At 58.8% G+C, this 137,725-nt stretch overlaps 5 protein-coding genes across 9 annotated transcripts; 2 read left to right on the top strand and 3 right to left on the bottom strand.

Moving 5' to 3' along the window:
- Positions 1-33,945: 33,945 nt before the first annotated feature.
- UQCRFS1 (ubiquinol-cytochrome c reductase, Rieske iron-sulfur polypeptide 1) lies at positions 33,946-38,088 on the top strand. The gene is made up of 2 exons (XM_070398283.1): positions 33,946-34,212; positions 37,209-38,088. Exons 1-2 carry the CDS (start codon positions 33,999-34,001, stop codon positions 37,817-37,819), a joined length of 825 nt encoding a protein of 274 aa, XP_070254384.1. The 5' UTR covers positions 33,946-33,998; the 3' UTR covers positions 37,820-38,088.
- Positions 38,089-71,235: 33,147 nt separating this feature from the next.
- On the bottom strand, positions 71,236-85,554 carry SHCBP1 (SHC binding and spindle associated 1). The gene is made up of 12 exons (XM_070397918.1): positions 85,393-85,554; positions 85,126-85,241; positions 83,588-83,796; positions 83,040-83,132; positions 79,677-79,910; positions 79,225-79,393; positions 78,864-78,984; positions 76,321-76,452; positions 75,555-75,673; positions 74,848-74,934; positions 74,471-74,612; positions 71,236-72,234 (listed from the first exon to the last, which is right to left on the bottom strand). The coding sequence occupies exons 1-12, from the start codon at positions 85,454-85,456 to the stop codon at positions 71,930-71,932; spliced, it is 1,791 nt and encodes a 596-aa protein (XP_070254019.1). The 5' UTR covers positions 85,457-85,554; the 3' UTR covers positions 71,236-71,929.
- Positions 85,555-88,506: 2,952 nt separating this feature from the next.
- Positions 88,507-106,899, bottom strand: VPS35 (VPS35 retromer complex component). Its single transcript, XM_070397812.1, has 17 exons — positions 106,820-106,899; positions 102,763-102,861; positions 101,831-101,927; positions 100,971-101,094; positions 100,428-100,610; positions 99,239-99,452; positions 98,026-98,109; positions 97,256-97,365; positions 96,384-96,480; positions 96,142-96,290; positions 94,636-94,843; positions 94,199-94,354; positions 93,468-93,590; positions 92,172-92,351; positions 91,515-91,754; positions 90,458-90,601; positions 88,507-89,453 (listed from the first exon to the last, which is right to left on the bottom strand). Exons 1-17 carry the CDS (start codon positions 106,820-106,822, stop codon positions 89,274-89,276), a joined length of 2,391 nt encoding a protein of 796 aa, XP_070253913.1. The 5' UTR covers positions 106,823-106,899; the 3' UTR covers positions 88,507-89,273.
- A 216-nt stretch (positions 106,900-107,115) lies between these two features.
- On the top strand, positions 107,116-112,154 carry ORC6 (origin recognition complex subunit 6). 2 transcript variants are annotated; one of them, XM_070397852.1, is made up of 7 exons: positions 107,116-107,218; positions 108,461-108,590; positions 109,620-109,783; positions 110,005-110,094; positions 110,335-110,447; positions 111,111-111,179; positions 111,663-112,154. In XM_070397852.1, exons 2-7 carry the CDS (start codon positions 108,543-108,545, stop codon positions 111,788-111,790), a joined length of 612 nt encoding a protein of 203 aa, XP_070253953.1. In that variant the 5' UTR covers positions 107,116-107,218; positions 108,461-108,542; the 3' UTR covers positions 111,791-112,154. The 2 variants fall into 2 exon arrangements, with proteins under 2 accessions (XP_070253953.1, XP_070253952.1); XM_070397851.1 differs by lacking the exon at positions 107,116-107,218 and adding an exon at positions 107,303-107,457.
- A 3,817-nt stretch (positions 112,155-115,971) lies between these two features.
- MYLK3 (myosin light chain kinase 3) lies at positions 115,972-137,492 on the bottom strand. Of its 4 annotated transcripts, none has more exons than XM_070398026.1 (13): positions 137,276-137,492; positions 125,411-125,501; positions 123,849-124,242; positions 123,196-123,602; positions 122,935-123,040; positions 122,393-122,486; positions 121,623-121,732; positions 120,657-120,798; positions 120,022-120,092; positions 119,402-119,530; positions 118,387-118,539; positions 118,175-118,307; positions 115,972-116,930 (listed from the first exon to the last, which is right to left on the bottom strand). In XM_070398026.1, exons 1-13 carry the CDS (start codon positions 137,291-137,293, stop codon positions 116,871-116,873), a joined length of 1,908 nt encoding a protein of 635 aa, XP_070254127.1. In that variant the 5' UTR covers positions 137,294-137,492; the 3' UTR covers positions 115,972-116,870. The 4 variants fall into 4 exon arrangements, with proteins under 4 accessions (XP_070254127.1, XP_070254126.1, XP_070254124.1 ...); XM_070398025.1 differs by lacking the exon at positions 137,276-137,492 and adding an exon at positions 133,548-133,722; XM_070398023.1 differs by lacking the exon at positions 137,276-137,492 and adding an exon at positions 130,026-130,754.
- Between the last annotated feature and the right edge of the window lie 233 nt (positions 137,493-137,725).

Genomic DNA, 137,725 nt, shown 5'->3' with positions numbered 1-137,725 from the left:
CAGGTGCGCTCCAATATGGTTTGTTCCCTGAATGTGCTTCATTAGGGATCTGTGCCCGGGCTGGTGAGTCCAGAGTTCGCTCTCTGGCTTGTAATCCAGGAATGTGGCCGAGTCGTATGCAGAGTTGGAAGGCGATGGAGCAGATGGCCCGCCCTAGCCCTGACCTCCTGCCCCTGGCGGTCGGTGCAGCAGGCCCACGCCCTGGATTCCGGTGGGGCTCCCATGGGCACGTCATCACGCAGAGCGCTGTGCCCTGCCTGGAAGCCGGCCTTGTCCCGCAGCCAGGAGACCATCCAGACCTCGGCCACACGGGGGCTTCCCAGAAGGTCCGGCTGGAGTGGCTTGGGCCATGGGCGATGGGTACCCAGAGCTGCTCCGTGACCTCACGGCGCACCCACCCCGCACCCTCCACAGGCAGCAGCCCTGACCCAGGCCATGCCCGCCACCGCCCAGGACCAGGGGAGGGAGGGTTCAGGTCACTGTGCTCAGGCAGGTGAGGCTCATGCAGATCACCTGGGTCCGGGGTTCAGGGACAGCCTGGAGGATTCCCGGGGTAGACCCCCATGTCCTTTTCTGCCTGCTCCTGTCTCTCTTCCCGGTCCCTCTCCTCTGCCTCCATCTCTCACTCTGGCCCCTCTGCTCTTCACGCTTTGCAAGGGTTCTAGAAAGCTGGCATTTGGGGAGAACACACGCCCCACTTCTAAGAGCAGCCCTCCCCAAGGAAGCGCCACGACAGTAGCCTCGCTGCCCTCCTCGCAGGAAAGTCCCAGGGGCCGTCGCATCTCTCGGCAGAGGAGAGCCAGGTGTCTCCTCGCTCTGACGGATGGTCCGATTCCATCAGAGAAGCAGCACCTCGGGCCTGGCGATCAATAGACGAGGAAAAGCAATTCTCAGAAACAAAACAGTAATTGCGGTGCCGTTTCCAATAGAGGCTGAGCAGATGCCGATGCCTGTGCCTGTGGGGGCAGAGCCCGGGCCGGGCGTCTCCAGCACGAGCCCTTCCAGGGAGGCTCCCATTGGCCTCAGCCCCTCTCCCCGGGACTGACTTGCAGGGCAGCCACAGCCCTGGGGCCCCGGGGAGGGGGCAGAGCTGACAGTGTCCTAAACGCAGAGGGTCGCTGTGCTCCAAGACGGCAGGGCCCGCAGAGCTGGTCTCTGTCCACTTGGAGGTTCCTCAGTCCAGTCCCTGCCTCCTTCCCTCCCTCTCCTCTTCCCTTCCTCCTTCCCTTTCTCTTAAAGAACAAGGAAGAGCCCTGGCTGGTGTGGCTCAGTGGATAGAGCGTCAGCCTGAGGACAGAAGGGTCTTGGGTTCGATTCCCGGTCAGGGCACAGGCCCGGGTTGCAGGCTTGATCCCCAGTGTGGGGAGTGCAGGAGGCAGCCGATCCATGATTCTCTCTCATCATTGATGTTTTTATCATTCTCTCTCCCCCTCCCTTCCTCTCTGAAATCAATAAAAATATGTTAAAAAAAAAAAAAAGAACAAGGAAGAAGAGGACCTTAAGTTACTTGAGAGGGTCTGCGTTCGGCCTGCACGTGGGGTTCTCTCTGGCAGGGGCTCCCGTGGGCTCCTCAGCACTTTCTCACCCACAGCTCCCTGCCTGCACGGGGCCTGGTGGGCTTCCCACTCGGAGACTCCTGGCCTCTCAGGGCACTTCCTCCCTCCCTCCCACCTGCTGGGGGGGGGGGTGCAGCACACTCCCAGGTCAGTGCTGCTCCGCCCGCCCCCTGCCACCTGCTCCCTGCTCCCTGCCTCTCAGCAGCTGAGGGAGGGAGTTTGTGAAATCCTTTCCCAGGTTGTCACTGGGCGCTGCTGGCTGAGGTGTGGGAAGGCCGGTAGAGGGCGCTCTGGGCTCCATGCCAGGTCATCAGCTACCCCAGACAGGAAGTTGTCAGTCATCGCCAGCAAGAAGCCACCATCAGTTAATCCGGTTTACAGACTCCAACAGGAAGAGGGGTGCCCTGAGCTCCTAAGAGGAAGTGCAAGCACTGTGCCACCTCAGCAGGAAGGAGGACTTCTCCCTGTCTCAGCAACAAGCTAGCCAATGGGCAGCCCTCGTCGCCGGGACGCTTACTTTCCTCCAATGACCTTCCTTTCTCCTTGCTGATGCCTCCTGTCCCACCCTCCCTTCTGTAAAAGCCTTCCACCTTTAGGAGGGCAGCGCCTCTCTGTGGTCGGATGAGATGCCGCCAGCCCACGGGCCATTTAATAAAGACAGTTAGCCCTGCAGTTCACTCAGGTTGTGTCTTCACGTCACCAGGTGCCATTGCGTGTGCTCCTTCTCTACCCGGTTCCGTGATCGCCCACGCCCACCGGGCAGACGCCGACCCCAGGGAGAGGGCCCGGCGCTCTGGTGCTAGGTTATCTGTCAGCCACTCGCCAGGCGGGCAGGGTTTGGGGCCAGGAAGCCCATGACGGCGCGAGGGGACTCTCATTCATCACTGCCTCCTCCCTCCGAGACAGGCTGGCGGCCTCGCCTCCGCAGCCTGTGCACTCTGGAGCCCAGTACTGCCGGCCCAGGAGTGTCCTGAGTGTGAGCTGCTGGTGCCTGGATTAGAAACACCGTTTTCGGGGGCGGGGAGGTGGGGGGGGTGAAGCTGCCATTTGAAACCTCATTAGGCTGAAACTTGAGAGAGGCTGGCTGCTTTTGGAAATGATGATTTGAATAAAATTTCTGATTTCCCCCCAAATCCTTTCTGGATTTTTGATGAGATCCGGGGCCAGGCCATGGCTGGAACCAGGATGCCCTGTGTAGGGAGGAGCTGTTGGGACCTGCTCATTGTTCTGGGCACACAGGCTGCTCCTGGCATCCGGGCTTCCACAGCTGGGCCAGTCGCTGTCACAAACCGTCCGAGTCTCTGCGGCTTCACACAGCAGCAGCGAGCGAGCGACGCCCAAAACAAGCCAGCGTGGGGCGTCCTGGTCAGGATGCCCGTGTGCCCACTCTGCACGGGGTGGGGTCTCCTGCAGGCACCAGCCCCGTTCTCGTCCTGGTCCCGTTGGCACTCCTGGGCCCTGCACGCAGGACTGGCCAGACAGTGTTTGCTGGAGCGGATTGACCCGGTGTCTGTCCCTCTAACGGGAGCCCCGACAGGGCACGTCAGGTGCTGGCTGGCATCCCTGGCAGTGCCGGCGGGACTCCGTGCCCGGTGCCCAGATGATGGATCTGCCATCGTCCGTGAGGACGAGAGGCTGGGCGGCCTCCAGCGCGCTTGGCCGGGGGCCAGGGCTCAGCACGAATGTGATCCCTCTCTCTCTCCGAGCTCCTGGCACCCAGAGCCGTGTCAGGAGGGAACGGCACCATGCACACACCTTGGCCCAGAAGTGCCTCAGGGAAGCCATGGTGACATCGGCAACGCCCAGGCGGCCAGTGTGTCCCGCTATAGCTCTTGGAGCCCAAGGAAGCTCCGGTCTGGGCCCCGGCTGGAGGGAAATCTGTTTGCATCGGATGCTTGGGGACACTTTGGTGTCGGTATTGGTGGACCTGGTGCAGGGACATCTCCACGCAGTCGTGCCCTCCCTCACTGGGGGTGACCCTGAGTCCTGGACATTGGTGGCCCCCCAGGTCCCCGGACCCTGCTGAGCTATAGGCTGGGGAAGGGGACTGCATCTGGGCTGCGGGGACTGATGCAGGTCACTGCCTGGGAAGATAGGCGGCCACAGGACAGCCTGGCAGTTCAGCCTCGTCCGGTGGGAATCCTGTCCGCTCTGCCCCACAGCAGGGCTCCCGTTTGCTCTGCACTAGAATGAGTGGCAGGAACATAGCTGCAAGGGACTCGGGCTGTGCTGGTTACCTGTTGCCGTGGGACAAAGCACCCCAACCTTCGCGGCTTAAGACAACAGTAAACATCGGTTCTCAGGGTTTCTGTGGGAGGAGAATTCAGCGTGGCTCGGCCTGTGGCTCTGGCTCAGGGGTTCTGGGAGGTGGCCAGTGTCTGAAGGCGTCTAAGGGAGCTGGTCACTGGGTGGTGGGTCAGGAGTTGGCGGAGGCGGCAGTTCCTCCCACATGGCTCCAGCCCCCCGCTACTGAGTCCTCCTGACCCGGAGCCTGGCTTCCCTCCCTCAGGGCACGTGACCCAAGAGAGACCGAGGCCCCACCCAGCAGAAGCTGCCCTTCTCGGACGAGGCTGCGGGAATCGGGCAGGGCTCCACCCTGTCTGTGCGCGAGAGCGAGTCATTCAGCACGGCCCACGGTCGGGGCAGGGGACAGACTTAACCCTTGAAGGCAGGAGGTTGAAGTATGTGTGGATATATTTGCAAACCAGCAGCCAGTGGAGAAAAGGAAAGGTTGCCTTTAGGTTCCAAGTGCCTCCGTCTTACCTTCTCCTTTCAGACCCCAACTGGACCCAGGAGGCCCTGAGCCCCAGGGGCAGCCGTGGGCAGCAAAGGACAGCCCAGCTACGGGGACCTGCCAAGGTCATTCCAAGGTCAAGGGGTTCGGAAAGGCCAGCCTGGGCTGGGATCCTGGGTGCAGGTGTGTCTGGGGGGCAGGGATGGAGGTGAGGGGGCTGGAAAAGCTCCCGCCTGCCGAGCCCACCCCCTCGAAGCCGTGGGAGGTTGGGGAGGGAGCCACAGGCCCGTGGATCTCTGGGAACCTGGAGGTTGTCTGGGCCGGTGCCCCCGTTCATCAAACCACGGCACCGGGCCCAGGGAAGGAGGGCCGTGCTCAAGGTCACGTAACGTGGCCGGGGATGGGTGCCCAGCGTGACTGCTGCCCAGGCTGTGTTTCTGATGGGCGCCTGCCAGGAGCCGCTTGGAGAGACAGGGAGGGACAGGCTGCTGTCAGCGGAGCAGCAGGGGCCAGGCTGGAGGCTGAAGGGAAACCACGGGGCCTGGAGCCGCGGGATGGCTCCCCCACCCCCGCCCCCACCCCCGGGAAGACAGCTGGGTTGCCTGCTGTTGGCAGCGGTCACGGTTTTACGGTGACGATGAGACTGTGTTTTAGGAGAGTGAGTGCCCACTCAGAGCTAGAGTCGCATGCATTCTCCGGGCTCTGGTTTAACATTTAAGGCTCCGTGGCGGCTCCCAGGGGGCGTGTGAATTGGCATCTGAGTGTCCGCTGGGCACTCGGTGGTCTCCGGGCCCCTTCTCTCCACGGGACGGCAGTCCTCGGCGGGGACGTGCCCCAGGACGCTTCCCTGGCCGCAGGCGGTGCTGTGTGCACCCTTCCTCTCCATTTATTCTTAGAGAAAGTGGAGGGGGAAGATGCGAGGGAGGAGAGAGACATGGATCGAACCTGCCACTGAGGCAAACCCTTGGCTGGGCATGGAATCCATGACCTTTACCCACTGAGCACACTGGCTGGGGCTGCTCCAGGGAAGGAAGTCAGCCAGGGGAGCTCACAGAGGGGGAGCAGTGCTCCCCACATATCACCGGGCACGGGGCCTGGCCGTTCCGGAGCCGAGAGGAGCCTCGTGTTCTTTGCAGAGCCCATACCTGCCCCCCTTTTGTCTGAGCCGGGTGAGCTAGGCTTCGGTCATCTGCTGCCAAAAGGTCCCGGCGGATCTGGGACCTCCTGTCGGCGCTTTACGGGAATGGAAACTGGCCAGGTCTTCGGGGGGCCAGCCTGCCTGCCTCTCGTGGCTGCTTCCCCCGCACACAGGCCACGCCGGGCCCAGGCTGGACACCGTCACGGCATGGAGAGGGCTCCTCCGCCTCCACTCTGCCAGGGCGGCGGTCCTGTGCCTGCGTTGCCGTGAAAGACGAGTCCAGTGCTGTCGTGAAATCACACACGGTGCCTTGTCGTTAAGTCCTTGGCACGTCAGTTCCTTATGCCTTTTAATCGAGAGCAAATAAAGAAGCAGCTCGAGGGAGCGCTGCTCTCCTGGCCTCTCCTCGTGCCCTCAGGGGTCTGCAGCGTCCTTTCTGAGACATGGCTCTCGGGTGGCTGCCCAGCGTGAGGCTGCAGTGCGGGGCGAGGCCGCTGTCATGGAGGCAGGGCGGCCGCCATGCCCTGGAGAGCCCGAGGCCTCCCAGGCGGGTGGGAAGGGGGCTCAGAGTCAAGGCTGCTTGAAAGAATGCCGTCCTCCAGCTCCTGAACAGTCCGGGCCATTCCCCTGGCCCCCTATGTGCGTGAATAATGCACAAACGGGAGTGATCAGATTTGAACTATTCCTTTAATAATCCATTTGCCAGATCAAATATTAAAAATAGGAGGTGGAGAGGCATGCATCCTCCTCCCTGGCGGCATCAGGCCCACAAATGTGGCTTCATTAAGTTGTCAGCGTGGGTTCAAAGGGCCGGCTGTAGGCCGTGGCCAGGGTTCCAGATGGCTCCTGGCGATGAATCGTCACCTCGCCCCTCCCGGTGCTGCGCTCACCGCCACAGCGAGGGACGGGCGCTAGCAGCCGGAGCGGCCCTGACATCCGCCCGCAGGACGCGTGTTTATCTATTTGGAGTGAAACCTCCTCCGTCGGTTCGCCCATGGCTCCCGTCCCAGGCAAACATCAGGGAATGAAGGATGATGGCGTCTGACTTTCCCAAGACCTTGCCGAGGCCAAGTTCTTCTCCGTCCCCCTGGCATCCTCTGAGGCCGGAGGCAGGTGGAGGCTCTGTCGCAGCCCAGGCCCAGGGTCTGCAAGAAGGTGGCTCAGTGGGCACCCAGGCCCCTGCCAGCCCTGGGCTCCGACGACCAAAGGGACGGCAAGTTCTTGACTCCTTGGCGAGGGCGGCAAGTGGGGAGGGTTGTGCCGTGTGCGTCTCTACTCCGTTTGAGGCCACACATGCTTGCTGTCGGCTCCAAGGCTCCGTGCCCAGGAGCAGGAAGGAGAGTTGCTGAAACTCCGTCGTCAGATGGAGCTCTGACTGTCAGTGAGACGCACGGCTGTGACGGAGCTTCCCCAAGGACCCTCGTCAGGGGCCCTGGGGGAGTCAACCCTCAAAGACGCCGAGTCCCACTCGAGTTGACTGGTGATGAGTGTCCATTGTCACACGTACAGAAACCCGACTCCCGAGGTCACAGAGTCTTTCCTCTCCACGTCAGATCTGTCCTCCGCCAAAACATTGACTTTGGGCCTGGCCGGCGTGGCTCAGTGGTTGAGCGTTGACCCAAGAACCAGGAGGGCACAGCTCAATTCCCCGTCAGGGCACAGCCCAGGCTGGGGGCTGCATCCCCAGTAGGGGGCGTGCAGGAGGCAGTCGATCCATGATTCTCATCATTGACGTTTCTCTCTCTCTCTTCCTCTCTGAAGTCAATTAAAATATTTTTTAAAATCTTTTAAAAGCAGAACACCCTTCCTGCTTTCCTGCCTGCGTGTGGGTTGACTTTGGGGCCCCTCTACTCACTGCTTTCACATGAAGCCGTTTTACAAGTGGGGCTCTTCCTGCGCCACGCATCCACAGGTCAGATTTCAAAACGAGCTGTGAGCTGGAGAACCCACGTCATCAGCTTCCACCTGGGGCTGCAGTGGGAACCCGGACTGACAGCTCCCCAGCCGCAGCCTTTGACACCCACAGTCACGTGGTCACGCGCCGGAGCGTTCGGAGCACCCCTGTGACTGGCTGCAGCTGTGAACTGTGGGACGTCATCCCTGAAGCCGCCAGGAGCCAGAGATCCGCGAGGACGCGAGGGGATCTCTCAAGACCCCCAGCGTGGCTCTTCCCTTTTCAGAAGCTTTCAGAAGCGAATGGGGGGAAGGGTGTTTTAGAGGAGGGAACAGCCTGCTGGGTCCGGAGCCCTGAGGATAGAGACACTAATGTACAAGGAACAGCCCTTGGCCGAGAGCTCACCATCCAGTGGAGGAGAGTGGCCTGCGGTGGGAGGGTTTACCACCCCTCATGGAATAGCATGAACGAGGGAACAGAGGGTAGGGTGCTCAGGGGTTGGAGAAGGGAGAATGATGTGGTTTGTGAGCAGGAAAGGTGTGGAGATTGTGCCCTGAGCTAAGGGGCTGGGACTCCATCCTGCGCCCAGGGAGGAGGCCCGTTTCAGCACTGGGATGAGATGGACACGTGACGTCCACGCTCAGAGCCCTGCTTTAGGAAAACATCCCCAACCTGGACTGGCTGGCTGGTGACGTTCATTCCTCCCATGTGAGTGGGCAGGGGATTGAACAGGAGGCCCGGAGATCGGCTGCAAGGCGGTTGTAACAGCCCAGGGCACCGGGGGTGGGAGGAGAGGGAGAAGGGGGCAGCCTACGGAGTGAGAAATTCTGCTCGCCTCCCTGAGCGCGGGTGCCCAGCGGGCCCGGGAGAGGGACGCTCCCTCCCTTCGATCCGTCCGATTGCACATGCACCTCTCGCAGCGGGAGCCTCGCCGAGCAGGGAGAACTCCTGCGTTTGACTCTGTGTTTTCTATAGAATGACTTCCACACACAGCCCAGCGCCTGGTGCTGCACGAGGAAGCAGAATCAACTCCAGCGTCGGCCGGGAGTCCTCGAAGGCCGTTTGACAGCAATGGTCACCTCCTGTGATGACTTCAGCCTCTAACTGCCAAGCAGGACACGACTCCACCTTCATCCGTGCACACACACACCCCCCCCGCCCCTGTATTATCTATACAGAGCTGGAAAGGACCTGTGCCACATCTAACAAGAGGGGGGGGGGGGAGAGAGAGAGAGAGAGAGAGAGAGAGAGAGGGAGAGAGAGAGAGAGAGGCCCTCCGCCCTCTCCGCTCACCAGTCCTCTGCTTCTTCCCTTCAGAGGCAAATACAACCAGATCCGAATGCACGGACGGCGGCCAGCGGGTGGTGACTGGTCTAACTTTCCTGTGGTCACTCACCCTCTAACTGCCTGCCCTGAGGTGCTGCAGTTACCAATTTGCTGCTTGTCATACAGTCATTAGGAGCAGAAAACATTGCCAAGTGGCCTCCAGAGAAAACAATCTGGGGACTTGCGCACTTTTCTCGAGGCATCAGGACCACGTGGTGGCCGAGCCAGGCGCCTGGACGGACCCGGGCTGCTCAGGGGTCTGGTCACGGGGAGCAGTCGCATGCCTGGCAATAAACACTTAAGAGAATGGATCGTGGTTTAACATTTTATTTATTTTGTAAAGACACGCTTCCTCGTGGGTAGAAGAAGGATCGGGTGAGATCCGTGGTTCCCACATGTCAGCCGTGGACTGGTTCACTCACCACTGAAAACCAGCAAAGCAGGGGCAGCCGGGCTTAGGGGGACAGTGCAAAACCGATCTGCTGCGAAGGACTTTCCTTTATTCCAAGATTTCATCCTGCAGGTGAGTGATGACAGGTGGCATTGTACAGAAATATCTCTGACTAGCAAGTAAGAGGAGCGGACTTTATCCCAGTCCCCAAGCTACGTCAGTCCTCTCCCCTGCCACTCTCCTTCGTCCCCAGGTCCCCAGTGTGGGCCCCGGGCACGGGAGCAGCTTACCTCCCCTATGCAAACTCTGGAGCTTTTGTGCATTTTTAAACGCTGTTTTTCTGGGGGGTTTCTTCCCACTGGTACAATTTGCTGTGCATTGAATGTAAAGCAGAGGGATCTTCGGGTTACACATTCTCTAATTTTCTCTCATTCTCTCCACCTCCCCGCCCCCAACAAGGTTCTCTCTTTGGGCCTCCAGAGGGGAGATGCCAGTAGCTGACAAAGCCCAGGGAAGCCATTGATGACAGATAAAGGTGAGTTATTTTTCAGCACACAGGTTTTGGACAAGTCTGCTCTTTCCTGGTGTGTGACCGCAGGCAGGCCCCTTAGCCACTCTGAGCTTTGCTTTCCTTGTTCGGAGTGAGAATAACTGTGATGCTGACTTGGAGAGCATTGATGAATGTAATGTGTGTACAGTGCCTGGTGTGTGGCGGGTGCTTAGCAGGTGGTAACCGTGTGCATCCTGGTAAGGATGCTGGCTGGAGGGGTGTCCCCGCTGAGTGGCGCTTTGGCTAAGAGGAAGGACCTCTGCCTGAGCCTGGGTGCTCCTTTCCTTTTGACTGTACTCTTAGTCAGGGAACCCCCTGTGGTCCGCTTGCAGGCTCTGGCTCTGCTGGCCCAGAGGCATCCTCTCACTGCCTCTAACTCAGCGGTTCTCAACCTGTGGGTCGAGACCCCTTTGGGAGTCGAATGACCCTTTCACAGGGGTCGCCTAAGACCACCGGAAAACACATATATAATTACATATTGTTTTGTGATTAATCACTATGCTTTAATTATATTCAATTTGTAACAATGAAAATACATCCTGCATATCAGATATTTACATGACGATTCATAACAGTAGCAACATTACAGTTATGAAGTAGTAACGAAAATAATTTTATGGTTGGGGGTCACCACAACATGAGGAGCTGTATGAAAGGGTCGCGGCATTAGGAAGGTTGAGAACCACTGCAGTCTAACACAAGACAGGAGCTGTCCAGGGTTCTGGCACAGGGACACACCGGGCCCAGCATCTTCTCCCGCCCCAACACAAGTGAGGAACTGTCCAGGGTGCTGCACAGGGCACGCTGGGGCTGGCATCCTCTCATGGCCTCCAGCCCATTCAGGAGCTGTCCGGGGTGCTGACATAGAGGCACTTAGGGATCAGCATCCTCTCTCAGCCTCCAGCCCATTCAGGAGCTGTCCAGGGTGCTGACACGAGAGGCACTTAGGGATCAGCATCCTCTCTCAGCCTCCAGCCCATTCAGGAGCTGTCCGGGGTGCTGACACGAGAGGCACTTAGGCGTCAGCATCCTCAGCCTCCAGCCCTAGGTGGGAGCTGTCCAGGGTGCTGACTTGAGCAGCCTTGTGCAACTCACTGGGCCTGGGCCTCCACGAGCAGGGCCCTACGGGGAGTGGAGGCTCCCTACCTCCTACCCCACACTCCCCCCCCCCAACCATACATAACCCAAAGGAGGAGACCGGGAAGGCCATTTCCCAAGCAGTATCATGGGACCACCCGGGGAGCAGACAAAAGCAGGAGGCGTTAGAACTGACGGCTCTTCAACAATGATGGCTTTCTAAGTACAGAATTGTGTGCCATCCCTGGCCAAGATGTACTGTTTTTGTTCTATTTATCCATCACTGTAAATTGCTTGCTGCTATTGCCGGAAATTTATTTTGGCGGGTCAGAGATGTTGGCCTCTGTTCAAAAGAATGAAGCAGAATAAGGGATAAGCAGAAACTACTGGTGGATCTGTTAGCCGCCCCCCCCCCCAAAAAAAAAACCCAAAAACAAATCTTCAAATACAAACACTGGAGCTGACCCAACAGATGAAAAAGAGCCAGCAGGCATAGTGGCTTCTCTTTCTATGTGTGGTTGTCATGGGGTTCCATGTAAGGTCCTGAAGTCCTTCTCTCGTCCTGTGTCTTGGCACTTGGGGATAAGAGGAGGGCGAGAATTTGGCTTCAAGTAGGCTCTCCCTGTGTGTTTTATGGAACTGTAATTCCAGGGTTGAATTCATTAGGACATATGGTGACCTCTGTTCTCCTTTTGGGGGGATCACAGGGATGTCACACGGCATGCAGGGCGGTCCCCAAGGCTCCCACCCCGAGAGGTTCTGAGCCCGGCGCTTTGCCCTGCGGTGGTTTTCTTGCGATTCCTCACTGTGCTCTCATGTTGTGCCAGGCCCCACAAGTTTTGCAGCCGATCCTGAGCGCAGGGAAGGCTCTGGTGTCTGCTCGTAAAGAAAGCTGTTTACTTCTGCTCATCACAAAGTTTACTTCCCAAAGTTGTTTGAATTTGAAACATTATTTTATTTTTTAATACATTTTTATTGATTTCAGAGAGGAAGGGAGTGGAAGAGAGATAGAAACATCAATGATGAGAGAGAACCATTGATTGGCTGCCTCCTGCACACCTCCCCCCCCCCCCCACACACACACACTGGTGATCAAACCCGAAACCCAGGCATGTGCCCTGACTGGGAATCAAATTGTGACCTCCTGGTTCATAGGTCAATGCTCAATTACTGAGCCATACTGGCCAGGCTGAATTTGAAACGTTATTTTAAAAGATGATGATAAGCCATTTGTGTGATGATGGAAATGGCACTTTAAGTTCACCGCCAGTCCTTCCAGGACACTGATCCTGGGGAAACCAGGTGCCCTGGGGGTGGGGTAGGGGGCGGTGTCTGGGCAGAGTGGTGAAAGCTGACCTTGGACTCACATCCGTCACTGCCCCCCACCCCCGCCCCCTCTGAGCACTGCCACACTTGGTCAGGCTGCTCTGAAGCATCATCACCGTCCCTGGAGAGAAAAGGCAACATGGTCATTTGATTCGCGTGGGCAAATGGAATGTGGAGGGTTGATTTGCCTCTACAGCTCTGGAATCGCTTTCCTCTTAAACCGCTCTTTGAGGTGTTAATTCTGGCCTCCTAGGCCTTGAGCCACTGCTTAGACCAGGGGGCCTGCTCTGGCCTCATGAGAAGCACATGGGACACCACTGAGGAGCCATCTGGCTGGAGGGCAGGGGAGGTGACCTTCAGCGCGCATACAAACTGCTGCCCACCTGCCTCGGGACTGCCCGTCAGCTTCCCTGGCCCGTGTCTCCCCTGTGGCCACCATCCGTAGAGACGTCCCCAGAGTGCCTGGCCCAGAACCTGGGCCGCAGCAGGGGTGGAGGGTAATTGTGTGTGTGGTTGCTGCTCTGCAAAGGAGACAGACGTATTCCCAGTGGCTGATTATGGTGAGGTCATAGTCAAATGGACCCGCATTGTACCTGGTTAGAGGCTTCTCCGCAGGAGCCTGAGCTAGCAGCCCAGCCACCGTGCACTCAGCCACTCAGCCGGAGGCAGAACAAGTAAGTCCCACAGAAGCTGGGCTGGGAAAACAGGGGAGTGGAACAGGGCGGCGGCCATCCACACGGGAGCCATGGGGACGGTGGCGAGCGAGAGAGCGGAAGGGGCAGCCCCCGCCGGCCGCTGTCACCCCGGCTGCAGCGTCAGTGTAGGGAGTTACGCTTCTGAAAGACGTCGGAAATCTCCATTTGGATCTCGCCCAGGTTTTAAACATTGGAACTTGGTTGAAAACATTCCAGTGACTCGAATCGTTGGCTTGTGGGCCGCCAGGGTGTCGTGATCGCGTTGAGAATGAAGAGGCACTGAAAGGAGTTCATGGGTCTCTTGGCCTCAGAGTCAGAGTCTCGAATGACCTTTGGGCAATCCCCGTCTCCTGCAGGAAAGGGATCCACGTGTTCAGGGCCTGTCGCTGGCTGCTGCTGCCTGGTGGCGCTCCCGGGGCGACATGTGGGGCCTGGCGGAGCCTGCGTCTCACGTGGGCAACCCGCCCCTGGTGTCACCCCCCTCTGCAAGCTCATGGCGGCAGGGACATTGCCCCATTCACCACCCGGCACACAGCAGGTGCTCAGTAACTAGTTGCTTATCATAAGGATGGAGTCCTGCCTGACCCTACTTGGCGCTGGGCACGGCTCTTTCTGGGGCCAGTGCTCTAAGGTGGGTAGGTGGGTTCGTGCCGGAAGTTCAGTCTGAATAAAGGGAAGGAGGCGTGTGGGGGCTGCCTGAGAAGCAGCCTGGAGGGCGGGAGATCCAGGGTGAGCCTGGCACGGGCAGCGCCAAGCCCGCCCGTCTCTGCGGAAATGGTGCGGGTTTCCTGTGCAGGTTTCCGGGGTGGCAGTTCCGTGGCATCCGTGGTGGAGGCGAGGCCCCTGCCTAATGGGCCTTAATGTTATTACCGCCACTTCCGCGATCCCCCTAATTTCCTCTCTCCTCCCCCTGCTGCCTGCCCCCCGCCCCCACCTGTTGTGACCGCAGAGCTCCGTCTCCTCCCGGCCTCTTGATGAATTCTCCGCAGGCTTAAATCGACAGTTATTATGCGTCCCATTAGTCCTCTCTCCTCTGGGCTGCACACATTAGTTCTCCTGAGAGCAATGAATCATGGGACAAAGTGCTCATTTGCATGACGTGCCAGCTCCCTCAATCAAACCCTGTTTTTATAACAGTTCATTGCCAGTCTCCTTAACACCTCTCTGTTCTGCATGTGAAATCCCAAGCTCCGAGGATGCTGGTCTGTCCGCCCCACTTTCTCCCTCTTCCCACCAGGCCCGGGGCAAGGAGGGGGCTGGACACACACAGTGCCCGCGCCCAGGTGGGGAAGCCGATCAGGACTCACTGGGGAGCTGACAAAAATGGATAATAATGATCCCATTTACATGGAAGAGACTCATTACCGAGCCAGTTACCAACACGTGGGGTTGCTGGGAGTCTGCCAATGAATTGATCTCCCGTAGTGAGCGGCTTTTCACCAGCTCGTAGGAACGCTCTGGCTCATAACTACTCCGGAGAGATGGTCTCTAGTGTGGAAGAGAGCAGCGAGCCCACAGTGGTTTGGGTCCGCGTGGGGTTGCCCACGGGTGTGAAAGCCTCACAGACGTCGCCACTGCCTGTCTCCCGCGTCCCGCAGCCCCAGGCCTCAGGCTGTAGCCTTGTCCTGGGGACCTGGGCTTTCTCAGGGAATGACTGTGAAGTTCAGGGTGACGAATCATAACAGTGCCCGGCTCGTAGTAACTCCTCAGTTATTATCTCAGCACAGCCAGGAAGGGACATCCTTGATGAAGTAATAACAATTATTAATTTGCCCGGCTGGTATGGCTCAGTGGCTGAGCATCGACCTATGAATCAGGAGGTCATGGTTCGATTCCCTGTCAGGGTTTCGGGCTCAATCCCCAGTGTGGGGCATGCAGGAGGAAACCGATCCATGATTCTCTCTCATCACTGCTGTTTCTATCTCCCTCTCCCTCCCTCTCTGAAATCAACACAAATATTTTGTAAAAACAAGACAAAACCAACTCTCCAAGCCGCCACCTTGGACTCCACCTGTTTCTTACTGGAGACAGTGTTCAATGTTCAGCCTCCCGCTCACCCTGAGCTGCTGGTACCCTCGCTGAGCGGCAGGCATCTCCCGGGAGGTGGGCAGGGTGACCCCCTTTGCAGGGCTGTCGGGCGAATGGGGTGTTGGGCACACAGGTGCTCAGCGAATATTGATCCTTTCAAACCAGGACCATTGGTTTTTTTCACTTTGATTGACTCAGTCTGACTCAAAAACTTTGAAAAGTCACCACTTACGTAATGAGCAGCCTGCGTGGTCGGCTCCGTGCGATTCTGTCGTCTTTCTTCCAAGAACCACATTGTCTTCCTCTCCGCTTCGTTCTGCGGCGGATCTGGAGGATTTCACTGCGCAAAGCAGGTGGCCATTGATCGGGAGTGAGTGAGGGCCCTTCAGGCAAAAAGCTTCCCAAAACACAATTTAGAAGCTGCCGCCGCCAGACTCCACAGCCAGCGAGGGCAGCTCAGGACTCCCGTGGTGCGGTGATCAATACTTAATATTAGTGTCGGCAGCACTGATCGCTTCATCTGCTAGCTCTTCAGGAGGGGGAGGGGGCACCCACACTTCCCTGATGTGGGGACAGCTACCCGCCGGGGTCCAAGTGCCTCCTGCCTGAGGCCTGGGGTGGTGGCCTGGGTGTGCCCCAGTTCTGTCCCTTGCTGGTGGGACACATCAACATGTGTGTGCACCACATGTGTGTGTGAGTGTTGTATGCATGCATGTGTCTGTGTGCATGTGCGTGTGTGTGTGTGTGTGTGAGAGAGAGAGAGAGAGAGAGAGAGAGAGAGAGAGAGAGACATGCTCTTTGCTCTGGGAGGTGAACCCCTCTGCTAAGGACTCTTTGTTCCGGAGAACAGCTCCTTCTGCCCCTGAGGACCTCCCTGGGGCGTGTCTTACACTCATCCCGCCTTGGAGATTGTTCTCAGGCAAATGCGGGTCAAATTAGGGAGCCCTGGTCTTGGGTGCATCCTCCCAGCAGTTGGGGAAGACATTCGTTGTGGGGCCTGCAGGTGCCACGGGGGTTGGCCCACTGTCTTCGCCAGTAACAGGGGCTGTTGGGGACCCGCTGCAGGCCACGGGCAGGGCGGGCTGGGGTCTCCGGCGCTGACTTCCCCTCCCCCACTTCTGTGCACAGGCAGGGTCAGAAGGAGAGGAGCCTCCTGTCTGCACTCCGTTTTGAAGGCCCGGTCAGCACTCGGGCCCCTTGCTGCCCCTGCAGCCCCACTCCTGCAGCCCCGCCCCTGCAGTTTGGTCTGCAAAAGGGGAAGGTCCCTAGGGTGCCAGGAGGGGCCATTCCTTGGGTTCTGCTGAGAGCAAATCAGACGGGACCCTGCCCTCCCGGAGCCCACCCTCTCCTGGGCCTCAGGTGGAGTGACAGGTCAGCACCTGGGACAGCGGCGGGAGGGAGCTCAGGCCTGGAGGTTGGGGCGGGGCTCACAAGGGGATGGTGCCTGAGCTGACCCTGGAGGAGAAGGGTTTGGGGTGGACACGCAGCTGAGCAGTGAGAAAGGGCGGGGCATTGGAGGAGCTGCTAAATGCTGGCACGGCTGGGGCATTAGGTACCTTGGATGTGGGTGGGGGTGGAGCAGGGTGGAAGTTAAATAAGAACCCAGGGAGGCCCAGCCGGCATAGCTCAGTGGGTGAGCGTTGACCTACCATTCAGGAGGTCACGATTCAATTCCCGGGTAGTGGGCTCCATCCCCACTAGGGGGCGTGCAGGAGGCAGCTGGTCCATGATTCCCTCTCATCATTGATGTTTCTCTCTCTCCCTCTCCCTGCCTCTCTCATATCAATAATTAACAACAACAGAAAAAGAACCCGGTGGAAAAGGTCCTGTGGGCTGTGCTAAGGATGGTGAGCTTTGTCCTGCAAAGGCCACGCGGGTGACGAGAGAGAACTTGGTGGAAGATGACGTGGACAGGGGAGCCTGGAGGAGGGGCCTGCGGGGCTCAGAAGTTCTAGGCAATCATCTAGAAACTCAATGCAGTTCCAATAAAAAAAATCCAATACACACTTTTATCTAATTTGTCAAAATCACTTCTACAATTTGCTGGGAAGAATTAAAGCCAAGGATAATCATAACAATTCTAAACAGGAAGAGAAAAGAGGTGGTACTTCTTCTATTGGCTATTAAGACATGTTATGAAGTTAAGCAGTGGTTCTCAACCTGTGGGTCGCAACCATCGGAAAACACATACAGCATATCAGACATTTACATTACGATTCATAACTAGCAAAATTACAGTTATGAAGTAGCAACGAAAATAATTTTATAGTTGGGTCACAACATGAGGAACTGTATTAAAGGGTCGAAGAAGGTTGAGAACCGCTGTAACAGTGTGGTATGCACAACCCATGGACACAGACAGTAGCGCGGGGAAGGCCCGGGGAGGGTGTGGGAGTGAGGAGGAGGTTAACGGGGGAAGAAGGGGGCATCGGTAATACTTCCAGCAATAAAGACACGTTTGTAAGAAGCGTGGTATTGCCCTCGGGGTAACACTATTAGACCAGGGGAGCTGCCACTCCCTCCGTGTTCCCAGCAGCCTTCGCCCCTCAGTGGCAGAGTTGAGTCTCGGCGAGGAGGTCTTCCCAGAAGACCTCAAATACTTACTATTTGGCTCTTTATAGGAAAAGTGTGCCAGTCCCTGGCCTAGAAAGACCCACGCATTTCTGGGAACCTGGTGTGCGATTCAGGAGAAAGGAGGGACTTTCCAATAAATGCCGCTCAGGCGCTCGCTTTCCTGTGGGAATGAAATGAAAATGAGATTCTTACGTCACTCCATAAGCAGATTCCCGGTGGATTAGGATGCAAATGTGAGCAGCAGAACTTCATAACCTTATGGAGGTAAGAGGGTTGATCTTTTTTAAAATATATATGTTTTAATTGATTTTTAGAGAGAGGGTAAGGGAGAGAGGGATAGATACATTGATGAAAGAGAATCATCAATTGGCTGCCTCCTGCACGCCCTTCAGAGATGGAGCCCACAACCCGGGCCTGTGCCCTGACCAGGAATCGAACCGCGACCTCCTGGTTCCTGGGTCGATGCTCAGCCTCTGAGCCACATGGGGCCGGGTCGAGCTGCGCTCTTTAAATGCACTGTCTGTGGTCGTTCTCTGAGGCGTTCGTGCCCTTCCTAGGTCACGGTCACAGAAACCGAAGCTCAGTGACTCGCCCACCGGTTAGCTCAAGGTCACAGAAGTAGTACGTGGCAGAGCCAAGATTCCAACCCACGCTGACTAATTCTAAACCTCACCCTTTCAAGCATCATGCTTCTCTATGGAAACAGGATTGGAGGGTGGCTGGCGTTAAAGACCGCAGTATCTGTCAGTACAAATACTGGCGTCCTGCCATATGGGGGCTCCTGCTAACAGATAACTTTAAAAAAAAAATTCAAATTCCCATTTGAAATCCCCAGAGGGAGGCCACCAGGGAACACTGGGGGGACTTCTTCTGTTAAGTGAGCGCTGTCTTCAGAAATGTGTTGCTCCGATGCATCAAAGACGTTCCTCTCTTTAATCCTCACGGGAGCAGTCACTGCCCGAGGCTGCGAGGCGCCAGGCACTGTTCTAATCCCGCCGCTAGCAACTCCTCTCCCAGAGGAGTCAGTGTCCCAGGAGGTGGGGCGGCAGGGGTGGGCCGCCTACTCACCAAACCTCTTTCTGCTCCCTCCCAGGTGCAGCTGGCTCACCTTTGCAGCCCTCACCGCAGTTAGGCATGATCATGTGTCTAGGTCCCACCCAATGCGTGGTGAGTAAAAGGGACAGGTGTCACCCACACTCCTCCAGCCCTCTCCCCTTCTTGGGGACCATGGGAGCCAGGTGAGGCCCCAAGATTTCACACTTTGTTGGCCTTGTCGACCCTGAGAAAGAAGACACCTACCAGGAAGGTGTCCTGGGGGCTAACTAGGCTCAAATTTCAAAGCGGAACCTGGCAGCTGAGTTAACAGGAAGCCACACAAGGGGGAGGAGCGTCCACCAAGCGGCCAGCCTCTGCCGGCACCCAGCTCCTGCCGCTGAGCCAGCCCTCAGACAGGAGATCCTGGAATCCTATCTGAACCAATAGGACTGACATGTCCCCCATCCAGTCGAAGCTGCACAGCAATATCCTCCTGAGCATCTTCATTGGCCAATCAAAGTGGTTCCATTCCAACCCATCAGGACAGTGCTTTTGGGACCAATCAAACGGTGAGAATTTAGAGTCCTCATTTGCATGAGGATGAACCAATCAGGGACTGGGGCGGGGACTTCTGTCTATATAAGTCAGGCTCACCCGTGCACGCTCCCTTGCCCATACTGATGGACATCACCTCTCACTGCACCCCAAGTGGGGATTCCTGTTGGTGTTGACGGGGCCAAGGATCCACGGGTTGGCAGCCTGGACTGAGGACTAATTTGAGGGGAATGACTTGCATTTGTTTTATCCACAACACGGGGCAGCTACCAAACTGCGGTCTCTCTGAGACTCCCCGCTCCAGGTGCTCGGAATCCGGACTTGAGGCTGCCTGAGTCCCAGCCTGCGGTTCCCGCTCTCGGGAGAGAACGTCGTCCTCCGGAGGCTGAGGCCTGCGAGCTTTCCGGCCGCTCCTCCTGTCAGTGGTCTTACTCACACGTGGAGGATGTGATGGCTGATTCTACGTGTCAGCTTGGCTGCCACCGGGCATCAGCGTTCCCTCAGGTTTCAGGACACAGGCCGGGACTGACACCGCCGGTGCCCGAGCTCAGGCCTCCAGACTGGCACTGGGTTGCCCCCTGGTTTCCCTGCTTCCCCAGCTCCAGGACGGCAGGCCACAGGACTCCGCCATCTCCTTAACCACGTGAGTCAATCTCTCTCTCCTGTTGGCTCCGTTTCTCCATAGAACCCTGACTAATACGGACGGGTTGGCCTCGGCTGTTCTGGCTTTTTAGGGGGGACTCCACTCCGATACCCCACTTGGGCTTTTTCCTTTTTTTTTTTTTGGTGGCAGGTAAGCAGTGTTGTATCTTTCAATCGCTGCCATCTTAGATTCGGTGAATACGGTAGTATCGCCTCTAGTGGGTAGAGGGACAGTGAAAACTGGGGCACAGAGGGTCAGGAGCTCACCAGTAAGTGTCCGAGCCAAGATGTGGACCCGCAACCCGATGTAAAAACCTGGCGCTTCACCACTGCAGTGGCCCTGGGGCTACACGTGGTCTCAGATAGAGGGCGGGTGCTGGCTCGGGGCTGGGCCCAGCTCCGCTGTCATCAGGAGTTGGAATTTGAGGAAACTCTGAGCTGCAGGACCCTCGTCTGTGCACCGGACAGAAGAGGACAGAGGGACAGTGCCACCTGTGTCTCCCCCAGGGGTGCTCGGAGCCTGCAGACTTGCTGCTCGCCCGCTGCCGGCAGCTCCAAGGCCAGAGGACGGGCAGGTGGTGTGGGCAGCCTCAGTGCCGTCCGCAGTCAGCTCCTGCCTGCCCTGCCCAGGCCTCACTCTCTGGGTGTCTTTCCTGGTGTCGGGCCCAATGCCTCACACCAGGATCCCTGTCTGCCTCGGTGAGAGGCTGGTGTGCCCTGCACGGTGGGGGGTGGGGGGAGCCTGAAAGCCCAGCGGAAGGGAGGAGCACGCTGGCACATGTCACCAAAGTGCTGCCAGGCCCGCCAGCCCCAGGGGCTTGAGTGACGGGGTCATTGCTCCTTCCACCTCTTGGCTCCTCTCCCCTCTGGGCTGGCTTCCCGGGCTGGTGGGCTCACTCATGTGCTGAGTGCTGAGCGCTGAGCGCCGGCCTTCACTGCCACCTGCCAGGGAGTGCAGTTAAGAGCTCATTTCCGTTCGCCCAGCACACACACCATCCTCTGAGCCTGTGCGGCCAAGGCCTGAGGAGCTTGGCGGCTCATCTTGGGACACGTGCCCACCCCTGGGAGAGCATGAGGATGGGTTGAGGGGGCAAGGCTCCCAGACCACGGGGCCAGAGGGTGGGGGAGGGGAGTCAGGAAGCTGGCAGGTGCTAACACCCCCCGGTGCTCTGCCCCGGTGCCCTGGCATCCTGCCCAGCACCTGTGCTTCTCGGTGTGTGGGAGGTGGGCGCAGAAAGCTGGCGTGCCCTCAGCCTGCGGATGGCACCCCTGCAGGCCTTCTCGGGGCGTTGTCCCTGGGCAGCTGTGTCCCAGGGCGGCTGTGGCCTCAGGCCGTCTGGGGTGGGGCTCTCGCCGCTGCTGACCCATCTCAGAGAGCAGGTCTGGGGTCAGCTCCTACACGACCTGGAGCGCACTGAGCCTGTGCATGCATCCCTTCCAGGTTCCCTTGCAGTGAGGCGGGGCTGTGACTTGTTTGGGCCAATGAAACGTGAGCACCACCTGTCACTCAGGGGCAGAGGCAGTGACCAGCCCCTGGACAGCTGGTTCGCGGTGAAGCAGCTACCGATGTGGAGGCTCCAGGGTTTGGACCCTGAGTGACGGCGTGGAGCCGAGCCTCCTTGCCCACAGCTGGCGGCTGCCAGCGGCCACTTTGTCACCGCCCCCCGCGGGCTCAGGACACGCCTCTCTGCAGTCCTGTGTCTTCCAGGCCTGCGCATCCGTCAGCAGCCAGTCGCCTCTCCAATCCAATGCCTCGAAACTCTCCCCAGAGCCAGGCCCCGCAGAGCCCGCCGCTGCCCATCACGGGACGGCCATGCGTCCGCCGGCCGAGCGGCCAGTTAGTCACAGGAGGGAAACCCCGCTCGGCAGCTCTGTCATTGTGATGCCCTTACCCATGACTAAAGCAGAAGCGTAGTCAATACCCTGATGGATGAGTTTCTCTGCACATCAGGTAACAATTCATCCTGAGCAGCAGGCAGCACCGAGTTGGCCGCCATCAATCCGCAGCCGAGTCCCGCAGGCCTCCCGTCCAACGCACTGCTCAGAAGGGCTCATGTCGCTCTGGGCTCCATGGCTCACATGGCCCAGTCCCTGCCCTGCCCCTCGGGATCCTGGTCAGGGAGGATCCCACACAGGCCTGTCCTCCCGGTCACGGGCACTGGTGGGCGGTGGGCGGCCAGAGCTGCCACTGTGGCGTTCAGGGTGTATCTGTGGCTCCCAGGAGGTGTTCCGTGGGATGTGTTACATGAATGAATGTCTGACAAGAAACGTGGCTGTGGTTTCGGAGCTCTGTCTGGGATGCTCGGTAAGCGAGGACTTTAGATGCCGACTACCCTGTGGCCAAACCTGTCTCCCTCCGTCCTCGCCTCTCCCCTTCCCCGCGGTCGCCCTCTCCTTCCTTCCTCCCGTCCCCTCCCTCTCCCCTTCCTGGGATGCAGGGGACTCACAGGCAGACAGGGAGGCAGCCCCACCGGGTTCACCCCTGGTGGCCGTCATCGCGATGGAGAACAGTCTTTTCAGCCCGGCTCGCGTGCTCAGTGGGTGAGCATTGACCTATGAACCAGGAGGTCACGGTTTGATCCCCAGTTGGGGGGCGTGCAGGAGGCAGCCGATCCATGATCTCTCATCATTGATGTTTCTCTCTCCCTCTCTCTCTCCTTCCTCTCTGAAATCAATAAAAATGTTTTTTTTTTAAGAGAGAGAATAGTCTTTTCAGCAGATCATGGTGGGCCAGGGGTGATGGAGTCCGCCCGAGGCAGCCCAGGACAGGCCTGGGCGCTGGACAGACCAGCTGGAACCAGCTTCCCTCTGGGACCCCGAAAAGCCTGTCACTTCTGGGATCCAGAGTGCTGTCCTTAGCGGATGTTTTTCAGGGCGACTTCTGGGCCGGGGTGCCGGAGACGAGCAGTTACAGTTGTGGGCTCAGCAGGGAGAGTCCCGTGCGTCTGTGAATGCCGAGGCTCGTCTGACCTCGGGGGAGGCTTGGTGGGAGGTGAGGCTGCCCCCCAATCCAGTGGGAACCTGAAAACAGAATAACTGCTCCCCGGTCCTCATCTGAACCCATCACCGTGGCTGCACCGCCGAGCGTCGGTAACGAGGGCTGAGAGGCAGTCTTCGGGCGGGAATGGGTCTCAGACCCGGACCGGTACCAGCAGGGGCGGCGGCCCCACGGGAGCAGCTCCCCACAGCCGTTCCGGGGGTAGGGGGTGGGCAGGAGCTGCCTGGTGGTGAAGCGAAATGTGATGGCGAGGCCTAAGGACCTGAGAGTCCTGGGTTCGATTTCGATCAAGGGCATGTACCTTGGTTGCAGGCTCCTCCCCAGCCCGGGCCCTGGTTAGGGCACGTGCAGGAGGCAACTGATCGCTGTGTTTCTCTCTCGATGTTTCTCTCTGTCTTTCCCTCTCTTCCACTCTCTAAAAATCAGTGGAAAGATATCCCCAGGTGAGGATGAACAACAGCAACAAAAGAACTGAGGTGAGTGCAGTAAGGCCTCCTGGAGGAGGTGTGGTTGCCACAGGAGAGGGCACAAGGGGAGACCTGTGAGGCCCCAGCAGAGGAGCCACTGGGAGCCGCCCGGGAGGAGGGAGGGCTGGCTGTGGTGCCCCGGGGGCCACACTGTCTCCTGCAGGCGCAGCGGGTGGAGAGCCATGGGTGTAGCTTTACCGAAAGGCCAAGAACTCATACCGGCTGGTCACAGGACCCGGTGGGAGCCAAGCCCAGGATGCTGACCCCGCACACGCCTGGGCCGCACAGGCAGAGGAGCCCCATGACCAGCCGCTCCTCAGAATAGCAGCCGCGAGGCCCTCTGCGTCTCAGCGCTCGGACACCAAAGCCAGCGCCGCCTCAGATCTCCGGCCGCTCCAATGGCCCGGCCTGCAGGGCGGCTCCCAGGGGCTCATGGTCGCCACCTGCACTTAATTGAGTTTTAAACCGCGAGATCTTTCTTGGAAAAAGGTCCAAACTTTACAGGCCATCTTAAATATTAAAGTCCACTTTACTGCACAGCATTAACAGGCTGTGGTGAAATACTCAATAAATCATGATTTGCTTGGGCCGTGGTCATCACATGAATAATACATGGAGACACCTTTATGTGTTTAATGGGATTAAAAAATCTGACGGCGTTTCTAGACGTTTCTTCTCTCTCCTCTGGCAGTTTGGTGGCTCCTGTCACCACCAGGCACATGTAGCCATCATCTGAATCACCAGGCCACCTCCGACTAGAGGGCTGGGTAATTAAAAAGAACAAGAGGAAGCGGATATAATAATTCCGAAGGGCTGCTAATTATGTGCATATTGTCCTATATTAATACCACCACTAATTCAAAGGACAGCTAACGGGAAAAAATCATCTCATTGGTCACGCTCTCCTAGCCCCGCACTTAGTAACACAGCCACGGGGAGAGGCGGGGGTTCAATCACGTTCTCCTTTCAGAGAGGAAGAGAGAGGGAGAGAGAGAGGAACGTCAGTGACGAGAGAGAACCATGGACCGGCTGCCTCCTGCACGCCCCACACGGGGGATCGAGCCCGCAACCCGGGCCTGTGCCATGACCGGGAATCCAACCGTGACCTCCTGGTTCATAGGTCAACGCTCAACCACTGAGCCACACCGGCTGGGCTGCATTGTCTTTTAAGCTGCGTGAACCAGGCCAAAGGACCCAATTAACACACTCTCAGCTAAATTCCGGGAGTGGGGGGGCGTCAGCATGCCGTGACCCCCATAAATCACCCTGTATTTCTCATTGAAATCACTTGGTGTCCTCAGAGGGCCCAGGGTCCCTGACGTCACAGCTGGGAATGCCTGGCAGGCGGGTGGTAGGAGGGCACCTGGGTCGAAGGTGAGAGCAGTGTCGGGTGACGCGCAGCGACCCAGAGCCCATTACTGAGGGGGTGACCCGTCCAGGGAGACACGTCTCCTTCACGTGCCACAGGAGGGCCTCTGGGGAGCTCTGGCCTCCAGCTCTGCTGGGCAGTGTCTCTGATGAAGCAATTCATGACTCGGGGTCCATGAGCCCCACCCCCGCCGGCCCCCTCGCTTGCTCATGGGGCTGGAGGTGCTCGCGGCCAGGCTGCAAGCCGCTGACAGGCCTGTCTGTGTCCGCCTGGCCCGGGAGGCCAGCGGGGTTATGACAGACGACATCTCCGAGATCTTAGCAAACACAGTTGATTAAAAGGTGCTGACTCAGAACCTGCGGCGGAGCGGCTCAAAGCCGCCAGCGTGAGAGTCTGAGCTCACATCTGCCTGCCTCCCGGGGCTGGGGGTGTTTCAGACGCAGAGAGCTGCGGAATTCCAGGGGGAGGGTCTGGGGGAGGCCGCAGAAGGCGTGGCCGTGGCCTTGCGCCTTAGGGTCGCCCTCTTGTCAAGTGTGGGCTCCACGAATGTGACTGTGAGCGCATGTTCCTAGTTTTTCATCCTTAAAAAGTGGTGCTTTTGCCCTGGCCGGTCTGGCTCCGTGGTTAGAGCATCGGCCTGCGCACCGAAAGGTCACGGGGCACGTACCTGGGTTCCAGGTTCGAGCCCCACCAGGTCGGGCGCACGGGGGCAGCAGCGTCCCTCAGGTCTGGGGACAGGCCTGCTGGGTCTGGGGAGCAGGAGGCTGCTGTTGACCAAACCCACGTGTTCCAGGTTTGAAAGCCCCGGATTGTGGGCGGGGTCTCCCGGGGGTGCTGCCCCTGGCCTCCCGGGGCCTGACTGGAGTGGAGGTGCCCCAGCCCCTGTGGGTCCTGCCTCGGGCTCTGTGCCCGGCCTCCTCTCTGGGGAGTGATCAGCCGTCTCCGCCCACCAGCTCCCTGGAGATCTCGGTGGCACCCAGGGAGGGGTGCCACTTAAAGTCTCCCTATTTCCATTCTGGGATTGGCCTCGGATCAGGCAGGAGGCTGGCGGGAGCGAGGAAGGCCTGCGGGCTCTGCCCCATGGAGCAGGCGGGGTCCCTCCCTCCACCCAGCTGGCCGGGAGCAGCCCCGCTGGGGTCCCCTGCAGAGAGGAAGTGAAGGGGTGAGCCCGCAGGTTCCCTGAGGCTCTGTCACTTTGACCGCCTCCCCTGCTGCCTGTGATATTTTAATCCACGTTGCGTCCTTTCGACATCAAGAACTGGCAGTCTTTGGCTGAGAAGATAATGTCTTGATATAATGGCCTTGGACTACGGCTGTGATTCTAAACACGCATTTATTTGCTTTCATCACTCTGGACTAAAGAGGAAGAAAAGGAACCATTAGAAGAAAGGCTCCTCTTACCCCCACACCCCCTCCTTCATGCTCTCCAGGGCCGCCGGCTCTCCCTTTTATCTCTCCTCTTGGCTCTGGCAGCTGCTGCGGCTCCATTATCTGCTCCTGCACTGCCTCCGAGCTTCATATTCCAGCCCCGAGACTTAGAGCAGCGGGAGGGGTGGGCTTAGTGGCTGAGCTTCGACCTAGGAACCAGGAGGTCATGGTTTGATTCCCGGTCAGGGCACAGGCCCGGGTTGCAGGCTTGATCCGCATTAGGGGGCGTGCAGGAGGCAGCCGGTCCATGATTCTCTCTCATCATTGATGTTTCTCTCCCTCTCCCTTCCTCTCTGAAATCAATAAAAATATATATATTAAAGGAAGATAAAGGAGTTCCACAGTTTCCCATGGGAGCCCCGAGTGGGAGGCGGCATGGTTTAGCTTAGGCTGTTTCTGGTTCTTGAATGAGACTTGGGTCTCTGTCTGGATTCTAGAGACGGGCGTTGTCTGACAGGCTGTGTGGTTCCGGCCTCATGGGCTTGCTGGGTACGAATGAGTGTGGGCTGAGCGGGTTCCCGGGCACCTGCCCCTCTTCTGCCCAGGACTGAGCTGGCATCCAGCTCCACAGCTGCCCACGCACTCTCCCTGGCTCTCTCTCTCTCTTTCTAATTTACAAAGTTCTTCTAAAAAAACACACCTCCCTCTTTCTCTGCTGAGATTTTGCCTAATGAAGTGTTTTATCATATTCTCTCTCCTTGAAAAGGAAAGAGGTTGAAGGTTTATTGAATTACTGTTGGCTTTGATGTATTCCCTCCACATTTCCTGCTGTGGACACAGCATGACTTCCCCACGACGCCCGGTTTATCCTGAGCTGCCTGCCCCGGCTTTGGCTCCACGCCACGCGTGTGATCTCTTCTGGCCTCAGAGTTCACGCCCGGAGACGCCGCAGGTAAAGGCTTCTCCCGTTGGGGAGGCGAGGCTGGTACACGGTGGGGACGCATCCGCCCTGATGGGCACAAAGCACGCGTCCGTTTCCGTGGCTCCCAGGACCGACACAGTAGCTTGTCCCCGCCGGGAAGAACGCTGCCGCTCAGACGCCCGGGACACGCGGTCTCCCACGCGCCACATGTGGGCGACGTCTCCCCCACAGCTTAGGGGCCCCGCCTTGCGACAGCAGCTTCCACTGCACGACAGCTATTTCTCACGAAGGAGAAAGCAAAGTCCACCCTAAACATGTCGTCGTAAATACGGGGCCAGCAGGCGGGTTACAGCTGTGGGCACGTGAAACACAGAGTTCCTTCTTCTATTATTGTTCATTAATTATTGCATTGTTTTCCCATCGCAACTGTCAACTTACGTTTAAGGGACCCACTGGTTCGCACTTCGTGGAAAGCGGCGGGGTGGGGGGAGATCGCCCCCACATCCCCAAGGACGCGGGACGGCGATTCCCTACGGCCCGAATCCCGGAGGCTTTCTCATGTGCTCCCTTTGCGGGCAGGGAACACGCTGTGTATGGCTCTGTTCTGTCGGCGTCTGTGGGAATTCACTGTGTTCCACGGTGGACCCTGAATCCCTGCGTGCACAGGAAATGTGTGTCCCCGGGTTTGCTGCCTTCTGTGGAGGTCAAGGAGGCAGGCGATGGGAATGGCCTCCGGATGGCCCCTGTCCGCCCGGCCTCTCATGTGACTGCGCTGTCAGTTCCCGAGGACGGGGTGGTGGCGGCTCCGCTGCGACTGTGGCCCCGTCTCCTTTCCTTTCCTTTTTATTCTCACGGAGGATATGTCATTATTGATTTTATTTTTTTAAATATGTTTTTACTGATATTAGAGATAGGGAAAGAGAGAGAGAAGCATCGATGGGCTGCCTCCTGCACGCCCCACACGGGGGATCGAGCCGGCAACCTGGGCCTGTGTCCTGACCGGGAATCACACCCTGACCTCCTGGTTCCTAGGTCGATGCTCACCCGCTGAGCCACGCCGGCCGGGCAGCACTGCAGTTTTTTATGCTTCCACTCATGGCTTCTTTTTCTTTCTTTATCTATTTTCGTCTCTTTTCTTTCAGTTCACTTTGTATCTGGATGTAAACGGGGTCTATTGTGGGCACCTCCTGCCCTTCATCCCGTCTCCAAATCCCTCCTCCACGGGCGAGCAGTTCCTTTCACCTCGGGTGCAATGGCTGACGCGGTGAGGTCGGCCGCTTTCCTAGGGTTTCTATTCACCCGTCTTTGTCGCTGTGGTTCTCTGGGCCTACTTTTTCCCTCTTTTGTGTTAGTAAAATACTATATTATTTCATCTACGTTTCCCTGTTGGCTTTCTATCTGCATAGCTTTGCATTCGGTCTTTAGTGATTCTAGGGTTCACAGTATCCGCCTTTTACTTGGCCCGTTCTACTTGTGGTTAATGTCAGGTCGCTTTCCTAAATTAGGGGCGACTGAGAGTGTATTTCAGGTTGCTACTTCGTACTCAGTGCTGTTCGTTGCATAGACACACTCTATAGAATAAGCCTATCGCTGTGGGAGTAAAACTGTCTCCATAGTTTAGTGTTAAACTGCAAGCTTTTTAAGAAAGAAGTCATGTATTTTTTTTTTAAGAAAATGTAAAATATTTTATATTCACTGTTTCCAGAGCTCCTATTTCTTTGGCTTAAGGAACGTTCTCTGGCATTTCTTGTAGTGCAGGGTCTGCGGGTGACAAATTATCACAGTTTGTGGCTCACAAAACTGTCTTTATTTTACATCCGTTTCTGAGGGATCTTTTCTCTAAATGGAGAATTCTCAGTTGGCAGTTCTTTTCTGCCTTCGGGACTTTAATTATGTTGTGCCTACTTCTTCTGGCTCCCAGTGTCTATGGTAAGAAATCAGGCATTATTCTTACTACTTTTCCCCTGGATGTCACCTGTCTTTTTTTTTTCTTTTTTCTTTAAGGTATAATTGGCACACAATACTACTTATTTTCAGGTGCACAACATCCTGAGTCGACGTTTCTATACCTTACGAAGTGCTCACCAGGATCAGGCTAGTCACATGTTATATTAATTAGTGTGCTATTATTGACTATATTTCCTAGGCTTTACATTATGTCCCTGTGACTTAGGTTGAGCCAAAGATTTCATTTGTCTGTATGACTAATATTCCATTGTATACATAACATACATGCATATTGTATCCCACACCTTGGCTACTGTAAGCAATGCTGCAATGAACATGGGGTGCCTATGTCTTTTTGAATGAGTGTTTTGGCTTTCTTTGGATAAATGCCCAGAAGTGGAATCACTGGGTTGTACAGCAGTTCCATCTGTAATTTTTTGAGGAACCTCCAAAATGATCTCCACAGTGACTGCACCAACGTACACTCCCACCCATGGTGCACGAGGGTTCCCTTTTCTCCGCACCCTTGTCATTTGTTGTCTCTGTGGTGATGGCCACCCTGACAGGTGTGAGATGACGGGCCACTGGGTGATTGTAGGGGGGCCGTATATGGCGAATCTCCGATGGTTAGTGACGCTGAGCACCCTTTCATGCGTCTGTGGTCCATCTGTGTGTCTTCTCTGGAGAAGTGTCCATTCCGGTCCTCTGCCCACTTCTTCGTTGGATTACTGTTGTTTTTTATGTTGAGCCATATGAGTTCTTTATATATTTTGGATACTAACCCTTGACTGGATGTATCATTTGCAAATGTCTTCTCCCATTCAGTAGGTTGCCTTTTTGTTTTGTTGATTGTTTCCTTGGCTGGACAAAAGCGTTTCAGTTTGACATCGTGTCATTTGTCGATTTTTGCTTTTGTTGCGCTAGCCCTAGGAGACATATCCAAAAACAGAATGCTGACGGTGAAGGTGAAGAGTTTACTGCTTAGGTTTTTCTCTAGTTTTGTGGTTTCGGGGGTTACATGTAAGTCTTTAATTAATTTTGTGTTTATTTCTGTATATGGTGTAAGGTGACCAGCTTCATTTTTTTTTTTGCGTGTATCTGTGTCTGTGCCAGTGCCATGCTGTTTTGATTACTGGAGCCTTGTAGTATAGTTTGCAACCAGACAATGGGAACCCTCCAACTTTGTTCTTCTTTCTCAACATAGATCCATATATGAGTGTGTGTGTGTGTGTGTGTGTGTGTGTGTAACCTCCACATTTTTCAATATTGGCCAACAATTTCATTTTTCTACACTTTCTGGGCTAAAAGAAACCCCGAGCCCACCCCCACTCCTCTCTGTTCCAGAAGATGGAGCGCTCCGGCCGCTGTGCAGGGCCCCCAGGTCTGCAGTCCCTGCCTCTCATCTTTCATCATCCCCATCCCTCCCAGCTCGACCGTTGATAGGAGAAATCATCCATTATTTGGACTCGAATTTGACAAATTAAATTGCAGAGAATTAAAGAAGTTGTAGATCAATACGTCGCGACGATCAATTAATTATTCCTCCTCATTAAAACGACTAATTCCTAATACCTTTCCGTTGTATTTTATGGCCCCATTTATAATTCAGCGCTTTTAGGCGATGGCATTGAGTGGAGGCACACAGGCACCTGGGAGTCGATGGCTTATGAATCAGCACCGCGCCATGCGGAGAGCTCCATGCGGGAGAGCTGGTCAGTAGCTGTCGCCTTCTGATGCGGAGGGCTTGTCATTCGGTCTGTTCTGTGGTCCTCATGCCACACGGAGTTCCTTCTTTTGTGAAAAAGAATCATAAGAAGCAGTAGGCGAGCGCACTCACAAAGCAAGTGGTTTTTCAAAATTATGGGTGTTTTTTAAAAAATATATTTTTCTTGATTTCAAAGAGGAAGGGAGAGGGAGAGAGAGATAGAAACATCCATGATGAGACTCACTGATCGGCTGCCTCCTGCATGCCCCACACTGGGGGCGATCGAGCCCACAACCCGGGCATGTGCCCTGACCGGGAATCGAACCGTGACCTCCTGGTTCATAGATCAACACTCAACCACTGAGCCCCACCGGCTGGGCCAAAGTTATATTTTTAACTTTAATCTTTAACTCTGAAGGGTTTGCAGCTGGATGTGTTGCTGATGTGCTGGGGAAAGAGCTCGAGATTCAGGGATGAAAGGACTTTTGGACAAATGGCTGCCCCTCCTGGCTCCCCTGGAAGACAGTGAAATAGCAGGCGCTTGGCACTCCGCTGCCTGGACCCATCGTGTGGAAATAAGCACAAATAAACTTTCTCGTTTGACCTACGCAGCTGCCATGCCGGTGGCCAGAGGGGGGGCACCCAAGCCCAGAGAGCTGCAGAACTGCCCAAGGGCCTCGCAGCAAGCGGAGGGCTCGGGCCCAACCTTGGCAGCTGCCCCGGCCGCCCCGGCTCCAGTGATGATTCTCTACAAATGAGTCCAATTAACTCGACACCTTTTCCAGGGGCACCTGCTACCATCCAGTTGGGGGGAAGGGGAGCTTTCGGTGCCTCTGCAGCAGCCTGCCTGGCAAGAGATGGGCGCACGTGCGCACGCAGCTGATGGGGGGGGGGGGGGGGATCCATACGCTTCTCCACATGCCGCCCATTAATCACACCTAATGGATGTGGGGAGCGTTAGGAGGAGCCAGTGGCTACAGCATCCGCATCCGCATCCCACTTCTCCCGGGACTCCCGCTCCTCCCAGGGCTGCCAGCGCTCAGAGAGGGTGGGGCACAGGATCGCCCCGGGGGCGGGGGTTACGGAGCAGCGATGCATTTGAAGTGGCTTCAGTGGGGACAGTCTGTGCCGTTACAAGTGGCTGTCAGTCTTCACGCCTGGCTGGCCGGGGAGGGACGTGGGCCGAGGGGAGAAGCTGAAACTGTGACAAGGGCTGGAGCGGGAAGCAGGCAGCCAGGCCTCTCCCGGGGTGATGGCGCGGAAACGGGCAGACAGGCCCTTCACCGGGGGAGGCGGTGGCCTCTCTAAGCGCGAGGCGAGGTGGCCAGGAGGCCCGTCCCCCAGGCAGGGCACAGGGGTCTCACGGGCTTGGGGGGACCCAGGACCGTGCACAGAGCTGCTGTCATAAATGCACCTCGAGGACAATCCTGGGAGAACCCTGGCGCAGTCTAAGGTCGCGCTCCCCGCCGGGACCCCACCGCAGCCCATGGCGCAGGCAGAAACGTCAGGTCTTGGGGACAGGAGGCCTCGGAATACAACTCCCGGCTCGGCCGGAGGCTCCAGGGCTGCTGGCAGTTCATTTCTTTTGGCAACAGATCGGGTTTGTTCCTGGGCGGTCCAAGCCGGCGGTCCCCTCAGCAACCTCAGCGGGCAGCTGGGTGATGGGACGGAATGCAGTGGACAAGGTGGGACAGGACCAGACCAGGAAGCGAATACTCGCCCCAGGCTTTCTCTTCGTGAGGATCCAGGACTAACACGGTTAGACTTTCCAGTTTCCAGGAAAAAGAGACGTGTGTGTGCACTAGTTCCTTCGGTCGCCCTAGCAAATGACCACAACTGTATCCGTCTGCAGTCCTGGAGCTCAGCGTCTGGGATGGGTCCGCAGGGCTGCCTTCCCGAGGCTCCAGGAAGCCTCTGTTTCCTGGCCTTTTCCAGCTTCATGAGGCAAACACGTTCCTCCATCTTCAAAGTCAACAGCATGGTTCCTTCTCCCCTCTGACCTCCGGCGTCTCCCTGGCTAGGACCCCGTGATCACACTGGATCCACGAGACAGTCCAAGATGACCACCCCCTTCCACAGCCTCGGCAGCACAGCCAAGACCCAGGCCCCGAGGAGGGCCCGGAGGAAGCGGTGAGCATGCTGCGGGCCTGGAGAAAGGGACATAAACGAGCAGGAATCCAAGGAAGTGAGGAGGAGGGAGGGGATGTGAGGAGTCAGATAAAACAACGCCAGCAAACCCTCACCTGGCTCAGGGTGTGCCAGGCCCCTCGCAGGTGCTGCCCACAAATCAGTCCGCTTGCTCCTCCCAGGTGGCATCACTACCATCCCATTTTACAGGTGAGGAGACTGAGGCTAGAGGGGCTAGGAAACGTGCCCAGGTCACAGAGCCCATGCAAAGCACCCAGGAACTTCATTGGTTTATACTCCCACCACATCACAATTCTGCCAAATCTGTACACTGTCTTAATAGTTAACATTTAAATGAGCTCATTCTTGTCTAGAGAAATGTAAAACAAATCTCACTATAGTCTTTGGAAAATCAGTATGGCTAGAGAATAAATACAAAAAAAATAAATGATGTTATTAAACCCTCTGGATTCCACGTCCTGCTGAGGTCTTTGAATTCAAGGGGAGAGGAGCAAATGTTAGGAATTCAAGACATAGTAGCATCAAGCTGGGCCTTTCTCAGTGCTGGAACCAAAGGACTGAAAGGGAAGTAAAAGGGAGCACCTTTCTGCCCCGGGACAGGAAACCATTTAAAGACGTAGCCCCGCAGGCCCTGAAGTCTCACTCAGGAAGCGGGTGGTTAGGAGCAGACTCGGGCGACTCCCCTGAGCCGCCGGTGCTGGACGTGAAGCGGCCCTTCCACTTCACCCCTTTCCGCCTCTCCAGCCCTGGGTGCGGGGCCTCGGTTCCCTCACGGGGACCTGGACTATCAGTGAAAGAATGAAGGGAAAGCACACAACCTAACACAGTAAATGATTAATAAACGCAAGCCATTATCATCATCATCGTCATCGTTAAGCTTTCACACAAGTCCCTGGCCTTTTTAAAACTTTTTTGTTTTAGGTAATGAGAATAGTCATCATAGTAAATACGTAGCAGTTACTATATGCCGGTCTGTCTTTTAGGTTTTATATGTGTACCCTATTTTTTATATATATATAGTGTCCCCCGAAATGTATACACACTTTACATAATTCCAATGGGTTAAACCTGAAAAGAAACTTCAATTGAGCTATCAGGGAAAGTGTGTATACATTTTTGGGAACACGGGCATATGCACGTATGTTAAGAACTATTATTATCCGCATTTAAACTATTACGGAAATTTATTCTGATCCCTAGGGCCCCATGGATGACGTATTCGCCCTAAGGGACCGCAGACTCGGCCACGAGACGCTCCTGGCGGCCTCCTCGGCCCCTTTCATGGGGCAGATCCCAGGACAGCGACCGCGAGACCGCCCTGCAGACAGACAGACAGACAGACAGACAGACAGACAGACAGACAGACAAGCCGGCAGCCCTGCCTCCCCGCGCGGCCCCGCCCTCAGCCTGGGCTCTTGGCCCCGCCTCCGACGCACGCCCCGCCCACCCGGCGCGCTGACGTCTGGGGCCCGCGCCGCCTGCGCCTCCCCGCGCCTGCGCGGCGGGCGGAAGGTCGTCTCTGTGACCGGCTGGAGTTTGGAGCAGCCGTCGCCATGTTGTCGGTCGCTGCCCGCTCGGGCCCGTTCGCGCCCGTCCTGTCGGCCTCTTCCCGCGCGGTGGCGGGCGCGCTGCGGCCCCTGGTGCAGGCCGCGCTGCCCCCGGCCCCGGAGCCGCCGGTGCTGGACGTGAAGCGGCCCTTCCTCTGCCGGGAGTCCCTGAACGGCCAGGCCGCGAGCGGGCCTCTGGTCGCCGTCGTGGGCCTTAATGGTGAGCCGGGGCCCCCCCTCGCTCTCCGGGTCCCAGGCCCAGGGGCCCGCGGAGGAGGGCGGGGTCCGGGGGAGATGAAACGGGTCCTGGGCGGGGCCGCGCACCTCCGCCCTCCACCCCCGTGGGCGGCCAGGCCGCGTCCCAGCCTCGGGCTCGGCTTTGGACCCCCATCGGGAACGCGGGGTCCGACTGCCCCCGGAGGCTGACGGCCTTGGCGGCTCCGGCGGCCTTTTCCCACCAGGGAAGCGGGTCGGGATTGTCCCGAATTCTGGGTCGTACCTGAGGCTCCGGTGGGAAAGCCCCACGCACGGCCGCTGGGACACGGGGGCCGGGGCACCTCGTAAGCGCTCACCGCGGGAGCTGCTGTCCGTCGAGGGGCGTTCCCCTCGGTGCGCCCCCCGACACCCCAACCCCGCACGATGACGCACAGCCCCGGCCTCAAGGTCACTCACAGGGTCGTCGGCCTCCAGAACCACAGGCGGAGCGGGGAGGAGGCCCCCACCTTGCAATGAGGAAGGGCGCCCCCTGCCCTCTGCCCTCGGGTCCCAGCGCCGCCTCTTCCTTCCTCTTCACCCCCGTCCTGGCGTCCCGAGCGGGCGGCCCGGACCTTAGGGCTGCCCACCTGGTGCTGGGCCAGGTCCCCCCCCCCCCCCCCCACCAGGCCCACCCGAGCCGGCACCTGCCTGGCCCGGTGACACTTGAGTTGGTGGCTCTTGCCCTGCATGGCGACCTCGTTGCCCCACGATTCTGCCTCCACTCGGCCCTGCCCTGCACCCCCAGCGGACTCCCCCTCGTTCCCAGTACCCCGTCCCTGCCGTCCGGGAGGCTTGTGTCTGCTGCTTCCTTTACGCTTTAAGGTTCAGGACACCTTCACCCGCTTGTGCGGTGACTGACCCTGAGCTGAGGGTGTGGCGAGCGTCTCTAGCTCCCACCACCTGGGGTTCCGCGCACGGTGGGGCCAGATGTTTCTGATGAAAACATGGCAGGGGGTTGGGGCACCATTGGGTTTGGAAAAGCTGTTCAGGCCTGCGGATGGGGTGGGAAGCCGTGGGGGCGGAGAGCGTTTCATAGCAAAGGTGAAGCACCCGTGAGATCGGCCGCCCCGGCTACAGGGTTTCTCCTAAAAGCCGGCTTACCTGTCCCCGTGGAGCTTCCGCCAGGCAGGCCTGCCTGTGCCCGCGCCTCCCGCCTGCAGCTCAGCTCACGGTGGCTGTCCAGGTGGTTTGTGAGGGGGAGCAGAGGGGGTGGGTCCGAGCTGAGGAGGACGGTGCCCAGGTGCCCCAGAGCTGACCTTAAACAAACAGGACAGGCAGAGACAGCCCGCGGTCTGTTGTGACGCCTTAGCTCTGACAGGTAGAGGGCTATTGCAACAAGTAGCTGGTTTTGCTGTCGGAGCTGAGTCTGCCCGGCACCTTTGCTGTTGGTGCCGGCCACGGTTCAGGGAGCCCTTTAGAGGGTGAGTTCCTTGCTGGCGTTTCATTCCCGGCGCTCGCGATGGTGCAGCCCCGTGAAGTGACCTGCACAGAACGGGGTGGACAGCGGGGCCTTGCCCACAGGTCTCCAGAGGAGCCTGCCCGGCCCTCTCGCTGGTGTCTCTGTGTTTCCTGTGTGCTGTCCACCGTGGAGGCCGTGCTACCGTTTTCAGTGTAGAAGTGTTTACTTCCTTCCTCTTGTAGGTACGATGCGTATCTCCTGTGCATTCCCAGGTGATGCTGAGGGAAAGGAGTGCATCTCTGCCCCGTCCCCAGCCTCTGGCAGATTAGCCGCAGGTGGAGGGAGGGCGGTACCTCAGGTGACGTCACTGCCTGTGTCCTGGTTCCCTCCGGACACGGCTGGGTTAGCCAGGACCGCGCCTCAAGGGATCATGATGGGTTCCCTGTGTGTGAGCACCATCGGCTCCCGTCAGCGATGGGCCTGGAGAGCCCGTAGAACTGCAGCTTCTACGAAAATACACTTTATTTGGGAAACAGCACGTTTTCTAAAAGAGGGGTTTTTACTGTTCCACTTTCTAAACAGGGAAACTTGGCAGATGTCCTAAAATGAAAGTACAGTTTGCAAAGAGATTTGCTTCCTGAAACATGCTCAGATGTGATACCAGTAAGTTCATTTTTCCCAGACATTTTTAAATGCTATAGGACAGCGGGATGTGATCTTTAAAAAAATAAAGTAAAAAGTGAATGACTTACATCCAAAGTATTACACGGACAGTCATTGTTTCTTCTTTAACAGTCATTTGACATGAGTATCTGGCCTGTGGCCTGCGTGGTGGCCGTGGAGACCCGCCGTGGGAGGAGAGGCGGGGCCTGCTCCTAGAGGTGTCGCCCCCGCTGCATTGACATGACTGGGACTTGGAGATGTGATGTGACTTTGATGGCTGCTTATTCTGGTCAGGGCACCCCTTCCTGCCCACAGGGCTTTCACTTGAAGTTAAAGCAATACTAATGAGAGATCGCTACGTTTTCTGCAGCTAAAGTTATGCTGCAGGCCCTGGGGGCTGACTGTTGTCTTGTAATGAGTATTTTGTGAGTTTGTAGCAGCTCTTTCAGGCAACAGACAGAAAGGCAATGAGAGGGTTTACAAGCTGATCTCGCACATCAGTGTATCGCAGACTGGGTGCGTGTAGGGTCTCTCACCCAGAGAGTGTGGGACGTCACACAGCTGTGGAGCATGTCCCGCACCTTGGGTTCGGGGAGTTTAAAATGTTGCTCATTCAGTGCTAGTTGACCTTCCAACTTGACGCCGAGTCGCTGTGAACGCGGACTCCGCGGTGCTCAGTAAGGAGGCCTCCGTGTGCGCGGTGTCTTACGATCCCGAACCGGTGTGGTCGGTCGTGGTGGCTTCATTCCGCTTGTGTTTTGTACGCTAGACTGCTCGTTGGCCATTTCTGAGGCCAGTGAGTGGTTTTCCGCATCTTTATAATTTGATTCTTGCTCATGAACTTATACTGGTCTGTTGCCTGGTGTCTAATTGTGCTTCCCCCTCCGTTTGCCTTGCAGCCCCTGCCTCTGTCCGTTACTCCCACACGGACGTCAGAGTGCCCGACTTCTCCGACTACCGCCGCGCCGAGGTGCAGGACAGCACCAAGTCCTCCAAGGAGAGCAGCGAGGCCAGGAAGGGCTTCTCCTACTTGGTAACGGCGACCACAACGGTGGCCACCGCCTACGCCGCCAAGAATGTCGTCTCCCAGTTTGTCTCCAGCATGAGTGCCTCGGCCGACGTGCTGGCCATGTCCAAAATCGAAATCAAGTTGTCCGACATCCCGGAGGGCAAGAACATGGCCTTCAAGTGGAGAGGCAAGCCGCTGTTCGTGCGCCACCGCACCCAGAAGGAGGTGGAGCAGGAGGCTGCCGTGGACGTGTCCCACCTGCGGGACCCCCAGCACGACCTGGAGCGCGTGAAGAAGCCGGAGTGGGTCATCCTGATCGGGGTCTGCACGCATCTCGGCTGCGTGCCCATTGCCAACGCGGGCGACTATGGTGGCTATTACTGCCCTTGCCACGGCTCCCACTATGACGCCTCTGGCAGGATCCGGAAGGGGCCTGCGCCCCTCAACCTCGAGGTTCCCTACTACGAGTTCACCAGCGACGACGTCGTGGTGGTTGGCTAGGCCCCAGCTCGAGGTGCAGGCTCTTTCGTCCTCGCGTCTCCTCAGAGAAGGTGCCTGAGAGCAGGTGTGTACTCGCGGGGTTGGTTTGTACGAGTGAGATCTGCGGACAGTGCCCTTGTGATGTTCATGTGAAATGAGCTGAATCTGATTTGAACACCTTCACGCCTTCACCTTAATGAAGAAGCCACTGTCAGCGCTGTCGGCTGGGAGGCTTGGGGGCGGGCGGTGTCTGATGGTTCCTTCCATTAAAGTCACTGGCTGCTGTACAAGATGCTGTGAAGTCTGACTCGTTTACTGCCTTTGTGTCGGGGCCACGGATTCTGCAGAGCTCGGGATGCCGGGTTGCGCCAGCTGGTCCTCTCCCGTCCAGCGCGCGCTCACGCATGCACAGACACACACGCCTGTGACACTGCTGACTGACCCTGGGGACGTCCTGGACCGGGTGTTCAGCTCCGAGTTGAGCCCCAGCTCCTGCGACCCACCAGGACGTCTGTCCGTCACTGGGGCGTGGGTTAGTAACTAGAATTCTTCAGTTTTAAGAGGTGGTGGCGGGATGTTATCCGAGAGAAGCTTTCCCACATGGGAGTTCAGCCCTGTTGCTTCTTCCCTCCCATCCCCCACCCCCACCCGCACCCGCTCCTGCTGCAGCCCCATCAGAGGCAGGAGAGTGGTGCGCGTACGCCCTGCCCGCTGGCGTTTCTGGAGAGGTTACGTTGCAAGGTGCTGCTTCCAGTTGGATTTGCAGAAACACTTCTCACTATGAAGTGTGGGTGGGCACATGCCAGGGTGAACTCGCCTCCCGCCTGCCTCCAGTTCCGGGGGCCCAACGACCTGGTGACACACCGCTGCGAACGCGCAGCAGCCTGCCTGCGGAGTCAGCTACTCGAGGTGTCGTCTGCTGTGGGGCCATGGGTCGTAATACCACTGGGTCCCCTGTGACCACACGTACATCTCAAACGGGCCTAAGTTCCGTGGTCAGGGCTTCCGGGGGGAGCTGGCCACCCAGGGGCTCGGGCTATAAAAGCAGCAGCCAGCGTATCAGGACATGGCGGCGGCCGTGCTGGTGCCGAAGGTGGTCCAGTTCCCTCTCACCGACTAGAAAGGCGGTGAGCAGGTGCGGCCCACGGGGCACGGGACAGGCTTATGTCTGGTCTCCGGTAAGGACGCCAGGCTCCGATGTGGGGTGTAAACGTCAGACAGAAGTGCCGCGTGCCAGTTCACCCCTTCCTCACGCTGCACCCGGCATCGGGAGGGCACGTGGTGCTCGGGGCAGAAAGGCCATCGAGCAGGTGAATTGGGCAATGCTTGTCCGAGGCAGGAAGGTGGACAGGAAGGACTGAGCCGTGTGTCCTGGGCACCCAGGCTCCCGGGCTCCGCTCAGGCCCACACGGGCCGTGGTGTTTGAAGCTGATGGAGAACGAGGCTGAACTCCCCTCAGTAAAGGGCTTTTCCCGCCGCTGACCTTTCCGGGATTATGACTATGAATCCAAAAGCTGGTTCTTTGAAAAGAGCAAGGAAATACCCAAGCTTGGTCCTAGAAACCCATGTCTGCCGTTTGCAACCGCGGCTGAGCCCCGGGCACTGTGCTAAGTGACATAAGCCAGACGGAGACAGTGTGGCGTGTGGAACCTTAAAAAGAAAGCCGATTTCATGAAGACAGCCGGCTGGGGCGAGGGGAGGGGGGAGGTGTGGGAGCTCTGAGGACCGAGCACATAACGAGAGCCAATGCGCTCGGCCTTGACCACTGAACAATGTGCAGCCCATCGCGCACGCTCTAGTTAGACAGTGACACCCGTCCACTGCTCCTCGTAGTGGCAGCAACGATTAGGGGCGGGTTCAGCCCAGTGGCTCCCCGGGAAGGGCAGGCAGGGGCACCGAGGCCCCCTGAATTTCTCATGAGGGCGTTTGCCTGTGGAAGCGGTTCTCAACCCTGTTTGCTCGTTAGAATGATTTGGAAGCTTTAGAAGCCACTGAGGCCTGACCCACTGCCTGAGATCCTGGCGTAACAGGCCTCAGGTCTTCGGGAAGTCGGAATTTTAACACCTCTGCCGGGAGCCCACAGCGTTTCCCATAGCCCCAGGACAGTCTTCCAACTGCGCAGCTGCTGGAATCAGCCACCGAGCTGGACAAACTGCCGGCACCCGCCCCCGCCATTCATAGTTTTGAGCTGATTCACATGGGGGAGGTCGTGTGGGCACTGGGATTTTCAAAGCCCCAGCCGAGTTGCGTGAGGCTGAACTTGTGGGCCTCTGGCCTGAGGGCAGCTGTTGATAGGGAAGAATTAGAGTAAGAACCTCAAGGATTGAGCTTTTTCTGGCTTCTGTGCTGCTCCGTCCTGAGTTGCCACGTAATCCACGTAATCGGGGAGCAGGGGCACCGAGGCAGAGCAGTCACCTCGGGCCCCTTGGCCTCTGGCGCCAGCACTTCTGGGCCCAAACCCCTGGAAACATGACTCCATCCAGGGCCGAGGGGCATCCCCCATCAGGGCTGTGGGTGCGGCTCTTTGAAGCGCAGAAGGGACTGGTCTCGGGAAAGTAAGGGGTTGCTGGTTGGTGGACGGACGCGGGGACACTATTTGTCACTCACTCGGGTTGGGTTCTCTTTCACTTAGAACAGAAGTAGCCCCGGCCGCACATCCGTCAGGGGCCTGGGTGGGTGAGCTCCAGGTCTGGCCCCAACGATGAAGAGGTAGGCCTGGCCCCGCCTGCTGGTTTTTGGTTAAAGGCATTGGAACAGGTGACTGACGTTCAGCCCCAGACTCAGCCGGCAGCCCCCTCGGCGCCCTGCACTAATTCTGTAATTTTCCACAATACGTGGAGGCAGGCGCCAGATCCACACCGCTGATGGCATGTTTATGAGCGACACATTGGTGGGGTTTTTTATGTTTTTATTGACTTTTAGAAAGAAAGGGAGAGGGAGAGAGAAACATCGATGAGAAAATCGTTGATTGGCTGCCTCCCACACGCCCTCTACTGGGGATGGAGCCTGCAACCCGGGCATGTGCCCTGACCAGGAATCGAACCAGCAACCTTTTGGCACACAGGACCACACCCAACCAACTGAGCCACACCGGCCTGGTATGCCACACGTTCTCACCCTCCCGCAGTCCCCTCTCCCGATGCATGGACACCCCCCGGACATTAGCACTCTGTGTGTTTTCCTCACTGGGCTGGGCTCCGGCGACTGTCTACTGCACAAGCCGAAACCTTTGTGGGAAGTTACACACCTAATTTCTGGCTGCTCCTGGCGTAACTGAACTTCAAAGGTGCTCACCTGTCAGAAACCCCACTTGTTGGTTTAGAAAATGGGCTGGCTTTTCTTTCCAAGCGTCAGCCCCAAACTAACCAGCAGCATCTCCGGGCATGTTCAACACGCGTCCCTGGTGTCTTACCCATCGATCTGCCAAACGCTTTTCCTTCTCCTCTAATTGCCATGGTGGTTAAGATCTTTTGTGCAAATTCCAAACAGATCAGGAAATTGCAAAACGCGTATTCTCCCCAATTTTTTTCTGTGTGGGTGGCAGGGCCTTCACCAGGGCTCCCACCAACCGGAAAGTCTAGAAGGATGACTTTCCCAGCCATCACAGGGCCACTTTGGACCAGATAAGCACCCCCCCTTTCTCTCGTGCCGCCTGGTGTCCCCACTTCAGCATGAGCTCAGCAACGCGTCATCCCAGCCCTCGTTGTCTTGGACCCGGTTGGTTTGCTCGTCACTCGCACGCCGCCCCTCAGCGTCCCCTCCGCAGCTCTGAGCTGTGTCCCTGGAGGTGAAGCTCTCAGACTTCACTTAATTTCACATATTTTTGTTGCATTTTTTTCCAGGTACATGTACAGACTTTTAAAAAAAGAAAATAATTGTTTATTGATTTTTTTTTTTAGAGACGGGGAGAGAGAGGAGAGAGAGAGAGAGAGATTGAGATGCTGGTTCATGAGCAGAGCGGAACCGCTCCATAGGAAGGCAAGAGGCCAGAGCCTTGGCGGGAACCTCCCAGCCCCCTTGAAATCAGAACGTTCTCACTCCACCTGCCAAGTGTCTCTGAGGCTTCCGTTCTCTCTCTTTTTTAAAAAATATATTTTTATCTTTCACCTTTTTGCTGTCTTTCCTTCTGCTCAGAACCACCTCGCCACACTGTGTGGTCTAAACGACCTTTCAGATTCTGCTCTGCTTCTGCAAGATGCCGCCTCTTAGGGGCACTGCCGTCCTGACCGGCGCCCGCCGGCGTCCTTGTGGTTTCTCCTCTGTGCTCCCCAGACACAGGCTACCTCTGCTCCCGGCCCACCCTCGCCTTGTTCACTCGAGGAATGACCCCTCTGCGTTCCTGCTATGCTCCTGCTGCCTCCAGCGGGTCCCTCCATGGTGGGAGCCCACCCTCGGCCTCCCCGGGTGACAGGTAACCCAGCAGCTCAGCCTCATGACAACCGCGTCTCCCCTCTGACAAGGCTTACCCTGTAACTCCTCCCCAGGGACTGATGTGCATGTGCCCTGCACCCTGTGGGTGGCACCCACCTGCGATCATTCTCCAGGACACCTCGGGTCAGGGGTCTCGAATCTCAATGAGAATGGCTTCTTCAGAGCCGGTGAATTGCGGTTCAACTGTCAGCCACCGCTCAATCTCCCGGATGGGACAGGGCGAGGCCAGGCAGGGCATCCGTCAGAAGCAGAGAGGCTCTGGGCCTGGGTGCAGACTAAAGCTTGCGTGCGTTCCAGGCAACCGGTACTGGGCGGCTCCATCATGAACCGTCTCCTCAGTGAGTATCCCAGAGGCCGCTGAACTGCCCTGAGGGAAGGGGGTGCCCCTCAGCCACGGGAGGCATCTGGCAGCAGGTAGGTCCGCGGGGACGCCTCCCCCCACACCCCTCCGTCCCCACAACCGACTCGTGTGTAGCTCGAGGGCTGCACTCCGGAGCCAGTCCTCTCTCAGGTTTCCCGCAGGCATCGAGGGGAGGGGTCGCGGCTGTGTGAACAGACTGACCGAGGGCTCAGGGACACCTGCCCCATCACACACCTGCCCCCCAATCCCTGCCCTACCCCCCCGACCCCCCACATCCATCCACAGTTCTGAGCGGCGGCCGGAGGAGGCCTCAGGCAGTCCTTGCGAGATGCCCACCAGCAAGAACTGTGGGCACGCGGTGGTTTCAGTCCGTTCTAGGCGGTGGGCTGCCCTGGCCAGAGGCTGTGGCCGTAGCTGGTTTCCTCTCCGTGTGGCTCTGTCAGTCTTTCCAGGGTTTTTATTGAAAGAGTCCTGCGTGTGGTCAAGAACATGGACCCAGAGCTAGTCCCATGAGGACCCCCTGCAGCTCTGCCCGCACAGCTGTGGGATTCCGCGCGTCATGCTGGTCCCTCCGACACCGAGGTTTCTGGGTGAAACGGGAAGTGGGGTGCTTTCCTGAGCTCCCCGGGGCCGAGCAGGGAGTCTGTGCCGTGTCCAACCGGGACCTGCTGTGTCCAAGCTCCTTAACTGTCACTTCCTCTTGCTGTTGTTTGACATCTGTTTGTTCATTAAACAAGTGTGAGCCCCGCGCTGTGGGAGGCGATGCGGACAGACGGACGGTCCCTGTCCTGAGGGACTTCGCCGGCTCCGGGAGGACACACTCTGACCGCACCCCGTGGCCGCTCTTCACCGGGCAGAACCGCAAACCGACTGGCCTGGCCCTCGGCTGGGGGTCCCTGTCTGTCCCCGGGGCCCGGCGCTCCTGAGGGGCTGCAGCCGTATTTTTCGGATTTGCTCCTCCCCACGTCCTCGGCCCACGGGGATTAAACAAACAGCTACTGAACTCACACACACTGGTGTTTCCTCCTCCCGGTTCCCACTGGAGCCTCCTCGCCTCCCGGAGCTGCAGGAGGAGGACTTGCAGTCCCCGGTGGTCTGAGCCCACGACATGCAGGATGGCAGGGGGCCTGGCGGGGCCTGGGCCAGAGCGACTCGCGCCCTTCCCTCCACCAAGGTCATCGCTGTGGGCACCTGGCCTCCGGGGCGGGAGGCCTCGGGGGACTCGGACCCCAGGGGGAGCGTCTGGCTTGATGGATTCGCTTCCGAAAGGACAGCGGTCACTCCCGGGGAGGCCGTTAGGAGCAGCTGTGTTACTCGGTCTTCGCGGGAACGCGGTGGCCTGCAATTCACACCCTGGGAAGGAATCAGCCAAGAACGGCGACGCCTCACTCCGCCGTCATCGTGAGGAAAAGGTCGCTTAGATTGCAACTTAAACTCTAAATTATTGTGGAGACTCGCTCTGGCTTGCAGAGAGATTATAATAAAAGCGAATTATCGCCCATTTTAGTAACTGGCTCCTTCAGAAAGGAGTCTGCGAGGGAGCCGATGACTGTGCTGCTTCTCATAAAAGCTAATTGACAGTCTCGCTCTTTAAATACCACGAGAATCCATCACGGTTAGCACGGTTAGCACGATGCGATGGGTTCCAGAGGAATTGGGGTGATTTACAGCCACGGAACCCATCTGCTCACATTACACCCCCAGGCGAGGCGGGGAGGACGGGTGCTCCCCCAGCCGCCCCCGCTGCCTCATCGGCCACTAGAGGCCAAGCTCGGAGCCCCAGCTCCAGGGCATGTCCCTCCGGCAGGGGTGGACGTGGCACGAGAGTCACCGACGGCTTTATCTTGTGTCCACTTGGTCCTTCCTCTGAGATGCTTTTTCTTTTCTTAAAATATATTTTTATTGATTTCAGAGAGGGAGAGAGAGAGAGACATCAGCGATGAGAGAGAATCATCGATTGGCTGCCTCCTGCACACCCCCCACGGTGGACCTGGGCGTGTGCCCTGACCAGGAATGGAACCGTGACCTCCTGGTTCATGAGCTGATGCTCAACCTCTGAGCCACACCGGCCCGGCCCCCCTTCTTTGTGGAGTAAGTTTGGAGGGGCATCCACGTGCCTCGGGGGAGCCAGCAGGCAGGCCCTGTGGAGGGAGCGGATGGAGGGCTCCCGTTCCCAGGCTCCTCTGTCTGTCTCTGCCTCTGGTTTGTTGTCAGGAGCCGGTCACTGAGTGCCCAGAGGCCTCCAGGAGGAATGGCCACCTGTGCGCTCCAGTTCGAGTTTGCCCGTCGGGGGGGTGGTCAGCGCCCCCTGGCCGTTGGGGTTCTTCATTCGGCCACTTTTAGAAGTGGGTTTCTGGTTGTCTTCTGGCGCCAATGATTTCAACTATAAACACTTATTATGAAAAGGTGAGGGCGGGGGCGTGAGGAGGGCAGGAGGCAGGGGCGGGAGGCAGGGGCAGGAGGCAGGGGCAAGAGGCGGGGGGCGGGGGCTCTACCCCCACGGCTGGCCGTCTGGCTGTGAGTGAGTGAACGCCGGGTTACTTCAGGGCGGAGGCTGTAAGCACAGGCCGGGCCGCCGCCAGGCCTCCCTTCCTGCTGCCGGACCCACAGGCCGAGCCCCAGGCAGGCTCAGCCCCAGGCGGCTGTCCTGGCCACGCGGAGAGATGCTCAGACACGGCCCCTCCCGGCCACCCCGGGCCCCGCTGCCCTCAGCCAGCTGGCTGGCCTCTGCCGGGGCCGGAGAGGACGTGTTGCAGGGGTGGCGGCCACTGGTGTCTGTCAGCCACTCGGTCGGCAGCCACGTGGCCCGGCCGACGTTCTGTACAAACCTGAGCGGTGCCAGTGCCGCCCTGGCTGCAGGCCGCCCCCCAGCTCTGACCCCGTGAGAGCGGGTGCCTTGTCTCCCCTGGTCCGCTGGGCGGCAAACTCGCTCACATCGGGTCCCCTGGAGGCTTGTCCGACGCCGGGTCGCTGGCCCGAGGGCCGTGGCCGGGCCTGGCGGGGCCGGAGGACGTGCGTGTGTACCAGGGACACTGCTCGGCCACAGGAGGGGACGGGCCGGCTGCAGCCGTGCGGTGGCCCCTTCGCAGTGCAGGAGCCTGTTCCAGATGGCGGTGGCGTTTGCAGACCCGCGGCTGTCAGCCGTGTTTGCTTTGGCCGGACGGGAGCCGGGAGCCTGGAGACGCCATCTGCTCGCTCCTGGCGGCTCATGTTTCTCATTTGGTCCGAAATGGGGGCTGGGGTTAGGGGGTGCCAAGCTCAGCTCCTCAGGTCTCCTGACTCCAACTCCGCTTCCCTGGGCCTGTGGGGCCGAGCTGGCATTTCCTCGGCCGCCGTCCCTCCTCTCTCCGTGTCATTCAGCCCATCCCCTCGCCCAGCCCGTGGCCCTGGCTCTCCAGGGGGTGAGCACCGGCGTCCAGCCCCCTCATTAGTTAAGCCCCGGGGCAGGCAGGGGCCCGACCCTAACTCACACGGTCTGCTCAGCGCCCAGGCCCAGTGGCAAACAGGACGAGGAAACGGCTTATCCGGGTAATCCTGGTTAAACCAGGTAAGATTTCCACACGTCCCTCTGGCCCCTAGCCGACGTGCCTGGACTTGCCGAGGCCGGGAGGACCCGCTCAGCCCCTCGGAGCCGGCACGGAGGCCGCTCAGCGCCCTGAGGCAGCTGCTTGAGGACCGGCCCGCTCTCCTCCCAGGGTCAGGCCCGGGACTGAGGGCAGAGCCCATGGCAGAGCCTGGGCGGAGTGCTCACCTCAGCACTCTCACCCCCAGGGCTGGGGGCGACGGGGTGCAGCGGGGACAGGAGAGGCTCTTGGCCACAAAGGGATAGAAGGGCCTGGAAATGCTCCCCTACAAGGAGCCAGCGTGGCTCCAGCTTCCCCGACGAGATGGGTGCTGCGCGAAGGGCCCGCCCTTCTTCCTCCTCAGCCTCGTCGCCCAGCCGTCATGATGGGAAGAAAGTTAGCCGATGACACTGCTCACTGGGTGGTCAGCTCTAGCCTCTCCCGGGGCCTCGGAGCCCGCGGCAAGGCCACTGCCCCAAGGCCGCCGGGCTGGCTCAGGGAGCAGGCCCTGCACCAGCTCTGACCTCCCTCTGGGGCAGCCCCTCACCCTGGGGAGGGCTGGATGGACTGTGCTGCAGGTTTTCCAGTCAATGCGCCACCTGAGGGAGCAGGCAGGGCTGTGGGAGCGATACCTGTTTTCTGATGAGCGGGTGGTGTCAGCCGGACCGAGGAGCGTTCTCCGGACGCCCTACCCCAGCCCAGGCTTCTGCAGCTCCCCCAACACCTGGCAGGGCCGCAGCCTCATGGTCTGCATTTCAATGCTGAGTGAAGGGGTTACAAGTCAAATGCCTGCGAGATCCAGGGCCTCCCCGGCTTCTGAGGGGACCCCCAGCCATGCAGGCAGAGCCTTGAGTAGCACATTCCACAAAACAGGAGCAGGGCACACGGGCCAGTGAACAGGGGCTCACGGGCTCGGGCTGGTCACCGGCACCGTCCACCTCAGGGCAGAGCACGCGGGAGCTTGGAGGAGCCACCGCGTAAAGGAGCAGCCGTGGGGACCCTGTGGCTGACGACAGGTCGCATGATCAAGGTGCTGCTCCTGCGTCACCAGGAGGGCAGGACGCAGCGCTCAGACCCTCGGGGGAAGCATTTCCTCTCCGTTGGGTAGCGCGGAGCCTTCCTGACCTCGTTCGCACCTGAAGCCACAGCTCCCCTCCCTTCCCAGATGCAGCCACCCTCCCTCCCGGCCTCGGCCTCGGATTCCCGGTCTCGGTGTAAAGCGCGGAGGCTCCCAGCGGCCCAATCACATACTCAAATGTGCTGCTTTTTCTCATGTTATAATGACCTGCAATTTGATTTGATTTCGGCCCCAAATATTACCTGGGAAGTAATTGGATTGTTTTAAATTGAAATCATCCGGGCGGAATAAAAACTCATTCACTGCGTTTACATGTGTATGAAAATTGAGACACTCAAACCAATTAGCACTTTTTTCTTTTTGCTCATCCTCATCCAAGGATACTTTCCCATTGATTTTTAGGGAGAGTGGGAGGGAGAGGGAGAGACAGAGAGGAACATCGATGTGAGAGAGACACACCGATTGGTTGCCTCCTGCACGCACCCCGACCAGGGTCGGGGGAGGAGCCTGCAACCAGGAACATGCCCTTGACTGGAATCGAACCCGGGACCCTTTGGTCCACAGGCCAACACTCCATCCACTGAGCCACACGAGCCAGGGCCCAGTGAGCATTTGCAAAGCCTGTGTGTTTTCAGCATGAAGTCCCACTGGCCCTCACCTGCACCTCTGAACACACGTAGGGCCGGGTGCACAATCGCGTTTTTCCGTTTGCTGTTGTGACTGTCACCTCCTCCTGATGGTGGCTCGGGAGCAGGGCCCGTGGGCTCTCGCCCTCCCCCCCACGACCCAGCATCTGGCTCTGACTAATATGTTGAACTAGCCATGAGCAAGTCCCCTGTAGTAATAATCCTAGCTAATAAAGCGGGAATATGCTAATTGACCCTCACACCATCACAAAGATGGCTGCGGCCACAGCCAATAAGGAGGGAATATGCTAATTGGCTGACATGCCCTCAAAGATGGCAGCACCCAGTCCCCTCAGCCCCACCGGGGCAGCAGGCGCGTGGCTGCCTCCAGAGCCCCCCAGTCCCCTCAGCCCCCCAGCCGCCCAGGGCCGCCCGAGGCTCAGTAACCAGGGCCGCCCGAGGCTTGCGCTGCCAGCAGTGGCAGGAGCAGAGGTGTGATGGGGTGTCGTCTTCCCCTGATCACCGGGTTGCCTCCTGCCCCTGAGGGCTCCTGGACTGTGAGAGGGGCCAGGCCGGGCTGAGGGACCCGCCGTCCAGTGCATGAATTTTCATGCACCAGGCCTCTAGTCCTATATAATAAAAGGGTAATATGCTAATTAGATAGAGTGGAAGTCATTCCGGACCTCCGTCCTTCCTTCTGGACATTCCAGCTCCTCTGAGCGGGCTGCGGCCACAGGATCCAGGAAGCCGCCGCAGCTGCGAGAGAGGGACCCCGGCCCAGGCGGCCAGCTGGCCACCGCCTGCCCAAGGCTGCGAGGGAGGGAGCCAGGCAGCCACCCGGGGTTAGGGGCGATCAGGCAGGCAGGCAGGCGAGCGGTTAGGAGCCAGAGGTCCCGGATTGCAAGAGGGCTGTCTGACTGCCGGTTTAGGCCCAGGGAGAGGGGCAGAGGCTGGCGCTGACCGAGGTGCTGAACCCCAGAGCCCTCCCTGGCTCCTGCCCCCTGACGTAAAACGTGCAAACCTGCCACTCAGAGTGGCCGTCCGACCGTCACCGCCTGCTTCTCAGCTCTGCCGCCCTCCCAGGCACGGGCACCTGCTTCCTCCTGTCACTGCACCCGCCCCCCCCCCCTCCCGCCCCTGCTCTGCCCGGGCCCCGGGCTGTGAGGCACCAGCATCTGCAGGAGGCAGTCCTGTGGGCGTCCTGGGCAGCTGCATGGATGGGTGTGATGGACCCTCCTCAGCCCCTGGCCACTTCCTCCTGCCGGGCCTGCACTTCACACGGCTCCCCTCAGGGCTGGCCTCCCTGCTGGTCACTGTGGGCGCCAAGGTCTTACCGACTTACTTTTAAACTCGCCTGGAAGAAAGGGCGATAGCATGGCCCTGCTGGCTCCTGCCGGGCGCTCCGGGCTCAGCTGGGCAGAGGGTTTCGGCAGATGGTGACTCGTCTCTCGGCTTTTCCCTTCCTCACCCCTGAACCCCTGGGGGGGGCGTTTTTAAATACTTGACGTCTGGAGTCCCAGGCACTCCCCAGAGGTCGGTCAGGCCCCGTGTCCGTCCCCAGACCCCGGCCCAGCAGGCCCCCAGCTCGGGCACACTCGCTCGCGCCCCCCCCCCCACGCTCGCCCGCGCCTTGGGGTTGGCCCGCTCCCACATGAGGGCCTGTTTCCATTTGCAGATTTAATTTAGATCAACATGGGAAACGTCGCGGGCTTTGCTTTCCTGCGGCTTCGTTTCAGGGGGAGGTAAGGGGTGTGGGGTCACCTTTCTCTCTGGTCTAAGGGGAGAGAGGAAGCCACTGAGCCCCGGGGAGGGCGGCTGGCGGCCTGGGCGCTGCCCCACACCCCTCGGGACTCACCAGACGGCCGAGGCCACACCGTCCCGGGCAGCGGAGACGCCCGCTCTGCGAGGGCAGCGCTCAGGGAGGCTCACCGGGCCAGGGGGGTGGGGGGAGGCCGGGCCCTCGCAGCACCGTCTCTGCCTCTAGGCCTGGGGTTCATGAGGCTGCGGCCCGGGGGCAGAGGGGCTGGGCCCGGGGCCCCTGTTGTCTCCTTTCAGCCACCTTCTCTCCTCGTGGTGGCGGGCGACCCCCCTCCATGCCCGGGTCACCCCCTCACCCCCGCCACCCCCATAAGACCCGGGCCCCCTCCCAGCGGACGTCGCGTGTCTTAGAGGCGAGCTGACAGTGGAGGTGCTTCATTCCCCGAGGGCTGTGCGGGGATGGGGGTGGGGAGACGGGACTGGCCAGGTGTTGGCATTTCTGTGTCTCCACGTCTCCGTTCCCGCCGGGGCAGACATCGCCCGCAGATCCCGGCACAGGGCCCGTGGATTCACTCCTGGCAGGAGAATCGGAAACCACATCCAACCGGGGACCTGGCGGGTGAGTTGAACCCGTGCGCCCCCTGGAGGCAGACACCCACACGCCCCTGTCATTCTCCCTCCGCCTGCTTTCTCCTGGAAAATCCACCATCGCCGGAAACTGTTTCTTCCCCAGAAGGTCTCTGCTGTCAGCGATAAGCATGTTCCCAGGAAAACCTTCATGGGCGACAACAGCGGGGTGAGCCGCCGGCGGGCTCTTCCCCCTCCCGGGCCCCTCTCCCCGCGGGGCAGGAGTGTCACCCTAAACCCGTAAACAGTGTCCTCGCCATTCGGCCCTCGGCAGGGGCTCCAGAGGTGGCCACACGATGTCTTTTCGATGAGAGCGATGGCCGCAGGAAGCCCGCTGCAGTCTGGTCGTAACCGTGCTGACACCGCCGGACTCTACAGGAAACAGTGGTCACGTCACACAGCGAATCGCTGCAGACTCACATGCACGCACTCACATGCATGCACTCACATGCACGCACATGCACACACATGCACACATGCACACACATGCACACACTCACATGCACGCACATGCACACACACAAATGCACACATGCACACATGCACGCACTCACGTGCACGCACTCACATGCACGCACATGCACACACTCACATGCACGCACACACATGCACGCACTCACATGCACGCACATGCACACACTCACATGCACTCACATGCGTGCACATGCACGCACATACATGCATCCACTCACATGCACGCACACACATGCACGCACATGCACACGCTCACATGCACTCACATGCATGCACATGCACGCACATACATGCATCCACTCACATGCACACACTCACATGCACCCACATGCACACACTCACATGCACACACTCACATGCACGCACATGCACGCACTCACATGCACTCACATGCACACACATGCACACACTCACATGCACTCACATGCACGCACTCACATGCACTCACATGCACACACTTACATGCACTCACATGCACGCACTCACATGCACACACTCACATGCACGCACATGCGCACACCCACATGCACACACTCACATGCACGCACTCACATGCACACACTCACATGCACACACTCACATGCACTCACATGCAGGCACTCACATGCACTCACATGCACCCACTCACATGCACCCACTCACATGCACGCACATGCACGCACATGCACACACACATGCACACGCTCACATGCACATGCTCACATGCACACACATGCACTCGTGCATGCACCCACATGCACACACATGCACGCACTCACATGCACGCACTCACATGCACGCACTCACATGCACTCACATGCACTCACATGCACACGCTCACATGCACACGCTCACATGCACAGTCGTGCTTGCACACACATGCACTCGTGCTTGCACACACATGCACACGCTCACAAGCACACATGCACACGCTCACATGCACACACATGCACTCGTGCATGCACACACATGCACACCCTCACATGCACACACTCACATGCACGCACACACATGCACACCACAGGGAGCATGACTCAGCATCACCTCGGCCTGGCAAACAGGTCCCGGGCGGCATGGAAACCGCCTGCACCCCCAGGAAGGCAGCCTCCGTCCACCCTTCACCCCTCACAGACGCTGCCCCGAGCTCTGCGTTGACTGTGCCTTCCTGGGGGACGGGTCCCAGCCACGAGTTAAATTGGCCGATGGGTCCCTTGGCCCAAAGCCAGTGCCCAGATGGGTGGGACTAGGCCCCACGTCAGCTGCACAGGGAGGAACCGATTCCGCAGGGAGGTCATTTCCGGGTACAGGGGCTGAAGCCCTTCCTGTCATTGCTCCTCTGCGGGCCCCACGGGAGCCCTCGGGGGACGGGAGCCCTCGGGGGACGGGAACCCTTGGGGGATGGGAGCCCTCGGGGGACGGGAGCCCTCGGGGGACGGGAGCCCTCGGGGGATGGGAGCCCTCGGGGGGGGACGGGAGCCCTCGGGGGACGGGAGCCCTCGGGGGACGGGAACCCTCGGGGGACGGGAGCCCTCGGGGCACTTCTCAGCTCAGGGTGTCCTGCCGTCTATTAAGGCGACATTAATCGTTAGCAGCTCTCATCTTTCTTCCTGAATCTAATGTCGTTGGTTATACTTTCCTTCCCGTCAGAACTCTCAGAGGCGTTTGCAGGGAAGGTGGCAAGCATCGGCCCTGCCCTGCCTCTCCTGGGCCCAGACTTTCCTGTCCGGCAGGGACAGATGGCGGGGGTGGACGGTGGGGGTGGACGGCGGGGATGGACGGCGGGGATGGACGGCGGGGGTGGACGGCGGGGATGGACGGTGGGGATGGACGGCGGGGGTGGACGGTGGGGGTGGATGGCGGGGGTGGACGGCGGGGATGGACGGTGGGGGTGGACGGCGGGGTGGACAGTGGGGGTGGACGGCGGGGGTGGACGGTGGGGGTGGACGGCGGGGTGGACGGCGGGGATGGACGGCGGGGGTGGACGGCGGGGATGGACGGTGGGGGTGGACGGCGGGGTGGACAGTGGGGGTGGACGGCGGGGGTGGACGGTGGGGGTGGACGGTGGGGTGGACGGTGGGGATGGACGGTGGGGGTGGACAGTGGGGATGGATGGCGGGGATGGACAGTGGGGGTGGACGGTGGGGATGGACGGTGAGGATGGAAGGTGGGGATGGACAGTGGGGATGGATGGCGGGGATGGACAGTGGGGGTGGACGGCGGGGGTGGTCAGCGTGGCCTGCTCAGGCTGCTGGGTCCGGAGGCAGCCAGACCGGCGCACACCCCCTCGGACTCTCGGGAACTCTCTCTGCAGCATCGGGGCCTCTGGCTCCTCCCGGGGGAGCAGGACGCCCAGTGTGCGGGCCCCTGGCCTGTGGGGACGCAGAAACGCCCTGGAATCCGTGCGGTGAGCCGGTTTGCACAGCTACACCCGCAGCTCCGGACACACTCTGTGCAGGCGTGAGGGAGAGCCAGGAGCCCGAGGGGGACAAGGTGGGAGGAGAGCCGAGCCACCTTGAGTCTGAGGAAGAGCAGCCTGGCGCCCCCACAGGGTGTGTGTGTGGGGAGGTGGAGGGGCCGCCTCAGCCTGGAGGGAAGGGCGGTGTCATGATGGGATGGCGCCGGCCCCTACACTGCACCCGAAGCTAATGTACGACAATATTGACTGTCAACTGGAAAGGAAAAATAATAAACATAAAATAAAAATTTAAGTCCACCAGGGGGCGCTACAGGATAACTTGTTGTTTGGCACCAAAATCCTTCCGCCAGGATTCCTATAATTAACCAGGGGCCCGGTGCACGAACTCCTGCACATGCTGGGGTTTCCGGCTACGGGGTCGGGGCTGGGACACTGACCTGGGTGGGGAGCCTCGGGGAGCCCCTCGGAGAAGAGCAAACGTTTGCTGCAGACGAGATGCTGGGGAGGGGTCAGCCGCCCTGGGAGGTAGCAACGGCCCAGAAAGCCCGCGTGTAGGTGTCGAACCGAAGGCGAGGCCTGTTGCTTCCGTCAGAAGGCGGGTTGATATAACGCTCACCTGGCCGCCCCTCCAGGTGATGCTTGTTAACGGGACCGAGCGGCTCATTTTTCTTTCTCTCTTTTTAAAAAACAAACATATTTCTATTGATTTCAGAGAGGAAGGGAGAGAGAGAGAGAGAGAGAGAGAGAGAGAGAGACATCAATGATGAGAGAGAGTCATGGATCGGCTGCCTCCTGCACGCCCCCTACTGGGGATCGAGCCCACAACCCGGGCCTGGGCCCTGACCGGGAATTGAACCCTGACCTCCTGGTTCCTAGGTCGACCCTCAGCCCCTGAGCCCCGCCGGCCGGGCGCACGTTTATTTCAGAAAAATGGAAGGGACATCGCCCGGTTCCCAGGTGCGCCTCCCTCTCCGGGAACATCCGTCTCCCTCCCTTGCCTGTCCCTGAGGAAACAGGCTGCTTGCTGTTCGCCGCCATCAGTTCTGCCTGCGCAGAAGGAACGTTTGGGTCGGACGAGGGCGTCTAGGACGCTGGCCTTGGCCTTCCCGGGGGAAGCGGAGCTCCGACCAGGCGGGGACCAGGCGGGACCAGCAGCAGACGTGCAGGGGGAGCCGGCCTCAGTCCCGTCGGGGTCCCCGTGTCCCCAGCCTTCGCCCAGGGGCTGCCCGGCCGGAGGGACGCACGCAGGCCGGTGGTCTGAGCCCTGAGGCGCGTGAGGGCCTGAGGCTGCGGGGCTGAGCCCCTGTTCCGGGTCCACGAGCCCACACGCCCCTTTGGCTGATCCGGGCTGTGCAGCTGCAAACGGCATAAAACTAACGGAGCCGGACAGACCCCTCCTCACGGCCTCTGAGTGCAGACCGGGCGGCCCGTCGGGCGGGGCGGCGGGAACAGACCCAGATGCGGCCGATGGAGAGGATTTCATGAGGAGACGACAGCGTTGTGAGCAGGCGGGAGGAAGATGCTGAGGCCAGACGGACAGACGGACAAATGGACGGACAGGTGGACAGGCGGCGCGTGCTGTTCCCGAGGCACGTGGGAAACCGGCCTGTCTCAGGGTGACCTGTGAGCAAGCCTGGCACCCCTTCCTCGGTGGCTGCACCTTCCCATTCGGTGACGTTGCCTTTTTATAGGCGGCGGCTCTGCCTCCGGCTTCACTGGCAGCCGCGCGGGCACCCCTCCTCCCGCTGGTCCTCTCCGCCTCCATCAATCACTCACTCATTCAATCAATCACCGCTCATTTCTGAGCTGGTCCCACCTCGGACCTCCCTTGGGGCTGCAGAGGGAACGATGATGGGGAGGTGGGGGGGGGGGGAGGCGGGAGGGGAGACAGGGGAGCAGGGGAGGCAGGGGGAGAGGGGGAGGCGGGGAAGGCAGGGGGTGGGAAGGGGGGCAGGGGCAGAGGGACAGGGGTATCAGGGGAGGCAGGGGGCAGGGAGGGGGGCAGGGAGGGGGCAGGGAGGGGGCAGGGAGGGGAGGCAGGGGGCAGGGAGGGGGCAGGGAGGGGGGCAGGGAGGGGGCAGGGAGGGGAGGCAGGGGGCAGGGAGGGGGGCAGGGAGGGGAGGCAGGGAGCAGGGAGGGGGCAGGGAGGGGGCAGGCAGCGATCCCCGGCCTCGCTCCCGGCTGGTCCGCAGCCCCATCCGGCACTATCCATGGGGAGCGACAGGAGGAATTAGCCCCGTTGGTTTGTTTCCACCAAAAAAAGAGAAAGAAAAAAAGAAAAACTCAGCCCCCCAACTGTCTTCCCAGCGCCCCTCCCTCCGGCAGAAAACACAGGGTCTGAGGCTGCGCATCCAAGACCAGTTCTGAGAAAGCACCGTCCGAATCAGTTCCCAGGGCTCCTGCCATCCCTGCCTCCGGGGGACGCGCCTGGCGGGGAGGGGGGGGCGCCGGCAGGTGGCAGCACCTGCGGGGGGGGGGGGGAGGGTGCCCGCCGGGCGCTCCGGGCTCTCGGGTCCGAGAGCAGGACACGGACACGGAGGATGTGAGGGGCTGTAGCCGCGGGGTGAGCGGAGCGAGGTTGTGGGGGACACAGCACAGCCCCCCTCCCCCCCCCCCGCCGAGCTGTCCTCCCAGCCCCGTCGGGAAATCTCACCGCGGTGATTTATTAAGACCTTGTTTTCATTTCATAACACGATTTTACAGAACATTTACTGAATCAACAGCAGAACCCAGACACGGGCCCGGTGCCAGGAACCAGTCTGCGTCCGTGGGTGACAGACGGACGGACGGCTCCGAGGAGCGGCCAGGAGAGCGGAGGGGGCGCGTTCTCCAGCCCGAACCCCAACCCTGAAACAGCGGCCGGTGCGTCCAACCGGCCGGCCTCCAGGCAGCCCCGCGGGAAACACCCCAGGGCTGGAGACAGCAGAGGCGGGGTCTCCCTCCTGCAAAGCTGGGTGCCCACGAGCAGCGCCCTCCCCTGTGTCTGTTTGTTTTTAGAGCGAGTGGAGGGGAGGAGGATGGAGAGAGAGAAACATCGATTGGCTGCTTCCCACACACGCAGGGCCGGGGATCGAACCCGAGACCCTGTGGCCTGTGGGCCAGCGCGCTAACCACTGATCCACCGGCCAGGGCCGCCCTGGGTTTGTGGGGCTGAGGGATGCACCTCGTGATCACTGGGCTCTGAGAAGGACCCTCCCAGGACTGAGAGTCCCGGGTTCGAGGAAACAGGGAAGACCCATCGGCTCAGCCGGGAGAGTGGGCGTCCCTGACCGGGAGCCTGGCCGCCAGACGCTGGGCCGGCGGGGATGCCCATGTGAACCCCAGAAGGGACCCTCCCCCAGACCCTCCCCCAGCCAGCCATTGGCCCACTCAGTGCCTCAGAGAGTCCCCTCACACCCTGAATAGATGCCCCCCCCCCCCCCCCCCGCCGTAACCAGGGCCGTGTGAGTCCCCCGGCGTCAGCCACGCAGGCCCCTCCGGACGGTGAGTCCACAGGCTCAGGCCGATGGCTCCTCTGAGCCGGGTTCCACCTGAGTCTGTAGCCAGTTCGCCGGTCCCCTCCCAGGGCCACAGGGGACACGGGGCCGCGTTGCCGCGGTGACGATGCATCACAGGGGCCCCTGGCAGGAGGGCGTCAGAGGCCTGTTTGCTTAAGGAACGGTGATTTATTGTCCCTCCGTTGTGTTCTGCTGCGCTTGCATCCTGGGTAAATATTTGTACATTCATCACAGGGCGCGTTCCTTTGGCTGCCATCGGGAGGCGGACACCGCCTGCCTCCTCCTGACACGGGCAGCTGCTCCGCAAGGACGTGGCCACCGCTTCCTGGTCACCACGAAGGTGGCCCGTCCACCCTAAGCTCACGATGGACACAGACCGCTGTCCACCAGACGCAGGAGGACCCGTGAAGGTTGTGTGAACTCGTGTGTGTGTGCGTGTGCGCGCGTGTGTGTGCGTGTGTGACTCCCTCCTCTACAGGTCTCTGCCCCACAAACACCAGCTGCCTGACCCCCCGAAATTCAGTGATCTCCCACCTCAGCATGGCCACCTGGTCTGCGTGGGGTTCCCCTCCCGCCCTGTGATCTAGAAACTCCCTCGGGGCGAAGAGCCAGGGCCCTCCGTCTGGGATCAGAGTCCTCCTCTCCGCGTTTCCGGCGCCTGGAAAGGGTCTTTGACGTCTTCTCCCACCGTCCTCCGTGCTCATCACAGGGCAGTGCGTTTGGGCCTAAAACCTGTGACCTGAAGCCGAACGCTGTCGTCTTTCCCTCGGGAACCTCCACGCTGGAGGCAGGGACAGGGACACCCTTACCCGGACTGAGACCCGATCGAATGCAAAACGGACTCCGGGCAACCCGGATGGAAGCTGCTGGGGCTGCAGGGGTGGCAGGCACAGCTCCCCCACCTCTTCCGAGAGCCGTGGGGAGCGGGGCCCCGAGAGCCACTCTGGAAAGTCAAGGGCCCTCTGGCGGCTGCATCGCACTTGACTTTTTGCTGAAATCAAGTCAATGACAAGAAGGTCTCTGACCCTCCAAAGGAGGACTTGAGGGCCCTCGTGCCAAATTAGACGGACGGGGGGGGCGGGGGGGGGTGCTGAGCGGGCTCCGTGGGTTCACACACGTCCCCTCCCAGGAGGCGGTGCCCAATGGGAGGCCGCCCGGCTGACGGCATCCCATCACCATGGCGACAGCAGCCAGCGCAGAATCCTTCAGTCTCCCTGTCACTCATGTATAGTCGCTCTCTACTGTTCCTTCTCTCCCTCTCTCCTCTGGTTTCCCTGTCTCTCCTCTTTCAATTTTCTTCTCTGCCCCCCCGTCCCTCTCTCTTTCCTCCCCCCCAGCCCCCCCTCCTGTCTCTGCCTCTTCCCCATTCACCTCTGCATTCGAGCCACCGCCTCATGTTTTGTTTGCTGTTAATCCTCACCCGAGGACATTTTCCATGGATTTTTAGGGGCCGGGGAGACAGAGAAAGAGAGACATCGATGTGAGAGAGACACAGCGATTGGTTGCCTCCCGCATGCGCCCCAACCAGGGCCAGAATCAAGCCTGCTACCGAGGTCCATGCCCTTGACCAGAATCGAACCCACGACCCTTCTGTCCGCAGGCTGACGCTCTACCCACTGGGCAACACCAGCCAGGGCGGTGCCACCCCCTCTTATGCCAAACCTGACCCAGAGCCCGAGTGTTGGGGGCCAGACGCAGCGCGCAGCCTGCTGGGCACGTCTCTGTGGGAACAGAGGCCGGGACGGTGGAGACGTGGGTCCCAGAGGCACCGAGCACACGGCCCCCTGCCCGTCTGCACCTGCCCTGAGGGTGACCAGAGGGGCTCGCAGCTGCCAAGGCCGCAGAGGCAGAGCCTGAAGGGCCGGCTCCCCCTCCCCCCACCACCCACCGCGGCCCCGGCAGCGTCCACGGGAGAGCTGACCCTTCCGCCCAGTCACCTGCCACCCAAGCAGACGCTGACGCAGAGGCCAGACCTGGGATGGCCAGTGTTCCTCATTTTTAGAGAAACCACAAGTCTTTTTCTCATGGGAAATCTGTTTTTATTTTTAAAATATATGTTTATTGATTTCCAAGAGGAAAGGAGAGGGAGGGAGAAACATCAGTGATGAGAGAGGATCCGGGATCGGCTGCCTCCTGCTCGCCCCCCACAGGGGATCGAGCCCCCAACCCGGGGATTAAACCGTGACCTCCTGGTTCATAGGTCGACGCTGAACCTGAGCCATGCGGTCAGGCTCTACTGATTTTTAAACATCAGCAATGAATTCAACCTGTTTTCTGCCCTTTGGGTGAAGGGTGTGACTCCCCCAGGACTCACCTGGGACAGAGGCCGCCGCTGCGCCACCGGGAGATGGCGGGAGGCTCCGCTGGCCAGGCCGGCCCTCAGAGCTCAGCTCGCCCGCAGCCCCGTCTCGGGTAAGGGCCGCGGCCCAGGTGTGCTGTGAGAAGCAGAGGGTGCAGGAGCTGGTGGAGAGGAACAGGCCGTTAGATCGCTCTAAGAAAGCACCCGCCGCTGCATCACTCACTATCGACTATCGGCTATCGGAAGCAGCGCCCTCACGTGCCCGTGGCTGGCTTTACACCCCCATCCGGAGTCTGTGATGCCCTGGGAAGCCCTGCGATAGGCAGCACATGACGATGACTCCCTCCAGCGCTCCCTGCAATAGAGACAAATTACCCTGCAACTGATGCCAATGGGACGTGAGGGTCCACAGAGTAGGGTGGCCGCGGCGTTGAGAGAAACTTCTGACCCTCCTCAGCAGGAAGCAGTTACAGAAGAGAATTCAATGCCCATTTTCCCTAAAAGAATTCAGAGCCAGGATCCTTGAGGTAATACAGTAGGCAGTTAGACAGACATGAGCAGAGCAAGGACGATGGGCCTGACTCCCCAGGAGCAAGAGGGAACTAGGCTGCCGGCGAAGCAGCCCGGGCGGCTTCCCTAAACCAGTGGGGCCTCTACAGGTTCTTGTGACTCTTCCAGACCCTGAACTACCCATCTCGCCAGCTTACATGGAAACCCAATCTAGAAAGGCTGAAATCCATAACCAATCTTCACTCAAGTTCTTTCAGGCTTTACAGTCTCCCCAGAAAGCAGACCAGAAGCAAGTCCGAGGTGATCTGCCTGTATCCGGTTCATCCCTTCCAACCCTGTGACTCTGTTTGGGTAAAGAAATTTGCCACCCAAGGACTGACTCCTGCCTGGAAAGGGGCAGAGAAAAACTTACAGGAGCAGCTTGCGGCCTTGAGTCCAGCATAGTTTAGATAAGCGGGCGTGCACGGAGCGGCACAGCTGCTGTGGCCGAGGGTCAGGCGGACGGAAAGACAGACGGTCTCCCAGACAGAAGAACCTCGAACGTGAAACACACTCCCTGAGGCCTGATGCGTGTGTGCGCGTGTGTGTGTGTGTGTGTGTGTGTGTGTGTCTCACGCCCGTCTTCCTCACAAGCTCCAGCACCTCCCGTCTCCTCACGCTCACGTCACTGCCTGGCGAGCGGGACACGGACTTTCAAGCGACGTCTTCGTGTCTGAGTGACCACGAACCGGTCTCCTTGGAAACCATATGAACACTCAGGCCGGGCGGCCTCCCATTGGGCGCGGCCTCCTGGGGGGGACGTGTGTGAACCCGCGGAGCCTGCTCAGCCCCGCCTCAGCCCCCCCCGCCCCCCGCTCCGTCTAATTTGGCGCGAGGGCCCTCAAGTCCTCCTTTGGAGGATCAGGGACCTTCTTGTCATCGACTTGATTTTAGCAAAAAGTCAAGTGCGATGCAGCGGCCAGAGGGCCCTTGACTTTCCAGAGTGGCTCTCGGGGGGGCCCCGCTCCCCACGGCTCTCGGTGGAGGTGGGGGGAGCCGTGCCTGCCACCCCTGCAGCCCCGGGGGCCACTCGGGCGTCAACGTGCTCCTGCAGCCTCGTGGGCCGGTGGACACGGAGGCTGGCTCAGGACAGGGTCAGCGGGAGGGGGCCCTGCTGATTCTTTTTTTCATAAATATATTTGTATCGACTTCAGAGAGGAAGGGAGAGAGAGAGAGAAACATCCACGATGAGAGAGAATCATGGATCGGCTGCCTCCTGCCCACCCCACACTGGGGATCGAGACCACACAACCCAGGCCTGTGCCCTGACCGGGAATCGAACTGTAACCTCCTGGGTCATAGGTCAACGCGCAACCACGGAGCCAGGGTGGCCGAGTACACGGGGTTTTGGGGGGTTTTCACCAGCACATGGCCCTAGACCTACGCCTGCGCATCTGCCCACCCACAGGTGCCCACCCACAGGTGCCCCGCTGGGAAGAGAGAAGGCGCCCTCCTGCAGACCCCTCCCCTCTGACTGTGGGAACAGTGTGGTCCTGCCAGGCTAGAAGGCGCCTCCTTTCCGTTCGGTGCGACGTGCGCGCCATCTAGTGGAAGGTCATGCAAATGACCAGCCCCATCCAGTCCGCCCAGCGGGGCCCCGGCCCAGCCGCATGGACGCTGCTTATGGCAGGCTCCGTGGTTGCCCGTCGACCTAGGAACCAGGAGGTCACGGTTCGATTCCCGGTCAGGGCACTGGCTCGGGGTGCGGGCTCCATCCCCAGTGTGGGGCGTGCAGGAGGCAGCCGGTCCATGATTCTCTCTCATTATGGATGTTTCTCTCTCTTCTTCTCTGAAATCAATAAAAATATTTTTTAATTAAAAAAAAGGAACCCCTGCGTATGCCAGTCCCTTTCCCCACAAAGGACCTGACTCACCAGGTCAGGGAGAGGCCCAGGGACCGGGGTTTTCGAGGCACCAACTGGGGTCTCTGCGGTGAGCAAACACGTCCGTGACGCTGGGTGCACGGGCCTGGGGGTGCAGGAAACCAGGGGTGCGGGCACCCCGGACACCGACAGCATGAGCTTCCAGAACCTGCCGCCTGGGAGAGGACAACGTCATTTTATTAAATGGATTGTTGCTGTGGTTCACCCTCACCCGAGGATGTTGTCCCACTGATTCTTAGGGAGAGTGGAAGGGAGAGGGAAAGACAGAGAGAAACACCCATGTGAGAGAGACACATCGATTGGCTGCCTCTGCACAAGCCCTGAGACCAGGGCCTGGGCCGGGGAGGAGCCTGCAACTGAGCTAAGTGCCCTTGACCGGAATCGAACCCGGGACCCTTTGGTCCTCAGGCCGATGCTCTATCCACTGAGTCAAACTGGCTAGAGCTAAAAAATGGATTTTTAAAAAGGTTTGGACAAATATATGGGTTTTGGGGGAGACGGTGTGGGGTTTGGGGTCCCATCGCTAAGCTCTGAGGTCGGTTAGAGGACCAGAAGCCGGGCTCGCGTTCCTACTCAGACGCTCTTCCCAACGCGATGGCCTCGCCCACCGTCTCCTTCAGGGAGACCTCAGCCTCAGGGGACGCCTTCCCGGGGCAGGAGGGGTGCCCCGTGTCTCCCCATGCCTTTGCCCTCGGTCAAGGGGCAGCAGCTCACTTGCTAAGAGAAGGTTTGGTCCCGGTGCCTGGCAGGCCCGGGCCCAGGCGACGCCCTCGCGAGGAAGCAGCCCACGGTCGTCACCACCGTGAGCCCCTCCGAGTCCCCGCGGACGCTCCCCCCACGTCCTGCTGGGAACAAAACCGCATTTTCATGACCCCCGTGGCCCACTGCGGTCTCCCCCGCAAGCCTGGAAGCGGCCTCCCCGCCTCGCCCGCTGGGGCCGGCGCCCTGTCTGCGGACAGACGCCCAGGGCTGACCAGCAGCGGCTGTGGGTGCATTTCCTCAAAGTGCGGGGTTTGGAAGCTGAGACTCACGGGGGGTCTTGTCTCTGATCAAAATCAAATCAAACCGCCTCCCGTGGAGGCAGAGCAGGCGTTTTATTTCCTGACAATACGCCTCCCTCCGACCTCAATTCCCGCAAATGAATGCGGGCAGAGAGAGGTGCGGGGCCGGGAGCCGGGAACAGCCCGACGCGTGTGCCGACGTTTTAAGAAACTTGAGGGGGAAACACCATCCAGAGGAAAGTGAGAGGAACTCGCTAACTGTTACACAGAGTCTGGGGCCGTGGTCGGCAAACCGTGGCTCGAGAGCCACATGCGGCTCTTTGGCCCCTTGAGTGTGGCTCTTCCACAAAATACCGGCTCTTCCACACAATCTGACTTCTGCGCATGGCCACGAAGTTTCAATCGCACTGTACGTGCGCACCCGCACGTGGTATTTTGTGGAAGAGCCACACTGAAGGGGCCAAAGAGCTGCATGTGGCTCGAGAGCCGCGGTTTGCCGACCACGGGTCTGGGGCACATGCAGCTCGGGGACGACAGGAGGAGAAAGCGGGCAATTGCACGTTCCTCAGTTGTCGGCCGCTACGGCTGCCACAGCCCCTTCTGTGTACCCTCGGACTCCACTCCCGAGAACAGCCCTCTGGGCTCCATTTGCCCTGTCACCCTCATCGTAAGGCGGGGAAACTGAGGCGCGGGAAGAGTAGGTCACGTGGCCCCAGCCACGCAGCCAGCAATTTGCGGAGCCGAGGTGCGTGCCGTTTCCGCGGTGTAAATACCGCCACCGTGTGGAGCTGCCGTCACCAGCTCCCCGGACACACGGGTGGGAGACCCAGCACCGCGCGGCTGCTTCAGGGGAGACGTCGGCCGGCAGAGGAGGCAGGAGGGGTTTGGGGGGAAGAGGTCAACGAGGCCAGGGCAGGTCTTGGAAGGAGCTTAGATTACGTCCCAGTTGTGGTGGGAAAGCGTCCGAAGGGTGTTTAAACACGAGAGTGGCCCTCCCTCTTCCTCTCTGCCTTCTTGATGCTTCGCTTGAGAGGAAGGGGGAGGATAAGGAGAAACTTAAATGCCGCTCCTAGTTTTACATCTCTACTAGAGGCCCGGTGCCTGCATTCGTGCACGGGTGGGGTCCGGGTGGGGTCCCTCCGCCTGGCTGGTGATCAGGGCCGATCAGGGGCCCGCCGGCCGGGGCAGGGGAGGGACCGCGGGAGGTTGGTTGTGGGAGCGCACTGACCACCAGGGGCAGGTCCTGTATTGAGCATCTGACCCCGGTGATCAGTGCGCATCACAGTGACCGGTCGACGGGTCGTTCACCTCCTGGAAAAGGAAGGGAGAAACTGAACCGACAGCCCCCAGGGGTGCTGGTGGAACAGGAATTCAGAGCATGGATCCTGGGACATGGGGAGGCGGGGGCAGAGGTGCGGGGAAGGGCCTGGAGGCGCAGGTACCGCCCCCCTCAGAGGTTCTTCAAAGGCTCAGCGGGTGTCACGGACAAAAGCCCTAAAGTGCACAGGACAGGGGACCAGTCTCCCCGAGTCTCCCCGATGCCCAGGAGGAAGCAGAGCAGCATGTCAGCCTCGTCTTTAAGTTGAGGAAACCGAGGCTTCAAGAAATTAAAGCATCTGCTGGGGCCACGCAGCCAGGGACGCAGCAGGCCCTGCGTCTCCCAGCCCCGCCCACTCCTCTCCCTCCTCCTCTCCCTCCTCCTCTCCCTCCTCCTCTCCCAGGGGCCCCCTCTCCCTCCTCCGACTGTGGCTAATGAGTCTCCACCCCGAACGCAGGTCGGCTGATGAAATAATCCCCGTGCGTGGCTCCCGTTGCGGGCGATATCCCTGCCTTTTCATATTCCATTTCCCCCAAAGCTGTGTCATTAACTGAAGAATATGTTCTGGCTGATCCATAACGTGTTCAACCTTTTTAATGTTTTATTGATTCCCCAAGCTTTGGCTTCGCCCGGAGATCCTGATCGCTACATTAACAACCTCATCGACATTCTTTTAACAAACCCTCCCCGTGGGGAGGGCATGGGGAGGAGGGACGCGCCCCACCACCCGGCACCCGGTGTGCTCGGGGCGTCCGCCCCGCACCACGGGGAACCGGCCATGGGAGCTGGACAACACCCAGGGCCCCACGGGGCCGGGACCTCCCAGCCTGGACAGCGGACAGCGGGGCTGCCTGAGCGGGAGCAGGGCCCTGGGGAGACAGACGGGGAAGGAAGGAACGTTTTATCTCCGCTGCTCCTCTAACCCCTACCCCAGCCGGCTCCTCGCCAAGTCAAGCTGGGCTCCCCAAGGGCAGTGGGCGCCGCTGGTGGCTGCAAGCAGCATTGAGACCCAAAGTACAGCTCCCCAGGGAGGCCGGGGCCCGCCTGGCCTTGCCCCTGACTTCACCCCTGACCCTGCTCCTGACCTCACCCCTGACCCTGCTCCTGCCCCTGCTCCTGACCTCACCCCTGACCTCGCTCCTGACCTTGCCCCTGCCCCTGCCCCTGCCTCACCTTTCACCACCGCCCGTCTCCAAAGCCATGTTGCAGCCACGCCCACTGGATTCGTTCGGGAGGTTGGACTCTGAAAGCTCCCCCGGCCATTCGAGCCTGTAGCCATGTTTGAGAGACGCTGACTCACTGAAGGGATAGGGCCCGGCTGGGGTGGCTCAGTGGTGGAGCTCCGACCTATGAAGCGTGAGGTCACGGCTCGATTCCCCCGTCAGGGCACATGTCTGGGTTGCGGGCTTGATCCTCAGTGGGGGGCGTGCAGGAGGCAGCCAATCCATGATTCTCTCTCATCATTGATGTGTCTGTCTCTCTCCCCCTCTCCCTTCCTCTCTGAAATCAATCAATATATTTAGAAAAGAAAAGAGAGCACGGTGCTGTTACGGAGCTGACTGAATGGGAACGGCCCCACTGTGCTCATCATGGGTTTTTGGAATTAACTTTAATGTGTGTAACATCATATTAAAAGATCGCCCTCGCTGGTGTGGCTCAGCAGTTAGAGCGTCGGCCTGAAGACTAAAGGGTCTCAGGTTCGCTTTCCGGCCAAGGACACATACCTTGCAGGTTGGTCCCTGGCCTCTGATGGGGCACATGTGGGAGGCAACCAATCCATGTGTCTCTCCCACATCAATGTTTCTCTCTTTCTCTGTCTCTCTCCCCCTCTCCCCCACTCCTCTCCCTCCCTCCCCCTCTTTCTAAAGAAGTCAATGGAAAAATTATCCTTGGGTGAGGATGAATATATATTTATATGTGTGTATATATATATATATATACATATATATACATATATATATATTCCTTACATATATATATATATATATTCCTTGCTGAGTTCCTTGACACCCCTTTATATTTTGTGCCCCAAGCGAATGACTCACCCACCTCACCCACCTCACCCACTTCGCCCACCTCACCCATGTTGCCCACCTTGCCCACCGCGCCCACCATGCCCACCGCGCCCCTGCCCCAGGCCAGCTGCCCCAAAGCCTCCAGGCCTCGGAGGACAGGATGTTTGCAAAACTGCCTCTTCCCGGTGCCTCCAGCCCAGAGACCACACAGGGCCCAGCATCTCCGTGTGGGGAAGTCAGAAGCCAGAGCTCCGCCCACCCACGGGGCAGCCGGGCCCCCAGAGCGTGGGCTCACACCCTCGCCACCCGAAGGTTGCAATCCAGCACAGAGCTCTGAGGCGGGGCTCCCGCTGCGAGAGGAAGCATGACAGACGGCACAGACAGCGCGTAACTTCACTGACAACGCGCTCAGCGCAGCACAGAGGCTCCGCATCAACTCATCTGCTTCCCAGAGAAGCGGTAAGGCCGCGAAGCAGGATCCTGATAGCGTCCCTGTGCGGGGAGAGGGAGCATTAACGAGCCGCTCTACACGCTGCTGCCGTTCCTTTTGGCTCCTGTCACCGATAAGGACTTGGAATCCCATCTGAATGGAAAAACCTGAGCGGGGCCTTATCTTCCTGCCGGGCGGGCGGGCGGGCGGGCGGCGGGCGCACCCAGAGGTCTGCGGGCCCCTCTCCCGCGTGGGGGTCTTCATGGGCCTGCAGTTCCAGCTGTGTTGTCCCAGAATAAAACACACTCTTTTTTTATTATTAAATTCTTTATTGTTGAAAGTATTACATACGTCTCCTTTCCCCCATTGACCTCGCCCGGCAGCTTCCACCCCCCAGCACATGCCCTCACCCCCTACTGTCTGTGCCCATAGGTTCTGCTTATGTGCATCGGGAGCTCATGCAATGTCACAAAAGGAAGACAAACAACCCAATCACAAAACGCGCACTGGACCTCAACAGACACTTCTCGAAAGAGGACGTACAGACGGCGAGAGTCCTATGAAAACGCTCAAAGCCACTCATCATCCGAGAGACACAAATCAAAACGACAATGCGGTACCACCTCACACCTGTCAGACTGGCTACCACCAACAAATCAGCAAACGACAAGTGCTGGCGAGAATGCGGAGAAAAGGGGACCCTCGTGCACTGCTGGGGGGAGTGCAGACGGGCGCAGCCGCTGTGGGGAGCAGTAAGGCGTTTCCTCAAAAAACTAAAACACACTCTTGTTCCAGACGCTACGACTGTGGCTTCCTGAGGGGCCGGCCTCATTCAGGTTCTGTGATGGCAAACTGAGCGGCCCAACATCCTTCCAGTAAGTTCTTTTCTATTTTTTTAAATATATTTTTACTAGAGGCCCGGTGCACGGAACTCCGGCACAGGCACGGTCCCTGGGCCTGGCCTCCGATCAGGCCATCTTCCCCAGTTGCCAGCAGCTGCGCCCCGCCCACCCCCACCCCCAGTTCCGGTTCGCCATCTGGAGATGGGAGCCTGCCGGCTGAGGGGAGGGACTGAGAGGTTGGCTGTTCCCGCCAGCTCACAGGCCCGTCCCCCGATGCTGGTCGCCCTCTGTGTGTGGGGTGACCGGCGGGGTGGGGGCCTTGGCCTGGCGCTGCCCATGTCGGCCGCCACCCACCCCTGGTTTCCCGTTCCCCATTGGGCGATCGAAGCCTGTCCACCGGGGAGAGGGACCGAGAGGTTGGCTGGTGGGCGATCAGGGCTGGGCTGGGGGCAGCTCCTGCATTGAGCACCCGCCCCCCGCTCATCAATGCGTGTCATAGCCACCGGTCGTTCCGCTATTTGGTTGATTTGCATATTACCCTTTTATTATATAGGAGGATTGATTTCAGAGAGGAAGGGAGAGGAAGAGAGAGAAACATCAACGATGAGAGAGAATCATAGATCGGCTGCCTCCTGCACACCCCTACTGGGGATGGAGCCCGCAATCTGGGCATGTACTCTTGACCAGAATCGAACCCAGGACCCTTCAGTCTGCAGGCCGACGCTCTATCCACTGAGCCACACCGGCCAGGGCTTTTCCATTTGAAAGAACCGAAGAATCAGCCGAGCTGGACAGCGAGGTTTAAGGAGAAGCACGCGGTGCGTTGGGTGGACAGGGCAGGCAGGTCTAGGGGGCGGGTCAGCCCATCCCCTTCCTGAGGGCCGTGACCCAGGCCTCCCCTCACAGTAGCTCATCCCAGGGCAGCGACTGCCAGGGCCACTCAGAGCCCTTCCCTGGGACTAACATGCGGGGCTGGGGGGCGGCCGCCTGGAAAGGGGGTTCTCGGGTGGAAGGGCCCTGCTTGGAGCTGCCAGGGCTGCCTCTTCCACCGCCCAGGGCACGGCGACTGACCGTCATGAGAAAAAATACGGCCAACAGAGAGAAGAGGGGGAGAGAGAGAGGGGTGGAGAGGGGGAGGGGTGGGGGGGAGGGCGGGGTGGGGGCGGAGAAGAGAAAGGGGCAGCAGGGCGGGCACCAGGACAGGAGTTTTTGTAACATAGACACGCAGACTAGTAGCTGGTTAGTAGGTGGGAGCAGCAATGCCACCTGAGCCGAAGAGACCCAGAGCCCCAAATACCTGGCTCTCGGGGCGCAGGCCACATGCGGGACGGGGAGCGAGGCCCCAGGAGGCGGGGTCCTCAGACTGAAAAGAACGAAAAGAAAAACCTGAGCGTCGCTCCCGGGTCCTTTATCCCTGTGTCTCCGTCACCAAAGCAAGAGCCCAGGTCCACTGGGCGCGCCCGTCCGAGCCCAGCTCGCCCGCGGAGAAGGGGCGCCCCGTGGGCAACGGCCTGTCACCTGAGCAGGGGAGTCCCGCCCGCTGCGCCCACGCTGAGTGACCTGTAAACAAACCCCAGCCCCGCCCCTCCCGACACAGACATTCACTTTCCCTCCACGGACTGATAGGCTAACGCTCAACTGCACCGGCTCTGCCCGTTGCCACGGTAACCGGCGCCCTGCAATCCCGCTGGCCTGTCAAGAGCAGATGACATGAGGTATTTACGTGTAATTGCTCCAGATGAAGAGAACGAGATTCCCTTCCTATGAAATACGAGCGAGTCTCCGATGAGATGGGTGTTTACAGCGCGGCTGTCGGCAGATGGAGCCGGGTCTCCGGTCCCCTGCGCGCCCCGTCCGGGCCTGGGCGCCGGGAGAGAGTGGGGGGAGGCCGAGAGGAACGGGGCCTCCCAGGACCCCCACCTGCCAGGGCTGGTCTTCCCTCCAAAGCCCTCCCGAGCCCGGTCTCTTCACTCCCCAGACGGGGGAGGCCGCTGCCCGTTCCTCGGTGCCCGCTCCTCACGTCCCCTCGCTGGGCGCGGCCTCGGGACAGCGTCTCTCAACACACAGAGGCTGGGCTCTGCCTGGGGCTGAAATCCTTTCTTTTAAAAAAATATATTTTTATTGATTTCAGAGAGGAAGGGAGGGAGAGAGAAACATCCATGATGAGAGAGAACCATGGACCGGCTGCCTCCTGCACGCCCCCCACTGGGGATGGAGCCTGCAACCTGGCATGTGCCCTGACCTGAAATTGAACCCTGACCTCCTGGTTCCTAGGGTGACGCTCACCACTGAGCCACGCCGGCCGGGCCTGGGGCTGAACTCTCGTCTCCAGGAAGCCGATCACTATCAGCAAACGTCCAGCTGCCCTCCCTCCCTCCGTCCTGGGAGCCGGTGTTCCCTGCTGACGCCGCACCTCCCGGGCCAGCCCGCGACTCAGGCGTGTGCCCAGCTCTGCCAGCCCGGGCCCCGGAACCACCGCGCCTGGGCGTGGCCAGCCTCCCTCTGTGCAGGACGAGAGCTCCCACGCATGGGGGGCGGGGGCTTTGTCTAACCCCCTCCCACCCCACCCTCAGAGCTCCCCTGCCCACTTGTCCCCTTACCCGTGGGCGTCAGGAGCCAGTTAGGAAGCTCCGCTCTGTGCTGCCCGCAGGTCCGTGTTCCCAATTCCTGCTGCCGGGAAACAGATGCCGGGCCCTCGCCCGTGAGCCGCTGCCATCGCCCGGCCCTGCCTCGACCTCCCCAGACGCGAGTGCCCACCTGCACCACACCTCACACACCTGCTTCCTCGGCTCCGCCGTCCGGACCCTTCGCAGGTAAGGCGCGCGCTGGGCACGCGATGCTTGTGGGTGGCTGTGACGCTGAATTAGTCAACCACAGCTCGGGGCACGGGGACCTGATGGCACTGAATGAGGGGCTTTACCGAAAGGCAGGCCCCGGCGAGGACAGTGGCTGCATGTCGGAGCCGCCCTTTCCGTCCCAGGACAGCGACCTCCTGCTGCACCGAACGCAGAGCCCTCCCCGTGGCACCTCAGACGGCGCCCGCACGGCCAGGGCAGCGGGTGGGGGCTCTGTCCTGCTCTCATCAGAGCAAGTCTCCACAAAATGCACGACATGACCACACGGGGGTCACCTTCCACGCACCCCAAACTCGCCACATCCCAACGGGAGCGTCCCCCTCCGTCCTGCCCGAGCTTGGCCTCCATTCTAGTCACGGTGCCTCTAAAGCAGGGGTCCTCAAACTTTTTAAACAGGGGGCCAGTTCACTGTCCCTCAGACCGTTGGAGGGCCGGACTATAGTTTAAAAAAAAACTATGAACAAAGTCCTATGCACACTGCACATATCTTATTTTGAAGTAAAAAAACAAAACGGGAACAAATACAATATTTCTATTTGCATGTGGCCCTCGGGCCGTAGTTTGCCCACGGCTGCTCTAAAGCTTCCCCGCTGGAGACAGGAAGTGTCCATGTGCACACGGGCCCAAGACATTGCACACGTTCAGCCCGGCCGGCGTGGCTCTGTGGTTGAGCGTTGATCTAGGAACCAGGAGGTCAGGGTCGATTCCCGGTCAGGGCACAGGCCTGGGTTGTGCAGGCTCGGTCCCCAGTGGGGGGCGTGTAGGAGGCAGCCGATCAAGGATTCTCTCTCATTGATGTTTCTCTCTCCCTCTCTCTCCCTTCCTCTCTGAAATCAATAAAAATATTTTTTTATAAAAAGGAAAGAGCCCAAGCCTTAGCTGTCACCGATGTCACATACGTATTGTCAGTGTTTGATACATGAATGTTCTGAAGGGAAGTTCATTGATCTAAGAAATAAAACGTGCCAAGAGCCCAGGTGAGGCGCTGGAATGAAATCACTACGTGAGGGAACACGCACGCTCCTTGTCCCCAGCCGCCCCCTCCAGCAGGAAACGCTCGTGTGACTCAGGGACCCTGTACCCGCCGCTGTCACCGCAAGGTAGGGCCGGGCGGGCACAGGTGGTAGCCCTGCAGCCACCGCCTCAGTTGAATACATGGTCTTTCCGTCCGTATCTGGCTCAAGTAGGTGCAGAATTCGTTAGCAGCACTTGTGCCGGAGGATCTCAAGATAAAGAAAAACGCCTCTCTGGTCCCACAGAAGTGAGCGCGCACCCCCACATCTCACAGCACCTGAGATTTACGATGGAATCAGGTTAGAGCTAGCACCGCCCTGCGGAGAAGGGATTCTCGTCCTGAAACACTGAGCCCTCCCTGCGTGTCACTCACAGGGTCCCGGGGCGCCCTGGCCACCACAGTGGGAAACACAAGGTCTGATTTACTCATCAGTCACTTTAATCGTTAGTATATTAATGTACATGTAACCTTTTAAATATAAATACCTTTAAGCTGGGCTTTACATGACACGGACTGCAGAGCTGACCTAGTCTGTAGGTTCCCCCGGGTGAGAATCGGATCAGAACACTGCTATGGTGAGGAGCGCCTTCTCACGCTCCCACGCTCGTCCACGCTCCACGCACACTCTGCCCCGGGCACACGCTCCACGTCTGCTCTCAGGACGGCACAGAGCAACGTAAGCACGCAGCCCCCCAGCGGGAGCTGGACCAGGCCAGGCCGCCGTTGTAGAGCTGCTCCTCTGAGAGGAGGGTTGTGCAAACTCAGCAGGGGCCGGACATGCTGCCGCCGTCAGAGGGCACCGCAGGGGCCTGTGCGTTCCAGGATGGGCCCTCGTGCCCGCCCTGCGCCCCGGCCTGGCTCCTGGGGAGAGCCAGGGAAGTGCGCTAACGCCGGGGCTGTGACGGGCTGTGTCAGAGAACCGTGCGCGCCCGTCTGGACAGGGATCCCACGTAGGCCCCGCTTCACACGATGCCAGCGCCTTTGGACAGAGGGGGTGTCCGTGCACCTGCAGGCGGGTCCCCCCACACCGATCCCAGCGGCCCGAGAGCGTGAAGCAGACAGGGAGTGAGCGGTGGTGCCGGGGCCTAGGGTACGTGTGCAAGGCCCCGCATGGTCAGAAGAGAAAGGTGCCGAAGCTGCCCTTCCCGTTCCACTTGAACTGGTTCTCAGCGATGGCCACGAACAGGCCCTGGGACATGAGGGTGTCGTCCGCCTGCGTGATCCCCAGCTCGCTCAGCCGCTTCTTCCTCAGCTGCCCTTTCTGTGCGGAGGCGGCGACCAGCTCACTGACAATCTCGCAGTTGCCTTCCAGCTGCCCAGGGGGCCCGGGCCTCACGCGCAGCCCCCCGTTCCGGGCCGCGCCCTCCATCAGCTCCTCCGGGTCCTCCCCCCGCGGCTGCGCTTTAGGTGCTTTATTTTCTGGAGAAACAAACAAAGTTAAGTAGACAAAGGAGCCCAACTGACAGGCACTCCCGGCGATGCGAGCTTCCGAGGCTTCCCCGCCAGGGGAGGCGGCCACTGTTCGCCCTGCGTCCAGCGAGCCAGGGCCTTGTCCTCAGACACCGTCCCTGAGCCCCGGACAGGGTGGCCAAGGGCCCTCTTCCCTCCTGGGACCTCCTCACGCACGGCCCCTCCGTCCCGTCGCCCTCCGCCCAGCACTGTCAGGAGCTCGGTGGCTCCAGGATCTGGCCCCTGCTCTGACATTTAACTGTGAAATGGCCCAAGGGTCGAGCAGATGTAACTGAGGTCACTCATCTGTGGGCTCTGGGAGGTAAATGTGTGCGTGGACCTAACCCACGGCCCCACGGGAGAAGGAAGCACGAAGAGACTCGCTGGAGGGAGGTCCCTGCTGCTGAGACGGGGGTCGTGCGGCCGACCTGCGACTGCTGAGAGTGACCCCCAGCCAACGGCCAACAGGTAAACGAGACCTCAGTCGCCCCCTCAGAAGACGGATCCTGCCCACAGCAGGAACCAGCTCAGATCCTCCCCCGGAACTTCCGGGTCACAGCCCTCCGCTGACACCTCACAGCGGCCTTGTGAGACCCTGGGCCACGCCCCGCACTCTGACCTACAGAACCCTGGGCCACGCCCCTACATTCTGACCTACAGAACCCTGGGCCACGCCCCTGCACTCTGACCTACAGATCCCTGGGCCACGCCCCTGCACTCTGACCTGCAGAACCCTGGGCCACGCCCCTGCACTCTGACCTGCAGAACCCTGGGCCACGCCCCTGCACTCTGACCTGCAGAACCCTGGGCCACGCCCCTGCACTCTGACCTACAGAACCCTGGGCCACGCCCCTACATTCTGACCTACAGAACCCTGGGCCACGCCCCTACATTCTGACCTACAGAACCCTGGGCCACGCCCCTACATTCTGACCTACAGAACCCTGGGCCACGCCCCTACATTCTGACCTACAGAACCCTGGGCCACGCCCCTACATTCTGACCTACAGAACCCTGGGCCACGCCCCTACATTCTGACCTACAGAACCCTGGGCCACGCCCCTACATTCTGACCTACAGAACCCTGGGCCACGCCCCTGCACTCTGACCTACAGAACCCTGGGCCACGCCCCTGCACTCTGACCTACAGAACCCTGGGCCACGCCCCTGCACTCTGACCTACAGAACCCTGGGCCACGCCCCTACATTCTGACCTACAGAACCCTGGGCCACGCCCCTACATTCTGACCTACAGAACCCTGGGCCACGCCCCTGCACTCTGACCTACAGAACCCTGGGCCACGCCCCTGCACTCTGACCTACAGAACCCTGGGCCACGCCCCTGCACTCTGACCTACAGAACCCTGGGCCACGCCCCTGCACTCTGACCTGCAGAACCCTGGGCCACGCCCCTGCACTCTGACCTACAGAACCCTGGGCCACGCCCCTGCACTCTGACCTACAGAACCCTGGGCCACGCCCCTACATTCTGACCTACAGAACCCTGGGCCACGCCCCTACATTCTGACCTACAGAACCCTGGGCCACGCCCCTGCACTCTGACCTGCAGAACCCTGGGCCACGCCCCTGCACTCTGACCTGCAGAACCCTGGGCCACGCCCCTGCACTCTGACCTACAGAACCCTGGGCCACGCCCCTGCACTCTGACCTACAGAACCCTGGGCCACGCCCCTGCACTCTGACCTGCAGAACCCTGGGCCACGCCCCTGCACTCTGACCTACAGAACCCTGGGCCACGCCCCTACATTCTGACCTACAGATCCCTGGGCCACGCCCCTGCACTCTGACCTACAGAACCCTGGGCCACGCCCCTACAGTCTGACCTGCAGAACCCTGGGCCACGCCCCTGCACTCTGACCTGCAGAACCCTGGGCCACGCCCCTACATTCTGACCTACAGAACCCTGGGCCACGCCCCTGCACTCTGACCTACAGATCCCTGGGCCACGCCCCTGCACTCTGACCTGCAGAACCCTGGGCCACGCCCCTACATTCTGACCTACAGAATCTTGAGGACACAGAACTCCCGGCAGCGGCCCGGGAGGAAGATGCCTCCCCACCAGGCCAAGGGCCACCCTTCTCAGGACAGAACCGCAGCATCGGGTCGGGGCCTGAACTCCATGCACGTCCCACTGGGTCAGCTCAGCTCTGCTGCCCAGAAAGACGGTGGGCACTGGCGGGCGTACCTTCGGCTCCGCCCTGGGCGTGTTCTTGCAGGTCAGAGAAGATTCTAGGCTTCACCAAGACGACGCCGTAGCCCTCGTTGTTGTGTATGATGTTGTTCACCAGGGAGATTTTGGGAAGGTCGTAATGCTCATCTAAGAAGTCCTGTGACAACGAGGACCAGCGTGAGAACCACGTCCCGGTCAGCGCCGCCTGCCTAACACCGCAGTTCCGGGCTGTTCCAAACCTGAAGCGGGAAGTGGGCGCACGGCCCGGGGCGGCCGAGCGAGGGATGGGCCCCTGCCCCTCAGAGCCCTGCACCGCCAGGTGTCTGCAGCCCCGAAACTCACGAACTGTCCCGCATCTGGAGCCCACGGGAGCGCCTGCGGGGGAGGCTCACCTTGATGAGGATGCCCTCGCGGCAGTGGTGGATCCCGCTGTCGCTCAGGGAGCACGTGCTGCCGGGGTAGATCTCCACGCCAGCCCCCTAGACGGCAAGGTAAGGCAACAACAGCCCTTGTAAAAGGCAGGGCCACGAGGGGAGGGTCACTACAACCACTTCTTAGACCCCAACACGAGCGAATGCAAAGTGCAGCAGGAAGCGTTTCCTAGGAAATGCTGTTTCTAATGACGCTGCCACCGCTCCATTTCCAGGAAGCGGTCCATCATTCATCCCTCTGAGACCACGCACACGCACGCACACGTACACGCACACTCACGCACAGAGGGGATTTGTCCACTCTCACTCTGGACAAATCCATCTTCTGATTCTATCAATCGATCAATACCATGGGACCATATCAAATAATGCAGAAGATACATCTGACAAAAGGCAACACACATTCATTATAAAAATTCTCAGAAACAGAGAATTCCCTCAACTTGGTAAAGAATGTCCACCAGAAACCAGCGACCCTTCTAGGTCATGGACGGCCCTGAATGAATGAGTGCGGCCCCAGCACAGCCACCCTCCCCGCTACTCAGTGTGCCGCGGGTGCCCGACCGTGTCACGGAGCAGGTCTGCGGCCACGCTTCCCCTTCCGGCCTGCGCGACACCCACACCCGCTGGGGACTGGAGCCGGCCCCAGGACAGGGGGAGGCACCCACCTTAGCCCCACACAGGTCTGAGGCCTTCATGACGAGCTCCGCGGAGGTGCGCACGGTCACGCCGGTGGTCTCGCACTGCAGCACGCAGTTCTCCACGGTGGTCCTGCCCCGGTGGATGACTGAGGGGGACACGCAACGCGCTCAGTGCGAACTCGCCAACGCGGGAAGGGGCCCCGGGTGGCACCAGAGGTCTGAGTATCGCAGAGAGCTGCACTCACACGTCATTACCGGATTTACAAATTCAAACGCGTCAGCAATGACCGCTGCTAGCCACTGTCTAACCTAAAAGCTGCCGCTTAAACACAATGACTGGACCTCCGACATGCGAAATCCAGCTAAAAAGCACTTTTTATTAAAAAGAAGAAAGCATCCGACGGTCACTTTCCTGAGCCCGTTGGGGGCCAATTCAAGGAGGGGGGGGCCGCGGACCCCAGGACACAAACACTAGCGACTCGTGAGGACGGCTAGTTGGCATCGCGGGCGAGATCGACACGAAGAACACAGATGGCGATCTTGGGGTGTTTTAAAAGAAAGGGGTCACACAGAAACCCACATGTAACCACCAGCGTTCAAGTGCAGGCTGGGACTGCTCTCTGGAATGGGCTCCCCAGGCCGGCACGCCGCGTACGTGAGTACTGACCAGCCTCCTGGGGCTCCCGGGGGTCCCTGGACTGACCTCCTGGGGCTCCCGGGGGCTCCTGGACTGACCTGTGGGGAAGTGGTGGCCTCAGCCGGACCCAGCGGACACGCGCACTCAGAGACCCACCTAAGATGCCCTCGACGGCGTCGTGCTGGACAAACTTCACGCAGGAGATCCGCACGTCGGCGCCCGAGCAGTCCACGAAGGTGTCCCCCTTGCCCCTCTTCTCTATCACGATGTCATCGGGCAGCCCGTACCCTGAGGGCGAGAGGGGCCGGTCACGGGGGTGTGGGGCGCGTCCCAACATAAGCTGCTCCGTCATGTCGGTCCCAGTGCCTCCTAACGCTACGCGACCAGGCCCCCAGCTGCACTGAAATAAAATCGAACTCTCCCCCCACATAACTTGTTCAACGTAAGCCGGAATAGACACAACTTTCCATAAATCTCCTCGGTTTGCCTCCGTATCAGGAACATCACCCGATACCAGGTCAGACCAGCTCAGCACTTACAAACCCTCGGCACTCACGCTGGGCCCACGGGCTCTAAGGCAGGTGACACATGTATTTTTTGCCAACTCTACGATTCTGTTCTTCTACTATGAATTAGGTTTCAGAAAGCCTGAGCAGTTTTCAGGATTATCTAATGTTAATCTCTTAAACAGACTGACTTAAAGTCTGACCAACAGCCCTGGCTGGTGTGGCTCAGTGGTTGGAGTGTCGGCCAGGGCACTGAAGGGCCTCAGGTTCGATTCAAGGGCACGTACGTCGGTTGCAGCTCATCCCCATCCGGATGTGGCAAGTTTGGGTGGCAACCAATCAATGGCTCTCTCACATCAATGTTTCTCTCTCTCTCTTTCCTCTCCTCTCCCTCCATTCCCTTCCACTCTCTCTAAAAAGCAAGGGGAAAAATATCCTTGGGTGAGGATTAACAATAAAAAACCTGGCAAACTGACTTAGAAGACGTTCAGTTGCCGGAAAGCCAGGCTGCCCTTGTTGCCACTGAAAACCTCGGGTCTCAGCAAATCTGAACGTGTTTGCACGTTTCCCACAGAAAAACTTAAACGTTAAAAAAAAGCCACCGTGAGAAACGCTGAGATTCTGACATGAACATGCATTCTTGGCAGTTTAAGATCAGCCATCGCCCAAGCGGAGGACGTTCTAAGATGGACAGCCTGCCACACGCATGTGGAGCACTCGGCACGCCTCGTCACAGGTGTGGCTGCCGACAGGTCAGCGTCAGAGAAGCCCTCATCCTCCACGCTCACACCAGCGACCGACCGCCACCGCCCGACCCGGAAATGCCCTGGGAGTGACGAGCCGCGGTTACCCGGAACTCAATTCCCACGCCATCTGCGGCGCTTGGGCCGCCGCGCGGTAACTTCCTACGGCCCAGGCAGAGCTGGGACCCGGCGCGATCTCCCCCACCCCCCAGCTCTTTGGACTGCGGGGCCTGCCCGCGGGTGTGCTATTCACACCTCCCCTGCGTGCAGGCTCGGGGCGGGAGGACACAGCACACTTAAACAGAGTTAAACAGAGTGCGGGGTGCTGAGCGGTGAACCAGGAATGAGTGGCCTCGCTCCCATCAGGAGCTCTGACAAGATGAAGACAGAGGACCACGGAGGCGCCTGCGAACAGCTGCGAGGCCCCCGGTGATGGAGCCTGTCTGCATTACCGGCTTTACTGCCGGCCTGACACCCTTTGGTAAAGAGCTGAACAGGTGCAAGAAATCTGACACATTATGGAAACACACAGGACCGAGATGAACGGCCGCACAGCAACCTGAAGCCAGGCCTCTCCCTGAGTGTGCAAAGCAGAGCACCGCGACTCCTCCGAGTGTGCGAGAGCACTGCCCGGCCGGCGTGGCTCAGGGGCTGAGCGTCCACCTAGAAACCAGCAGGTCACAGTTTGATTCCCGGTCAGGGCACATGCCCGGGTTGCGTTCCCCAGAGCAGGGCGTGCAGGAGGCAGCCGATGCATGATTCTCTCTCATCATTGATGTTTCTGTCTCTCTCTCCCTCTTCCTTCCTCTCTGAAATCAATAAAAAATATTTTTTAAATAAGCTAAACTTTAAGTAATGCATCAATATATCCACAACATTTATGAAACAAGATAAGCAACATGTAAAATGATATTTTAACGTCTTTTAAAAATATATTGCTGGGATATTTTTTATTCTAGAAACAAGATTTCTTCCCCATGAACCTCCTACAATCCGGAAAGTAGTCTTTTCTTGTTGTTAATCCTTTCCCACTGATCTTTTTAGAGAGTGGAAGGCAGGGAAGAGGAGACGGGGGGGGCGGGGGGGAGACACGTGGATGTGAAGCACAGTGACTGGCTGCCTCACACGGGGGCCTCGGCTCGAACCTGCAACCGGGTGTGTGCCCCTGACTGGGAATCCAGCCCGTGACCTTTGGTTCATGGGCTGAGCTCTAACCACTGAGAACCCTGGCCAGTGCCTGTGGCCTTTTCCTCCTCTGCGTGTCCTCCAACACGTGATGCCACAGAGAACACCCCCCACCCCGGCTGCTCAGACACCAGGTCGGTCCTGCATGTGTGAAATCGAGGGGCTGACACCACATTCCTCCTGGAGCTGCATCCCACAAGGCCGGCGGGTCCCATTCCTGAAGCCCGTCTTGCCTGGGCACAGCCTGGTCCTGACCATCACTCACCTTCCAGCTCGATGGAGTCAGTGATGGAGATGGCACCCTGCACCACGTAGCGGCCAGGACAGACGATCACCCTGTCGCCTTCGTAGCAGGCGCTGATGGCCGACAGCGGGTCACTGTGGAACTAGAAGGCAGCAAGGACATGGTGCGTCCCGAGGGTTTCTGGGTCCCACACTTCACTCTAAAGGGGTCCCCACACACAGAGCATCCCGTGCTGCCACCGTGCACCAGGGTGCGCCTGCCGAGTGCCGACCGAGGCAGGGCCGTCACCGCCCGCTGCACAGACCAGCTCTGGTCCCTCGCTCCGCAGACTCGGGAACCTGACGAGCAAGAGGGAAGTCACCCGAGCAAGAACCCTCCTCACCTGGACCTCCGTGTCCTCCGCATCCGGCTCCTGACAAAGCCGGTCCCTGAGCAGGGCCTGCAGCAGCCCGGTCACCATGGTGGAGGAGACGATGTGCGTGACCTTCTGGCCACTCGGACGGGCACCCTTTGCTTGGACGTTAGAATTCTTCTGGTAACCGAACACGTACCTGGAAGGAACCAGGGAGCTGTGAGTAGCACGGCCTGAGGAAAAGCCAGGAGGCCCTACCAGCGGGACTCGGGTTGAGCCGCGACCTAGGAACCAGGAGGGCACATGCCCGGGTGGCGGGTTCGATCCCCGATGTGGGGCGTGCAGGAGGCGGCCGGTCCGTGATTCTCTCTCATCGTGGATGTTTCTGTCCCTCCCTCGCCCTTCCTCTGAAACCAATAAAACATATTTTTTTAAAAAGGAAAGCAGCCAGGCAGCGGGCAGGCGAGGGGTGAGGCCCGCACCTCAGCAAGGGGTTCTCGATGAGCTTCAGCTTCTGCTTGAGCTGCTCCAGCTCCGAGTACAGCTCCAGCCCCTGCACCATGGAGACGTTCTCCTGCTCCGAGTCCGCGTGGCAGGCCGACAGGCTGCTCCGCAGGTTCAGGAAGTTCCTGTAGACGCCCTCGCACTGCGCCAGCAGGCTGCGGTAGTCGGCGATCAGGCCGGAGGGGACGCGGTCCTCCAGGATGTCGTAGTGCCTGCAAGTGCAAAGCAGGCTGAGCCCCTCCCCGAGGACACTTCCGGCCACTGAGCTGGCCACGCACTCAGAGGCCCAGGGACGCACTTCCCGCGTGGGGCTGGGGGCGGGCAGGGCTGAGCCCGTCCCTTGGAAGTGGAGCCGCTGCATGGAATATTTTCTCGTACGTTAGATTCAAAATCTTAATAAATGGGTCGCAGAGGGCAGTCTGTGGGTGGGGTGGGGAGGGAAGTACCCCAAATAGTCTCCGAACAACCTACAGGACGACCACATTCATAGGACGAAAGATGACAAATGATGCAAATCCCGGCCCTTCCTCACAGAGCACGTGGGACGGAATCACAGACAGTCCCTCGGGGAGGCCGTCAGAGTCACGCAAAACAGAAGCCTCCCAGGTCCGAGAGAAAACAGCCGTGCTCGCTGAACTGGAGATTAACACCGAAGAACCTCGGGTTGGACAACCTTATCAGCACCTAAAGTTCATCACTAATTTATGTGCCTTCTCGAGTCCACGCAAAGTCCTTCTAGATGCAAGAGGATAGCTAACGGGTGAATGCACAGTCCAGCCGAGGCCTGTGAAACCGATGGGTCTGAAAATGAGGGGCAATGCTGTTGTCACTGTTAAAAGTGTATTTTCTTGAAGATGCGTCAGGTCTGGGCTTCTCAACCTTGGTTGCACCTGAGAACCGCTGGGGAGCTCGGCCCACCCAGACAGTAAAACTGGGGTCCAGGAGTGACAGGTGCTTGTAAAGCTCCTGGGGGCTGTGGGAATAGGAGGCGGGGCTGTGGGGACAGGAGGCGGGGCTGTGGGGACAGGAGGCGGGGCTGTGGGGACAGGAGGCGGGGCTGTGGGGACAGGAGGGTCCTCTCACACTCAGCCAGGCTCTATGGTTCTTCTGGAAGCAGAGCCACACCCCTGACAAGCTTACATCCATCACCACAAGCCTGTGTTCAAACACGAGCACAATAACCTTTCCTGCTGATCAAGTGAACGAATGAGGTGCAGCTTAGAACCAGGACCGTATCTGCTGGGCTAAGCCACTCGTGTAAGGACAGTCTGGAAATCCACTTTGCAAACAAGACGCTGGCCCGAACCCCTGATGCAGGTGAGGTGTCTGACTTATGCAGATTAAGACTCAGGCTCTGAAGCCAGCCCCTCAGCCTTCCCCGCACCCGCCAGTCGGCTCGCTCCTTCTCGCTCAGGGACACTCGCGGTCAGGAAGCGCAGCCCGCTGCGTCTTGGGCCACAGCCTGGCGCCGGCTCCGATGAGAGAGGAGCCTTGCCGTGGTGACCCCGAGTCGAGCCTGCTGAGCGCTGCCAACCTTCACCTGGGACCTTGATACAGCGTCTGCCTGCGTGGGCACCCCAGCGCCTCCCCCACGTGCGTGTCTCCTCCGTGACTAGAAACACCTCCGGGCCGCCCGTGGTGCGCAGGTGTGTGTAATCCCTTCCTGTGCTCACACGGGCGTTCACCGCATCACAGTGCACCCCAACCCCACAGGCACTGCCCCGCACAGGCCCATGGGAACCAGGAAACACGAGCTTCTCCAAGGGCTGGCGTGGCACTGAGCCACCACGGCCAGCCTGAGGCGCTGAGACCAGCAGCCACAGCCCTCCCCCAGGGCACAGGCCTCCCCGAGGGCACAGCCCACCCCCAGGGCACAGGCCTCCCTCCCAGGGCACAGCCTCCCCCAGGGCACAGGCCTCCCTCCCAGGGCACAGGCCTCCCCCAGGGCACAGCCTCCCCCAGGGCACAGCCCACCCCCAGGGCACAGGCCTCCCCCAGGGCACAGCCCTCCCCCAGGGCACAGCCCTCCCCCAGGGCACAGGCCTACGCCAGTGAGCGGGATCCAGACTCCGCACACTCTTCTCTTACTACCTAGAACTAGACCCAGAGGGCGGCCCATCCAAGCAGCCCACATGTGCAGGGCTTGCTGCCGGATCGGGCGCAACCAAGTCCTCTCTCAGCCGGGAAAGTCCTCCCCACACACTCCTCTCTCCTGGGAGTGCCCGTTCCCATTTTATTTACTGTTCAGGGCCCACCAGTGGGAACTGAGTGGTGTTAGAGCGCCATCTAGTGGAAGGCTAAATGCCACATTTAGCAAGTACAGAACAGTTATTTGGGCAGAATGACGGGCAATTGGGGGTATTTTTGTGTGAAAGGGTTTTTCCTACCAAAATATGATACTAGAAGAAGAATGTGTGCAGGTATTTTGGACATCAGACTCAATACTATTAACATTTTCGACCATATGTCAAATAACAGTTGAGGACAGGAAGCCGACAACGCGTCTCAAGGTGCGTCTCAGGTGTGTCTTCCCGTGGGAACTGACAGCAAAGCCACATCTTCAGAAGCAAGAAAGTCTTCTGTAATTCAGCTAATTTCACTGTATTTCAAGTAGTCTTTGAATTTAACAAAAATGGTTGTTTTTAACACATTACCTCAAGTTTTATACAGATTTGCAAAACACTGAGCTGTTAACGTAGATGCTCTTGAACTCTCTGCTTGAGACTCAATCTGTAAACACTACCAGTAGGTTTCCCCACACGTACAAGCTTCATCGCAGAATTGCCAACGAGTGACAATTCTGTACATCTGCCGGCCTGTATCTGTCTGGGCCCCTGGAGCACACACACCACAGGTGAAGTTAACCCACGGGTCAAGTTAACCCACAGGTGAAGTTAACCACAGGTGAAGTTAACCCACAGGTGAAGTTAACCCACAGGTGAAGTTAACTCACAGGTGAAGTTAACCCACGGGTCAAGTTAACCCACAGGTGAAGTTAACCCACGGGTCAAGTTAAACTACAGGTGAAGTTAACCCACGGGTCAAGTTAACCACAGGTGAAGTTAACTCACAGGTGAAGTTAACCCACGGGTCAAGTTAACCCACAGGTGAAATTAACCCACGGGTCAAGTTAACCACAGGTGAAGTTAAACCACAGGTGAAGTTAACCCACAGGTGAAGTTAAACCACAGGTGAAGTTAACCCACAGGTCAAGTTGAACCACAGGTGAAGTTAACCCACAGGTCAAGTTCAACCACAGGTGAAGTTAACCCACAGGTGAAGGTAACCCACAGGTGAAGTTAACCCACAGGTGGAGGTAAAGGTCATGAGTGAACACTCACAGTCTCAGTCGAGGCTCCACACAGCGGACAAAGTAGTCGTACTCGTCCTCCTCCTCTTCATCCCAACTCCTCCAAATGTGTTGGTAGAAAAACCTGAAGCAGAAATAGTACCGTTCAAGTCCAACCCCTGGCTCCGGGTGGGGGGCTGGAGGGTGGAGCCAAGGAAAACCCACAGCTCCATCCCCTGCAGGAGAAATCGCTGGGCTGCCTGCTCTTGTGGTCGCGGCCACGGTGCTCCCAGCACGGGCTCTGCGGGCACCTCCTCTTACCTGAGCTAGTCACTGGCTACCTGTGAGCAGTGGAGAGTGGGGCGCAGGAATTCTCTGTACTTTTCTCATCCTTCCTGTAAGTCTGAAATTACCTCCAAAGCAGCATTTTAAACATTTCTTTACATTTTTTAAATGTAAAAACGATTCCCCTGCCTTTGACCGTTTTAAACGCTGCAGCGACTGCTTGCAGCTTGAGGGCTGAGTCTGGGGCGGCGAGGACAGACCACCGCCCTGGGCCCAGGCTTGGGCTCAAGGGCCGCTTCCCCCGGCGCCACCCACCTGACGTGCTCGATGGCCAGCGCGGTCTGGTCCAACGCCCCGGAGCCGTCGAACACCACCCACAGCTCCTGCAGGGGCAGCCGCTGTCCCTTCAGCTCCAGGAGCTCCCGCACGCACTCCGCGGTGAAGGTGCCCACGTGGGACTCGCACAGGCAGGGGTCTGTCAGCCGCACCACGGCCTTCAGGGCTGTGAAGTCCACATCTGTGACCTCAAAGTTAAAACAAGGGGCTTAGCACACGGAAACCACATGGAGAGACACGCTCCACACTGCTCGTGGCTGATGATTTTTTTTAACATAAAACGGGAGCGAGCGCCTCCTTCCCTCGTTCAGAGGATGAACAAGACGGGCCTGGCTCTGACCCACGTGGAGCTTACACTGTAATGGAGGAAACAAACCAGCAAGATGGTGGCAAGTACGTGGCAGAGAATCACTAGCAGGGGTGCAAGTCACTTGGGAGCCGCCATGGGAAGGGTGAAGAGCGGGGAGGTGCCAAGGGCCTGTGGCAGACACCAGCTTGGCAGCTGCTGGTGCAGAAAGGCCGAGTTTCCTGCTGGCAGCGGAGGAAGGAAATGGCAGCGGGTGGGGGAGCAGCAGGAGACGAGGCGAGAGAGGCAAGGAGACGGGAGGGAAGCGCGTGGGAAGGGGCCTGCGTCTGAGGTGCTCTCCAGCGGCGGGGAGCCGGAAGGCCAGACCAGGCCTTTGGTAAACGCATCGGAGGTTTTAAGTCGAAGAGCACGTTCCTCTTTTAAAGCAATGACTGATGGGGGCGTGACTGATGGGGGCGTGGGCCGGGGGGTATCATAGCCTAATTGACAGGCCTGAGCTGCGGCCCAGGATGTTAGCATAACCCAGAGTGAAACGCTTCCCCCCCCCCCCCCCACCCCCCGGGCCCCTGCAGCCTGGGCCGTCCCTGTCCACAGGAGCCGCACGATGTCCTGTATTTATACTCCCCGGTGGCACCTCTGAGTTTAACAGCGTTTCTGTGGTCCAGTTAACAAACACTGAGATAATGTCACAGCTGTAATTAGAGTGCAAATTCCGTGGAAAAGGCCCAGCCGGTTGAAAAGTGAGGTTGCTTTTCCTCTCTGCAACGGGACCCATTTTCACGAGATCAGCCGCCTACCCACAGATTTGCCAGGCAAAACACCAGGCTGGTTTCTAAAGCGCCCATTTGGCTCGAGCTATTTCATGGGCTGCCACTGAAGCAAAAAAAAATTACCTGAAACCCCGCTGGCTTCGTGATGAGGCCGCTTCCTATCTGAAGGTCTCAAATCCCTCCTCCATTGCTGGGTGTCTCCTCCAGGTCCCCTGCCCGAGGACCCTGGGGGGTCGGCCACCCCGACTCCCTGGCAGCTCCCCCTCAGGTGTCTCTAAATGTGCGAACTTCCCACACTCTGGTGATTAGATGGGAAAGACACGCTAGTTTCAATCAGCTCATAAACTTTAATTACAAGCCAGGCTTTGGCCACAACAGCTGGAAGGGAAGTGCTGTTAGCGAGAGAGGAAGGGGAGCCTTAACAAGGGCATGAAATTTACCTCCACCAGCACCTCGAACACGTTGGTGTGCCAGACCGCCCGCCACCCAGACGGTTCCAGCACCTTCTCCAGGAACTCGGCCGTGAACTCTCTCACCTCGGAGGCCTTGCAGTCGGCTGCACAGAGAGGAAACACGGCGGGCACTGAGGCTGCGCCCGGCAGGGGGTGGGCAAGGCCACGCCTGCACCATACCCAGGGGGTCCAGGGCCCACTGGGCCGCTGGCTGTGGGTGGGCCCGAGACAGACAGCGCCTGGGACGCGGCTCACCGAGGATGTAGTCCTGGTAGGCGCTGAACCGCTCGTAGAACAGGAGGTGGCCGGTCTGGAACATTTCCGGGAAGTGGGTCTTCCCCTGCAGCACGAAGCGGGGTAGCCGGGACCCCGGGCTGTCCTCCCGGCTGCAGTCGCTGCTCGCGTCTCCGTCTTGGGACGAACCTGAAGGAGCCACCCAATCAGCGGCCCAGCGACCCGGCCCTTGGGCCTCAGAGGCCGCCTCCCCACCTCGCCCTGGCTCAGCTCCCGCAGCCAGACATGCTGTTCTCCCCATCGCTGCAGAAGAAGCCGGTTCACTAGAGGGAAACACGCCTCAAACCCACGTTCTCCTTCAGACGGCCAGACCCTGAGCCCCCCGCAACCCCCCACCCCACCCCACCCCGCAACCCCCCACTCCACCCCCACCCCCACCCCCACCCCTACCTCCCCCGCCAGGCCTGTTTCAGAGCTTCCCCAGGAGGCGCCTGCCACTGAATTAAGTGGGGGTCACCTGAGGTCTCCTTTAATAAAAGGCTAATATGCAAATCGACCGAATGGCAGAACGACTGGTTGCTATGATGCGCACTGACCACCAGGGGGCAGACGCTCGGTGCAGGAGCTGCCCCCTGGTGATCAGTGCGCCAGTGCCGCTCAGCCAGAAGCCAGGCTCACCGCTGGTGAGCGCAGCAGCAATTGTGGGAGCTTCTCCTGCCTCCTCGGTAGCGCTAAGGATGTCTGACTGCCGGCTTAGGCCCTCAGTCAGACATCCTCCCCCCCCACCCAGGGCTCCCGGACTGCGAGAGGACTCAGGCCCAGCTGAGGGACCACCCCCCAAGTGCATGGATTTTGTGCCCCGGGCCTCTAGTATTTATATATTTATTTCAGAGAGGCTGGCCCAAGGCAGACAGACCTCCCACGAAAGCAGTCATGTGCCGGGGCATGGCTGCACACCGGGGCCTGCCCGTCACCCGGGAGGTAACCCTCCCCAGAACCCCGTTTCCGCCCACAGCAGAGCTCAGTTTCACAGATGAAGAGTTCTGGGTGGACGGGGGTGGCGGCTGTGCGGCTGTGAGAGCACGTACCCCCCAGACCCGAACACCCAGGTGGAGGTGGCAGGTGTCACTGTGCTTTCACACCCGGCCACTCGGACCCGCCCCTCGGAGGGAGGGACCCCGCAGCCGCCCAGATGGGGAAGTGAAGCCGGGGGACGTGTGCCCGTGGGCAGGTGGGTGGTGGGCGGCGTTAGGCCCACCTTCCCTCTCCCTGGCGGGGCCTCTCCATCACAGTCCACTAAAGGCCAGCGCCAGCGGAGCCAGCTTCCGGTGGGACCTCCCTGATGGGGGGCGGGGCCTGGGTGCTGGGTGCCACCTGCCCGCGGTGCTGTGAACCGTGGCCGAGGGGGAGGGACCTGGGTGCTGGGTGCTGAGCCGTGGCCGAGGGGGAGGGAGGGCCGGGCGGAACCTGGGTGCTGGGTGCTGAGTCGTGGCCGAGGGGGGGGAAGGGCCGGCGGGGCCTGGGTGCTGGGTGCCACCTGCCCGCGGTGCTGTGAACCGTGGCCGAGGGGGAGGGACCTGGGTGCTGGGTGCTGGGTGCTGAGCCGTGGCCGAGGGGGAGGGAGGGCCGGGCGGAACCTGGGTGCTGGGTGCTGGGTGCCACCTGCCCGCGGAGCCGTGAGCCGTGGCCGGGCCCGCTCCGCGTCGGGCAGGGCGGCGGCCACGGGCTGCCGGACACGCGGGGAGGCTGACACGCTGGCCGCGCGCGGGGCCCGGGCCTCGCAGACTCGCAGGGCGGCCCCCCGCCCGGCCCGCGTCCGGAGGCGCCTCGGGGTCCGCGGGCGCGGCTGCCGCGGGGGCGGGTCCCGGGCGGCGGGGCACTCACCTTCCTCCAGCGGCGCCGGCGCCTCCTCGGCCGCCCCGCCCGCGCTCCTCGGCCCCGGCCCCGGCCCCGGCCCCGGCTCCGGCCCCAGCCCCACACCCGCCAGCAGCTCGTCAGCCATTTCAAATGCCCGCGGCGCCGCCCGGCCCGGCGACGTGAGGACGCAGCGCTCCTGATTGGACAGCGGGCCGCGGCGCTCGGGCCAATCACAGGGAAGCCTGCGCGCCCGCCCGCCCCCAGCCCACAGAGGCCCACCCCCTCCGGGCGCCTCCAGGCCCCGGGGCAGCGCCCGGGCGCCCCCTACTGGCCGGGCGGACCGCTGCTCCCGGCCGAGCTCTGGGTCTGTTTACTGGGCGGAACTTGAGGAAGTTGCAATGTCATCATTTGGGAGGATTTCCAAACGCTCAGGGCCGGGCATGGAACTGGGTAAAGCGGAAGGGGCACCGGCTGGACAGTAAACACACCGAGGTTGGCCTTTGTGCCGCGCCTGGTGGCTTCCCCTGCTCACCTTCCACGGGCAGTGCCCTGGCCCCTTTCACCACCATCACCCTCCGCCTGCGCCTTCGCCACCTACACACACACTCACGTTTGGAAATCATGTCAAATTAAATTTACTAACGTGAGTTTTGCCCACATTTATTCATCAAAGCCAAGTATAATCCCCAATGGTAGCTAGCATGCTCTCCCTGCATCCTCATTCAAGATTCAAAAACCATCCTCTGAGGCCAGGAATACAGATGAGGAAAGAGTCACCAAGAAGATAGGTAAAAAAATAAAAATAAAAAAAGGTAAGTAGCACCCAACTTAACCCAGGACAGTGAGCATCAGAAACCAGCCAAGCCCTGACCAGTTTGGCTCAGTAGATAGAGCGTCGGCCTGCAGTCTAAAGGGTCCCAGGTTCGATTCCGGTCAAGGGCATGTACCTTGGTTGTGGGCACATCCCCAGTAGGAGGTGTGCAGGAGGCAGCTGATCGATGTTTCTCTCTCATTGATGTTTCTCTCTGTCCCCTCTCCCTTCCTCTCTGTAAAAAATCAATAAAATGTATTAAAAAAAAAAAAAAAAAAAAAAAGAAACCAGCCGAACTCCAGCAGCCATGACAGGCCAGCGACAGCAGAGGCCGCCAGGACGCCAGGTGTGATGGGGCAGGAGCCTGGTGGTGACAGCGGGGCCGAGCAGTCTGCACAGGAAAAGCGCCTCCGTCCACAGGCACCTGCTCGTTCCTTTATGACTCAGTATGAAAGGAAGAGTCCAGATTGTTAATAGCAACTTTATTCTCACTGGTGAAAAAAAAATTGTGATAACGGTCTGATGCATTTCCCCCTAAATTGACACTGAAGGTTATACATGAATCATATAGATCACAAATTTTCTATTTTATACTATTTAGAACAAAATTATTTTGATAAATATGTCAAGAGGACGACATAGGTTCTTAATGGATGGCTGAGTCCAAATATGCAAAATATAGCTTCTGGTTTTGACCATGGTGCTTCAGAGCCTCAAACATGCATGAATAAATTCTAGTTTTAGGGAAATATTACACAGGGCCTCATCTTGCACTGAGGGAGGAGCCCCAGCTGCATTTCACATACAGTATCCCTTTCGCCTAAATTAACCTCACACTGGACTAGCGAACAAAGAGACAGACACTTCCGGGTTAGTACTCCCAGTCACGAGGAAATTACACAACCAACATGGAGCAGGACAGGAAGAGAGAAAGGAGAGCTTCATTAGTAGCCTCGAGAAGTGGTTTTTAAATACTTTTGTTTTGTTTTTTTACAAATCACGATAATTTTAAATAGCAAATCAATCATGCCACTTTGGGTGATCAGTCGACCTGAACACTTATGAAGTGAATAACTTTATTAAGGTCTTGAAGGTGAGTGTCCGGAGGTGCTGGGTCACACACATCACAGGTAAGAGACGGGAAGCCTACCTCAGCATTTCTGAAGGCACAATCTATGGGAGGGAGGCCTACGGACTACACCCTCTGCATGGGGAGGAGCAGGGCCTGCCCCCTTCACAGGACGAGGCCTTCGTAAATGGGCCCCTCGGACTCCGGGGACTCCCGCCTCAGGCGCAGGTGCTCCAGCGTGTTGTGGAAATGCTTGTTAATCTGCTCCGTCTCTTCACTGGACTCGAGATTAGGGAGGTCTTCTCGGATCTTCTGGATAAGCTGGTTCAGAACCTGAATTGTGACCTAAAAACAATGTGCACAAGCTCACGATCCAGCACGCACCAGAGGGTCAAAGGTAATTTAATAACAACATTTTGAGGAGATCGTGTTACTCTCACCAATTATCAGAGTAATTATGATGCCCTAACCCAGTGGTTGGCAAACTGCGGCTCGAGAGCCACATGCGGCTCTTTGGCCCCTTGAGTGTGGCTCTTCCTAAGCCTTAGGAGTACCCTAATTAAGTTAGTAACAATGTACCTACCTATATAGTTTTAAGTTTAAAAAATTTAGCTCTCAAAAGAAATTTCAATTGTTGTACTGTTGATATTTGGCTCTGTTGACTAATGAGTTTGCCGACCACTGCCCTAACCGGTTTGGCTCAGTGGATAGAGCATCAGCCTGCGAACTGAAGGGTCCCAGGTTCTATTCTGGTCAAGGACATGTACCTTGGCTGCGGGCACATCCCCAGTAGGGGGTGTGCAGGAGGCAGCTGATCAATGTTTCTCTCTCATCAATGTTTCTAATTCTCTATCCCTCTCCCTTCCTCTCTGTAAAAAAATCAATACAATATATTTTTAAAAAGAAAGAAAAAAGAGAGATGAGAACAGGGTTCCTGGTTTAAGCTACAACTAACTATTGGCTAGTCATAAAAAGGGGGGGGGTATTAAAAAATACAGAGCGTCATGAACCAGTAAGGGAACAACAGCCAACTAGGATTTAACCTACAAATCTTGACCAACGCTACTGCTGGGAGCAGAACATCACTCCTTCCTCAGGAATCATTCTAAACGTGCACGTGACGACACGTCAGCCTCCTGTGTGAGTATTTCGTGCTTTAGACGTTCAGTGCTGTTTCTACAAAACATCCCTAAGCAAACGAGATGCGCCCACACGGACAGAGCGGGGTTCTGGAGACGCAGTAGGGACCTCTCCCAGCCCTGAGCCTTGTAAACAAGAAGACGGTGCCAGGATGACAAACTCTGTCTGCATCAACCCGGAGAGCAGGAAGGGAAGCCGAGGCCGCTTACCGCATCATTCTCCTTCTCGTAAAAGTAGATGTATCGGTTCAGAATCTCTATAAAGAGCTGCACCTGCAGCGAGGGGTCCATGCACTGGTTTGCTATTTTCAGAGCTTTCTTCAGGCATTCCATGACCCTCTTGCCTCCATGCAGCTGGAATGAAAGGCGGAAGGGGGACGGGGGGGAGGGGGGCCACGGGGGGGGGGGGGGCGTTTAAAGAGATCAATGGATCACCCATGTCCAGCCACACAGGGAGATGAACACAACTCGACAGCGCCTCTCTCATGTTTAAAGGGACAAAAGGAATTTACATCTTCATTTTCTAAAGCACACAGCTACATTTCAAAGCAAATAGGTTCCTTGTTTTGTGTATTTATGTTTTATATTTATAGACAGCATACCTCGGAGATACTGTGGGCTAGGTTCCAGACCACTACAGTATTGCAGTAAAACAAGTCACACAAGTTTCCTGGTTTCCTGTGCGTGAGTGAGCTACGTTCAGCCTCCACAGCAGTCCATTAACTGTGTGAGAGGAGGCCGGGGAGCGGGCGGGAGTCGGGGATGGCTGGCGGGTGGAGCAGTCAGAGCAGACAGCAAGCACAGCCCCATCTGCATGGTGCAGCGCAGGACGCCCCCAGCAGTGACAGCAGGGACGCCACAGAGCACAGGTCACACACCACAGCCTAACGACCACAAGCCTGACACTGAGCATCAGCAGACGCAGACAGACACGGAGCGGCCACACGCCACTGGAAGTGGCGCCGCATGGGACGCAGGTGAGGGCACACCCTCCCCGTGCGACCGACGCTGTCTGCGGAGGCAGCAGCCACCTGCACTGAGCAGGCCGGCCTGGGCATGCGTGTCTGCTACGGGCAGCGGCATCGACTCGCTGTTACAACAGTCCTAAGCGGAGGCGTCCCTGCAGGGTGTGACCCTGTACATCCCTTCCCTTCCGTTTCTTTAAAGGAGCCCTGTTCCGGGTATGGTTTCCTGGCACGCCAGCGCCTCCCTCCAGGCACAGCCCGCCACCCGCACTCCCTCCCGCAGCGGCCCAGGCGCGCCTCACCTCCTCCCCGTTCTTGTCGGTGTTCCTGCCGGACCAGAAGAGATGGGCGCAGGTGCTCACGGCTCGGCCCTGGTCCGGCTTCTTCAGGAGCTTGGAGGCGGCGAGAGCGCACTGCGTCCTCAGCGGCTCATGGTTCTCCTCGCCGAAGCACTTCATCCTCTCGAACGTGCCGATGATCAGCGTGATGGCCGCCAGCTGGGCTTTGGAGTCACTGATCTCATCCTCGTACAGAGAGAACGCCTGGCGGGCAGAGCAGGGGGCCTTGAGGTACCAGCCCTGCCCGCGGGCATTTCCCCAGCATTCCCACCACACCCCACTGGGGGGCCTTCCACGGCTTCGGATGAGCGCATGCGGCCCGGGAGAGGCAGGAGGCAGTGAAGATGCTGACCAGCTGCAGCAGGAAGACGGGTCTTAGCTTTTGCTTAACCCCAGCTTCCCCAACTGAATGAGCAAAGGAACTTTTTTCCAAGGAAGTTTGGCCGTGGCCCGCTTGGAAGTCCTGGGTCTCACTAGCATCCTGTAACTAACTGATGGGGTTCCCTCTCCAAACCAGTCCCGGCGGCTGCAGCACTAAGAGGTCCCAAGCCGGTGGGAAGGGAGGGTGCAGCCCTGGGCACCCCCCCAGGCGACCGAGCCCAGAAGGGGACAGGTGTTCACCTGGGACATGAACTCGTACGCTACTGTCTCGTGGTTCTCAAAGCCGATCTCGCCGGCCGCCAGGGCGCCCTGCAGGAACAGCCGGAGGGGCAGCTCCGCCAGCTCGGCCTTGATCAGGGCGCTGATGGTCTGGTGAGCGAAGGAGAAGATCTTCTGGCACTTCTTCTCCCACTTGTCGTCCTGCAACAGGAAGCGCGTGGGTCCCCTTAGGTCGGGGGCCGTGCTCAGGGCACTCGCTGCACACGAAGCCTCCACAGAGCCAGCAGGAGGCAGGCAGTCGTCTGTTCTCTCTCTCGCTCACCCACGAAGCGCACAGGGACGCAGCGGGAGTCTTCTCACTGTGCACTCTCAATGCTAGGCATCTGGTCTCTCTCATCAGAAAAGCAACACATTCCAAATTTGGACAAAATTAGAAAAATAAACAAAAAAAGATGTGTTAAAATTAAGTCATCCCTAAACCTATGGCAGCAATCAAACACTGTGTGCGAAGGTCTTCCTTCCTTTCTGCTCTGCACAGGTAACGTGATGGGGACCTTGTTCACGGTCCTGCTCTCCACTTCACAGCAGCTCAGAAGTAATGGTCCAGCCTTCCGGGTGTGGCTCAGCAGGTAGAGCGTCAGCCCGTGGACTGCGGGCCCTGGGTTCAATTCCAGTCAAGGGCTCATGCCTGGGATGTGGGCTCGATCCCCAGTGGGGGGCGTGCAGGAGGCAGCCGATCAACGATTCTCTCTCATCATTGATGTTCCTATCTCTCTCTCTCTCTCTCTCCCTCTCCCTTCCTCTCTGAAATCAATAAAAATGTATTTTAAAAATAAGAATTGAAAAAAATTAAAAAGCAAACAAACAGAAGAACCACAATGGGTCCAACCCCAAGATGCCTCGATGGGGCTCTCAGAGGTGACAGGCGCCAGCCCCCCCTGGCAGAGCTAGGGCGGCCCACCCGCCTGCCCTGCAGGAGCCCTGCCCTGTGGCAGCTACGCTGCAGAGCTGGCAATGCAGCCGCTGTCAGAGTAAAGACTGAGCAGCTGTGCAACAGACTCATCGTGTCTCACCAGTGACCTGTAGACGCGGGAAAGCTTCGAGCACACACTTCACCCGGCTGAACTCTCATCCCTGAGCCCTCGGCCGGAGTCTGACCTGCCAACATCACTGAGGGACGCAGGGGAGCTGAGAGCCGCCGACACGGGTTTAGGACACCACCGGCTGCTTGTGTGTTGGACGTTTTCTATAGCAATAAACTGAAGTGCACACTGGGGAGGGAAAGGGAAGAGCAGGCTCACTGAGCAGCACACCCACCACTTTGGAATTCTGCTTGTAGCGGAAGGCCAGCTGGTAGGCCGCGAACACCAGGGGCGGCAGCGTGAAGCGGATCCGCTGGTTCCCGCCAGCTCCAAAATGTTTCCGTGCCGTGTTTAAAATCTGCCCAGAAAACCACAAAAACATTAGTCTTCTCTCCACCGTGATTCACCATCATCCAATTAGAGGAGGCGCTGGGCCTCGCCGCGGGCACGTCACACCTCTGCTCTCGCAGGCATCCGTCACCCGACACACACGAACCTCATCTCGCAAACGGGGGCTCAGAGAGGCTGCAGGGCCCACCCCGTCAGGGCAGGGAGGGGCCTGAACGTTTCCCTGAGCGCGTGCACGAAGCGCACGCTGGCAGAGCGCTGAGGACAGACTCCGTTCCGTTTTCAATGTGGCAAGCACAACTGACACTTGCAAACCTTGAACACAAGGATTGTTGCTTACACGTTAAAGCAACAGTTAAAGGCTATGAGCGTGAAATGGTTCCTAGACACCCAACGAAGGGAAGATGGCTTTTCTGCGGTTCTTACGTCTCCAAACGGAACAGACTCCAGAACACTGCAAGCAACTGTGTACAAAGAAAGGGAAGTCTACGGGTTCCGCCTCATCTCCTATCGGCCGCCATTCTCAAACCCTCCCACGGCCCCGCTGCGTGAGCCCATGAGCCACGTCTGTGCCTGCTTCCCCTGGCGCCGCGGGGCCCAGGCAGAGCTCACTCGTACCAGGTACTGCTGGTCGGGGTCCTCAGACCGCAGGAGGTGGATGAACCTGCCCACGAGGCTCTGCTCGTCGGCAAAGTCCTCGGGGTCAGGGTCTTCCGCGGGCTGATCGGGCTGGTCCTGGATCAGCGTGGAGACGAGGTTCATGATGGAGTCCACCTGTGCGTGAGACAGAGCCCCCGGGTGAAGCCTTCGGCAGAAAAAGCGCTGTCAAGGGGTTGGCAGCCGTGAAGTCGCCCGGCAGCATCCACAGGGCAAGGCCGCGAGCGAGGATGCGCAGGCAGCACCCCCGTCTGCAGGGACCCGCGGCAGGTGCCAGGCAGCCACGGCCCTCGTTCTGGGAGGTTCCAGCGCCCCGTCTCCTCCTCATGTGTCTCCACTCCCGTAACCACCACGGGCAGCCATTTGCAACCACACAGCACGCCGGCCGGCGCCCTTACCTGGTCTTGAGAGACGATCTCCGTGTTATAATCCAGAACATTGCTGAGCACGTAGCAGCTCATGCTCTTCCGGGATTCGTAGTCGAAGTACTCGAAGAGCGGGGGGAAGTGCCTCAGCTTCAGGACGGTCAGCACGTTGCTGTAGGCGTCCACGGGGATCTTCAGCAGCCTGGTGAGCTCCTTGGAGACCGCGCTGCTGGTGGCGATGCTGCAAGAGGCAGGGCGGCCTTTACCGAGCAGAACCAGCTCCCAGCTGGGCTCACGACCACCTGCCTTCTCATTGACACAGAGAGGAAACGGCCAGGGGGCCACCACCCCTACCCCAATGCCCTCCTTCCCAGACGCCCGTCCTGACACGTTTATTCACCTACTGATGCCCTAGTGACAAGGCGACTCAGTAATGCCAGGCTGTGGAGCTGGAGGCAGGAGGACTGTCTGGAATTTGCTGTCTCTAAGGGAAGGAGGAGGCGGGAGCTCGGGTCCCGGGGTGGCCAGTAAGCACTGTGTACGCAGGACAAAGGTAAGCAGGGAGAAAAATCCAGGCCAAACTAGCGAGGCCACCAAACGGGGGGAAGCCAACTCCCGCTTCTGCGTCGGACGGCGGTGATTCAGGACAAGTGGCCGGGTTTCAGGCAGCACCTGTGGCGCTTCTGGGAGACCGAGGGACTGCGGCCGTTTAGAGAATTTGAGAGATCGGGATTTCTAATTCTTTAATTTATCTAATTTTACTTTAAAATGCACTTAGTCAGGGAAGATACGGAGACATCAGCGCTGTCATTCAAGACCTGAAATGCTTTTCGGGTCACACAGAAATGGCAGACCCAAGGGAAGAGGGGGCTAGGAGGAGGAAAAAGAAAAAGCAGCCCTCCTGGTGCAGCAGACACCGGAGGCGGAAGGAGGGCGCCGGCAGGAGGTGGAACAATAACACACGGTGAGGGGCCGGTGGGACCCCAGGTTCAGCAGCAGAGGAGGGTGGGACAGGAAGGGGACGCAGAGAAAGACAAAGGGCTCGGAAGTGCCCACAGTGGCCACTAGAGGGTGCCACAGGCCCGGAGAGCTCCGCTAAGGCCGCTGTGTCTTCTCTCCGTGATGGCATCGAAGCTCCCAGCAGACAGGGACCTCACAGCACCGTCACTCCCACACCGGCCATCCTGCACGCCCTTACGTTTCGCAGCCCACTCATCTGTTGGAACCCCTTCTCATGGCGCTGCCACTTGGCGTCAAGAGTCTCCCCCGGGTTCAGAACGAACTCGTTCATTATTCAGAGGGGCCTGAACTGGAGACGCGGTCCCGGGAGCCGCCTGCGCTCCATGAGCCACCACCTGACCAGGCAGCAGCCACGCCATCAGTCCCTCTCTCTGCCCCGACCAGCACCAAGCATGTCCCTCGAACAAATGCTTGACACAGACAGACGCTAACCCCTTCGGAAAGGAACGGAGGAAGAGAAACAGATGTGGGACAGAAAGGTGCCTTCGGGGCTTTTACAAGAGAATGTCACTGACTCACTGTTCAAGGTTGAGCTTATTAAATATCTCCACTGTCGTCTCGAGAACTTTATCGACATAGTCCACTCGGTCCGGGTAGCACTTCATGGCCAGGTTGATGAGGGAGACTTGTAAGGACACGACGTCCTCCGAGGGCATGTCCTGTCTAGACTGCGGTGGAGAAAGCACGGGTTCACTCTGAGCAGGTACACGAGGACCTCCCGGCCCCGGGTTCAGGCGGGAACTGGGCAAAGCCACACCCACCTGGATCACAGTGGCCACCTGCTGCGAGAATATGTCGAAGAGCTTGATGTCTGCGGGGATGCCAGGCCCGTCCTCGCGGTGCGCAAACAACGCTAACCTGGGGGCAGGACAGCCTTGTTTAGGGGCAGGGAGCGGAGGGGGGAGGATGAAGGGGGTCCCAGGTGACGTGTCACTCCCGCGCCTTCCCTGTTTCCTACAGGCCTTTCTCCCAGAACAACAGGGCTTCAAAGAGGACATGGGATGCAGCCCATCACTTCCTCAGTTCACTTCCAACTGGACAGTGTGCAGTGAAGCCTGGCTTCCCTGCATGCCCGCTTCCCCCCAAGCCTGACCCCGCACAGAAATGGTATTCAACAGGCCAATTCTGCCAAATTCTTTGAACCCTAATTAGTCAGATATGGATAGAAATGCATGAAAGTGACAGATGTATTCAACAGATGATTATAAAGAACAATCTTCAGCCCGGCCGGCGTGGCTCAGTGGTTGAGCATCCACCTATGAACCAGGAAGTCACGGTTAGATTCCTGGTCAGGGCACAGGCCCGGGGTTGTGGGCTCCATCCCTCGTGGAGGGCGTGCAGGAGGCAGTCGATCAATGACTCTCTCTCATCATTGATGCTTCTCTCTCTCCTCCCTTCCTCTCTGAAATCAATAAAAATATATTTACATATAGCATATGTCCATTATCTCATGCTTCCTGCACAATTAAACGCTAAACCTCTTCCACGCCTACGTGAGGCGAGCACGAGTAGGTACTGACGCTCAGAGGACTGAACAGCGCCCTGACACGAAGAGGCCGCGGAGATCATTCCGGACGGCGCCTCACAGTTACCTCCGGTCGCACGCTTGCCCTCCGGCACTGGGAGCGCTTACCTGTCGATCAGAGCGATAATGATGTTCTTCACATTCACGTTCTGGTGTAACTCCGCGCAGGCCCGGAGGAAAGGGTTCAAGGTCTGAAGGTGGAACTCGTCAGGGAAAACCTGGAAACCACATCACACCAGAGCTGACTGGTACAAGTACACACAGTTCACACGAGATTCTGGACTTACTGCGGTATTGGCAGTTCGTATTTATGGGAGAAATCGCCTCAATCTCAGAGGACTAAAGTAAAATACTTGAAGCCTCTCCCAACATAAGCCCAGACAGACTATCCCACTCACCACAGCGCACCCACAATTACGCTACAATTAATGAGACCTGGGGAACGGGGAGGGGACGCTCTGACACGTGGGGAGGAAAACGCAAAGAGCACGAGTGAGCAGCAGGACAAAGGAATTCTTTATTCAGCAAAGCTCATTTCTACTCTGTCAGGAGTTTTTTTAAAAATGAAAATTAATGAACTATAAAGTGGGTCGTTTAAAAAAACATAAAGTTGTCCTAGCCGGTTTGGCTCAGTGGATAGAGCATCGGCCTGGGAACTGAAAGGTCCCAGGTTCGATTCCCGGTCAGGGCACAGGCCCGGGTTGTGGGCTCCATCCCCAGTGGGGGACTTGCAGGAGGCAGCCAATCCACGATTCTCTCTCATCATGGATGTTTCTATCTCTCTCTCCCTCTTCCTTCCTCTTTGAAATCAATAAAAATGTTTTTAAAAATCTTTAAAATAAAAAAATAAAGAACATCAATGAAGTGTTGTCACCCACCTGGATAATACACTCCATGAGGTATTCTTGAGCCAAAGCATCCCGACAATTGACGACTTGCTCCAATATGCCGGTCAAGACAATCTGAGAGAGAAAAGTAAGAGTTAAAACACGATTTTCAAAATCTTAAGTCACCTCTCTAGTAACACACTTGGACTATTAATTTAAAAATCATATTTTAGATTTTTCTCATCCATGCTTCATTTCTAGATTAAAATTTTATAGCCCGGCTGGCATGGCTCGGTGGTTGAGCATCGACCTATGAACCAGGAGGTCACAGTTAGATTCCTGGTCAGGGCACAGGCCCAGGTTGTGGGCTCCATCCCCAGTGTGGGGCGTGCAGGAGGCAGCCGATCCATGACTCTCTCTCATCAATGATGTTTCTATCTCTCTCTCCTCTCCCTTCCTCTCTGAAATCAATAAAAGTATTTTTTTTAACTGTACAGAGAATTATTAACTTAAAAACCCTGTGTTTCTATTTAGTAAAATTCATCTGGGATGAAGTCCATTTCATTAATCTTTTATCTTTTATGGTTTGTGCTTTTTAAGCCCTAAGAAATCTCTGTCTAATCCAAAGTTATAGAGCCTTCCTTTGTGTTTTCTTCTAAAGATTTTAATAGAGTTTAGGTGTAGGTGTCTGGCCCATTTTTTAGTTTTTTGCGTGGTATGAGGCTGGGTCACAGGCAGGGGTTTTGTCTGCATACAGATGCCCATATTCCAGAACCATCTGTTGTAAAGGTTGCTCCTGCGCCTTTATGAGCAGCGGATTATGGGTGGGTGGTCTATTCCGGACCGCCGCCTCCAGGGTCACAGCCTGGCTGACCTGGAGGTTGCTGCCGCCCGTCTGTGCCGGCTTCAGCGAGACCCACGGGCACAGCCGTTCCCGGCGGCAGAGTAACCAGCGTTTCCTCTCCGATGCTTCACAAAAAATGCCTGTGGCTCCCTGCTCTCTTCTCCCCCAGACTCAGGTGTTTATCCCTGTCACCAAACCCCACGGCCTTATGTGGCTTAGAGTAAATCTACAGCAAAATATAGTTCATCTCAATTAAAAAAGGGAAACTGGTAATATTCAGCCTTCCACGCCACAAACACAAAACCTATCTTTTGATTTACTTAAGTCTTCTTCGATGTCATTTTACAACAATATTTCCATTTTTAAAATCAGACCCCAGTGACCCCTCCGGACACGAGAAGGTGAGGAGTGAAAAGACACCTGCTTGTAGCGCTCCACGTTGACGCCCTCCAGCTGGCTGAGGCGCACCAGGTTGGTCCCCACCAGGATCCGCAGCTCCTGCCGCTCCCGCTCTCGCTTCTCCCTGTCGCGGCTGTGGCCCTGATGCTGCATTCGCACCCACAGCTTGTTCATTTCTGCAAAGTTGAGGAGCACAAAATCCATGGAATCACTGATGTCGCCCGTCGTTTCTTCACTGCAAGGAAACAGGGGGAGACTTCGCATACGGGGTCCGCATCAGGACAAACGCACCGCCACCGCCCTTCGTGCATCTCCCCCTCCTCCCTCACGCTCGGTGCTTCATCCAAGGCTTCCAACCTCCCCAGCTCAGTGGCAAGTTCAAGGGGAACAAACTCCAGGGGAAAACGCCAGGGAGAAGGCCCAGCACATCACAGTTGTTAAAGGGACAAAACCGCCCCCCACGCCTTCCCCGCACCAACCAGACTTGCTGTTCCAACAATTCCCTTAGTTCACAAAGCCTAAAGAACCTGACGTAGCCTACTGGTTACGACATCATTTTACTGTGAAACAGCTTATGTTTCAACTGGAAGGTCAGCCCGGCGAGGGAGGGAAGAGATCATGCACTTCCTGCCTGTTTCCACACCTCCTAAGGCAGGGAACTTAGTTTTCAAACATTTGTTACCGATCGCTTAATTAACCTTCAAAACGGGAGGAGAATCATAACAAAGCCAGTAACCTCACATGCGTCTCTCCGCTGCTGAACTTGTATTTGTTCTGGTTGGGATTAATATCTAATTTGTGTGCTTAGATCATGAAAATTACTTCTGTTCTGAGTAACTGGCAGGCCAGTCCATAAACTGTACAAACTGACGGACACTCAGGGAACAGCATGAAAACTGGATAGTTCATGGAAAGCATGAAGCACACGTCATTATTTCACTGTAAATACAATATCTAAAACAGAACGCATTTAATAAGCCATCTTTTCAAAGACCATCGAATGGAATGGGAAATGCTCTCCATCACGTTCAATAAGAAAAGCAGGCCCTAATGATGCAGATGTCCCCGTCGTGCGGCACACGCGCCTCTCAGCACACACGGAGGCGCGGCGTCACAGAGCAACCTAAGCAGCCACGCCTCTGCGCACTGAGCACCCGGTCCCCGCGCCCACAGCGAGCACCGCACGCGCCCGGGAAAGCCAGGCACTCACTCGGTGGGCTCCCCCTCGTCGGGCAGGATGTTCCGGGTGCACTGGAGCAGGTAGTTGCGCAGGAACAGGCCCCGCAGGGGGTGCTGCACCCCCCGGCACATCTCCACCAGGTCCTTCAGAATGTCCTTCCGGGACTGGGGGAAAGACTTGACGTACACCACGCCCACCGTGATCAGCAGGTACCTAGGATGCGAGGAGACACTGGTCAGAAATGAAACGGTCAAGTCCAGAACCTAATGGCGCACGCCCAGACACACTGAAGGCAAACGCACTCGGTACACAGGGTGGGGCCTGGCTTTCTCCTGCACGATGACAAAAATAGATTGATAGAAAATATAACCACTGACGCCCCAAGTTTACACACACACACACATCTATAACAATCCCCTTTCCACGCATTAGGAATAATTGTCACATTCACTTTTCTACTAGTCAAGACATTGAACAAAATATGTCCATTTCTTTCTCTTCCCAACACTCCTCATTGATCGAGCTGAGAAGTAAATGATTACCCTCTGCAAGGCCCTCAGTGCCATGACTTACAGCCGAGGGATGATGTTGCCCGCGTACTGCACCAGCTCGTAGAGATCCGCCACCTTCCGTCCTTTGGCAAACTCGTCCGTCAGGTAGACCTCCAAGTAGTGCAGCTCATCAGAAATAGCCATGTCTTTCCGCAGGTTAAGGGCTCAAATAAAGCTAGGCCACGCTGAGCGACCTCCCTGGACTCGTGGCGGCCATTCGGCCAGTGGGCAGCTCTCTGAACATAAGGTTTTAAAAGCTGTCTGTCTGGTGGGGCAAAGCAGACAGAACAAGGGCTGCCTGTCCGTCTGCTGGCGGGTTTGCAACGACACATCCCAGACTCCCTTTCCCTGTGCGAGCCCTGCAGACAGATCGGAGCTGTCATAAAGAACCAGCTGCCAGTGCCTCAGGAAGGCTCTGGAAACTGAGGCACAACAAACAGCATGAAAGTAGCAAAGACAGCCGTAACCGGTTTGGCTCAGTGGATAGAGCGTCGGCCTGCGGACTGAAAGGTCCCAGGTTCGGTTCCGGTCAAAGGCATGTACCTTGGTTGCGGGCACATCCTCAGTGGGAAGTGTGCAAAAGGCGGCTGATCGATGTTTCTCTCTCATCGATGTTTCTGACTCTCTACCCCTCTCCCTTCCTCTCTGTAAAAAATCAATAAAAATATATATTTAAAAAAAATAAAAATAAAGTAGCGAAGACACAGAAGAAGGGCCTCCAATACTGGGATTTCTTTCTGTCACTTAGCACCTCTGCCAGGAGAGGGAGCACTTCTGCTGAAGACAGCGAAGACGACATAATCCAGGAAAACGCAGGAGCAGACAAAGGTGGCCTGACCAGGAAGGATGAAGCCCAGTGTGCCTCTCCCGCTCAAAGGATACAGAGTTCGTAGTAGCTCTTGGGCGACAGCATGGAGGTCCGCAGCTCCCCGAGCATGTTGGAGGCGTGTTTCAGCGCGTCCATGAGCTTGTTCTTGTCCTAGAGACAGGGCAGAACTGATGAGAAGCGCGCCTTAAACAAACCCTGACGCGGTTAGGGGACTCCTTCACCCGGTATTTGTTACAGCACACAACTCCAGCCTTCTCTCCACTGAAAAGGAAAAGACCCAGAGCGGCCGGCAGGTGCAGGGCTCAGCCAGCCTTAATGTCTCGGCAAAGCTCCAGCCCTAACCCCCCGTCACTGCGGCCCGAGCGGCGCGGACTCGGCTCCCCTGCGATCAGGATCAGGAAGCCGGCTCGCCGCTCCTGTGGGGCAGGACACTGTCCTGGCAATGGCGCGGCCACAGCTTCCAGACCCCTCTGAGAAGCTGGAGGACAACCCCTCAGAGCCGGACGCACGGTGTATACGGAGAGACAGAACACAGCAGCTCCGCGCCCACCCGTGCTCCCCACTCCACGACTTTTCTCTTTTGTGCCAACTCGTTTGCGAGAAAAGCCACAATGGGTAAAACTGGTTAAAAGAGCCCGTCACTAAGCCTTAGAAACCGTAAGACGCGGTAAGAGATGGTTGTCAGCACCGTCGTCACAGCAACTTGTAATCAGCCCACATGGGTCTGTTTCTTACATTTAATCCCGGAATCCATCATTTCTACGGATTATCCCCTGCCCTATCTAAAACTCTTTTTGCAATTTGGAAATAAATAAATAGGTGTAAGTATAATTCTTAAGCGAGTGTCTACAAAAAATACATTCAGAACAAAAGAAAAGCCCTCAAGATAGAACACAGCGGAATAACTCAGTGGCGAGCACGCGAGTCCCCCGCCGGCCACACCACCTGTGGGTGCTCGCAGACCGCGCCCCACCCGCCCGCTTACCAGGCATCTCTTCATCTGGAAGGACTGCACCTTGACAGCCTGCACAGCCTCATCCAGCAGCTTCTCCTGCTCGTCCTGCGGGGACTGCTGTGTTGTAGGCTGCAAAGCAAGAAACGCCTCCGTGAGTCTCACCCGCACTCTCTTCTCGCAGCTCGGCTATGCCTATAGCTTCACCGGGTCCCTTCCCCAGGCTTCCCGGAGGCTCGGCCCGAGGAACATCCCAAACCCACCGCAGTGTCTGACGACTACTGCACAGAGCGCTGTGCCTGGTCCTGAGGTCAGCGCGACACTGAGGAGGAGGAGGCCCGTGTGCAGAGAACGTACTCTCTCTCCGGGACTGACGGAGCATCCCCCTAACAGGTGAGCCTCGAAGAAACCCGAGGGCCAGTTTATGCTGCCTCAGTTCTGCTGGCACGCTCAGACAACCCCATTCATATATATATATTTCTTATTGATGTTTCTGAGAGGGAGGGAGGGAGGGAGAAAGAGAAACATCAACATCTGTCAGCTGCCTCCCGCATGCCCCGTGCTGGGGACGGAGCCAGGGACCTCTTGGTGCATGGACCGACGATCAACCACTGAACCACACCGGCCGGGCAACCAACCCCAGGCTTGTGAATGTTTCCGTTCTGCCCGAGTCTCTGAAAGCATCTTTCTCTTAGACTACTTTCCACCTGCACTTTAGTCTCTCCTTAGACCAAGGAAGTGGCTTATGGAACACCGACCCCCCTTAGGCAGTATGTAACGAGGACTGAACAGCTAGGAGAAACCAGCTGGACTTAGTGCAGCAGACAAGATACTCTCCAAGCGCCTCGCTCATCACTTCAAACACAGACCCAGTGATGTGGACACACGCAGGGTGGGGCAGAAGTAGCTTACAGTTGTTGATATAAAAAATAATATAGTAATTAACAGTAATACAAGAACAGCACCTGTGCTTTGCGCACTCAGGGCCGTAAACCTGCCTGTATGTCTAGGTAATCTGTGCCGTCAGCGAAAACCTGCTCCCAACATGAATTAGACCCGCCTGTCAAGCAGAATTAACCGCCATCCTCTCGCTGTTGCATAAACACTGTGTGTGCACCTCAACCACAACTGGGTCACGCTATAATTATAGGTGATGGTCATCTGCACATCCTTGGGACCCAACACTGCCTGACACATAATGGATGTTCGTAAACGTCCAACGAGTGGATGGACGAGCTGGTGTTAGAATGTTCAGAACCCTTAAGTTAACAGAAAATTACTAGAGAATCAACAGCTGAGGGGATAAACAAGCGATGGTATACAGAAACAACAGGATGCTATCCAAGCGTACAAAGGAAAGCAGTATTGACGCTGCTCTGGGAGTGAACCTAGAAACCTGTGCTAAGTGAAAGATTCCGTTTGTATGAAATATCCAGGACAGGCAAATCACCCCAGGAAAGGTCGTAGGTGGTCACCAGGAGGGAGAGTGGGGAGTCTCGGCTTAAGGAGGACCACAGGGTCTCCTCTGGGTGACAGATGCTTGGGGACTAGACCGAGGTGGGGGTTGTACAACATTGTGCTAAAATGCCACTGAACTGCTCACTTTTAAAAGGTTTATGTTATGTAAACTTCACCTTCATTTAAAAAAAGGCTAAAGAAAAAATGGAAACGCTACAGAATCAAGATCAAACTGACACTGGCGATTAGGCCCCTTTTAGCTCGAGACCCAAACCAACAGCATTCCAGGCCTCCACAGGTGTGAGGCGCAGAGAAAAGCAAAGGTCACTGTGAGCTCAGCAATCACAAACTCCTCCCCGTTCCACCTCCCCTCCTATCAAACGGGGAGGCCAGGAGCACGCACACCAGTTATGAAGAAGGAAGGAAATGCACTCAGCACACGCGCTGCAGAAGTGCCACCGCATCCCTATGGCCCCCTGGACACAACCCATCACCTCCACCCGTCCCAGCGCCTTGTCTGCTGGCCCATCTCTCCACTCACAGGCGGCACACGGAGCCGCACAACACAACCCATCACCTCCACCCGTCCCAGCGCCTTGTCTGCTGGCCCATCTCTCCACTCACAGGCGGCACACGGAGCCGCACAACACAACCCATCACCTCCACCCGTCCCAGCGCCTTGTCTGCTGGCCCATCTCTCCACTCACAGGCGGCACACGGAGCCGCACAACACAATCCAAGTCAACTGCAAAGTGAAAATGACCCGCTCACAAGTAGACACAACACCACGTTCATGAAAGAGCAGATGAGAACATAAGGCACAAAATACAACTGACGGAGGGCGAACAGGGACCAGGAGGGGGCGGGGCGGAGCTCAGGAGGGAGACCGTCACCCGCCTGCGCACTGTCCTTCCTGGGCTCCTGCCCAGCTCTCCAGGCGGCCTCGGCCCGGGACCCACCGCAGGGCTGTGGCGCTGGCACCGCGCCCGTGGCCCCCCATCCTCCACCCACCTGTCCTCCCCCCAGGCCCCTAAGCTCCGTGAGAGGGCGGTTCCAGCGCTGGGCACAGTCCTGATGTACGAGGCACACAAGGTGCTGGATGAACTGAACCGCATCCTAGAATTCCAGGATGGGAAGAGCCAATGAAGCCAACACTTGTTTTCTTTCTTTCTTTTCTTTCTTTTTTTAAATGTTTTTATTGATTTGAGAGAGAGAGAAAGGAAGGGAAAGGGAGAGACAGCAACATCAGTGATGAGAATCATGGACCGGCTGCCTCCTGCAGGCCCCACACTGGGGATGGAGCTGCAACCTGGGCCTTGACTGTGAATGGAATCGTGACCACCTGGTTCATAGGTCAAAGCTCAATCTCTGAGCGGCCACTGGTTTTCAGATGCAAAAGTAAGGCTCAAAGGAGACTGAGTGACCTGCCCAAGGCAGAGACAGGGACCAGCCTGGCACTCGGGTTTTCTCTCCCAATGAAATGCATGCGCACAGGACGGTGGGTCTGGCTCCCTGCTCTGGACCGGTCCCCCGGCACAGAAACGGGGTGTCTAGCAGTAGAGCCTCAATGAAGGGCTTCCGTTACAAAACACCGTGTCAGTCTATACACGTGGGGAAGCTGACAAGCCCCAGTTACATGTCTGCCCTGTTCGGACGGCCGCTCCCAGCTGTACCGTCTGGGAGACGAGCCACATGGCCTCGCGGAGCAATGCGCCACCCGGACGGGTGTGCGTCCACATCTATGCTGCGCTCCGGCCCCCACGCGGGAAGGGCAGCCCGCGTCCAGGGCCCGTCTGCACCGGGTGCATGCGAGGTCCTTCAAACGGACCTACGGCGCCCCACATACACATCCCGCAGCCAATGCGGACTCTGAAATAAAATGCAAGTGACATCTCGCCCTCGTGGGAACCAGGCACCGGGCGCACATTTTGGGGAAGTTCCCGTTTGTGCGGGGGGAGAATGCCGCTCCCAGCTAGGGGGACGCGTGGATGTGGTCACTGGGGAGACCGGCGAGCCGCCCGGTGCCCAGGACCACGCGTCACTAGCGACCAGGTAGCGCGTCCTTCCAGGAAACGCACGTCAGCGAGTCCCTAGAAACCGCTGGGAGGCACCGCGCTCCGGGAGGCGACGAGGCCGGGCAAGGCCGGGGCACCGCTCCGGTCCCTCCCGTGGGCATTTCCCACACCGGAGAGGGCGTGGGGCCGGCGGGCACTGTCCGGCACGAAGGCGGGACGCCGGCCGGGAGCCACCTCTGGGCGGGTCCCGAGGCCGCGGGCCCTCCGCACGCCCCCGGCCCAGCTGGACGCTCAGCCCCAGCTCTCGGGCTGCGGCGCCAGCGGGGCGGTGGCCGGCTGCATTCAGCGCGGCCGTGGGCCTCCACGGCCCCCAGTGCCTGCAGGTCGAGACACCCCCGGGGAGCGCCCGCCTCGGAGCCTCGGCTGCGGCCGGGAGCCGCCGCCCACCGCGCCTGCGGCCTTCCCCGGCCTGTCCCGCACCCCGCAGGCCACGCAGGGCTGGTCGAAGCCGCGACCCGGCGGCGGGGCCCCAACTGCGCCCGTAGCGCTCCAGGGCGACGGGCGAGCGCCCGAGCTGGGAGGGGGGCCGCCGGGGCCCGCCGCCCCTCGGCACTCACCATGGCGACGCCCCGGGACCTGCAGCACTCAGCAGCCTCCGCGCGCTGAGCCAGCCGCGGTCAGGTGACGCCAAGGCCCCCAGGCCCCGCCCTCTCTAGCCCCGCCCCCGGGCCTGCAGGAGGCTCCTCGATTGGTCCGCTTCTAGGAGCCTAAGTCTCGCGTATTTATTGGCCCGTGCCCCAGAGTACTGGATTGACGGACCGAGGCGCCAGCCAGTCTGTTCACGGTGTGGGAGAGGGCGGGGCGGGGCGGAGAGGCGGGGAGGCGGGGACTCGCTCGGAGCAGGAAGGAGAAAGCCAGCGGGAAAGGGAACCTGTCTGGAGTTTGTGAAGAACCGACGAATGGAAGGCGTGGGAGCCGCTCGTCCACGTCTGTCCGCTTTGGCGCGTGCCATCGGGGTGCGCATGCGCAGAAGGAAGGCCACGATTGGTGTGCGGGGCGGTCTCACGTTCCGTCCCAACCAATCCGGGCGCGGCAGGAGGGTGGGGCCTGGCCGCCACTGGCGGGCGCGGCGTCCGCGCGCGGGTTTCGTCTCCTCCGCGCTGTGCGCGCGGGTCCTTGTCGTCGGTGGCATGGAGTCGGGGCTGCTCCCCCGTCTAGCGCGGCGCCTGGGCGTCTCCGAGCCCGATGTGCTGAGGTGAGCCCAGCCGCGCACGCCGCAGCGGCCGGGTCCCTCCCCGGGCGAGTCGCGCCCCTTTCCCGCAGGACTTGGGCCGGCAGCCGCCTGGAGGAGGTGTCGAGAAGCCACTGTGGACCCCCCCGGAGCTGCCCGCCTCCTGGGTGCGCGGCGGCGGGGGGCGGGGAGCTTCGGTCGTTCCTCACGTGCTTCTCGGGGGTCTCTGCCGCGGCGAAGCCGACCGACGGGGCACGGGCCCCACGGTGTTGGCAGGAACTACGGACAAGCCCCAGCAGGGTGACAGCCGGACCGCGGGGCCGGGGCCGGGCCGGGGGTGGGTGTCATTTGGGCTGAGACCCGAGTGACAGGAGGGGCCGGAGCAGAGCGGCCAGCGCCAGAGCCCTGATGGGGAGGGCGGGCGGGATGGGGGCGGGGAGGGGGAGACGGGAGGCCGGTGGCCGAAGTGTGGACAGCGGACCGGAAGGGGCGGGACGGGGCAGGCAGGTGGGGGGGCGGGGGCTTGGAGGGAGACCTCCCGAACTCGGTTTCCTCCACAGCCGCGCTCTCCAGGTGCAGGGCCTGCACCCGCGGCGCGGTGTCCCCTTGACACCGGTTAGGGAAGCAAGTGCGCGCTGCCACCCACGCCCACCGCGCAGAGGCGCCGGGAGGAGACCCGCCTCCGCCTCGGTATCGGGGTTTGAGGACCGCGGGTCTGGAGGGAGGGGCAGGGCGGAGCCGTGGTCTGGCTGCGGGTGGCGCGTGCCGGTTGGTCCCGGGAACGTCAGGACGAGAAGGGTCGTTTGGGGAGGGACGGGGGAGCCGGCTTTTGCAAGCGGTACGTGAGCACCGTGGTGTCTGCAGCCGGAGCGCCCCGTCCTCCCCAAGGGACGTGCGTCGCCCCGGCCCCACGTGGACTTGCAGGGGAGACGGGCTCGGACCCGATCCCGCCGGCGGCACTCTGCCTACCGCCATGTACACGAGCGATGGAGCAGAGTGTTCAGGGGTCTGTCGCCCTTGTGCCCAGGAAAGCGGAGGAGCACCTGCGGCTGTCGCGGCTCAAGTGCGGGGGCCTGTCCGCGCGCACCACCGAGACCAGCAGGGCCGTCATGTGCCTGGACCTGGCGGCTTCCCGCCTGAGCCGCCCCCTGGACAGGGTAAGCGGGTCCCCCCCAAAAATCTGCCCTACCGCTCATGTCACCTTCGGGTTGGACTGGGCCCCATCAAGACTCTTGTGTTTTAGAGTTTTCCTGGCTCTGCTGGATGAACTTTAACTCCATTTTGTCAAGTTGGAGAAAAAAAAATTTTTTTGCAACGTTCTCTTTATTATCCAATTTCCCTGGCCAGCCCTGCCTTTCTTCACCCAAGGCCACCGGCCCTGCCGGCTGCAGCCAGCATCCTCCCAAAGCACATTCCTTGAAACCCGGGTGTGTCTTTCCTTCAGCACCACGGTGGCTGGGGGCACAGGCCGGGAATCGGGAAGTCGGGGTTGAGGCCAGACCTCGGCCCCACCTGTGCCTGCCTCCAGCGTCCTCGCCCGTGAGAGGGTGAGAATACCCGTCTCACTGTGTCCTCTCGAGGATTAAACCGTGCCCTGTGTGAAACGCACTGAACGCAGTGCCGGCACATAACGATGCGCTGGTTACACGGTGGCATTAGAAACACCCTGGCGCCCAGGGGCCAGCTCCCCGCAACCATCAGCTCACCAGCTTCGCGTGAACTGACTCCAAGCCACACAGGTCCCCCAGCAGACCCGGCACTTGAATGGCTTAAGGCTTTGCACCTGCAGCAACTTCTTTCCATGGGAACGCCCTCTGGCGGGCGCCTGTTGGACCTCCATGGCCGCCTTGCTGGGACCCCCTTTGTGAGGACGCCCCCAGGCAGAGCTGGTCCCTCTCCTGGTTCCCCTCTTCTCTCCCTGTCCCTCCACACACCCCTCGCCTCCCCAGATTCCCCTCCTTGTCCCTGTGAATTGCACGTTAGCACCCTTGTTGAAACATGGGTGACTGTGCTTGCAGCCGCTGTGTTCCGGCAGCTCGGCTGTAGTGACACCGCTGCTCTGCCACTGCCTGCGTGTGCCCGGCCGCCTTTCTGAGGTGTGAGCGCCTCGAGAGCCCCACTTCGCTCTCCCCGACACGGTCCCTCGTGTGTAGGACTTAGGACATGTGTGTGCTTCCCTTTCGAAGGCTTATGCAGCTAAGCTTTCCGGTGTGAACCAGAAGACGTACCAGAGCTGCCTCAAGTCTTTCGAGTGTTTGCTGGGCCTGAACTCCAGTGTCGGGATACAAGACCTGGCCGTCCAGTTTAGCTGCACGGAGGCCGTGAACTTGGCTGCGCAGATGCTGCAAAGGTAGGAGGTGGAAAGGGCCTGGCCTGGAAATAAATGCTGGTCCGTAAAGCAAAGCCATCCAGAGTCTGTTCACGCAGCTTCCAGTGCTAAAGGCACCAAGATGCCGAAGTGACGGAATGCGTATCTCACATTTAAGTAGCCTTTACACCTGATTTGCATCCCCAGTCCCCTCGAAGCACTATTTTCTAATGAGGAATTCTGCCAACACTGCTCTCCCTCAGCTACGAGTCCAGCCTTCCACAGACACAGCAAGCAGACCTCGACTTGTCCAGGCCGCTGTTCACCACCGCCGCGCTGCTCACGGCGTGCAAGTAAGTGTGTCTGCGCATCCAGAACAGTCTGCCCTGGCCCGGCCGGCGTGGCTCAGTGGTTGAACGTTAAGCTATGAACCAGGAGGTCACGGTTCGATTCCCAGTCAGAGCACATGCCCGGATTGCGGGCTTGAAATCCTCCCTGAAATCAATAAAAATACATATTTGTAGTTTAAAAATATCTTCAACCAAACAACTGTACTGGTCTGCAGAACAATAATTTATCAATTTTCTTTGTAGGATTTTAAAGCTGAAGGTGGATAAAAGTAAAATGGTAGCCACGTCCGGCGTAAAGAAAGCCATATTTGACCGGCTGTGTAAACAGTTAGAGAAGATCGGGCAGCAGACAGACCGTGAGTACCAGTCCCGCGGCTCAGGGTGTGTCGTGTGGGAACATACACCTGCCGGCCAAAGCCCAGGGCTTTCAACCTTGCGAAGCGGCTGCTCTCTGAATTCTGTGTTAATCTGCTCCAGACCCGTTTCAGCGAGGAAGTTGTTTTATTCTGTTGTTCAGTTAAAGTAGCTCAGTAACTTCAAAAGCCTGTGACTCTCTGAGTCCACCTGCACGGGGAGTCTCTGCACGTGCTTCCTGTTGGAGGCCGGCCCGCACCCGGGAGCTGGAAGAGCAGGGGTTCGCAGGTCTGGCGAGAAGCCAGAGAAGAGACCAGGGCAAGCTCGCTGCCTTCTCCCTACTCCTAGAAGTTGATCAGGCGAGGAATCTGGGTTATATTTGTCATCCAAAAAATGCCCCAAACCTGGCCAGTGTGGCTCTGTGGTTGAGCATCGACCTATGAACCAGGAGGTCGCTGGTTCGATTCCTGGTCAGGGCACTTGCCTGGGTTGTGGGCTCCATCCCCAGTAGGGGGCAGCCAATCCATGATTCTCTCTTATCGATGGTTCTCTCTCCCCCACTTCCTTCCTCTCTGAAATCAATAAACACATTAAATTTTTAATATGCCCAAATGCTGACGTTGAGAATAAGAGAAAGTTAACCTGACGACACTTCTTTCTTGAAGGACAGCCTCGAGATGCCGGCTCCCTGCCCCAGAAGAGACGGAAGACGGAGGATGGAGCTCCAGGAACGGGTAAGGCGAGCTAACTCCGACGGACGGACGGGGTTGACTGCGGCGAGCACCCTGCTGCTCTGTTACACGCCTAACGGGCATCGGGTCCGTGAGGGCACAGCTGCCGCCGGACAGCGTGGCTTCCAATCCAGCCTTGCCGCCGCAGCCTGGCTGTGGTTTGCGGACGTCACTTAATTTCCAAAGCGATGAAGGTCCTTAGTATAGGCACCCACTCCTAGCGTTGCCCTGAGGGTTGAAGGAGGTGGTGCGGCTTCGGTGCCTGTCAGGCACAAGGTGAGTGCGTGGCAGGGTGTCTGGGACGCCTGGAGCAAAAATCCGGTGTGTGAGCTGCTGCCTCCACTTTGCATTCCAGTCAGGGTCACGTTCCCGTCAGGGTCACGTTCCCTGTGACCCTAACAGTGAACACTTGAAAGAAGCTTACTTTCTTCTGAGGTCATTTGTAAACATAAGACTTTGAAACGCTTTGGAAATTTTCTCTCACAGAAAGAGAGAAGGTGGAAGAGGTCCCACCTAAACCACAAAGCAATGAAGACCCGGCGCTGGATTACGAAGAGTGGAAACGGAAGATTCTGGAAAACGCTGCCAGAGCACAGGAGGCTGGGGCAGAGTGAGTGCCGCACACCTGCGCCAGCAAAGGTGCGAGTGCCCGGAGTGCTGCTTCTGCTTTTAGGACAGGACCCTCGGGCCGCGCCGTAGCGGCAGGGCACCAGCCCGTGCTGTTCTGGGCAGCAGGCTGGCCCCTGGCGTGGGCAACGTTCACCAGATCAGCCACAGCCCCGGTTGGCACGGCCTGGGCACCCCCTGGCCTCACCCTGCACGTGGAACTGGAGCCGCTTCACTCCAAGGCTGCTCTCCTGGCCTAGAAAAGTCAGGCCGATGGAGTTACAGGTTTTACTTAAGTTTTTGTCTAGTCTCTTGGATTGACTAGATCCATCTAGGTGCAGCCTAAGTTAATAAATACTATTTTTATGGGTTCACGTTGCCGTTATCATCAGTGGGGGCCGCTTGCTGTCCACTGTGGCGGGAAAGAACCCGGGAGGCGGGACGCTGAGCCGACTCAGGCGTCAGGCCGCCGGGCCCGCCCGCCTCCGCCGCTCCCCGTGGAACCGTGAACTCGCTCGGCTCACTTGGAGGAGCGGAAAGCACTTAGCACAGGGCCTGCCGTGAGGGAGTGTTCGGTAAATATCACAACAGAAGCACAGCGCTCTCCCACAATGCGTACACGCTCCCACCCCTGAACAGTCAAGTGGACAGGTTTACTTCCTTTGTTATCCACGCACTGAAAATCATAACCTCATTCGGTTCTACTTTAAACCACAGGGTAAGGGCCTCTATGAAGATAGGTTGGTTGCTATGGGCTCTCAGTTATCACACATAAAGTCAGACATGATTTTAACTAAAATTAAGACCCAGAGGTCTGGCTGGTGTGGCTCAGTGATTGAGCGGCGACCTATGAACCAGGAGGTCACAGTTTGATTCCCGATCGGGGCACTTTCTCGGGTTGTGGGTTTGATGCCCAGTACAAGAGGCAGCCGATAAATTATTCTTTTTTTCTTTTGCAAACATACTGATTTCAGAGAGGAAGGGAGAGAGGGAGAGAAATACTAGTAGAAACATCAGGGATGAGAGAGAATCATTGATCGGCTGCCTCCTGCACGCCCCCTTCTGGGGATCGCGCACAACCCAGGCATGTGCCCTGACCAATATCAAACCCAGGACCCTTCAGTCCCAGGTGGACACTCTGTCCACTGAGCCAAACCAGCGAGGGCAGATAAATGATTCTCTTCATTGATGTTTCTATCTCTCCCTCTCCCTTCTCTGAAATCAATAAATTTGTAGTGCATAGTGGTAATTATTTTGATTATGTGGATCGCAGTAGGTACTTGGTTACTTCTTAAATTTGCCTCAAAGCAACCTTGTCCAGATGCCCCCTAGGGCAGGAATTCTTCAGCTAAGTACACACACCAACCAAGTAGAGAACTAAAAATAATCCAGGAAAATGAAAGCTTCTTAAAGGCTTTAGAACATCAGATAAGGGAGGCGAAACTCCATAGTCCCTCTCACGGGTGTGAGCTTTCAGGGGGCTCTGGAGAGGAATTGTTTCGGGTAAAAATAACAGCAGCCCAGCCCCTGGGCTCCGTGGCTGAGCATCGACCATGAACCCAGAGGTCACGGGTTTGATTCCTGGTCAGAGCACATCACATGCTGGGCTGCAGGCTTGATCCCCACTAGGGGGCGTGCAGGAGGCAGCAGATTGATGTTTATCTGTATCCCTCTCTCTCAAATCAATAAAAAATATATTTTAAAAAAATAACAGCATATGGGAGAAAAATAAAATTTGGTAGATAAAAGATTCTCTGTTTGCCCTGTCCGATACAGAAGTCGCTAACCACACGTGGCTATTGAGCACTTAGAATTAGCTAATACAACTACAGAAAATTCCTAATTTCATTTTAATTAAATGTCACAGTTCGTTTTATGAAATCTAAACACACACTCGGTAGGTTGATGGAAACCCAGCCCGGAATGGAAATGTGTTTCAGTGTGACCCCTACTCCGCACTGTGGAGACTTAGGAAAAAAACAATCTGAAGGACCTCAGCAATCGTGTTTCTGTTGACCTCATACCGAAGTAACACTTTCGATGTGTTGTGTTCAGTAAGTCACTGAAATTCCTTTCACCGGGTTTTCCCTTTGAAAGGAGCTGTGAGAAATGTCTCCGTTAAGTGTGGCTCGTGTTAAACTTCTGGGAGACTTTGCTGCTGTAGATCCGGGGAAATCACTGCGTTGTTCTGGGGACAAGGTTGGGAGCATCGCCAAGAAGCCGCTGGCCCAGGGGCTGAGGCCCACGGACCCCCTAGCACCGAAAGGTGTGCTCTAGGGCGCCCTCTGCAGGCTGCCCTCGAAACAACATCTCTCAGAGAGGTTGCTGCTTGAAAAGCCAGCACCTGACCAGGTGAGTCCCTGTTCCTGCATCTTGCGAGGCAGGTCTCCTCTTCCGACGGTCACCCTCTGGCCAGCGGGCAGCAGGCCCGGACATGCCGGCCTTGGGAACCGTAGTTCCCGGCCAGACCAGGCCCCTCCCCAGGCCCAGGTCTTCTGCCAGAAACAAGTCTATCCGGACCAAAACCCTCCAAGGCTGTGACACTGCTGCCGGGCTAATTAACTCACAGCAAGGCCTCCAGCCAGAACCGCCGACCCGAGAGGTCGTGGGAACAGCAGAAGCAGGTTAGAAGTGAGGAGGGCAAAGGACTGTTTGCTTTTGACTAGCAGCGTCTCCTGTTTGTCATTCCATAGTCGGTTAACCGTGTGCCTGCGCTTCTCTCCGCAGCGGAACGCGGCTGCACTCTCCTCGCCCACACACTCGCCAGTTTCCTGGCCCCCATTCATACCTGAGGGGTGGGGTCGGGGGAGACGGCAGAGGTCAGCACAGGGCAGAACAGGAGAGGGGGGAGGTGGGTCGAGACTTTGAAAGCACATTCCAACCCGCCCCTGTGGCTCCGTGACTGACCATCGACCCATGAACCCAGAGGTCAAAACACATGCCCGGGCTGTGGGCTCAATCCCCTGTAGGGGCCTGCAGGAGGCAGCCAACTGACGTTTCTTTTTATTATTATTACTAGAGGCCCAGTGCACAAAAATTTGTGCACTCGGGGGGGAAAGGGGGTTCCTCAGCCCGGCCTGTGCCCTCTCCCAGTCTGGGACCCCTCGGGAGATAATGACCTGCTGGCTTAGGCCTGCTCCCGGGTGGCAGAGGGCAGGCCCAATCCCTAGGTGCAGCCCCTGGTCGGGCTCAGAGCAGGGCCGATTGGGGAGTTGGGGCGCCGCCCCCTGACACGCACAGAGCAGGGCCCATCAGGGGGGTTGGGGCTCCATACCCTGTCACACACAGGGCAGGGCCCAACAGGGGGTTGAGCTCCCCCCTCTCACTCACAGAGTAGGGCCAATAGGGGAGTTAGGGCACCGCCCCCTGTCACACACAGAGCAGGGCGGATCAGGGGGTTGGGGCACCGCCACTGTCACACTCAGGGCAGGGCCGATGGGGAGGTTATGGTTCTACCCTGTCACACACAGAGCAGGGCCCAAGGGGTGGGGGGGCGGGTTGGGGCGCTACACCCTGTCACACACAGAGCAGGGCTGATCAGGGGGGTTGGGCACTGTCCCCTGTCACGCTGATCCGGTGCCAGGAGGCCTCGTGGCTCCGCTGATCCCGGTGCTGGGAGGCATATTACCCTTTTACTATATAGGATAGAGGCCTGGGGGCCGGCTGGTTTGCCCTGAAGGGTGTCCTGGATCAGGGTGGGGGTCCCCACTGGGGTGCCTGGCCAGCCTGGATGAGGGGATGATGGCTGTTTGCAGCTGGTCACACACCCTTCAGGGTGGGGGTCCCCACTGGGGTGCCTGGCCAGTCTGGGTGAGGGGCTGAGGGCTGCTTTCAGGCTGGCGGTTGTTGATTGAAGCTCCCAACGGCTCCTTTTTTTTATTTTATTCTGGGCCAGCTTTAGCTCTGGCTCTAGCTCTGAGAGCAGGTATCTGGTTTGTTTTGGTTCTATAATCGAAACAATGTATAACTTCAGCTCTGAGATCCCGGCCTATATTTGTTCGAATGTTTCAAACTGCCAGCTCAGAGGCTGGCAAGTCAGGCGGGGAACGTTGGAGTCTGCAGTCCCTGGAGCAAGCAAGCCTCATGTTCGCTTCCAGCTGCCTGGCTGCCGGCCGCCATCTTGGCTGACAGTTAATTTGCATAAGGATACGCTGATTAGCCAATGGGAAGGGTAGTGGTCGTACACCAATTACCATGTTTCTCTTTTATTAGTGTAGATTTTATTTTATTGTTAGTCCTCACCTGAGGATATTTTTCCACTGATTTGTAGAGAGAGTGGAAGTGAGAGAGAGAGACAGAGACAGAGAAACATCGAGGTGAGAAAAACACATCCATTGGTTGCCTCCTGCATGCAGCCCGACCAGGGTTGGGACTGAACTTGCAACCAAGGTACATGCCCTTGACCGGAATCGAACCCGGGACCCTCAGTCCAAGGGCTGACGCGCTATCCACTGAGCCAAACCGACTAGGGCCAGCCAATTGATGTTACTCTCTCTCTATTCCACTCCCTTCCTCTCTCTAAAACCAATAAAAACATTAAGCGCATTCCACTTGACCCTTGTCCTCTTTCAGCCATGACGGTCAGTATATTTCAAAATTTCAAAGACTAACAAAGGATGCCCGTTTCCATTCTCAAAGGGAGCACAAGTTAAACATGTTAGAGGATGGCGGCACACGGCGAGCGTCGGTCGGACAATAAATACAGCCTGGCCCAGCCCCGGGGATCGGAGCGGCAGGGCTTCCCTGTGCCCAGGGAGACCCGAGGGCTGCCGGCCCCTGAGCGAGTCCCTGAATCAGAGCGCGCTCCGCATCCCACCCGCCACCTGCACGCCGCTCCCTCCCCACACGCGCCCCCCAAAGCGGGTGCCCCTGAGTAAACAGCATTTCACACCAGCGGGCTCCCACAGCAGCGAAACAGTCCTGAGGTCTTCTTCCAGCCACGTGTCACCCCCAGGGAAGGCCCGGCCAGAACCTCTCACAAAGTTCCCGGAATCCGTCTGAGCCAGAGGCCGGGTCATCTACAGCCCCCGGGCATCCCCGAGGCCTCCAGAACGGCTCGGCCCAGGGGCGGCGGAGTCCAGTCCAGGGTCAGGGGCAAGTGGGAAATTTCCTTAACCTGTTGGCAGCAGTCACCGCGTGGAAATGTTTCTTGAGGCCAGGAGAGAGAGAGAAGAGGAAGGAAGCAGAGCTTTAGACGCGTTGTTTTAAGGAGAACAATAAAAGGACGTACGCAAGTGAGGCACTGGGGTTCTTTACAACTGATCACCCAAAGGGGAAAACAAGATTCTAGCAAACGTCCAGTCGCACGGTCACATGACTTCCAGGGGCCAATTGGAGCCAGGAGGACGTGAGTTCACGTGTTATCCCCAAAACAGAGCCCACCGGGGGTCACGAAATCAAATCGGGTTGCGGACCAGAACTTTTGGAGTGAAAGCAGACGTCACAGGAAACACAGAGCACATCGGCCTGGGAAGCAGACGTGATCTCTCGTTTCGGGTGTGAGTACGTGACTGTCGCTCCTACGCGGGCTAACGTGCTTTCTTTCTGGTTTTGATTATTTTTTGTTTCGCTTTTTATGATATTTTTATTGATTTCAGAGAGGAAGGGAGAGGGAAAGAGAGAGAGAGAAACATCCATGATGAGAATCATGGACCGGCTGCCTCCTGCACGCCCCCCACTGGGGATCGAGCCCGCAACCCTGGCCTGTGCCCTGACCGGGAATTGCACCACGACCTCCTGGTTCATAGGTGGACGCTCAGCCAGTGAGCCACGCCGGCCGGGCTGTGTGTGTGTGTGTGTGTGTGTGTGTGTTTAACAAGGCTCTGAGTTGGTATCAAACTGTTGGAAATACACTTTCCTGCACAACAGAGGTTTCTAAGACTTTACGTCCCTGGTACCAAAGCTCCGCTGTAAACAAACCACCAAACTCTGTGACACGTGGAGGAATCCGGGCCCCCGCTGCCGTGGTCACCGAGCACCGTGCTCCGGCCTCAGCCTGTCGCCTCCAGTGTCCACGTAACACGGACTAAATGCTACCTCTACGCCCGTCACTGGCGTCCGTGGCATTGCTTTCCCGAAACGAACAGTTGGGACATAATAGGATTGTTGCTGTTGTTTTCGTTAAACAATCTTTCTATTTTGAATCAATCTGGACAGGGAGCCCGGCCGGCGTGGCTCAGGGGTTGAGCATCGACCTATGAACCAGGAGGTCACAGTTCGATTCCCGGTCTGGGGACTCCAACCCTAGTGTGGGGCGTGCAGGAGGCAGCGATCAATGATTCTCTCTCGTCACTGATGTTTCTATCCTCTCTCCCTTTCTCTCTGAAATCAATAAAAATATTTAAAAAAAAAAAAAAGAAAGAAAGAAAGAAAGAGATGGAGAAGAGAGGCACCTTCCACTTCCGCTGCGCCAGGTACTTCTGCAGCAGCAGCTGGGACCGGAGCCGCACCTGGGACCCGGCCGCCTTGGCGGGCAGATTGCTCAGCCACGCGTGTTTCAGGCACTGGGTGGCGCTCATCCTGCAGCTGCGGAACCAAGGCCGGCGGTTAGCGGGCGCTGTCAGGTCAGAAGGCCTTACGCACGCGCGACTCGCAATCAAGGTACCTCTTCTCCTTGACCAGCAGCTGGGACACGAAGTCCCTGGCGTCCTCCGACAGCCCCTCGAAGCTGTCCGCCTCGAAGTCCCAGCAGCAGTTCACGATGAAGTTCATGGTCTCGGCGTCGGTTTCCCCCAGGAACGGGGACAGGCCGCTGAGTCTGCGAGGAGAGAAGGGACCGTGGGGACCGTATGCGGAGGCCACGTCCCCACACGGCGACGGGACAGAGACGGTCCTGCGAGGCTCACGCAGAACCAGCCGGAGCCGAGAGGCGCCACAGAGAAACCGCCGGCTCAGGCTGGGAGGGGAGGTCAGGGCGCGGAGGAGGGCTGGCCATGGAGGCAGCAAGTGCTCAGCGCACCTGGCCCCTCCCCCTGAAGTGGGGAGAAAGCCGGGCCCACCCGATGCGCCCACTTACCGGGTGCATTTGGATTAATTGAAGCAGCTCGGCATCTCTCAGGCCCGGCCCGGCGGCTCAGGGCTGAACACTGACCAGGAACCAGGAGGTCACCGGTTGGATTCCCGGTCAGGCACATGCCCAGTGGGGGGCGTGCAGGAGGCAGCCAAACGATGATGTTTCTCTCTCCTTCTCTCTCTCTCCTCCCCTACCTCCCATTCTCTCTAAAAATCAATGGAAAAAAATATCCTCGAGTGAGGATTAATAAAAGAAAAAAACAACTAAAAAAAGAGTTGGTGAGTAATTACCCCGACCCCTGGGTGGAATAACTCTGAGGACGTGTGTACATCAAGCATGTCAAACTCTCGGCCCGCGGGCCGCATGCCTCGTTTATGTGGCCCGTGTAGGCCTTGGAGTTTGACATGCTTGGTGAACATGACAGATGCCCCCTCAGGGAGTAAAGCGTTGCCCACGGGGATGTGACCCACTCGCTGCTGCCTTCCACCTTGCCTCCCACTTCTCCCGTGTCTCCTGCTCACGCCCCCACTAGCCGACTCGCACTCCAACTTCTGCTGCCCAAGGACACCCGCGCTAGGACAGATGCCCCCCCCACACACACACTCACAGCATGTAGGTGATGACGCCCACACTCCACATGTCCGTGGGGAACGAGACGAACTCGTAGTTGACGACTTCGGGGGCCAGGAACTCGGGCGTGCCGAAGTTCACCTTCAGCTTCTCCCGCGGCTTGTACCTGGGGGGGGGGGGGGAGGGGGGGCGGGGCGGGGGGGAGTCGGCTCAGGTAGATGCGGAGGCTGGGACTCATCCCTGGGCAGGACAGGCATTGCTGGACCCCACATGCGCCCACACACGGGGTTTCCTGGGGAACCCTCACTCCCCGGGCCCCAACCGCAGGCTTTGCTGGGTCCCCAGGGAGAACCGGAAACCACAGCCCCCGCTCTAGGCCTTCACCGGGCGAGAAGGGAGAAGGTGAATATAGCAGGAGCGCAGGCTGGGTGGGGGCTGGGTGGGGGCTGGCTCCATGCTGGGTGCAAGTGTCGGGCAGGGGGTCTATGGGAAACCTGGTTCTGCCTCTCAATCTTTCTGTGATGTTAAAACTGCTCTAAAAAAATAAAGCGTCAATTAAAAAAATGTAAAAATCAAAAATTGGCTGAGTTGTGGGTAACCGTGCCCAGTGAGCCAGCAAGGGTCCCAGCGGATTCTAAGTGCCGACAGACCCCTTACCTTCTGGCCAGCCCGAAGTCAATGATCTTTATCTGGTGTCCTGTCTGGTTGACACACAGTATGTTCTCCGGCTGGAGAGAAAGGGAAGTCTGCTTAGGGCCAATCACCAGCTAAGAAGGTCGGCTGCTCCCGCACTTATTTGTCAAGAGGCCTCAGCTTCCCAAGCCTCCCAGGGAAATGAATGGCGCAGGGCAGCCCTACAGGGAGGGAAGGAAGGAAGGAAGGAAGGAAGGAAGGAAGGAAGGAAGGATGGATGATGATGGATGGGTGAATGGATGGATAGATGGGTAGATAGATGATGGATGATGGATGATGGATGGATGATGGATGGATGGATGGATGATGGATGGATGGATGGATGGATGGATGGATGATGGATGGATGGATGATGGATGGATGATGGATGGATGGATGGATGATGGATGATGGATGGATGATGGATGGATGGATGATGGATAGATGTATGGATGATGGATGATGGATGATGGATGATGGATGATGGATGGATGAATGATGGATGATAGAAGTAGGAGTGGCAGGGAGCCAGGAATGAAAGCCAGGTGAAAGCTCTCAAAGCTGAGGGAGCAGCAGAGACGTGGGAACCCAGGGCCCACCAGGCCCAGATGGAGCCTGACCTTGAGGTCCAGGTGCAGGATGTAGTGCTGATGGAGGTAGTGCACGCCCTCGCAGATCTGCTTGGTGAACAAGATCACGTCCAGTTCGGTCAGGTGGTACTTCTCATCCGTGATCCGGTCAAAGAGTTCTCCCCCGTCCACGCTGCCAGGGCAAAGGGAGAGGCAGGCACCGGACTGAGCGAGGCTCTCAGAGACCTCGCCTGCCCTCAGCACCAACCCAGGGGTGAGCCCGAGGGTGCCGCTGTCATCTGGAGTCTCTTGGGGAACTGTGCTCTGGCCCCGCCCCAGCCCAGGGTGCAGGTGTAAAAGGAAGTGGCGGCCACGGGGAGCTGGGTTTCCTCAGTGTGGACAATTGGGCTCACGCCGGATGCCATAGGCCAAGGCTGTAACCTCCTCTGCCTCCAGGGGCCCATTAGCGCCTACAAGGGAGAACCCCAAATGGGCAAATCACCCCCTTTCCAGCCGGAGGCCCAGGCCCAGCACCAGATCTGCAGGAACAGCCAGAGCCCTGGCCCGTGTGCTCAGGTGGTTGGGCACCAAAAGGTCGTAGGTTCGATTCCTGGTCAGGGCACATGCTTGGGTTGCGGGCTCCACCCCCAGAAAGGAGTGTGCCGGAGGCAGCTGATCGATGTCTCTCACGTCGATGTTTCTCTCCCTGTCTCTTCCTCCTTCTCTCTCCAAAATCAATTTTCAAAAAATATTTTTAAAAGAAAAGCCGTATACCTAGGTTTTAGTGTGAAATTTCCCAATTTCCAACTGCTACCAACCAAATAAAATCACTAAAACTTGTGCCGGCCAAACTGACCTACACCGAGGGTCAAGTCAGGCTCACGGGCCACTGCTTTGTGAGAAATGGCCTTGTCCTCCACGCTCCCGGCTGGGCGTCCCAGGTTGGGGGGCGGGGGGGCAGCATTGCCCAGCTCCAGGCCCAGTGCCGAGCCGCTGGCAGCGCCGCCACACACTCACCACTCCATGACCAGCGTGCAGCTCTGCTTGCTCTCGAAGGCGTCGTAGAGCTGGATCAGGTTCACGTGGCTCAGCTGGTTCATGATGGCGACCTCGTTCTTCACATCCTCCTTACGGAGCAGAGCGGAGGGGAGTTTCCACAATCAGGTCAGGAAGAGGGGCCGGCGGCACCTCCCAGGGCGCACACATGGGCACGCGTGCCCACCCCACACCCTGTTTCCCGCTCTAACAACAGGCCTCCTCGACTCACCACCCAAACGGGGTGCTTACAATAGGAGGGGCCTTTGTCAGCCCCGCCCATTTCACAGATAGGGAGCCTGAGGCCCAAGAAGGAAAGCTGGGAGTCCAGGTGACCCTGTCACCCAGGGTGCCAGGTGACCCGCAAACTGGGGCGTGGGAGTCATGGAAAAGAGGCAGGTCCAGCCACAGGGGCTCAGTGGTTGAGCATCAACCTAGGAACCAGGAGGTCAGGGTTTGACTCCTGGTCAAGGGCACAGGCCCGGGTTGTGGGCTCGATCCCCAGTGTGGGGTATGCAGGAGGCAGCCGGTCCATGATTCTCTCTCATCATTGATGTTTCTCTCTCTCCCCCCCTCTCCCTTCCTCTCTGAAATCAATAAAAGCATATTGGGAGGGGGGTGGGGTTAAGGAGGCAGGAAAGGGGAGGGTTTCCTGCTCAACACGGGGGTCTGGGCAGCTGGGGCCCAGGGGCCGAGAAGGGCGTGCTGAGCCCTGAGCCTGATCAGAGGCCGCTGGCCGGGCAGGCGCTCACCCGATCCTTGTTGCTCTTCACTTTGATGACCTTGGCCGCCAGCGCCAGGCCCGTGGACCGCTCCGTGCACCTGTGGACCTGGCCGAACCGGCCCCTGCAGACGACACGGGGGCTGAGCGCCCACAAGGCTCACCCCACACCGCCCGGCGGGCCCTGCTTTCTGGTCCCACCCTCCTCCACACACACCCAGGGGTACCCGTGTCATCACGCCCGCTCCACATGGGCTCCCTGAAACCTAGACCAGAACTGCTTCACCCCGCACCCCCAGGCCGTGCTGCACCCCAGGAGCACCCTCCCCCACACCACCGCCCGGCTTCACTGGAGGACTCCCTCTCACCCACACCCCCTCCCATGCGGCCCTCCTGTCACCTCCAGGCACGGTCCCCTCCCGTCCTGCACTCCAGGAGCCCTCCTCACCCCCCCCCCCGGGGACTGTCCACCCACGGCCCAGCCCAGCCCCTGAGACCCACCCGCCGGCTCTGAGGTGTCGCTGCCCCCCCTCCTGCGCCCGCCCGCCCGCCCGCCCGCCCGCCATCACCTACCCGCCCAGGACCTGGTGCTGGCACACGGCATAGCCCGCCGCGGCCGAGGCCTCCTTCAGGCTCACCACCCGGTGCTCGAACGGGGCCGGCGGGGCCGGGCTGTCATCTGTTCGGGAGACAACAGCCTGTGAGCCCCAGGCCCCCTCCTCACGCTGTGCACCAGCCCCAGAACCCAGCAGGCCGCTCCCCCAGACCCGCATGACCTCCCCTGGGCGCCGAGGGAGGCCCCCCAGGAGGCACTGGGGCACCCGCCTGGCTTACCCAGAACCAGGCCGCCAGCCTCGGCTCCGCCCAGGTCCCCGGGGGTGCAGTCCCTCCCGGGCTCCGGGTCCCCTGCTCCTGGGCCCGGGGCCCCGCTCGGTCCCAGGGCGGCTCCGGCTGCCGATCCCGGCTGGTCCTCGGCCTCTGCTCCCCCGTAGCTGCTCCGCGCCGGCAGCGGGGGCCACGCGCTGGCTCCTTCCGGGCTCTGCTCCCCCGACTCGGTCCCCGGGGCCTGGGGCCCGTTCCCGTGCGCAGGCGGGTCCCACTCCCCCCGCTGGGCAGCTGCAGGGGCCTCCGCAGGGGGCGCGGCACTGAGGCTGCCCCCTCGCCTCTCCCGCAGCTCCCCAGGCCTGTCCGTCTCCTGCACGTGGACCGAGAGCCTGGGGTGGGCGGGGAGGGAGACAGCCCTGAGGAGGGAGACAGCCCTGAGGGACCACACACTGCCGTCCCCGTGACCACCCCACCCAGGGCACAGGGTGGCTCAGAGGCGCTGCCGGGCAGCCACGCCAGGGCCGGGTCCCACCCCGTGCAGACTGGCCGGGAGCCTCCACAGGACAGCCACTACCAGCCAGCCCACCCCAGGGCCGGCTCACCCCTCTGGGACCCCTCTGAGCCCGCTCCCCCCTCCGCGCTGGCTCCAGCAGCTCCCTCACCTCGGATGCGTGTCCTCGCGGGGAGCTGCGGTGGCCCCGGCGGGCGGGCCTGAGGTCAGTGTCACGCCCTCCTCTGCGGGCAGAGCGTCAGCCCCGCTGGACGGTGGCCCTTGTCCTGCGCCTGGTGCCGCCGCCTGGCTGGTCTCGGGGGTCTCGCCGGACGCCGCCCCGGGAGCGGTGGCGTCTGCCTCTGTGGGCGGCAGCAGGTGTCCAGCGGGCGCCTGGTCTGGGCCGGGGACCCCGCCTCCCTGCTCTGGCCGGGCCTCCGGCTGGGCCTCGGGCTGGGCCTCTGGCTGGGCCTCGGGCTGGGCCAGGACGTCGGATCCCATCCCTGAAGCGCCGACCGCGGGCAGCCTCGCTGCTGTCCCCTCGGGCAGGTCAGCCTGCTGGCTCTCTACGGGGAACGGTGAGAAAGCAGCCCCGTGGGGAGTCTGTCCCACAGACAAGACAGAGACCTGCCTGCGCAGCCACGGGGCCTCCGGGGCCTGAAGGTGAGCACAGCCAGGTGTGCGGTGTGACTGTTTCATCTAGGATGTGTGTGCTGTGCATGTGTGTGTAGTGCATGTGTGTGCATGCGTGTGCAGTGCATGTGTGTGCAGTGCGTGTGTGTGCTGTGCGTGTGTGTGCTGTGCGTGTGTGTATGCGTGCATGTGCATGAACGTGTGTGCGTGGGTGTAACCACTTTCACTGTGGCCCAAAGAGACCAGACCCCCGGGGAAAGGTAAGACACAAACTTTGTAGAAACGGCCGCATGTGGTGGGAGGAAGCCAGACAAGCTTGACTCCTCTTTGTACCTGTTTTGTCCATTGGACTTTGGAACCAGGTAAATACTATGCAAAAGTATAAAAGGAAATAAATTAATAAAAGCCACCCATAGAAAGCTAAAGCAACGTGGAAAAATGAACCTGGGCATCAAGTTGGTGGCACAGGCCACGACAGAGGCACTTTCCAAGTGGCTTTACAACAGCGACTGGCTGTCCGTCTCACGGGGACACGTGGAGGACAGAAAGAACTGGGGAGCCCGGCTGGCGGGGCTCAGGGGTTGAGCGTCGACCTATGAACCAGGAGGTCAGGGTTTGATTCCTGGTCAGGGCACAGGCCCGGGTTGCAGGCTCGATCCCCAGTGGGGGGCGTGCAGGAGGCAACTGGTCCATGATTCTCTCTCATCGTTGATGTTTCTCTCTATATATTTTTTCTATTTAAAAACTAAAATAGCCAAAACCGGTTTGGCTCAGTGGATAGAGCATCGGCCTGCGGACTGAAGGGTCCCGGGTTCGATTCCGGTCAGGGGCATGTACCTGGGTTGCGGGCACATCCCCAGTGGGAGATGTGCAGGAGGCAGCTGATTGATGTTTCTCTCTCATCGATGTTTCTGGCTCTCTACCTCTCTCCCTTCCTCTCTGTAAAAAATCAATAAAATATATTTTTTTAAAAAAAACTAAAATAAACAACTGGGGGAGCCTCCTGGCAGGTGCTCGGGGACCATGGGATCCCGGTGCTGGTGAAGGTGTGAGTCTGAAGCTGCAGGTGTGGGACCAGGAGGCGGCGACGGGCGCACTCACCTTCCTGAGGCCCCCGGAGCTCGGCCTGCACGCCCCGGCTGCTCAGCGCGCGCTGCGGCTTGGCTCCCGCCTCCTCCTCTCTCTCTTTGTCCTGAAAGAACAACCACGAACACTGTCATCCTCCTCAGCGCTCGGGCCACAGACAGGCGCTGCGACCCGCCATGCCGGAGCCACGAGCAGGCGCGCCGTCCCAGCCACACCAGCGGGCGGACGCTGCTTCGCCACTTCAGACAGAAGGAGCTCAGGCATCCTCAGGGGAGAAGAGGCTCAGCTGGTGTTGCTCAGTGGTTGAGCGTCGACCTATGACCCAGGAGGTCACGGTTCAATTCCCGGTCAGGGCACATGCCTGGGTTGCAGGCTCCATCCCCAGTGTGAGGCGTGCAGGAGGCGGCCAATCCATGATTCTCTCTCATCATTGATGTTTCTCTCTCCCTCCCTCTCCCTGCCTCTCTGAAATCGATTTTAAAAACTCTAGCTGCTGTCCTCAGGGTCACCACCAGCATCATCACTGTGACCAGGGAGACTGTCCTGCCAGCGCCGCCGCTGGGGGAGCTGGAGGCCTTATCGCAGGCGCCTCCTGGCGTCCCCCCGGGAGACGGGGACTTGGACAGGCTGTCCTTTGGCAGACCTCGCTGCTCAGATTGTCCTCTCCCTCCCTGTCTGTGGTGCAGGCAGGCGCGCACGCACACACAAGCACACATACACGCACACATAGGTTTTGTCTTCAGGGCTCAGCTTTCTGGTCCCTGCCTTGTGCGGTGCAGCAGAGAAAGAGGAGGCCCAGCACTGGCCAGAGGCCTGGCATCGCTGAACAGCTCCGGCAGGACTGGGCCCCGCCCCCGCTGAGCTGGCCCTGTCTGAACCCCCGCATCCCACGTGGCCCAAGGAGGGCCCGGGCGAAGTCATGGCCCGAGTTTAAAATTTAACAGTTGGCCCCGCAGGTGTGGCTCCGTGATTGAGCATCAACCTATGAACCAGGAGGTCACGGTTCGATTCTGGTCAGGGCCCAGGCCAGGGTTGCGGGCTCCATCCCCAGTGGGGGGCGTGCAGGAGGCAGCCGGTCCATGATTCTCTCATCACTGATGTTTCTCTCTCCCTCTCCCTTCCTCTCTGAAATCATTAAAAACATATTTTAAAAATAACATGAAGAACTGCACAGACGAATACTACGCCCCTACTCTCTTCAGACACACAGATCACATCCCTGGAACGTCTCCGTCCTGCGGCAGTTTTCAGCCAACAAAGCGTTCACGGGCCGGGGCCGGGTCTCAGCGCACGCCCGTCTCCTGTCCCCGGCACCTCCGGCGTGACCAGCCCTGGCGCAGGGCACGGAGGGGCGTGGAGGCCTCCTGGCGGGGCCGCGGGGAGCTGACCGCCGGCTGGGAGAGCAGCCCCCGTCCTGCCGTAGCCACCGGATGTGTGTGACACACAAGGACAGACGGGCGGCCGGTCAGAGCCGAGCAGACGAGACGCTGAGGACTCAGGGAGGAGAAAGCTCCTGCCCTCCCCCCCGCCCCAAGAAATGCCTGCGCACCCCCACGGCTCCGACAGAATAACCAGAGGGAGGCCAGACGGGAAGGGGAGGACGGAGCGGGCCACTCAGGACAGTGCAAAGGCCCGAATCCAGAAGATGCGCAAGCGCGAACTACTGTGAGATACAGACTTCCACCTGTTCCGGTTGTTTGACGTGTTCCCGCATGAAGCGTTTTCATTTCTTCATGAATTAAAGAAAACATGCTGGCTTTATGAAGCATATAGCCAATCGCCTGATCGGGAGCTTGACTCAAACTGTAAGGAAAGAAGAGCTGAGACGGGCTGCGTGGAAGGGCGGAGGGACTGGGAAGGACAGGTGGGCAGGCACCGCAGAGTCCCGGATGTAAGCACAGCACAGGGAACAGTCAGTGAGGCTGTAGTGACCACGTGGTGGCTAGGATGCACATGGGTACCAGACACGCCAGGGGGATCAGTTCTAAGTTATACAAATGTCTACCCACTATACTTTGCACCCGAAACTAACATAAAATAACACTGAATGTAAGCTGTACTTGAAAAACAAAATAAAATTTAAAAGAAGAGCAGCCCAGCCGGTGTGGCTCAGTGGTCGAGCATCGACCTAGGAACCAGGAGGTCAGGGTTCGATTCCTGATCAGGGCACAGGCCCAACTTACGGGCTCGATCCTCAGGGTGGGGTGTGCAGGAGGCAGCGATCCATGATTCTCTCTCATCACTGATGTTTCTATCTCTCTCTCCCTCTCCCTTCCTTTCTGAAATCAATTTTAAAAATATTTTTAAAAAGAGCATAAGACAGTCAAGAAAATGTGAACGCTGATGACATGAACATTGGTGATATTGTTACTTCTTAGGTCTGATAACAAGCAACAGAATCCTTCTCTTTTGGATAAAAAAAATATTGAGATGTTTATAGAAGAAACAATCCATCAAAGTTGCTTCAAAATACTCTGGAAAGAGGCAGACGGGTGGGGACCCCTGGCCTCCAGTCATGGGGCTCACCGAGGTCATTCTCATCCCTATTTTATAAATGCTTGACATGTTTAACACTAACATGTTAAAACGCACGCACACGCACACACACACACGCACAATGTGATTCCGTTTTCGTTCACCCGACGGGCCGTGAGCTTCGTCAGCAGCGAGCGCTCCCCTGTGTCACGGCAGCCCCTACATTAGAACCGTCCTCTGAAGTCCGAGTGGCTTTGCGGGTTCCACAAAGTCACCCTGTGGCTTAACATCGCCACTTCCAGGAGGTGCGTCCGACAGACAGACTCACGCCTGGATGGACAGTCACGGCACCATTTTCCCAACAGCCAGGAAGGCGAGGCAGTGTGAGCAGCAACGGGGTGGCCGAGCGAATAACGCCATTAGACGGAGAAGCCCCCCACCCGTGGAGCCGCTGCAACCCAACGGACAAAAGCGAGGGGCTCTCTGGGGTTAACAGGAAACGGTGCCCCCCAAGATGAAGTAAAAAACTGCCAAGGCAGCACAGGTGGGTAATGACTGAGTTAGAACAGAACCACGGGGGGGTGTGCACCCCAAGGGGCTTACAGATAGCGGGCTATTTCTGGAAGGCACTGCAGGAAGCCGGCACCTCTGCTGGGGGCAGGGCTCATCCTGGGCCTGGGGGACGGGGCGGGAGGGGGCTGCTCTCCACAGCCCAGGGATGGTTTCCCCCTGTGCGCCTCTTAGATGAATTCTCACTTAGAGCTGAGGTTGGTCCCTGGCCGGGAGGCTCAGGGGCTGAGCGTAGGCCTAGGAATCAGGAGGTCACAGTTCAATTCTCGGTCAGGGCACAGGCCCGGGTTGTGGGCTCGATACCCAGTGTCGGGCGTGCAGGAGGCAGCCAATCGATGATTTTTATCAGTGTTGTTTGTTTCTCTCTCCCTCTCTCTTCCTCTCTGAAATCAATAAAACATATTTTAAAATAAAATAAAATAATGCTGAGGGTGGTGGTTATCAGTGGCGAGAGCAGGCCAGACTCCCCTGTGGGCCGGACTCACAGGGCTGGTGCCGAGAGGAGGGGGCTGGGGTGGAGGCGGCGCTGGGGGAAGTGGCCGGCAGAGGGGAGGGTCAGCTGGGACAGCCCCCGCCAGGCTGGGGGTGAGGAAGGGAGGCCGAGCTCCTGAGACCCCAGCTCATCTGTTGCCAGAGGCTGGAGGGCACCAGCAGGGATCCGAGGCGGGGCCCCAGGCCCCGGAGTGTTGCTAAGCAGCTGCCCCTCTGCTGTTCCCAAACACAGCGTTGCCTGTACACACCTCGAACGGCGCGCACGCACACACACACACACACACACACACACCAAACTTCCATTACCCAGGCTCGATTACGCAACCTTGGGAAGCGGGGCTCCCAGAGATGCCACCCTCCACCCCCAGGCTCCGGCTCCTGCCCGCCCGGCCTGTGTGCCCCTGGGTCCCTGTCAACACCTCCGGCAGGCAGCTGCACTCTCGCCCACACGGGGACAGGGCACAAGGTTGCGGACAGGAAGGGAGGGGGCTGGGTTTCTGAATGGGGCCCTGTCGGGGTAGACGGGCCGCTCCCCACCGGCCACCCACGGGGGACACAGAGGAGCAAAGAGGTCATGGCGTGGGAGGGAGCTTCAAGGTCCCGCGCTCCCTTGGGGCCTGTGTCCCCTGGAGCTGCCCACAGCTCACCGCCCCCCCGTCTGAACCCGCCTATGACCTTCATGGCTCTGCTCCCCGTTTCCTCATCAACTGGTCCCACAGGAGGCACAAGAGAGGAGAAGAGGCTCGGCCGGTGTGGCTCAGTGGTTGAGCGTCGACCTATGAACCAGGAGGTCACAGTGCTATTCCCGGTCAGGGCACAGGCCTGGTTGCAGGCTCGATCCCCACTGGGGGGCGTGCAGGAGGCAGCCGGTCCATGATTCTGATCATTGATGTTCCTCTCTCTCTCTTTCTCTGTCCCCCTTGCTCTCTGACACCAATAAGAATATATTAAAAAAAGAAGAAGAAGGAGGAGGAAAAGGAGGAAGAGGAGGAGGAGGAGGAGAAGAAGAAGAAGGGACAAAAGCCCTCGGCTCTCCTAAGAGTAGCCACCTGGCCGGCCTCCCCTTCAGCCAGGACCCGACGCGGTCACCAACCTCGGTGGGGCAGGGGGCTGGGCGCCCTCGCCTCCAGGGGGCGCTGCCTTGCAGGATGAAGTCCACCACCTTGGAATTCTGGAACACGGCCCCCACCAAGGCGAGGGCCCTGTCCACGGCCACCACCACCCGGAACAAGGACTCGAGTCGGGCGCCATGCTGGGCTGCATCCTGCCGCACGGCCCGCACCAGGTCCAGGACCTCGGGCCACCCGGCCTGTGCGTCCCCCGGAGGGGCAGGGTCACTCGGCGGGGCGGGGCCAGCCCCCGTGGGGCCCGGGGCCCGGGAGGCCTCCAGCCGATGCAGGCCCTGCTCAAGGTGGTCCAGGCCTCGGCACACGCCCTGCAGCTTCTCCGTGACGTCTTCCTGGAAGTGCAGGAGCTTGTCCACCTTCTCGTTGAGCGCGCTCAGCTTCCGGTCCAGGCTGGACAGGCAGGCCTTGCCTGCGGCCGGCAGCCCCCGGGCCCCCACGCCCTCCTTGGAGGCCCCCGACATCCCGGCGCAGGCTGGACGGGGCGAGCAGGGGGGCGCACGCAGGGCCCGGCCTTCACTGGGGCGGTGGTGTCTGCAAGGTCATGGTTCTGGTCGCTAACAGTGCCCGTGCCCAGTCCCCGCACAGCGATCCCCGGTCGGTCACGCAGCCGGGACCTGCTGGCTCTCTTTGAGCCCTCGCTTATCTCCCACTCTGCCGGGAGGGGGCCGGGAGGGAGGCGGGTCTGGCCCCGGCCCCACTCCTGGGGCCCCTCTGACATCACGGCAGCACTGAACATTCCTCCCTGAGAGGGTGCTGATGGGCAGACAGCTGAAGAATCTGCCCGTGGCAGGCGGGAGCTCCTGTGGCTGCAACCGAAGGTTAGAAGGCGGGGGTCCTTCCTCTGGACTCCGAGAGGGGCCTCAGGGATCCCGGGGCCGTGGGGTCCCGCCCGCCACACACACACACATTCACAATGAAAACAAGACCGAGAACAAAGGCGAGGCCACTCTGACGTGTGCCGGGTGAAACAGGCAAAGCTGCTGCAAATTCAACACAAAACCTGGGCCCTGGCCGGGTAGCTCAGTAGGTGAGACCGTTGTCCCGATACGCCAAGGTTGCGGGTTCGATCCCGGGTGAGGGCACACACAAGAATCAACCAATGGCCCGGCTGGTGCGGCTCAGTGGTTAAGCGTCGACCTATGAACCAGGAGGTCAGGGTTCGACTCCCAGTCGGGGCACATGCCCGGGTTGCGGTCTCCATCCCCAGTGTGGGGCGTGTAGGAGGCAGCCGATCCATGATTCTCTCTCATCATTGATGTTTCTATCTCTCTCTCCCTCTCCCTTCTTCTCTGAAATCAATTGAAAAATAATAATAAAAAATTAAAATAAAAAAAGAATCAACCAGTGAATGCATCGATAAGTGGAACAACAAATAGCTGTTTCTCTCTCCCTTCCCCTCTCTCTCTCTCAAATAAAAAAATTGATTAATTAAGACACGTCGGTGCTCCTACTTTGCAGATGTCCCCACAGTGAGTGTCAGGCTGCCTGTGGGTGAGTCCCCACACCAGGCCCTCCGTCACTCGGCACTTGCATCTAAAAATAGAAGTGAGGCCCATGGCCCGGGCTGTCCTCGCCAAGTGCTCTCTGCAGCCGTGTTCGTCCCGGACCCTCAGGGGCACATTTGCCAGTGAGGCCTGCTCCCCGGAGAGCGACTCCCCTAAACCGTCGAGGGTCAGGCCCCAGTGACCCAGAGGCCGGGTTCCCTGTGGTCTCCAGGCGTCTGGGCCTCACGCCCTTGTTTCCAGTGGAACTTGGACGGAGCGGCATTCCATGAAGCCGACGAAAGCAAATGCTCAAGTCGACATCAGGTGGGGACGCTGGGGGTGCCACCGAGTCCCCAGGCCGCTGGGGAACCGCTCACCTTCTCCGCTTCCTTCCAGGCCCTCAGAGGGAGAGAGGGAGACCGGAAGGATTGTGCCCCAGGCTCTCGGCTGCCCCAGGAGAGCCCAGCTGGGGTCCCGAGTGAGCACGGGCGGCCGATCCACTCCTGAAAACCACGGGCTGACCTCGGTTTGCCGTGGGCTGCGTCAGCCCCCACTGAACCCCAGGACTCTTCGCTGGCCTGTCTGGTGACACCAGCTTTCCCGGAGCCCCCAGGTGGAGGAAGAGGGAAACAAATACAAGGTTGAGGGGTTCCTTCCAGAGCGGCGGCCCCCACTCCCCCACCTGGGTGTGGCGAGGAGGACCCCACCCTCCCTGGGGGTCAGAGGACTGTGTCAGGAGGGACGTGCTGGCTCTGCGGGTCTGTCTGATCATTCCCAACTGAGCCAAGCAGTCAGCAACCACACCCCCACCGCCTTCATGCAGCTCTAGCAACACGGGGTAACGGCCGTCTCCTCGAAATGAGAGGGAAAGTCCCGGTCAGAGCACTGACGGCGGCATGACCGCAGGCTTCCCCTTTGACAGCAGCTGGGCGCTGGCAGGCAGGTTAGATGCAAAGCTTGAGCCCTGGCCGGTGTTGCTCAGTGGGTAGAGCGTTGGCCCTCGGACCGAAGGGTCCTGGGTCTGCGTCTCGTCATGAACCTCGGTGGCAGGTTCCCCGGCCCTGGTCGGGGTGAGTGCAGGAGGCAACCAATCGATGTGTTTCACATCGATGTTTCGCTCTGTCTCTCCCCCTGCCTTCCACTCTCTCTAAAAATCAATGGAAACATTAACAAAAATATATAAGGAGGATTAACAAAAAAATATGAAAAAATAAGAAATCAATCCAATAACATAGAAGCATGTCCCCTTCGGGTCCGGCAGACACTGTCCCGCGGTCGGAGCACAGAGTGAAGAGGAGCACAGAGTGAAAGAGGAGCTTTACAGTGCGAAGGTGGGAAACGAAGCTGCCACCCAGGCCCCCTCCCTGCAGGCACCACCCCAGGCCCCCTCCCTGCAGGCACCACCCCAGGCCCCCTCCCTGCAGGCACCACCCCAGGCCCCCTCCCTGCAGGCACCACCCCAGGCCCCTTCCCTGCAGGCACCACCCCAGGCCCCCTCCCTGCAGGCACCACCCCAGGCCCCCTTCCCTGCAGGCACCACCCCAGGCCCCCTTCCCTGCAGGCACCACCCCAGGCCCCCTTCCCTGCAGGCACCACCCCAGGCCCCCTTCCCTGCAGGCACCACCCCAGGCCCCCTCCCTGCAGGCACCACCCCAGGCCCCCTTCCCTGCAGGCACCACCCCAGGCCCCCTTCCCTGCAGGCACCACCCCAGGCCCCCTTCCCTGCAGGCACCACCCCAGGCCCCCTTCCCTGCAGGCCCCGTTAGCTGAGGCGCATGTGGAACGGAGGAAAGGACCCCAGAGGTGACCAGAGCCCCAGCCAGCCTTGCAGGGTCCCGACCAAACAACTCGGGGCAGCTCCCCCGGCCTGGTCTGCCATGACCTCCTTCGGGTGGCCAACCCCGCCTGGACCCTGCCGAGGCCCCAGCTCTGGGGACCAGCTGTCGCCATAACAATGGCTCCCCGGCTCCCACTTGAAAGCAGCCTGGCCAGAGGCTGTCTTACCGCAAATATCTGGGTGTAACCTGACGCCCGCGGGTGGCCCCTGGCGCCCGGGCCGCGCAGTGCCGGAGCCGGGCACAGAGTCCTCATCCTGCCGGGCGGCGGGGCTCTGCCAACTCCGTGTTTACTCCCCGGGAGATGCCCGGCCACCCGCCCGCGGGGAGTGGGGGAGTGTGGTGGGCTGGCCGGCAGGGACACCTCTCCAGAACTCAGGCGGCCGATAAGCCTGGCATTTCCGCTTATCTGACCTGCCCCCGGCCCCAAGGCGCCCGAGCGTCACTGGTTATCAGCTCTGCTGGCTGTCTCTCTCCCCGGGGGCCTACTTCCTGCACCACTTAGCGGAGTGTCCAGTTGGGAAACAAACGCCATGTGGTCCAGGAGGGGAAGAAGGGAGGAGGGAGGGGAAGAGGGGGAGCCTGAGGGCCGGGCTGACCTGAGTTCAGACCCCAGAGGCCTGGTGCGGGGCCCAGGGGGGGCCCCGGGGCAGAGGGAGGCCTGACCAGCAGCACAGTGGGGGGCGGGGGGAGGAAGCTTTTTCGCATGGGGGCTGCGTGCACCCAGCCTGGGAGCCTAGTCGCAGGGATTTTTTTAAAAATATATTTTTATTGATTTCAGAGAGGAAGGGAGAGGGAGAGATAGAAACATCAGTGATGAGAGAGAATCATGGACCAGCTGCCGCCTGCACGCCCCCTACCAGGGATCGAGCCCTGACTGGGAATTGAACTGTGACCTCCTGGTTCATAGGTTGACGCTCTACCACTGAGCCACGCCGGCCAGACAAGAGTTCTTGATGTCACATCTGAAGAACGTTTGGTGGGCCCTGCGGTCTGGGAGAGGTTGGGGCTGAGCTGGGTAGTGAAGAGCCAGGAGCGGGGTCTGGGTCGGGAGAGGTGCGAGAGCGAGGGGAGAAGGGGTTTGCAGCCCGGCTGCGGCTGCGCAGGACGGAACGGCCACCGGGAGCGGGAGGAGGAGCGGCATCCCAGCATCCCAGCGGGCGTCCAGGCGCCAGCACTTTGCAGACACCCAGTCACAGGGTGACAGCTCATTCAGGGTGTGGAGGGGGTGGAGACATTGGAAAACCTTTTGGCAAAGCGGGAGGACTTCCTGGAGGAAGTGGGACTTGAGCTGAGCCTGCAAGGCGGGGTGTGCTGTGGGGAAGCCACGGCAAGGGCTGTACAAGGGCACAGGGAGCCAAGCCCCCCATGGAGCCCGACAGAGATGGGCCTCGGGTCACTGCAGGCCCAGTGGTCCAGCAGGCGGGACCCACAGAGAGAGGACTGGGAACTCCAGGCAGAGACCTGTGGACCCAAAGCAGCAGGCGAAGGGGACGGAAACCCTACAGAAGGTCCTCAAGTGGGAAGTGAGAGGATGCAGCTCGAATTTGAGATGGAGGAAGTGATGCCTGGGGTGCAGGGCACTGACCTGGAGGGTCACGGAGTCCCCTCGGGAGGCTGGAGGCGTGCCCTGCCCCGGGGGGTGCACACACCTCTGCGGTGCTGGACTCAGCAGCTGCGCGGTCGGTGCACTGCAATGCACATCAGTTATGCCTCAACCAGGGTGTTGGCATGAAGAACAGGAGGGGGCAGCCCTGGCCGGTGTGGCTCAGTGGATAGAGCGTTGGCCTGTGGACTGTAAGTTTCGGGTTCGATTCCGGTCAAGGGCACATGCCCAGGTTATGGGCTCGATCCCCAGCGTGAGGCGTGCAGGAGGCAGCTGGTTCATGATTCTCTCTCATCATTGATGTTTCTCTCTCCCTCTCCCTTCCTCTCTGAAGTCAATAAAAATATATTTTAAAAAATTAACAGGAGGGGTGAACCTCACAGCAGGTACAAATGGAGGGGCAGGCCCAGGATCAGCCTCCACACAGAAGCTGAAACCAGCAAGTGTTTACCAGTCCTGGGGGTGCGCTGTTGCCAAAACACAGGGCCGCTAAGGAAGCGGAGGCATCTGAGAGAAGGCCTCTCGGAAAGTTCTTTTACAAGTGCCGGCCCTCGTCCAACCACCTCCCATGCCCGCAGCAGAAGCAGGCCCCCTACGCAACAGCTGGCCCCCAATCACAACAGCTGGCCCCCACACAACAGCTGGCCCCACACACACAACAGCTGGCCCCCCCACACAACAGCTGGCCCCCACAAACAGCTGCCCCCCACACACAACCCCTGGCCGGAGACCCTAAGGATCGGTGACATTCTTTCTAGGCTCACGGGGAAGACCTCACCCCCAGAGCAGGCCAAGAAACAAGTGCACACAATGGAATCCCATTTGTGTTTAACCCTTTCCGGTCCAACGTGGAGGCTGACTCGACAGACCAGGCGCTAGGAGCAGGCCCAACGTCGAGGCTGAGGTCGACACCACAAACCGGGTCAACATTCAATCCCGTCAATTAATTTGGACCAGACTGTTTGAATTCCAAAAATGAAATTGGACTGCAAAGGGTTAAAATATACAGATGCCAGTACGGCTGATTCTGCACGAGAGAATTGCAGGTGATCTTTATTTTCTGTTTCATTTATTTATTTATTTTTAAATGTTTTTTATTGATTTTTGAGAGAGAGAGGAAGTGAGAGAGATAGAAACATTAATGAGAAACATCATTGATTGGCTGCAACCTGCACCCCCACCTCCCCGCCACACACACACAAACACAGGATCAAGCCCGCAACCCGGGCATGTGCCCTGACCGGGAGTGGAACCGGAGGCCTCTTGGTTCCTCGGTCGATGCTCAACCGCTGAGCTACACTGGCCGGTCTTCTATGTCTCATTTGTATATTTATTTTAATTTGTAAAAATGTGCAGTCCTTGCATTATCAACCAAGTTTGTTTTTCTGTAACGGACACCATTCCCCGGGACCCACAGGAATTTTCCAGACTGTATGTACCCAAGAGGGTGTATGAACGAAGAGCAGGCGGCGGGCTCCTTCGGGACCCCGGCTGACAGCCGGCATCTGACCACCTTCTCGGGACGGCCGAGCACAACTGCTTGCTTAGCCTCAAATAAGCAGAACACAGAACTTGGGCTCCTCGGAACAGCAAACCCAGGGGGCAGGACGGCTCCTCTTTGCACTCGGTGTTAAAGTAGACGCCACCCCGTCCAACTGGAAAACAAATCTACCGACTCCACATGCAACTCGGACACTTCCCGGTGGCGTTCGCTGGGGAGTTTTTTAGAGCAAAGTCGGCAAACATTTGGGGCCGCCCCTCAACCTCAGCGCTCTCTGATGACCGAAAGCAATGGTTCTCAACCTTCCTAATGCCGCGACCCTTTAACACAGTTCCTCATGTTGTGGTGACCCCCAATTTCATTGTTACAAATTGAACATAATTAAAGCATCGTGATTCATCACAAAAACAATATGTAATTATATGTGTGTTTTCCGATGGTCTTAGGCGACCCCTGTGAAAGGGTCGTTCGACCCCCAAAGGGGTCACGACCCACAGGTTGAGAACCACTGACCTAAAGCACCCCACTGCTTCCAGCAGCTCGTTGTTAACCAGCAGAGTCGGTTTGAAACAGTTCTCAAGCCTGGCTTACACGCGCGACACCCCAAACCCGCACGGGACTGAAGACAGATCCATGCCCGGAAAAGGGTCCGCTGTCGCTGTGGTTTGGTTCTGACCAGACTCTGAAACGGTTTTCCAGCCGGTCTGCATGCCCCTCGGGCACCTGCTGACCACACACACACACACACACACACACACACTCACACGGAACGTTTAGCATGTGCACTTACATACCACCTTCTATCCATGGGTCCCAGTGGTCCGTCAGCAATCCTGTCGGAAGCCCCCAGTGCGATGTGCAAATATCACCTCCATCTTATACCGGTCCCGCTTACACCCGGGGGCGGTCAGTGGCTCGTCAGCAGTTACAGCCCAAGACAAAGCCCACGGCCGCCCTCCGCTTCCTGCCTCCCTTCTCCCTTCTCCGCGGACCTGCCTCTGCGCCTCTGGCTGGCCCGGGTTTAAAGCCTGCACGCAGCCCATTGTCTCCCTGGTGATGGAGGTGGCGCTCTATTTCCTGCCCTGCAGCTGGCCCGGGGCCTGGCGACACCGCATTTAGCCACAAGTGCATCAGCCCTGCGTGCGTGGGACAGCCTGGCTGCTTGGAAACCCTAAGTGGCATGTGTCACCCAGCCAGGCCAAGAGCCACTCCAGGCCGCGCAGCTAACGCCGCCATTACT

The sequence above is a fragment of the Myotis yumanensis genome, unplaced genomic scaffold, assembly GCF_028538775.1.
Source record: "Myotis yumanensis isolate MYYU_CA2020_CCGP unplaced genomic scaffold, mMyoYum1.0.hap1 SCAF_18, whole genome shotgun sequence".
In the NCBI taxonomy this organism is placed as follows: Eukaryota; Metazoa; Chordata; class Mammalia; order Chiroptera; family Vespertilionidae; genus Myotis; species Myotis yumanensis.
This window is presented reverse-complemented; position numbering and strand designations above follow the sequence as displayed.

What these genes read in the sequence shown, in the direction of transcription:
- ORC6 (XM_070397851.1), top strand. Translation starts at nt 107,393, where the DNA reads ATGGAGTCGGGGCTGCTCCCCCGTCTAGCGCGGCGCCTGGGCGTCTCC. An exon ending in GCTGCGCAGATGCTGCAAAG is followed by an intron (nt 109,784 to 110,004) that starts GTAGGAGGTGGA and finishes GCTCTCCCTCAG; the next exon opens with CTACGAGTCCAGCCTTCCAC. An exon ending in GGATGGAGCTCCAGGAACGG is followed by an intron (nt 111,180 to 111,662) that starts GTAAGGCGAGCT and finishes TTTCTCTCACAG; the next exon opens with AAAGAGAGAAGGTGGAAGAG.
- MYLK3 (XM_070398023.1), bottom strand. Translation starts at nt 130,520, where the DNA reads ATGTCGGGGGCCTCCAAGGAGGGCGTGGGGGCCCGGGGGCTGCCGGCC. An exon ending in TGAAGAGCAACAAGGATCGG is followed by an intron (nt 121,733 to 122,392) that starts GTGAGCGCCTGC and finishes CTGCTCCGTAAG; the next exon opens with GAGGATGTGAAGAACGAGGT. An exon ending in TCCTGCACCTGGACCTCAAG is followed by an intron (nt 120,093 to 120,656) that starts GTCAGGCTCCAT and finishes CTTTCTCTCCAG; the next exon opens with CCGGAGAACATACTGTGTGT.
- UQCRFS1 (XM_070398283.1), top strand. Translation starts at nt 33,999, where the DNA reads ATGTTGTCGGTCGCTGCCCGCTCGGGCCCGTTCGCGCCCGTCCTGTCG. An exon ending in CGCCGTCGTGGGCCTTAATG is followed by an intron (nt 34,213 to 37,208) that starts GTGAGCCGGGGC and finishes TTTGCCTTGCAG; the next exon opens with CCCCTGCCTCTGTCCGTTAC.
- SHCBP1 (XM_070397918.1), bottom strand. Translation starts at nt 85,456, where the DNA reads ATGTTCCAGACCGGCCACCTCCTGTTCTACGAGCGGTTCAGCGCCTAC. An exon ending in CTGGCCATCGAGCACGTCAG is followed by an intron (nt 83,133 to 83,587) that starts GTGGGTGGCGCC and finishes TTTCTGCTTCAG; the next exon opens with GTTTTTCTACCAACACATTT. An exon ending in ATCGAGAACCCCTTGCTGAG is followed by an intron (nt 79,394 to 79,676) that starts GTGCGGGCCTCA and finishes GGTTCCTTCCAG; the next exon opens with GTACGTGTTCGGTTACCAGA.
- VPS35 (XM_070397812.1), bottom strand. An exon ending in AGGTGGCCACTGTGATCCAG is followed by an intron (nt 96,291 to 96,383) that starts GTGGGTGTGGCT and finishes TCTCCACCGCAG; the next exon opens with TCTAGACAGGACATGCCCTC. An exon ending in ACGAGAAGGAGAATGATGCG is followed by an intron (nt 89,454 to 90,457) that starts GTAAGCGGCCTC and finishes CATTGTTTTTAG; the next exon opens with GTCACAATTCAGGTTCTGAA.